We start from the raw sequence: 116,322 nt of genomic DNA, 5'->3' as shown, positions 1-116,322 counted from the left end.
CCATGCCACTCCCATGGGCACACCCCTACAGCCTGCACATAGGAAAGGTGTACCTCCCTTCTGCACAATAGAGCCCATTCAGCTACACTGCATGCATAATTCTTAGGCTTTTACATGAAGATTAACATCTTGTTGGGAAACTGCAGAACTTGTTTTAATTGTTCACTACCGACGTCTGTCTGTCCCCTCAGACATTCCAGAAGAAAACAAAAATGCCTTTCCCGTCAAAAAACAAAAGCCCAACAATGCCTCCTGCAACCCCCTCACTACTGGTTGGCTGGGATGACCTCACAGAGCAAGTAACATTTCCTTTTGTGATGTTTCTGATAACGTTGACTAGAACCAGAGAGCACATGGCCAGAACAGGAAGGAGAAAGGAAGAGTATTTCTAGTCTAAGACCACCAGCTTGTTGGCGGAAAGTTTAAATCACAAAGAAATTTCATCTTCAAAGTAGATTATAAACGTTAAGGGACAGACTCTGGTTCCTCTAACTCATATTTAGTACCCTACTCTTCAGGCAGCTCCATCGATTTTGGTCTGTTCTCAGAGTAAGGTGCTACTCACCATGCATAACAGTTTCAGAATCTGGACCTAAATTTCACGTGAGGTAGGACCTGTAAAAAGCCAGCATTATTCTCATCATTTTACACAGAGGAAAGATGAAGCAGAGGGGTTAGCACATGACTGCAAAAGGCCTTAGAAGAAGTCACTGTGGCAGGTAAGATGAGTACTGGCTCTCCAACCCCCGTGTTCAGAACACTAGGCCATATACTTTAGGACCTGCTTATGCTTGTCTAATGTAGGAATTTCCTACTCGCAGGTCCGTGGGGCTCCAAAGCCTGCTACCCAGCTTTGGGGCTCTTTACACCTCAAAGAGAATCTCATCTTTCATTTAAAAATAAAAAGCAAATTTCCAGCCCTTTCCACTGCCTTAAAATCTAAGCCTACTACTTGTGTGAAAAATATGTCGAGTAATTCGTCCTAATTCTATTTGTCCATGGCCCCGGCTACGTCTGCCTAGGATGACTTTGTGGCCTTTGAAGTCCGTGGCCATGGATCCCCTGATGTTCTGAGAAGAGGGAGGGCACGGGCAGGGTGATGGTGTTAGGACATCTACAAATAACCCACTGTCCGGCTCTTACTGAGACAGCTCCTCCACTAAACAGGGTGGGCAGCTTCCAGCCACAAGAGTGGGGCAACACAGAGGCCAGCTCAGCTAAAGGCAGAAGGAGCAAGCACTGGTGGCAACTATTTGGTGTAAATGCACCTCAGCAGTGTTGGTGGCAGCCTCCATTTTGTCTCTGTTCCTGCAGTGTCTTGTGTTTACTTGGCCGACAGCCTATTGCGGGTGGGATGGTTATTCTGGGCCCCCATACGCTGACTGCTCAGGATTTTGTAGTTAAATGAGTGGAGCAAAAAGACAAAAATACAAATTGAAAAAAATCCCTGGAAGACCTCTGGCTTATCTCCAGAAAGGCCTCTGCAAAACATTTCGTTAGAGCAGCCACTAATCACACCCCGCAGCAGGAGCAGCTGGGTTCCCTGCCTCTGGCAGCAGAAGAGGGTAGGATCAGCCCAGCGATTCCTGTCCTTCCTTCCCTTTTTCCAGTTACACACAATTAAAAAAATAAAAAGAGTTTTTAGCTAGTGGGAGCAGGAGCCACAGAGACTCCTCACACTGGACCACACACCTCGTTACGGGACCAGTTACAGAGTTGCCACAACCCCTGAGGAAGGATGCAGTTGCTGTGACCCAGGGGCAGACTCGGAGTCAGAGTTTGGTCTCTGGCGCTCCCTTTGCTCCAAGGGAGAAACGTTCCGTGCACAGATCCCTTCTGCTTCTCTGGTGCATCTGACCCTTTCATCCCATTGCAGCGCAGCTGCTCACTAGCCACACGCACTCTTGTTTGGCTGTTCCCATGCTCCTGGCAGAGGGCAGCCCCTCCCAGGGAGATAGAACAGGCTCATCTCCTCCAGAACACTCCCTCGCGGCCTCCGTGGCCCTGCAACACTCTTACTTCAGTGCTCCTTAAAAAGTCCACTCACTCCAAGGTATTCAAAACAAGAGGCTCCCTTCTGGGGTCTAATTACTTAAGTCCTTGACGTTTCCTTTGGCCCTCAAGTTACCCTCATCCCACCCAGACTGGCCCTTCCTCCACAGCGCCTTGGCTGGAGTGCAGTCTTCCCACCAACCTCCACAGCTTGGAGACCAGGTCACACCCGCAGGGAAACAGTCTTTTCCGACTAGAGTCTCCTCTGCTTCTTGCCCCTGCTAGCTCAGGGGCTTCTTCAGGAGCCTTTCTGCAACTCCTCTGGACGGAGCCTCTGCCTAATGCCTGCTAAACTCCCCCCGACCCTGCCTCAATCCCTGATTGGATCACATGACCTTCTTCATTTTCCCCAACTAGGGAGGAAAGTGTCATGGGTGGGGCTGAAACCCATCTCCCCTTCAAGGGCCAGCAACCTTGTGACTGGGGAGAGGATTTCTGAGTCCGGGTAACAGCATTAGCATCATGCACTGAGGTCACAGGTTTGGCAGTTGTATCCTGACTCAGTTGTTTCTCTGCTTTCCCTCTGGCTCTGCATTGCTTCTCCTCCATCCTCTTTCGCTACAGGATCAACTTCATAAGAACAGTCTCCAGCTACAACCTCTCCTTTTCTTAAACAATATTTGAGGAGGTATTACCATGTCATAAGGAAATAAAAGTATGTGACCCAAGAAGCTGCATTCCACTTGTAGTTAATAAACAGCAATAAACAGTTATTGGGCTGCAGTGACCTCTGGTGGCTTTTGCTGTAAGACATACAGCAGAGCCATCTATTTAAAAGGTTTCAGAGTAACAGCCGTGTTAGTCTGTATTCGCAAAAAGAAAAGGAGTACTTGTGGCACCTTAGAGACTAACCAATTTATTTGAGCATGAGCTTTCGTGATGCATCCGATGAAGTGAGCTGTAGCTCACGAAAGCTCATGCTCAAATAAATTGGTTAGTCTCTAAGGTGCCACAAGTACTCCTTATCTATTTAAAAGCCTCAGCTTCCTTCCTTCAAGTCCCCATCCAAAAAATTCACCTCAGCCAACAGCCCATTCAGGCTACATTCAAGTCCCAACTTTTTACAGAGTTTCATATGGAGCTGCTGTTTTTAGCTTTCCACTTGCATCAAAAAAATAACGCCACTAATCAGGAAGAATTTATAAAACCATCAGGCCAAGATTTTTAAACCTGGGGGGCAAATGGTAGGCTCCTAAACCCATATTTAGGAAGCTAAAGACGTGGCTTGATTTTCAAAAGTGCTGAGCACCCAGCAATTCCCACTTGAGTCAGTGGAAAATCAGACTAGACCTGGTCAAAAAAATTATGTGAAAATACTTTTGATGAGAAATGGCTTTTTGGATTAAATGGAAATTTTGGAAAAAAATATTCAAATTTTTACCAAAATTTTTCATTTTGATGCTGAACAATTTCAGATTTTGGTTGCCAAAATATAAAAAAGTGTGTTTTTTTTTAATGAAAATGCAATTTTTAAAAAGTTTTCATCAAAATTTTTCACAGGAAAAAAAAATCATTTCCGTCTAGCTCGACACAGGCCTTATGTCCTTCTGCTACTCTCCTTTCTGGGCCTTCTTCTGGGCTGCCCCTCATGACTGGCATGCCCTCCCTGGGCTGGGCTGGCTTTCCTCCACTCTTTCCTCAACCAAGTCCCTCCTGACAACACACTTCTTCGAGGAGAGTTTTAAACCCTGTCCCACCCGCCCTCACCTTGCTGGGGTATTAACAGACTCTGTGAAAAAGGTATGGTAGAGCTTCATTAAAAACAATCCATGCAAAAATCATGGTACTTAACCAAACGTGTGCTTAACGGTGTCGTTTCCATCACACTGCTCTTCGCTGCTCTTCTTCCTCACTCCTTTACTTTGTTTGGCAGTTTAAACTGTAAGCTCTCCCGGGCAGGCAACTTCTCTTCCTCCCTGTCTGTAAAATCCCCCAAATATTGTAAGTGCAATACATATAAACAAACAATATTAATCATTGATTTTTTAAATTTCCAATCTAATGAGTCCGTAGCACGGTATCAAAGGAGAAAGCTCTCTTATTTTGTTATTAATCATCCCCCCATGTCACCGAAGCAGGACAATCAGGATGCAGTTGAGCAGATGGGCCACATGGCGGGGCCAGCTCACAGTGCAGTGAATCTTTAGCTTTATATGGAGGAAGCAGGGTTGTCAAAAAACCTGCCACTGCTCATCTTTACAGAATCAGTGCAGCTGCAATGAGAGAACCCCCAGTCTCTTGTCAGGCCTGAATTTTCCTGCATCAGAGCGATCAAGGGGATGAGCAGAAGGCATGCTATTAGTTCTGTTCGGTTGCTTGGGGACAGCTTGCCTGCAATACAATAAATTATTTTTTATTTAAAGCAAAGAAAGAGAGAGAATATGGAAACTGTGGAGACCAAAGAGCACAAAAGTTTTAAGAAGGCCGCAAACCAGGAACAGCGGAGAAGACATGGATAGCTAGAATCAGCCATTAAAACTATCTGAGTTACTCCCAAACCCCCTCAGACATCAAAATTTAAATGCATCTCTAACGGTTAGGGATTGGGATGAGTATCCTTGTTAGTATCCTTGTAGGGTTAGTATCCTTGTACTTTCCTCTGAGGCATCTTGTGCTGACTGCTGTTTGAGACAGGACACCGGACCCTGGATCAGATCTGGTCTGGCACTTCCTATGTCCCCCAAGGGGCTGAGAAATGTTACTTTCCCATTAACGTTAAGCACACAGACTGCATATCAAAAACATATATAAGACGTCAAGCAAGATGCAAGCAGAACTGAAATGGAGGCATCCTATAGTAGAAAAAATATTTCTTTTCTCCTCTAGGTATGAATGGGTGAGCTTGAGAAGCTTTTAGTAACTTTTTGGTGTGTTTTTTCACTTGATTCTTCTTCTTTTTTTTTTAAAGTGACTTTAGTTCTTGGGACAAGTACCAGGAATTGAAGCTGTCTTTGTATCTGCAGGTAGAGCCCCGGGGCAGGTAGAACCCAGGCAGCAGCTGGGCAAAAATCCCCAACCATGTTTTCAGTTTGCTCCCCAAAAGGATTGGACATTTAGATGAGAGCAAAATTAGCCAGCATGATAATAGTAAGGATTGGGGGAAACCAAATCACACCCTCATGCTTCAGGGCAAAAACTAACCTCTGAGTTATGGAGGTCAAGAAGAGATTTTGCAAGAGAGTTATGAAATCACCTGCCCCTGAGGAGTTTCACCTGAGCCTTCCTTGGAAACAGCTGGTACTGGCCAATATCAGAGAAGGGATACTAGATGGAATATTGGTTCGATAAAGCAATTGCTGTGTTCCTAAGTTCCTGACCGACAAGGTCCACCTGTGAGGGTAAAAGGCAGGGCAGTCTTCCAGCACATTCCTACTTTGTCCCCTCTGTAAAAGCTGCTAATGTTGGATCATATTAAAGAAGTTCTGTATTAAAACCACAAATGAGTTTGATTCCCCATAGTTTAAATTCCAGGGTATTACTAATTAAGAGGTCTCTTGGTTTTTGGTACTGTTTCTCTCCCTCTGTGTGTGAAACTTGCAAGCTGCTAGTTGTGTTAGTACATTCTAAGACAGAGTCTGTTCTCAAAGCAATTCACAGAGACTCAAAGCAATACTCTAACAATAGAAACAGCACCCAGAGACTCCCCGCCCTTTTGTTGTATTAACAATTGTGATTAAAATAGAGATAGAGGATGTATGTGGATGGATGCTTGGTGTGGATAATAACTGAATGATCAGGGAGGTGCCAGCCTAAGAATCCAGTGTCCATCGGCTGAAGAAGGCGTCAAGTGGAAATAACCAGAGGACCCCCGGAGGGCAGACTGGAATCCACCCAACAGCCTCAAGAATGGGAGAACCAAAGAACAAGATAACATCTAGGAGCCGTCAGGAATGTGCTATCTGCTGATTGATTCAGCAACAGCATGATGCAGCAATTCCCATAGACTGGCATAGGAAGAAATTCCTATAAAAATAGACTCTAAAAAGTCAGAACTTTGGGGTCTGATTCTGCAAACCAACTTCCAGGAGCATCAGATGAGCATCTGACAAGGCCCTGCTCCCTCCTCATGTCCAGGCCACCTGGCCAGTGGCTTGGCATGAGCAACTCTAAGGCTGGTAACTATGATAACAACTTTGCAGAACCTGTGTGTGTGTGTGTGTGTGTGTGTATGAATGAATGTGTGAATAAATATGAGATTGAATGGAATGTTATAGCTATAACTAACTGCTTACTATGATAACAACCTTGCAGAACCTGTGTGTGTGTGTGTGTATGAATGAATGTGTGAATAAAGATGAGATTGAATGGAATGTTACAGCTGTAACTAACTGCTTACTATGATTCTTTCTGTATTCACAATAAATGTGGTATTTTGCCTTTTTCCCTTTAATAAGATCCTGCTGGTTTTTATTTTATTGGTACAACATTTTGGTGGAGAATTGCGAAAGGGGGAATATTGGTAAAAAACCTCAGTTATTGTAAATATTGGTGTGCACACCGCCAGCTCTAGTGAGCTAGGCATTTCTATTAGGTTAACCAGACCTGCTGGCCTCCGAGAAGGTAGCAGGGGACCTGCTGGCCTCCGAGAAGGTAGCAGGGGAGAACAGATTAAACTAGACCTGCTGGCCTCCGAGAAGGTAGCAGGGGACCTGCTGGCCTCCGAGAAGGTAGCAGGGGACCTGCTGGCCTCCGAGAAGGTAGCAGGGAAGAAATAGGTTAACCAGACCTGCTGGCCTCCGAGAAGGTAGCAGGGAGAAATAGGTTAACCGGACCTGCTGGCCTCCGGGAAGGTAGCAGGGAACCTGCTGGCCTCCGGGAAGGTAGCAGGAGAAAAACGCATAGATTAAGCTATGATTTCAGAATCTAGGCTGTGTCACTTGCTAAGTAATACCATCAGTGACAAAGAGATTGAAATATCCATGTTAAGATGTTTAAAAGAAAACAGGGTAAGCCAGTACCAGAGGGAGGAATGGAGTCAGAAGGAACTCCAACCTCACCTTTTGTTAAAGAAATTACACCTTTTAAACAAATCCTTCAAAAATTTGGCCACAGTCCTTGGACTAAACAAGCCCTAGCTGATGTCTGCACTATTTCGGACCTAGAGGATAGATTGGCTCAGTATATCCTCATATACAAACCTTCTAGTGCTGCCATAAGAGATGCAGCAGCAATTTGGTTGTTGTGGGAGGCAGGTAAGGATTCTTCCCTCCACTTGTCTTCATGTAAAGAGGAAAAGGCACAAATGGAAAAGGGAGTAGACAATTGGAAGGTGCTGGCTACAAATACCCAAAGCCAGCTGAAAATAATGAAAGAGGCACTCCAGGAATACAAAAAGAGTGAAAGTTAACTCTGCAGAGGCTGGAGGGAGGCAGGTAAAGGGGGAGAAGGTCCTATGTACGGCACCCCCAGGCATAATTACAAAGAGAAAAGAGAGTAAAAAAAAAAAAGTTAACTCTGCAGAGGCTGGAGGGAATTAAGCAGTTAAACTTTGTGAAAATGTTAAGAAGGAAAAAAGTGTTAGAGAAAGAGCATTCTTGGTTTCTTTGCAGCCATTCTGAAAGAAAAATGGGCCCTTTTCCAAAGGAATGTCTGTAAATTAGCCAGGCAAAAATAAACTGTCTGATTAAAATCATTTGACTGGACAATTTAATCAAATTTGCTAAAAGAATATAAGAGGCTTCTATTGGAACTTAATTGCCTCAAATGTATAAAGGGAATGTAAGCTGTAAAAAAAAACAGAGCAGTGTGGAAGGGATGTTAAGGAAAAGAAAATGTGTATGTATCTGTCTGTGTGTGTAAATATGTAAAGTTCTAAGGACCAGTTGGTTTTGTTTTTGTTTTAAATAATGCCACTAAAAATCCATTTGACTCTTTAATTCAAAGTTGCAAAACTGACAGACCTTTTTGCTAGACACAGGTAATTAGTGTTATTTGGCTTTGGGATTTGGCATTTAACCCTTAAAAGGTAACTCAATGCTTTACAAAATTTAAAATGTTTAAGTTGTGGCTGCAGCAGGGCAGTCAAAATCAGGAGAATATAAAAAAAAAAAATTCTGGATTCTTTTTGTTTGTTTGTTTTTTGTTTGTTTGTTTTTGTAACAAAATAGCAGATGAGAGTTGTAGTAAAAAAAAAAAAAATTAAAAAAAAAAGACAGTGCCTCTCTGAAGCAACAGCAGGGGTGAGGTGCACAAAACAAGAAGAAGCAATGTTAGAAACACTGAGTCTTAAAATGGCTCTGAGTAATCAGACTGTCACTTTGATAAAGGTACATGAAAACTCTGTAAGCAAAAAAAAAGAAATAGTGACACCTTATGTAAAAATGGATTTGGATAATGTTATAGAAGTTAAACTATGGAAGGAATGTGCATTTGCCCCAGAACATGTGCAGGGTATATTGTAGAAGGGGCAAAAGAAATGCAAAAATACCATGCTACTTAATTAAAATGCTATTAGGGCTCCAAAGGGAGCCACAATAGGTTGGGTTTTCTTTTTCAGATTGCTGTGTGTTTTGGAAGCAGAAGTTAAAAGTAATCAAAACTCTGGTGAAAGTTGATTGTGTCCCTTTTAAGATAGAGTCTCTGAGCTGCTGATGGCTTTAAATCCAAAAGCAGGAAGCTTCTGTGAAAATGCAAATTACCTAAATGATAAAGGAAGGAAAGAACTAGCACAAGCTGCAGATAAAGGACATACCTGGTCAGCAAACAAACTGTCTAAATAAAAGGCATGGGATAACAAGATAATTTTAATAAATTTAATGATAATAAGTATCCCTGTAACAACGTATAGTGTGTATGATTTTTGGAAAAACCCTTTAAGGTCGTATGGTAATGATGCTTCTCAGTTATTACCTGTAAATAAAACTTAAAGCTTAACACAGCAGGAAAAACATTATAAACTTGGTCTGCTGTATAAGAAGGAAAACTCAGGGATTTAATGACTAAACAGTGGGATAATTTCCCCATAACCCTTAAAAGATAAAAGCCATTGAAACCTGGCCTGCCTATAGAACAAAAACAGGAAAATGTGGGGGCAATTCCTCTGTCTTGCCTGCAATCAGCAAGGGTATTTGTAAAAGAAATATTTTAAGCAATAATCTGCCACCCCAAAAGGGGTAGAAACATGTTCTTTTTGTCTTTCAGAAAATCAGGAAAAGCTGATGCCAGCTGAAAAGAACCCAATACCATGAATCTACTGTCACAATAGAAATTGTGTTTTGTGTTCTATGTTTTGTCTTGTGTTTTGTCTTGTTGCTAGCACTGTTGTGTGTTTTAAAAAAAAAAAAAATACTGAAGACCTGCAGGAACTTAAAAATAAATTAAGCTTTCTGTCCCAACTACAGGACAGCCTGATACAAAAACAAGTACATGCCAATGTAGACTTGGTCCAAATTGGTCTGGGTAACCTAAAAGGCCGATGGAATCTTTAGTAATGGCTTAATACTATCACATGGCTTATCCATAAGAAAAAAAATATTAGAAATAGGAAACTACACAGCCATAGCTATGGGACGCACTGAAATGCAGATACTTGCACTAGCTACTTTGGAACACAAAATGTTCTGGGTCATATTGGGAAATATTATGGGTTTGATGCATTTGTTAAAAAAGAAAGAGATCATTGTTTGACACTTATCAATATGAATGGATGCAATATGTTTCCAGTATTGTAAAACCAGACTTGTTAATGGGAGAAATTGTTGTCAAAATTGCACACCAACAGTCCTTGGAGGCAAAGGTATTGAAGGTTAACCCACTCCCCATATTACACATGGGATCCTTCTGGCTACCCTGGACCTCGAGCCAGTGGGCTGGGGAGGGAGGGAAGCTATTGGACACTAGAGGTTGTACCGAATGGACTCCTCAAAAGTGGGTGTGCCTCACCTTGCCTGTTGCCCCAGAACCTTGTAGTAAAGATACATCACTAGGATCGTGTATGTGGCATGAATTGGAATCACAAACTCAAATTGCCTCACAGTACCTTCTCTTGAATAGGCTACATAGAAAGTGACACTGACGATTATAAATCTTAGTGTCAAAAGGGGGATTATGTTGGATCATATTAAAGAAGTTCTGTATTAAAACCACAAATGAGTTTGATTCCCCATAGTTTAAATTCCAGGGTATTACTAATTAAGAGGTCTCTTGGTTTTTGGTACTGTTTCTCTCCCTCTGTGTGTGAAACTTGCAAGCTGCTAGTTGTGTTAGTACATTCTAAGACAGAGTCTGTTCTCAAAGCAATTCACAGAGACTCAAAGCAATACTCTAACAATAGAAACAGCACCCAGAGACTCCCCGCCCTTTTGTTGTATTAACAATTGTGATTAAAATAGAGATAGAGGATGTATGTGGATGGATGCTTGGTGTGGATAATAACTGAATGATCAGGGAGGTGCCAGCCTAAGAATCCAGTGTCCATCGGCTGAAGAAGGCGTCAAGTGGAAATAACCAGAGGACCCCCGGAGGGCAGACTGGAATCCACCCAACAGCCTCAAGAATGGGAGAACCAAAGAACAAGATAACATCTAGGAGCCGTCAGGAATGTGCTATCTGCTGATTGATTCAGCAACAGCATGATGCAGCAATTCCCATAGACTGGCATAGGAAGAAATTCCTATAAAAATAGACTCTAAAAAGTCAGAACTTTGGGGTCTGATTCTGCAAACCAACTTCCAGGAGCATCAGATGAGCATCTGACAAGGCCCTGCTCCCTCCTCATGTCCAGGCCACCTGGCCAGTGGCTTGGCATGAGCAACTCTAAGGCTGGTAACTATGATAACAACTTTGCAGAACCTGTGTGTGTGTGTGTGTGTGTGTATGAATGAATGTGTGAATAAATATGAGATTGAATGGAATGTTATAGCTATAACTAACTGCTTACTATGATAACAACCTTGCAGAACCTGTGTGTGTGTGTGTGTATGAATGAATGTGTGAATAAAGATGAGATTGAATGGAATGTTACAGCTGTAACTAACTGCTTACTATGATTCTTTCTGTATTCACAATAAATGTGGTATTTTGCCTTTTTCCCTTTAATAAGATCCTGCTGGTTTTTATTTTATTGGTACAACACTAACAAGTGAGGCAGTGAGTGCTAATGGAGATTGTGGTTTTTATGATGTTGACATCTGTCAAATAGGAAGTGGCTTGAGACTGCGATATGTTGTTCTTCAATATCCTTTTGCATCATTTCCTTTTCTGCTCCTTGGAGCGTCCTTTCTTTGTCTACTCTGAATTCTTGGCAGGTTAGGGAAATAATCAAACTGACCAGCAGGGGGGTGGGGTCTCGTTCATAGGTGCATTACAACTAACCTTCTCCCCAAAGAAAGGACTAGTACACAAGGAATTATTTCAGTAACAAAGTATGATAACGGGGGTACCACTCATGTCTTAGTTGTCAGATCCTTATTTGGAAGATCTACCTATATCTATATTGTCCTATCAGGAAGTTTGTTCTTTAAGAATCTCTGTGTATATTTGGAAACATGATGGAAACTGATCAAGTCTGAAATATTCCATGTCTGCCATACAGTAACTCCTCACTGAACGTTGCAGTTATGTTCCTGAAAAATGCGACTTTATGCAAAACGATGTTAAGCAAATTCAATTTCCCCATAAGAATTAATGTTAATAGGGGGGGTTAGGTTCCAGGGAATTTTTTTCACCAGACAAAAGACATTCTATACATATACAGGATAAGTTTTAAACAATTTAATATTGTACACTGCAATGAATGATTGTGAAGCTTGGTTGAGGTGGTGGAGTAAGAGGGTGGGATATTTCCCAGGGAATGCCTTGCTGCTAAATGATAAACTAGCAAGCGACTGAGCCCTCAAGGGTTAATACGCTATTGTTAATGTAGCCTCACACTCTACAAGGCAGCATGGACTGACGCAGGAGGGAGGAAACACAATAGATGCAGGACAGTAGCTGCAAACACTTCCCTGCAAAAACTGAACATGATGATGAGCCCACGCTATCCAGCTGGAGTGCACCACTCCCTCCTCCTGACGGCACATGCACGGCTGCAGGCTTTCCAAAGTGCTGGGGGGTGAGGGCATGAGTGAGAGAGAGAGATGTGCCTTGCCCCTTTAAGTACGCTGACCGCACTTCAAGTACATTGCCCATTTAAGCAGATCAGCCAGTTCAGACAGGAAGCAAAAGCTTTTTGCAAGCTCCCTCCTTTCTGTCCTTGAGCCCTGTCCCCCTCCTCCGTTTTGTGGAGAGGGGGTACAGAGCTGTGGGGAGCAGGAGCAGGGGGACATCCTGATATCAGCAGGAAGCTCCCGGGAGCAGCTGCAAGGCAGAGGGCAGGGCAGGAGCAGCACGGCCACCTGAACTGCTGCTGAGCAGCTGCTGAGCCACATACCTTACAGGGAATTTAGGGGAGCTGATGGGGGGGGTGGGTGGGCTGCCGGCCCCCCCGGTTCTAATACCCACAAGGGGGGGGGGCTTCTCTTCCAGAGAATCCTGCAAGCAGTGGACAAAGCAGGCGGCTGCCAAACGACGTTATAAGGGAGCATTGTGCAACTTTAAACAAGTCTGTTCCCTAATTGATCAGCAAAGTAACGACAGTAACCAGGACGACTTTAAGTGAGGAGTTACTGTATAAGGTAATGGATTGGAGGTTGAAAGGGATTTCCTGGGTCAAGCAGTCTTTCAGCCTCTATACTAGTGCAGTAGATCACCTATCCTATTTCATTAGACGGCCAATCCACCCCCATCTCTGTGGCTACGATGGGATCGATAATGATCCTCTGAGTCAATACTGGACAAATGTCCCTGCGCGGAATTAAACAGCATTGTGCTATTAGAGAAGCCATCTCCCAGAAGACCCATAAAACCAAGGTCCTCTTTACCACTTGTGGTCATTAACAAGTCCATGGCCCTCTTCACAGAACTATGTGCTAGCCCAGCATCCTGGCTAAGTTCCAGTTTGGGTTATTACACGTTACTTTCCAAAGGTCCTGAGTCAGGACAGCACTTGAGCGTGTTAATGTGCTTTCCTGAAGGGGGATGCTTTCCTGGACCTAAATTTCCATTGTTGTTTCAATAAGTTATGCTACTCTTCATTTTCTGTACTACATAGTTGTACAGTGTTAGCATGAGTTGTTAAACATGTCTCACTCCATTTCAACAGTGGGCAAAGTGCCTGCTGTATAGTGTGGTTAGTAAAGGGACTTTCAGAATTTAAGATGTAAGATATTATAGTCCACAACAGTATTACTCAGCGCATTTTGTAACATTTGCTGTGTCATACTGAGGAATGACTGCATGTATAAGATCTACTGAAGCGAGCTGTAGCTCACGAAAGCTTATGCTCAAATAAATTTGTTAGTCTCTAAGGTGCCACAAGTCCTCCTTTTCTTTTTCCCTACAATCATTTTTCAGTTCTGTTTAAGAGGAGGATGAGGCATTATTACTATAAAATTTTACATCAATAGAAACTACTACTCATTTTTCTCAAGAAAGACTTTCTATATAATACCAATCCCTACTAGTCTTAGACTCACATACATTCCAACGTGCTCTGGTCACAGGATTACCTATGGTAGTCACATGCATGTTAAAAATCCAGAAATTCATCTTTATCATTTCATCAGAGAAGGAACTGAATGCCCTGAATTGATCAACCTATTTTGATACTGAAAAGGAGTACTTGTGGCACCTTAGAGACTAACCAATTTATTTGAGCATAAGCTTTCGTGAGCTACGTACTCCTTTTCTTTTTGCGAATACAGACTAACATGGCTGCTACTCTGAAACCTATTTTGATACTGGCTCCTTTGGCTTCTATTTAGATGGCCCTCTACTGGAAAATTGAATGTAGTTATTTAACACAATAAACAAGCTGATAGTGTTCATTTGCTCATGAAAGCTTATGCTCAAATAAATTGGTTAGTCTCTAAGGTGCCACAAGTACTCCTTTTCTTTTTGCGAATACAGACTAACACGGCTGCTACTCTGAAACCAAAGATTTCTATACTGAACATTCATCCACACTAGTCTATTATTTAATGAGGGAAGAGTAACAAAATCTAAGGTCACCATGACATTTTAGGATTTTAACAGTTGTTATGTTTCTAGGCCTCAATTCTGGAAAAACATCCCCTTTCCATATAAGACTTCAGCACATACTTACATTTAAGCACATGCGTCAGTCCCATTGAAGTCAACAGGACTTAAGCATGAAAATAAAGAAAAACAAATGCTTAAAGTACCTTCCTGCACCTAATGGAGAAGGAATGGCTTTGTGGATCAGGCACTAGACTGGGATTGAGGAGATCTGTCATTCAATTCCTGGCTCTTCTACAAACTCACTGTGTGACACTGGTCAAGTCACTTAGACTCCAGTACAGCAAAGCATTTAAGCACTTGCTTAACTGTAAGTATGTGAGTTGTCCCATTGATTTCAGTGGGCTTGCCCATGTACTTAAGGGTTTTCATGGAGTTGGTCTTAGATCTATCCGTGCTTCCATTCGTTATCTGTAAAATGGCACACTAATACTTCTTTTGTCTGTCTTCTCTATTTAGGGTGGCATTTTCAAAAGCACTCAACCTTGGCTTAACTCCACTTCTAGTGAAGTCAAGTCCTGACAGTCACGTAGCATCATTCAGTACGTTGTATTGCAAAATGCTCTGGCAGCGTTAGTGCTCTAGTTGTAGTTACAGAATTAAGTAATACATGATGATGGTAGTAAAATTGTTACAGATATAAAAGAAGAATCCTGGCTCACAACAGACTGAAATGTCATATGCGGAGTAAGATCTGCATTGCTCTCACCCCCTGAGTCTCAGAGGGGATTCAACTCCTCTTTCGGGGGCATCTCTATCTCTTGCTGCAGCCTGCTCCCCTTCCTGTTTGCCACACAACTCTGCAACAATGCTCCCCCGTAATCCACTTTCCAGCTCACCATGTGGCAGTGGCTTTCCAGGATTAATTCCGGAGTCAGGGTCTTTCAAAGAGTTTCCACACCATCCCCTTCTTGGCCATGGAAGGGGGGCGCACCTGTATGATGGATACATCATAGTCATTGTTCTAGAACTGACATCTGTTAAAGTAAGAGAAGGAAATACCTATTCAGTGCAGATAGGAAAAAACAAACAAAACCCCTCAAAAACACAACTCATCTGTAACCACCTAACCAAGCCCAAACCTCACCCTTTTCTAGTATTAATGTGCAGATAATGTAGTCAGTCCAATTTAAACAATATTTATTTTCTATAAGGGTTTCTAGCAATGTTTTATCATAGAATCCTAGACTATCTGGGTTGGAAGGGACCTCAGGAGGTCATCTAGTCCAACCCCCTGCTCAAAGCAGGACCAATCCCCAATTTTTTCCCCAGATCCCTAAATGGCCCCCTCAAAGATTGAACTCACAACCCTGGGTTTAGCAGGCCAATGTTCAAACCACTGAGCTATCCTAAATCCCAGTTATTGACAATTCTGCTTTTTACCCTCTCTTTTAGTGGTGCTGTGCTTAGACTCGTGTACTTTGCCTTAGTCATGTCCCATGTCCCTCCGGGGTAACACATCCTGTTTAACTAGTACAAATTGTGAAATTTAGCAGACGTGGACAATTAGGTTGAAGAATTGCATTGAAAAAGTTTTGAAACTGCTTCTTTGTCAAGGGTGATTAAAAACCGCTGGAACACGCCAAAGTGACCTGAAGAAAACTTTAAACTATGCGTGTGCTAAAGAAAAATGTTTAGTTACTGCCTTCATGAAGTTATACTCTCCGCTCATAAGCGGGCTATATGTCAATGTCCAAATACCTGCAGCTACTGTACCTGGGCCATCATGCTGGGTTAGTGTGAGCTGTAGAATATCCTGGATCTGACAAGTTAGGTACCTGTAAAGCAATTCTGAGAAAGGCTACCATTCTTACCCTGAAATTGTTCCTCAGGACAAGCACTGAGCTTACAGGTAATCTTAGAGGGCAGTTAAATAGGTGGCTCCTCCTCTTGATAATGGGGTCTCCCGATTGGCAGAAAATGTGAGGCTCGGGAGGCCACTGACCAATGAGGCTCCGAGTTTGAGGTTTTCTGGGGGATGCGGTGTTGGGTAGGAGGTGCCTGAGGTGCTGCTGCAGCTCCAGGGAAGAGAGTCGAAGAATGAAGCTCTGAAGAGATGCTTAAAGACGAAGTGGCAAAGACGTAAAATGTGGCTTGGGCACTCGGGCTTATGGATCTGGGAGGGAAGCATAGAGGGAGCATGAAAGGGCATGTCTGGCAGGGAGGTGAGGTGCCAACTTTGAATAGTGCAACCCGACTGCTAAACATGTTGACAGGGGACAGCCATTCTTTGCCCTGGGATATTTTGTTGGATGTTTCCTGCTCTTTTCAGATCACAGAGTTACTAGCAGTAATGTTGTCATGCAGATGCACATCGTGGGGACCCATGCCCACAGAACCAATTCCCTCTGCATTACAGACTGGAAGTTATTTAACTCTACTTCTGAACTGCTGAACACTTGGGTTTGGCAATGCCATTATTCACCAGCCAGGGAGCAGCACTGCTGCGTCTGTGCTCTGAACTCAACCCTGGTTGGCCTCCAACTGCCTGATTCTGTAGCTGCACCATCCATGGGATACTTACTGAAGTCAGAGAAAGTTCTTTGTGCCAAGCATCTATGAACCTGGGCCCTAAGAGAATGGATGGAGTCATGCATCACTGTCCAGCTGGCCAGTTCCGACCATTTCTCCTAAAAATTCACTTTACTTCTGCTCTCTCATATTAAAAAGACACCTACTTGCCCTCCCCCAGAAAAAAAACGTATTGAAACAAACCTACCATTTTTTTTACAGGGCACTGAAATTCCATTGCCAGACAGTAGACAGACCCTGGACTTCCTTGAGACCATTCCAGCCCTTCAGTACACATCAGGAAAGTAACAAAGGTCACAATGCAATTGAACTGGAAAATGTTTAAAGCAGCTGGAAGAGGCAAAGAACATTAAGGACCATTTATTAATATTCAGGTTTTAAAGCAGGTCCAACACAGCATCTCTAGGCACCTCTATAATATTGAACGTAACAGATTCCTTTAAAAACAACCACTCTTGGCTCGCTCTACCTGACTAAATTACACACCTGCCCTCCTAACACCCTCGTCCATGACTCATCCGAGAACAAAGTCTGGCATCCCGCTGGCTCAAGTTCAGCCTCTGCCAGATGAATGGGAGAAACAAAATTCAGAGAGAAGCCCTCCACTAATAACATCCTAACTTTTAGCTTGCGTGACCCAGGTAATCTTAGCTGCTGCTGTGGCCTATGAGCAGAGAGACAGTCTCTGACATGGCTAGGGACCAAGTCAGAGATCACATTTTTCAGACGTGGCCATTGATTTGGGGTGCCCCATTCAGGCATCTTAAAAGCACAAAGGTGACTTTATAGGGTGCTGCGTAACTGCAACCCGCATTGATGTCAGCTGGAATGGTGGGTGCTTGGCACGTCTGAAAATCAGGGCCTGGGCAAAACTCCTAAAAACCACTGAGCCACTTGAGAAAACTTTAGCCACAGGGTGTTAAGAGCTCAAGGCCAACAGCACTGCAAATTGCATCACAAAGCAAATTGGATAATGGCATTTGTTTCAGGAACTGTTGTAATGCGTTCTCAGAACTAACAGTTGCAAGCAAGCACGCAGCCATATTCTGCACCAGCTGTAGGTGTAGCAATTAGTCCTGGTCTTTTTAATCTTCTGTCATATGGACGCCCATTGTGTCTCTAGTAAATTTTCATTGCCTTCTGTAACCATTTTCTATGTTTTTTTAAATGGGGAGACCAAAACTGAAATAAGTGATCAAGGGGAGGATAGACCATTGAGTTTTATATTGTAGTAACATGTTAATTTCTAGCAATTTTCACATTTCAACATGAAATGATGCTGTTCAATCTCTTTTCTCAAAATTGAATCTGTTGCCTTTGTATGTGCAAACCTTACAGGATTGCCAGCAACATTGGTTAAACTGCACAAATAATTACTGCCCTGGGAGTGCCAGTGCCTGTTTAACACATGCAAATACCAGTGTGTATGAGCAGATGAAGGTTTCGTGCAAACAGCAGGTATCTGTGCAACTGCAAGCACAACTTCTAGTGGGCATGTGCCTTTGGTAATTAGATCACAATATCAGTTATAAACAGACTGCTGGGTAAAGGAGCTATTTAGTATTACTGTCTTGCAGTTCCAAAATGATATGTAAATACGCTTAAAATCTTGCTGCACTGTACTAACAGATTGGTCTTTCATTAATTTGATAAGACTAAGGTACATATAAAAGGGAGTTTAACAGTAAAAGGAAATTATCGTTAATTACTGTAAAGGGGTAATTACTTCGAAGATAATTAATTGTATACGTGCTTAAATAATGTTTCCGGGAGTTAGTTAATTATATGCATGTGTCTTTCCCTGAATAAATATTTGTCATCAGTATAACATCAAGTCTGGGAGTCTTTATCTTTGTCTGTGTTTGACAATGCAACGTGTGGAATCGGCAATCAGAGACTGAGTGCTTGGACAGCAGATGTTTGACATGTATGTATTCATTTACCTTATCAGCCTTTCACACATCCACCAGCTGACGGAAGTAGGGGACAAATTCCATCTGATAACTGGGCTGATTTATGGAGCACAAACACCACATTTTAATGGTGCAGTGTACCTTGCTGCGACTTGTGGGGAGAGAGGGAGGGCTTGAAATGCAAGTCCTTCGTTCCTTCTCTTTGGTAGAGTGTAAGGCATAGCAGTGAAGCCTAATTGGCAGAACATGACAGAGAGAGACATCGAGAACACGATGTATACTTGGATTCAGGGGCTGAGGGAGGAGAATGGAAAATGAGGGGATCCTCAGGGCTGTAAGAGAAGCTAAAAGGATCTCCTGGGAAAAGAAATTGTGGGAGCAGAGAAGGGGGAATAGGAGTCCAATTTGAGGCAAGTGCATAACCGCTTTGTGGTATAAGTTGAAATGACACCCAGTCCCTTAGTTCTCTGCAGTCCGCAGTGAAACAGTCTCAGAAAACCTCCCAACTGCAAAGGCAGAGTTTGTTGTGATTAATAACAACAATAAACAATATATAAGATAAATGACCTACAGCTTGTATATGTCACCAAACACTGCACATTTCACAGAGTCACCAATAAAATCATGCAGTTTTGCATCTTTACAACTTGTCAAAGCTGCAAGACCAGACAATACAAAATCAGACAATAGTACATGGGCTTAACATGGTAGGATGGGGGTAACAACCACCACCACCATAATAAAGACATACATAAATAGGCAAAAAAGGGAAGAGGGGACCAGAGCAGGAGGGTGGGAGTGATGGGAAGAAGCAGTAAGGTCAGATGTAGAATGGAAGTCTGGCATTTCTGTGTTGTATCAAGAAACAGGGGCCAAATTTCTTCAAATTAAGATAATTGCTCTCTACATTGATAAGCCAGGCTTTCTTTCACTGCTCACTTAGACAGGTCCAAATACCAGTGTTCTATACTGGGCATAACCCTATGCCTCCACTTTTGTAAAATCACGCGCTTGGTAATCATTGTGGTCCTCCAGAAGCAAAATCTGTGTGGTGGAGTTAAACCCAGTGTCGCAGGCACAGAACCGAGGATATAATTTTCAGCTGAGCTTTAATTGCTGAACCCAAGCTCTGTTTTTACTCTTGTGTCTACAGCTGTTCTGCCTGTTGGACCGTCACATGGCATATGCATCAGGATTCCGCTCTCTTGATTATAGCACCAACAAATATCAGAGCACGAGCCCCCACATCTTGCATAGCCTCTGTGGCATCCAAATTTTGAATGGAATCTTGGTATCTGGTCTGAGACCCACAGAAGCACACTGGGATTCTTTCAAGGGCTGTGATAACCCCCACTTCCCAGGCTTTCCCAAAGAACGCCAGGCCATATGTAAAGCACACAGCAGACATGAGCCTGGGGGAGTTTATGAAGCAATTCCAAGGTTCCCAGTGGCTCTGGGCCCTCTGGCAGTCCCAGGAAAACTGGACAATAGCTTGCGTTTCAGTTTGTACGTACTGCCACTCCACTGAGGGTGGCAAGTCATATTGTTGATATAGTGTTAAAGAAGGGACAAAGCCCTCATCCTTGACTACCTGGGGAATCCATATGATGCCCTTGCTTAGCCAATTCTTCCAGATTATAGTTTTTTCCCCCCAATTTGAAAGTCTGGGTTACCCCAGACAGGTGCTTTTGCAAGACAGCGAAGATAAAATTGGTACCTCTTAACTAAGTTTGCACAGTCATTACTATAGGTATCTTATTTGTTACATCAGTCAAAAAGAGGAATTGAATAGAACTACAGAGGGAATTGGATGCAGTGATATCTGTTCAGTTTCCACCCATGTGAGTATAAGGGTGTTAGCACTCTGTCATGCATGCTATCAGCAGCACCCTGATCGCTGACATTGCTGCAGCCTGGAGAAGGCTGCAGGCCCAGCCGAGGCAATTACACACTGTCTGGTGAGGGATTGTGGTAATCACTATGTTAACACAGCAATTGAGGAGAATATAAAGAGAGCAAACAGGAAGCAAAGGAAGCTGAAGAGGAGCTCAGAGGGTGAGCCTGGGCTAGGGAGAAAGGGCTACAGGAAAGCCTGTCCTTGTAATCCTTGCTTGCTGTATTGTTTGCTGTTGTGATGCAAGAGGGAAATAAATGCACACCTTGGTGGAGGATAAATGCCAGGGGTGCATTTGTCACTGAGAGACTTTCTGAACTGGCCAGGCAGCAAGGTTCACCAGGTAGTGACAGAGCTGCCCCAGTACAACCAGTTTGACATCTGTGATATGCTAAAAGCAGAACAGTAATTATGTAGGTCTTAGACCCTGTGAACTCTAGGGTACAGATGTGGGGACCTGCATGAAAGACCCCCTAAGCTTATTCTTATCAGTTTAGGTTAAAAACTTCCCCAAGGTACAAACCTTACCTTGTCCTTGAACCGTATGCTGCCACCACCAAGTGTGTTAAACAAAGAACAGGGAAAGAGCCCACTTGGAAAAGTCTTCCCCCAAAATATCCTCCTAAGCCCTACACCCCCTTTCCTGGGGAAGGCTTTATAAGAATCCTCACCAGTTAGTACAGGTGAACACAGACCCAAACCCTTAGATCTTAAGAACAATGAAAAATCAATCAGGTTCTTAAAAGAAGAATTTTAATTAAAGAAAAGGTAAAAGAATCACCTCTGTAAAATCAGGAAGGTAAATACCTTACAGGGTAATCAGATTCAAAACATAGCGAATCCCTCTAGGGAAAACCTTAAGTTACAAGAGACACAAAAACAGGAATATACAGTCCATCCAGCACATCTTATTTTACCAGCCCTTAAACAAAAGAAAATCTAATGCATTTTCTAACTAGATTACTTATAGATTACTTACTAACTTTACAGGAGTTGTAAGGCTGCATTCCTGATCTGTTTCTGGCAAAAGCATCACACAGACCGAGAACCCTTTGTTCCCCCCGTCCAGATTTGAAAGAATCTTGTCCCCTCATTGGCCATTTTGGGTCAGGTGCCAGCAAGTTTACCTTAGCTTCAAAACCCTTTACAGGTGAAAGGGTTTTGCCTCTGGCCAGGAGGGATTTTATAGCACTGTATACAGAAAGGTGGTTACCCTTCCCTTTATATTTATGACAGAGCCCAACCCCAACCCCTGGGCTATAGGGAGCCAGAGTTTTTAAGTGATAGTCCTGGGTGTTGACCACAACCCCACAGAAAGACTCTAATAACGTTATTCAATTTTCTAAAATAAGATGGAGGGATATATTACTTTTTTTGTTTCAGTTTTCACCAAAAAGATTAGTAGAGATTGGACATCTAACATAGTGAATGCCAGTGAAAGAATGAGGTAGGATCAGAGGCTAAAATAGGGAAAGAGCAAGTTAAAAATTACTTAAACAAGCTAGATGTCTTCATGGCATGAGGGCCTTATGAAATACATCCTAAAATACTCAAGGGGCTGACTGAGGCAATATCTGAGCCATTAGCAATTATCTTTGAAAAGTCGTGGAAGAAGGGAGAGATTCCAAAAGACTGGAAAAGGGAAAACAGAGTGCCAATCTATAACAAGGGAAATAAGGAAATTACAGACCAGTCAGATTAACTTCAGTACCCAGAAAGATAATTGAGCAAATAATTATGCAATCAATTTGCAAATACCTAGAAGTCAGCATGGATTTGTCAAGAACAAATTGTGTCAAACCAACCTAATAGCTTTTTTTGACAGGGTAACAAGCCTTGTGGATAAGGAGGGAAATGGTAGATGTGGTATATCTTGACGTAAGTAAGGCTTTTGATACTGTCTTGCATGACCTCATAAACAAACTAGGGAATACAACATAGATGGAGCTACTATAAGGTGGGTGCATAACTGCTTGGAAAATCGTTCCCAGAGAGTAGTTATCAGTGGTTCACAGTCATGCTGGAAGGGTATAACAAGTGGGGTTCTGCAGGGATCGGTTCTGGGTTTGGTTCTGTTCAATATCTTCATCAGTGATTTAGATAATTGCATAGAGGGTACACATACAAAGTTTGTGGATGATACCAAGCTAGGAGGGGTTGCAAGTGCTTTGGAAGATAGGATTAAAATTCAAAATGATCTGGACAAACTGGAGAAATGGTCTGAAATAAATAGGATGAAATTCAATAAGGACAAATACAAAGTACTCCATTTAGGCAGGAACAATCAGTTGCACACATACAAACTGGGAAATGACTGCCTAGGAAGGAGTACTGCAGAAAAGGATCTGGGGATCATAGTGGACCACAAGTTAAATATGAGTGAATAGTATAACATTGTTGCAAAAAAAGCAAACATCATTCTGGGCTGTATTAGCAGGAGTGTTGTAAGCAAGACATGAGATGTAATTCTTCCACTCTACTCTGCGCTGATTAGGCCTCAACTGGAGTATTGTGTCCAGTTCTTGGTGCCACATTTCAGGAAGGATGTGGACAAACTGGAGAAAGTCTAGAAAAGAGCAACAAAAATGATTAAAGGTCTAGAAAACATGACCTATGAGGGAAGATTGAAAAAATTGGGTTTGTTTAGTCTGGAGAAGAGAAGACAGAGGAGATTATAATAGTTTTCAAGGACATAAAATGTTGTTACAAGGATCAAGGAGAAAAATTGTTCTCCTTGACCTATGAGGATAGGACATGAAGCAATGGGTTTAAATTGCAGCAAGGGTGATTTAGGTTGGACATCAGGAAAAACTTCTTAACTGTCAGGGTGGTTAAGCACTGGAATAAATTGCCTAGGGAGGTTGTGGAATCTCCATCATTGAGATTTTTAACAGTAGGTTAGACAAACACCTATCAGGGATGGTCTAGCTAATACTTAGTCCTGTCATGAGTGCAGGGGACCAGACGAGATGACGTCTGGTCCCTTCCAGTCCTATGATTCAATAGGCAGAATATTCATTTTTATTGTATTAGCCCTTCTCCACTGGCTCAGGGAGAGAGGGTGCCACCTATTTGTATCACTAGCTATCTGAGAAAGTACATGATCTAAATTTATGTTCACTAGTTCATTAATGTTTTTTGGTGCTTTTATACCTAGGTACTTGATTGTATCAGTTTGCCTGTGGAAATTCCATTGAGAAAAGGCCCCACCACATGACCATGGGGAGATTTCCAATAGTTCCAATTTTTCCTAATTTATTTTGTAAGCAGATATTGCTCCAAATTTTTGAATTGGTGATTGGAGGGTTGGAATAGTGGTTTCTGGTTTTGGATATATACAGAAGGGCATTGTCTGCCTATAACATCAGTTGACAGCCCCTGGAACTAAGTTGTATGCATTGAATATCTGGATTGGCCCATCTGGGTGTTGCCAAGAGGCTCACAAGCCAAATTAAAAAGTAAGAAGAGACAGCAGGCACCCTCGCCTACTACCCGGGAAGAGGCTGAAAAACCAGACATTGTAGAAACAAATGATTCTTCCCCTGCTTTTCAACAAAGATGTTGAGAACTTAAATAATAATGAGACACAAATGTGTCACTCCCAGCCCATCTCAGTGTAACTACAATGGACTTCCATTTGCCATGTTTGTTCTGAAGTAGGGCTGTAGAGAATTTTTACTTTTCACTGGAAGAAATCTGAGCTCCAAAACCATTTCTCAAGAACATGATACACTAGAGGGGAATGCAGCAGTTGCTTCGCAAGTATTGCACAACAGCACAGAAATGCCTAAACTTATCTGGTGGGTTTATCTGCTTTCAAACAATAAGCAAGACATTCCAGTGCTGCGGGTCACATCACACATCAATAGGGGCCATCTGAGTCCATAGGGATAGATATTATTTTTCATCCAGGTCAAATGCATAATTGAAGCGTCTTTCCTCAGGAGTCATTTGGCTTTTAGGTGCCAGTATTGTCAAGGACTGTAGACAGCAGGTGAAAGTTAGTACTACACATAGAGCAACTACCAAGAATCCCAGCGCTAACCATGGATCGGGATGACTGCCACTGGGGTGCCATCCCTGCTCTCCACAAGACAGTCTTTACTACAAAGGGTACTACTCCACTTCCAGCAATAATTAATGTAATAAGGCTTTTAATTATTTATTATCTGGTTAAGTAATTAGTCAATTCCTTGTGGCATCTGAAATGGCTTCCAAGTACTGTAGCTCCCCCCACCCCCGCAAGTGCAAGTTTTGTAATACACTTTTATGACATTGCTAAGTCATCAGTCAAACAGCCAGTCAATGGTCTGACATTTCCTGGGTGATTCATCAGCATTTGAAGAGTTTTTTTTCCATCCTCCAATGCCAAATTAGTCTTTATCTTCCGGTGTTATCATAAAAGGTAACATCCTGTTACATCTTGTTAAAGAAAGGATGAACAGCACAATGACTCTGACGCAGGAAAGCTCGAAAACTTTCATTTAAGTCTATCCCTATTCAGGACAGCCCTTAAGCACATGCTTAAAATTAAGCCCATACTTGTGTACTTTGTGCCTTAAAGTTGAATAGAGAGCTTCAGAGCTCACAATTAGTAACAATCTTTTCCTGTCAGCCTTAGACTGTATCCATGTTTCTCAGATTTCCTTTCTTTGGCAATGCCCTCTAAATTACTGAAGAGCACCGATGAAGTGTTACTGCAACTTGCTGAACAAAATGTACCAGACCACAGGAAAGAATCTGTTGCACCAAAATCACTCGGAAGTTTCACAGTTTGGGCACCCAAACACTCAGGCACCCAAAACCACTCATCAGTTTGTGAAATCTTGGTGTGTGCGCCTTGCCTAACCTCACCCAGATGGTAGCGAATGTGATTCTCCGTTTTCAATGGGAGGACACTATGACAGAACATTCCACATGGCCATCGAGGACTGTCAGCAGACCTCAGCACTGATGTTCTGCAGCTTCCTTCTGCTGAAGCAGCTGGATTATTTTGCTCAAACCTAACCTGTAAAGAGCCACTAATACTTCCTGAAAAACATTCTTTGGAGTGGGTCAGGGGAGTTATTTCTCAAGCTGATAGGCTATCATAGAGACCCCCCGTCACCAGTTCTCTTCCTTTTAAACCAAAGGTACTCACACTCAGCCTCTCCGATGATCACACCTGTGCTTGTCTTGAAGGAGGAGAGAGGTGATTGCCTAGGTAACCAGGTATCAAATCAGATGGGACTTTATTGGTTAAAAACAGCACGTGAACCCCACCTAGGAACTGCTTGGCAGCCACTCAGCTCCCCAAGGACTGATTTTACATGCTCTCTGCAGGGTGCTCCATTCAACAAGTGAGCAGAGGCTTTCTGTACAAGCTTCAGATTATGAAACGTCTCACCGTGCAGCCACTGGTAGAGCACGGTACAGCAAACTAATGCAGAGGGGATGCAGGCCTAGATACTTGCAGCGAGGTCCATATCGGAGAGAAAAGTCACATTCTTCTCTCCAGGTGAAGAAAAGTGTCCTAGGCCACTGCCTGCAGGAGCAACCCACCGTCAGCTAGTACACCTAACCTAGGAACACATGACAAGTGCACTCCCTCAATCATGGGTATGCCACGTTACCAGTGCCCCAACTCTTCCAGGACACAGTTGGGCTGATACAGCAGAGAGACAGCTGAGGGAATTCATTTGGGAATTTGCTTTAGGCTTGATCACAAACCCTTTCATTCACTCATACGGATAAACGTTTTCCTTGTCTGTGGCTGAGGGTGGAGATTCGCTGACACATCTCTGGACCTTAGCAAGTGAAGGTGGAGCCACTCCAGTGTCTCTATGCCTTGTGCTCTGAGAGCTCCCAGAGATAGGCAATTACTCATTCACCTCGGCAGCCACAGGATTTCATTTGATTTCTCCACAGGAGGCTCTTAGGAGGGACAGGCCCTGATCCTGCACCACTGAAGTCAGTGGGAGCTTGTGCAATTAGCCTAGGATTAGGCCCGTAGTAAGCAGATCTAGGTTACAAAGCCATCAGTAGCCTGATAACGTGCAACACTCTCTCTCTATGGTGACTTTTCTGGCTGGGGCGAACACCGGTGTGTGTACAGAAAAAAGTGTGTGGGATTGTGACAGAGTGCAGGGAGTGAACGGGTGAGCCTGCACTCTGATCACTTAGATGCCAATTAGCTCCCCAGAGAAAGCTGACTGAGGTAATTAGATAGGCTGGTGGGCTGGGTGGGATAAAGAGACAATTAGCCCACCAGCCCAAGTCTGATAAAGATGCACAGGAAGGAATGGCCAAGAGGTGGGGGAAGAGAAAGAAAAGGAAGGAGGGAACGAATGAACAAACAAACAGGGCTCGTTGAGCCCAGTCAGACAGAGGTCTCAGGGAAGAGAGACCTCTGTTCCCCTCAAATCCTGATGAGAGGGCCTAAAGCACAGAAGACATTGTAAATAGATTGTTGCACAGGGACTATGCGGTATTGGTGGAAGACAATGTGAATACACAATTAGTGGAGTCTGCATGGTTTCTGCAGGGCAAGAAGACAGGAGCGAAGGTGTGCGCTGTTTCGGGGATCTTTAATGAGCAGGAACAGTAAGGACCTGGGTTAATGTCTAATAGGAAAGAAAATCAACTCATTTTGCTTGACGTAGCATTAGAGCTCACACAACGAGAGACACGCCTCACTGTATCAGAAGCTGTGCTGAAAAGCAGCATCTTTGGTGATACCAGCGATGTAGGAAAGTGAGAGGGTGAGGCCACAAAGCACTTGCCGCTGGCTACAATGCATTATCAGTAAGAGAATTACCATGACAATGAAACAGAAGTTTAATTTTTCCTCTGATCAATGGTCAAATGCTGATTTTCAGTTAATATTTCATCCCAATCCACATTGCTAAAGCACCGAACAGCTGCTCAGACGTCAAACTTCCTCCCTTGGTACAGTCAAATCCTGTTTATGCCCAGCAATGGTGAACAGCTGACAGCATGAGCTATTGTATTAGGCACACATACACCTTTACAGATCAAGGATGTGTTAGACAGACTTCAATGAACCAATACTTCTCATACAGATTAGACTGAATTTAAAGATCAAAGGCAAAGCCAATAAAAAAGGTCATGTTTGTGTCTCTTGTTTAATGGGCTATGAGATTGTATGATGACAAATTTGACTGAGGCCAAAGTCGGGGTGTGAACTTTTCAAGTATGCGGATGATATTGCTTTACTTGGAGAGATTGCTGAGTAACTACAACTAATGCTGGAAGGGCTGCAAAACACTGCGGAATCTATGTCAGGGACCAGGACATGGGCAGTTGTGCCAGGTGGTTAGAGCAGGAGTTGGTAACCAGGAGTCAGGAGCCAGGTGCCAGAGCCAAAGTCAGAAATCAGGAATCAGAGCCGAGGCTCTGAGTTGGGTTACCTGGAGTAATGCAACACAGGGACACAGCTGGGTCCAGGCAGAAGCAGGGCTGGGTCGATGGCAGGAATGGGACAGGAGCAAGGCTGGGAACAAGCAGACACAGGAGCTATCACAGCCATGAGCAAATGTTTTGAGAAGCCACCAAACTGCTGCTGGGCTTAAGAGCCCATCTGCTGACTCTTCCATTCAATCAGGCAATGTAGCCTGATTGCCTACTAGAGGCCAGCTGCACTTGCTAAGTTGACCAGACAAAGGCTGTGCTGTAGACCCGGATTCCTGACACTATGGGACTTAAGATCAGTGGTGATAAAACCAAAGCCTCCTATAACACAGCAGGGAATGACCTGCTGCTGCTGCATGGAGATGCTAGTGACAGTGAATGAGAGAAGACGTTTTATCTAGCTGGGTAGTCAATTGACAGCAGGAGGTTCTATAACTGAAGAAGTTACATGTCCGATTGGTCTTGAATCAGTGGCTTTTCAATGTGTTCAAAGGCCTCTGTTTGGGCAGCAGGAGGCCTTTGTGACAGCTAAGATCTGGGTATTCAGCCCAGTAGTGATGGCAACTCTGTTATATGGAGCAGAAATATGGCTATTAAAAACAGCTGGGGAGAGAAATATTTGTTGGGTCGATTTTGTCACAAATGAGGAGACACTTGGACGATCCCAGCACGTTGCAGTATTGCGCCAGTTGGGAACCAGACTACTGTAGTGTTGGGATCATGTCCAACATGGAGAAGATGGCATGCTTGCACAGAACGTTTATAGAGCTGAGGTCAAAGGAAGTAGAGCACAAGGCCAATGTTGAGGAATTAATGAGGCCTAGATCCTCTTCCACTGACTCCTGCCAAAGGAAGATGACTTGCAAGGGACTCTTTGAGATGAAAGTCCATTCTATGTGTCACCACAACGACATCATAACCCTGTGAATCTGCTGGTACCCTTTACTGCTTTGATGAAGAAAGACCACCTCATTTTTTATTTTTTGCTGTTGGAGTGTTATAATTAATCATATCAGATCCCATGTTCCTTTTTTTGTCGGAGGTCTTTGGCTAGATCTCTTGAGGATCTAGGTGAAGATATCGCAGGAGGCTGAAACCTCAGCTCTCCCAGTGTGCAGCAAAAGGAGGAAAAGACCTTGAGTTTTACGTCTGCCCCCTTGCAATACCGCCCTCTGAATCCTCTGGATCCTGGATCCTCTGAAAATCTTGCCAGAGTCTTCCAGCAAAAGGTCATGACCTGCTATTTGTGATAATGAATTGCAAGGTCTCTGCAACAGGAACTACTAATGTTATTTATTTGCATATTTCAAAATACAAGGAGGCCCTGGTCTCTGGTAGGAGTCCATGGGTGCTACTGCAATAGAAATAATAAGTCATATTGATACTAAGTAGAAGAAAATATTTTAAACACACGTTAGAAACTGGGGCTAATAAATAAAGGAGTGACCTTTTTGCCTTGCAGTTCACCTTTAAGCTGAGAGGTTCTATACAATAGCTCCCTGTGTTACAGAAAAATATTCCTAGTTGAGGTTTTCCTCTCCTCCACCCCCCCAAAAAAAGTATTTACATAAAGCTGTATCTGAGGTCCATTGAAGTACATGGAAAGACTCACACTGATTTCACAGGGCTTTGAATAAGACTCATATGGTACTGACCTAGTTTTCACCTTCTGAAATTAGACAATTGGACTCAATTCAGGAGACCTTGTGAAATATGCCTCGGTACAGTGGTGCTGGGTACACTAGAAATGCCGCTGATAGACCAATTACATTGGATAAAATCTCATTCATAGAGTTCGCTGTAGCACGGGTCAAAGCTTCGTATTTCCAGGGAGCAGTGCGCTCGAAAAAAAATCGAATAGTGTTGCCAATTTGAGCAGCATTGGTCGGGCACTTTCACAAGCACTCAGCATGCCAGGGAAGCCACCCCTCTGCATTCTCTGCAGTGACTAAGGCAGGGGTGGCCAACCTGGGGCTCCGGAGCCGCATGCAGCTCTTCAGAGGTTGTATAGGCACCGACTCCGGGGCTGGAGCTACAGGTGCCAACTTTCCAGTGTGCCGGGGGGGTGCTCACTGCTCAACCCCTGTCTCTGCCCCAGGCCCTGCCCCCACTCCACCCCTTCCCATGCCCTCCCCTCAGGGGTGAAAGTAACTTAAAGGACTTACCGGTACTCCGGAGTCCTGAGCAGAGGGCGTGGCCTCGACCAGAAGAGGCGTGGCCTCACCCGGAAGAGACAGGGCCTTTAAATACCCGGGCCCTTTAAATCATCCCTGGAGCTCCCAGATGCAGAGGCAGCTGGGAGCCCCGGGGCTCAGGGGTGATTTAAAGGGCCCCAGCTGCCGCTACCACAGCAGAGCTCCGAGCCCTTTACATCACTGCCGGAGCCCTGCCGCCACTACCCCGGGGCTCCGGCAGTGAGGCTTGGGGGGCGCGTTAAGGGCCTGGGGCTCCCTGCAGCGGCTGGAGCTCCAGGCCCTTTAAATCACCTCCGGAGCCCTGCCGCTGCTACCCTAGGGCTCCGGCAGCAGGGCTCGGGCGGCGTTTTAAAGGACCCAGCCGCTGCGGGGAGCTCCGGGCCCTTTAAAGCGCCAGCCTGGGGAAGCCAGTCTGGTCCTGTACCTGCTTACTTTCACCTCTGCCTCCCCTGAGCCTGCTGTGCCCTCACTACTTCCCCTCACCCACAGAGCCTCCTGCACGCCACAAAACAGCTGATTGGGAGGTGCGGGGAGTGAGGGGAAGGAGCTGATCGGCGGGGCTGCCGGTGGGTGGGAGGGGCTGGGAGCTGGGTGGGGGAGCGAATGGGGGGCTGCTGACGTATTACTGTGGCTCTTTGACAATGTACATTGGTAAATTCTGGCTCCTTCTTAGGCTCAGGTTGGCCACCCCTAGACTAAGTCCTTTGCCGCCACAGTCAGCAAGTTAGGTTGAGTTTCACAAGGAGAGGAGGGATTAAACACTGGATCATTAGAAACTTGACCCAGACCAGCTCAAGGCAGGAAGCTCAGGCTTTGAGCTGGCGTGCCATGAACCAGCATCACTGTGAAAATAAAAAAGGCTGCAGTAAGAAACCGCATGTCAGCCCTAACAATTTCCCAGCTCTTGGCAGTGCATCAAAACGGCAATCATAGGTTTCTGGGTTTCCTTATTTGTTTCTGGCAGGGCCAGAGATTTACTTTATCCAGTGGCACAATGAGTCTGTTCTGTTGTAGCTAGCAAATATAGATTTACTTTCTGTTTCTTGTAAAGGTGGAAGAGTTCTGAGTAATAGACCCACCTCCAAAGCGCTGAGCTTTATATTTGCAAGCAAAATAATGCACAGTAAAAGTAACACTCTCTTTAGAGCTGTGTTGGCTCCTTGTGTACATTTATCTTTATTCATTCCTAATACAAACGACCATGATGTTCCAGCCCTGGCGACAGAATTGCAGCTGCAGCCAAGCAGCAGTCAGCACAGATGAGTAGGCAGTGAGCAAAAGTGCTCCAGTCCTGGGGCTGGCTGGCCAGCACATTGCTCTGTGGCGTAAATTAGGGCTGCTCTAATTTGCACCAGCTGAGTTCAATGGTGCTACACTGATTGATGCCAGCTGAGGATCTGGCCCATTGTACCTAAAAGCTATCGCACTGCTTATTTGTATGTATTTTTTTTTCCAATGCAAATATTTTATTCACTGTCTCCTTCCCTTTAGGTGTGGCATTGACAGCAAGTGCTTCTCACGCAACAGACCTTGGAAAAGGCCGCTCAGTATTTGTATGGTGGTTCCAGGGCTAATCAGTGACTGAGGAAGCATAGCACGGTGCCTTCAGCTTGCCACTCACTCTTCTTTCTCCACAATAGCATCTTGTGCTCAGCAGAGTTGGATGGACCATTCCACATAAAGCCCAACGCAGCAGGATGCGGAGTGCCTTCTGAGTGGTGCTCAGTGTCCTACAGTCCCATTGACTGCAGTGGGAACAGAGAACATTCAGCAGCTCGCAGGAGGCTCTCCCTGCCTGGCGGGACGAGTCAGTTCATATCCAAACACAGACCCCTAAAGAGTCACGCAGAGGAGGCCTGCTCTTGTGGTGTTTCCTCCCATCCCCCTGCATTCATCCCGTTGAGCAAATGATGACCTTTTTTTGGAGAGAAAATTAGATTTTACTGTTTTTACACATCATATAAAAAATGCCCATCTCTGAAACCCCAGCTCCGAGTTCCCACTGACTGTAATGATACACATCTAAGGGTCTGTCTACACTGCCAAGTAAGCCCAGGGTTAATGGGACCCAAGTCAGCTGACCCATGTTAGGGAAGGCTGGACTTGAGCATCTACATTGTATTTTAACCCTAGGTTAAGACTTTTCTAACCTGTGCTCAAACCCTGGGGCTCTGCTGTCCACCCTGCAGTTCGCAGACCCAAGTCAAAGTAACCATATCCCAGACACGCTAAGCCTGCCCGCCCCCCACAAGCAATGTGGCTGCTCTAGCCTTAAGACCATGGTGAACTGTGGGAAAACTTGCCTGCCCATCCTGCACGCTACCAGGAAGCAGCTCGCTTTGCAAAAGGGCGCGACGGGTTTGCTCTCCATTGCAAACACAGGAGGCTCTCTGATAGGGTGCTTGCAGATTGGTGATCAGAAAAGAACGGGGTTAATGCTGACCTGAGCTGCTGCTGTTTGCAAAGGGAGTGGCTTCCATTTTCAATAGAGTAGATTGCAGATTGTTAGGATAGGGAGTATTAAGGAAGTTGTGGGATACTTCTGGCTGACTCTCAGGAGTCAGGACCCAAGACATGTGGAGCTGTATACACACTGCAAAGCAATAGGGGTCAAACCCTGACTCCTGGTTTAACCTGAGCTCAGACCCTCCTGGGTCAGTACAATTACAGTATAGAGGTAAGGGGGCTAGGCTTGAGAGCAGGTTCATGTTGCAGTGTGGACATACTATTACTTACATAGCGCCATTACTGTAACATATGAGCACCTCACAACACCCCTGTGAGGAGGGGAAGCTATTACAGCCTGCAATATGAATGGAGGCACAGGGAACATAAGTGACTTGCCCAATGTCACACAAGAAGGCTATAGCAGAGCAGGGATTTGAACTTGGGTCTTTTAAGTGCCAAGCTAGTGCCCTAACCAGCCTTCCTCCTGGTTTCTCCCTACCCCTTCATAAATGGTAAATCTAAGGTACTTTCATATTGCTTTTATGTAATCCTATTTTCAAATTTTTGCTTGGATGAGGCTTAGTCAGGTGGTTAACTTCAACCTGGAATCCCTAACTGGAATCTAAAGGCCAATATTTTCAAACTTGGCTTTCTATAGTTAGCTTGATTTTCAGGAGGTGCTGAGCACCCACACCTTCCATATGAGCTGTGGGTACTTGGCACTTCTGACAATGAGGCCATTCATTTTGTGCCTAAGTAGGGATTTAGGTGCCTAATTTTTAGGCACCCAACTTTGAAAACATTGGCTTATCTGAACAGTGTCTATTATAGATGTTCTTACCTGGATTATCATTTACTATTAAAGTCCCACAGTCCTCTTGCCAGCAGACTCAATGGTTGCGTGCGATAGGGATAGCTGCTTTCTCTGACTGTTGGATTTTCTTTGTTCATGGGCATACCTTTGCGCCCATGTATTCTAAGGATCTGGGCGAAGTCACACCCATGAATTAGGAAGTGTTATTTAATAGCCTGTGGCGTGTTTAAACACTACATTCCACTTGCTAGGTATACAATGGGTCTCGGTAATCATTTTATAAAGGTATTTTAAATTCCTCCTAGAAAGGGGCCCACATGAAATCCCTGGATCCAAACACCCCCAAAACTATGGGGAAATTCAGATCTGGATTCTGGGCTGAGTGTTGTGACCCAAGCATGGCTTTAGGCTGATGTGCTTCAGTAAGCAAGTCATGCATGGTTGTGCAAAGCTATAGTAGCATGTTGAAAGTTATTTCCACAATGCAGGTGTGATGCAATCACAGCTCAGTTGCTGCTATTTTTATTTATTGCTACTGTGGCAGCACTCAGAATCTCCAGTCAGGATCAGGGCCCCATTGTTCTAGGTATTGTACAAACAAATAGGATGATATGGTCCCAACCTAGAGGGCCTTGCAAACTAAGAACTCATTATCACAAACACAAAGATGCAAGCTGGCAAGATACCAAACACAATTTGAAACCCTCATGTGCTCTTTATGCAGCAGGGTCGGTGTGCAACTCTAGACCGCTGGAACGGTTGTCATGTTCTGGCTTTATAGGGGGAAGCATGATGAGAAAGAAGGGTCTAGACCAGGGGAGGGCAAACTTTTTCACCTGAGGGCAACATCTGGGTATGGAAATTGTATGGCTGGCCATGAATGCCTATGAAAATGGGGGTAGGGGTGCGGAAGGGGGTGAGGGCTCCGGCTTGCTGTGCGGGCTCTGGGGTGGGGCCAGAAATGAGGAGTTCAGCGTGTGGGAGTGGGCTCCAAGCTGGGGCAGAGGGTTGGGGTGCAGGAGGGAGTGAGGGCTCCGGCTGGGGCTGCGGAAGAGGGGTTGAGGTGCAGGAGAGTGTTTTGGGCTGGGGTTCAGAGGGTGGGAGGGGGATAATGGTTGGGGATGGGGCTTGGGGTGCAGGAGGGGGCTGTGGGGGCGGGACTTGGGGCAGGGGTAGCGTGTGGAGCCCGCTGGCTGCCCCTATGCGTAGGAGCTGGAGGGGGGACATACCAGCTGCTTCCTGTTAGCCTCATGGAGCGGGGCAAGCCCCTGACCCCGCTGCCTGGCAGGAGCTCCAGGGCCGGATTAAAAACGTCTGAGGGGCCGGATGCAGCCCGTGGGCCGTTGTTTGCCCACCTCTGGTCTAGGAGGCTGGGTCACTCACTAATTTGGTTATGGAGTTTACTACCTTTCTATGTCAAAGGAGAGAGCTGTTACTGACATTAATGGACCTAATCCAGAAATCCTAGTTCATGCCTAAATGGGGCTAGGTAGCCAGAAAGCTGTGTGTTTGCAGGCAATGCAAGAGGAACGTCCACCCTGCAGGAACTCTGGGATGTCTACTGCAGCTGCTGGTGAGTGTAATCACAGTGCACCCAGTCCTGCCAGCACCCCAAAGTGGCACAAAGCAACTGGAGCATACAGATGGGACTTGGCCGAACAATATTCAATGAGGAAACAACTTCTCATTCCCAATAAGAAACACTCCACCAGATGATGCCAATTTAGTGCATGCAGTGAAACAACACTACCCAGCTCCTCCACAGCACTTTCCATCAGTACATCTCAAAGCACTTGACAAAAGAGACCGTTATCGTTATTTTACAGATGAGGAAGGGACTTGCTTAAGGTCATCCAGCGGCAGAGCCAGGCTAGAACCCAGGGCTCCTGAATCCCAGTCCAGCCCTATTCACTGCTAGGCCATCCTGCCCAGATTATCATAACCGCCTGTTACCAATGGGGAGAGTTTGCCTTTCTGCATGAGAATTGGGCCACTGAAAACATCGGCTGTGCAGCGTCAGCCTTCTACCTCATGCAAACATACAGGCCTGGGACAATGGTCTCACAAACTAAGAGATAGGGGTCATGTTTACAGCTTATTTCTATTCAGCTCAGATAAACAGATCTTTTTGTCCACTGGCACAGCTTTATTCCCAGATTCTATTTCTTTTTGTTTTCTTTTTCTTTGCACTACAGCAGTCATGCAGAATATTGAGGAAATAATACTAGGTTTAACCCCAGGCACTCACTACCAGGAAATCAAACCACACTTTTTACAAGTATTAGGTGAGTCAGGTTACTTATCCCTAAACCTGCCAATGGCCTGTGTATTTCACCCATCCCTGGCAATATTCTCTATTCTTTTAGTGTCATGCATGCTTCTGGGTCCACAATCTCAATATTTTAGTCATTTTACTCCTTTGGGGCAGGAAGAGAAAAAAAATTAGTTTTACAAAATAAATAGAATATTAAAAATAAATTTTCTGCTGTGTTTTATTTGGAGTGTGTGAAATTTGGAGTCTGGGTGAGTCTAACAATGATAGAGTAGAGCAAGTTGGCTGAATTAAAAGCCATCCATCCGTTCACGCAGCCATCCACCATCTTACTATGATAGTATTTTTATCCAGTAATGGATTTTAAGGCCAGAGAAGATCATGATGGTCATCTAGACTTACCTCCTCCAGAACACAGGCCATAGACCTCATCCAGTAATTCCTGGTTCAAGCCCATAGCTTCTGTTTGAGCTAGTCGCAAATCTCTTAGAAGGCTATCCAGTCTTCATTGAGCCCTTATTATTATAGTACCCAAGTTCTGATCAATGTAAATATACATTGTGACCCGGTGTGCGTAGATCAACCCGCACTGGAAATGCCAAGGTCAGGGCAGGCTGCAAAAGGGAAAACAGATACTCCCAAGACCAGTGGGTAACACCGAAGTTAAACTCCCCAACCAGTCACAAACTGTGCTTCTGATCCCCGACCTTGGTTATCAGGTCCAGTACAGTGAGAAGTTATTTTAAAAAAACTGCTCACATATACCAAGTGTTCTTCTGACTCCAAAGGGTGAGCCACATTACCAGGTCAAAATAGGTTTGGATCTTACCCAAAATATCACACTGCCAGCCAATCCTGTAGTGTCTAAAACTAAAGGTTTATTATGGAGAACAAAAAAACAAGAAGAGAGCTGTTAAATGGTAAAAAAGTCATATACATACAAAAACTTCAAAGTCCATCAGGTTCCTAGCAGTATTAGTGAGTTTGCTGGCTTGAAAGTCCCTCTGGAGCACATCCACAGCTTGGATGGGTTGTTCAGTCCTTGTTCAGAACTTCATTGGTAGAAAGATTACTCCAGAGGTAAGAAGCAGGACTGAAGACAAAATGGAGAAGATGCAGCTGCCTTTTATAGTCTTTTGCCATGCAGCCTGCGCTTCCTTTGTTCCAAACACAAGCTGCCCAGCACATGACCTGGAAGAGTTCTGTCCATAGGCAGGCCTCTGCATGCCTTGCTGAGTCATAAGGTGTATCCCTGACCCTTTCAATGGGTTCATTGTGCAGTAGCTGACCCTTGATGGGCCATCAATCAGACTAGGCGGTGCTGATGCCAGTCTGTCTGGGGTGTCACCCCCAGATTTACAGCACAAGTTTGAAATACAGACATACCCTACATACCTATAACTCATAATGCAAAGGTGATACAAACATACAAACAAGATAATCCTACTTGGCAAATTATAACATTTTCACAGATGCCTCAGATGGCCTATCTGGCACAACTCATTGCCATTTTAGGATATTATGAATATCAATATTGTAAAGTGCCTCCAGATTCCATACAGTGTCACATACATGCAGTTGATTCTCTTCTCAGAAAATGTTTCCAGCAGTACGGCATCATGGACTTGGATAGAAACACTCATGGTTTACACCCCTACAAGTGAAAGCAGAATCAGGCCCATCACATCCATTCTGTTCCACACTTACCTCCAATTAGTGCCTTGAGCTACCCCTACGCATTCAGACAATTTAAACAGAGGAGTCAGTTGTCACCAATGGGATTATCATTGACAACCCACCCCTGATTTCAAATTCAGAGAGGTATAAAATTATTTGAGGCGGTTGATGTGCAATAAAGTAGCACAGTATAAAGCAACTTCAATTAGAACATTGTGACTGAGTTCACTGAACTGTTAGGATAAATCATTAATGAAATCCAGCCTTAATTTCCTTTAAAAACACCACTTTTGAAAAAAAAGATCAGCAAAACCACAATCAGCTGAGACAACGAGGACTTGTTCTGGGTAAGCTAACATGGTATAGCTTTGGGGGGAAAGCAGGGGCTGGCTGGTCAGACATTTCCCCTTTCAGCTCAGGTCTGGCATTGTACAACTGATCATGTGCATCAAAGAGTCTCTACGTCTTCTGCAGCAAAGGGGTTGAGAGGTGCCGGAGGCAGGGCACTGCATGAGATGGAGTAAGGGTCTGCTCCAGTATGGCTCATCATATGTTCATCCGCAGGTGGCCAGTTTTAAACCTTATGCTGGATGATAGGGTGTATTTCAATGGAGACAGGTAGCATAATGAGTTTTCATCACTACAGCTCCTTCAACTACCTGAAGGACTTCGGCAGGCTGTCTGTAACAGCGAGTTGGAGATCCAGATACTTTGCCAGAAAGGCTCCACAAAGAATACCTCTACAGAAGACAGGTTTAATTGCTCTTCTTCCCTCCTCCCCTTCTTTCCCTCACTGGTGTCAAGGCGTCTATCAAACAAATCTGTCATTCCTCCAGCATGCAGTGTATAAAAACCACAAGGAAATCAGCCACAGTTTCAGTTTTAGGTATAGATTAGTTGAACAAAGATAAAGTCATAGCCCTACCAAATAATGATCTACAGAAAGATCTTTAGCTTTATCAGCACTCATAAAAGGCTACACAAATGTCAGATTGCTTCTGTTTGAAACATATTAAGATCTAATTGATTCTCAGCAGGTCTGATTCAGCAAAGCCCTTAAGCTCGTGCTTGACTTCACTAGGACTACACACATGCTTTCTGCTAAGGAGGTGCCTAAGTATTTTGCTGAAGTGGGGACAGCGATTGCACTGGAGGTGAACAGATAATTCAAAGAATAATTTACTGGGTGAATTTCACTTCTCCTGTTTACAAATTGTCTGCAATTCATTATGTGCCAGACCATGTCCGTGCATCATTCTTGGGCTCTAGCTTGGCACCAGGCAGGTCACTGCAAGCAGTTGATAGCTGAAATTCAAAATTTAAGCTGCTTTGATTGGACAAAGCATGGGGGGAGGGATAGCTCGGTGGTTTGAGCATTGGCCTGCTAAACCCAGGGTTGTGAGTTCAATCCTTCAGGGGGCCATTTAGGGATCTGGGGCAAAAATTGGGGATTGGTCCTGCTTTGAGCAGGGGGTTGGACTAGATGACCTCCTGAGGTCCCTTCCAACCCTGATATTCTATGACAGATAGGTCAGGTGGTAGGGAGGAAATGAGATCATATTCCCAACTTCCCTCAGCGCTGGTTTATTGATTTTGTGGGTATGTTGTACCCCTTAAAACACATAATTACATAGGAACTCCTTTAACTTCTGTAAATCGGCATAAAACATACTCCATTGCATGCCTCAACACACATCCTTATCTGTCATAAGGATCACCACACTGAAGTGACAGATATTGAAACTTACAAAAACTGGTCTCTTTACAATATCTGCCCTGCTTTGGATATATACAACATAGTCAGGATAACACCTCACCCTGCCAAGGGAACATAAAACCATGGTTTCTGCAATATAGTAATAGGTTACTTTAACTCGTGCTCAGTGAGACAGTACCATGGCACACAAGGAAGACGTTGATTGTTAGAGCCGTGACTGTACTCGTATTGACCAATATCTGCAGTTACGGTAATAACATTGGGTCTGACCCGGACATGGTTTGAGTGCTTCCTGGGAGATACAGAGTTGATTTCCACAGAAGTTGAGGAATTTCAGCATATTACAGGAGACACTCAACACTTTGAACATTCATGTCCTTTGTTGGGAACAGGAAGAATAAACAGATCTGGGCTTCATACAAAGTGAGCCATTTATTAGTAACACATCATGAAGGGATTTTTCATACAATAAACATTTTTTCTTTTAAATCAAATTACCCTAAGGGATTGGTTCTTGACCAGGTGTGGAGCAACCATTGTTAATCCCTCAGCTATTTTCTGTAAAATGATTATCACAATAAACTTGTTTGATGCTCTAGATTATAGATTTTAGTATGTACTGCCTTAGGCTGCCCCATTGTAACTCAGAGTTACTTAGCACATCAGAAACCTCCAACCATCCTCATAGCTTAGAAAAAAACATTTTTTCATGGAAGATTTTCCAGTGGTGTGTAATATTCCCATCTAGATTACTATCCCATGGAGGTTGTATCAATCGTACAATAACTGTTGATTGTTTGAGGACTGCATTTGCTCCAGAGAGGAAAATTAGTGAGGGCCAGGGTATAAGCTTAAAAGATTACACCATGTAACAGTGCTTCTTTCCTTAACACTGTATCTAACACCAAAAGGTCATTTTGGAAGACCATTAGAAGTAATAAATTCACTAATTTCCTGGACTTGTGTCACCTGGTTCCAACTCTTTACCATCTGTCAAATTTCATAAAGACTTAAAAGGAAGCCAACAATTATTATTCCCTGAAAACATATTTGTTCATTTTCCCTTTTGTGACAATAATCTCTTCACAAACAGCCTCTGGAGTTCTGGTCTGTGAATGGATGCCAGTTGCTACTCAGTAACTAGGGAAACATTTCCTTCCAGTTTGTGCTCTTTCCAGAGTGAGTGGAGCCTGTGTAGGTCACGTTTCATTTTTTGCTTTCATTTCCCCACACTCTGCACTCATGTAAGCTGTGACACACTCAGGTACTAACAAATTACTCCCGAGGCTGACCGATTCTGTTCTAATAAACTACTGCAGAAATGACAGCAGCTAGAATGACACACAGCGCTGGACAGGACGTTCTCATTTACTCATAGCAGTGGTGTTCATGCCATGGAATGAAAGTGTCTGCCTGCATTTCCATTGTGAATATATATTTTCAGAAGTTGGTGCTGAATGTCAAATATCCCCTCTGCGCTGACCTGGGCATATAGAACTAACCTCTTTACACACAGACACCCCATTCATTTTAGTGTGGTTGCATAGGTGTAATTTAGGGTCAAATTTGGCCCCCTAAGTTTCTAACAGCATACCTTGTGGACCAATTCTGTTATTTATACTGTATTTTAGTAATATACATGAGGCCACATATGGTAGCTATTTGTTAGCAACTATGTCACATCTTACGCTGATGATGAGAGCTTTGAGAATTAAAGCAAAAGGTGAAAAGAATGACATGGGGCCTGAATGCACAAGGCATGTCCTACTCATTTTGTAACACAAACTGGAAGGAAATGTTTTCAGAGTTACTGACCCAGGTTTGTCAACCATTCACTAACCAAGAATCCAGAGAAAACGTTAACCCACCCTCACTGGGGGAATGAACAAATAACTTCTGGGGGAGTACTGACTGTGTCCAGCTGCAGGGATCATTACAAGTTTGTCTGGAACATGGTTGAAAATAAAGAGCTTGAACTCTGTAGTTGATCCAGAATGAGGCAATTCATTGTTTGTAAAGCTTTCCAAAGGGACCTTCATTCTTAAGAGAGAACATACCATTTGAAATCCCTGAAATACATCCTGCTCTTCCAAAGTCAGCTTCAATTTGCCGATGGAACTTTAGGAGGCACAACAGAAAAGTAGTCATACCCGGGGAGTACCACGGTACAACAGAAGTTGTAGCAGGGCCAGGATCTTTAGCGTACTATAAGGTTCTGATTCTGGATCAAGGCCTAAATACCTGACACTGCTAAAGCTAGTGTGATCCATTTATTGCTTCCCAGACACAATGGATCTTCAATTACAGGCAGAACTCAGACCCTTGAGTTCAGGTCCTGGCAGGAAAATAAAATAGAATATTATTTTCATTCATTTATGGATTTATTTTTGGTTTTAAACCCCATTTGTCATTTTCAAATCTGCAGTCCTGGATCCTTAAAATTCCTTCTGTTTATTATGGAAGCTTCCCCTCCCCCGTTACAAACACGTGTTTGTTCTGAGATGACACTTTCTTCAAATGACCCCGTCTTACAGCTCTGTTCTTTAAATCCAGCGGGACACTACTTCCTCCTGTTTATCAAGAGTTAACAATGTTCGGGAATATTCTCTCACAAAATGCAGTACTCTCAAGAAGGCTTTCAAACACTGAGCCCTGGTCTACACTAGAAGTTGAGGTCGAATTTAGCAGCGTTAAATCGATTTAACCCTGCACTCGTTCACATGACGAAGCCCTTTTTTTCGATTTAAAGGGCTCTTAAAATCGATTTCCTTAATCCACCCCCGACAAGGGGATTACCACTTAAATAGGCCTTGCTGGGTCGAATTTGAGGTACTGTGGACGCAATTAGACAGTATTGGCCTCCGGGAACTATCCCAGAGTGCTCTATTCTGACCGCTCTGGACAGCACTCTCAACTCAGATGCACTGGCCAGGTAGACAGGAAAAGGCCCGCAAACTTTTGAATTTCAATTTCCTGTTTGCATGGTCACCTGCAGCTTGCCACGCTGGCCAGAGCTCATCAGCAGAGGTGACCATGCAGAGCTCATCAGCAGAGGTGACCATGATGGAGTCCCAGAATTGCAAAAGAGCTCCAGCATGGACCGAATGGGAGGTACGGGATCTGATCGCTGTATGGGGAGAGGAATCCGTGCTATCAGAACTCCGTTCCAGTTTTCCAAATGCCAAAACATTTGTCAAAATCTCCCAGGGCATGAAGGACAGAGGCCATAACAGGGACCCGAAGCAATGCCGCGTGAAACTTAAGGAGCTGAGGCAAGCCTACCAGAAAGGCAAACGGCCACTCCGGGTCAGAGCCCCAAACATGCCGCTTCTGTGATGAGCTGCATGCCATTTTAGGAGGTTCAGCCACCACTACCCCAGCTGTGTTGTTTGACTCCTTCAATGGAGATGGAGACAACACAGAAGCAGCTTTTGGGGATAAGGAAGATGATGATGATGAGGTTGTAGATAGCTCACAGCAAGCAAGCGGAGAAACCGGTTTTCCCGACAGCCAGGAACTGTTTCTCACCCTGGACCTGGAGCCTGTCGCCCCCGAACCCACCCAAGGCTGCCTCCCGGACCCGCCAGGCGGAAAAGGGATCTCTGGTGAGTGTACCTTTTAAAATACTATACATGGTTTAAAAACAAGCATGTTTAATGATTAATTTGCCCTGGCATTTGCGGCTCTCCTGGATGTACTCCCAAAGCCTTTGCAAAAGGTTTCTGGGGAAGGCAGCCTTATTCCGTCCACCATGGTAGGACACTTTACCACTCCGGGACAGTAGCACGTACTCGGGAATCATTGTAGAACAAAGCATTGCAGTGTATGTTTGCTGGCATTCAAACAATACCCGTTCTTTATCTCTCTGTGTTATCCTCAGGAGAGTGATATCATTCATGGTCACCTGGTTGAAATAGGGTGCTTTTCTTAAGGGGACATTCAGAGGTGCCTGTTTCTGCTGGGCTGTTTGCCTATGGCTGAACAGAAATGTTCCCCGCTGTTAGCCATGGGGAGAGGTGAGGGGCTAGCCACGTGGTGGGGGGAGGCAAAATGCGACCTTGGAACGAAAGCACATGTGCTATGTATGTAATGTTAACAGCAAGGTTTACCCTGAAAGAGTGTAGCCCTTGTTCTAGAAAAAGTGTCTTTTTAAATACCACTGTCTCTTTTTTTTTTCTCCACCAGCTGCATGTGTTTCAAGGATCACAGGATCTTCTCCTTCCCAGAAGCTACTGAAGATTAGAAGGCAAAAAAAACACACTCGCGATGAAATGTTCTCTGAGCTCATGCTGTCCTCCCACACTGACAGAGCACAGACAAATGCGTGGAGGCAGACAATGTCAGAGTGCAGAAAAGCACAAAATGACCGGGAGGAGAGGTGGCGGGCTGAAGAGAGGGCTGAAGCTGAAAGGTGGCGGCAGCGTGATGAGAGGAGGCAGGATTCAATACTGAGGCTGCTGGAGGATCAAACCAATATGCTCCAGCGTATGGTTGAGCTGCAGGAAAGGCAGCAGGAGCACAGACCGCCGCTACAGCCCCTGTGTAACCAACCGCCCTCCTCCCCAAGTTCCATAGCCTCCTCACCCAGACTCCCAAGAACGTGGTGGGGGGGCTTCCGGCCACCTGGCCACTCCACCCCAGAAGATTGCCCAAGCAACAGAAGGCTGGCATTCAATAAGTTTTAAAGTGCTGTGTGGCCTTGTCCTTCCCTCCTCCACCACCCCTCCTGGGCTACCTTGGTAGTTATCCCCCTATTTGTGTGATGAATTAATAAAGAATGCATGAATGTGAAGCAACAATGACTTTATTGCATCTGCAAGCGGTGATCGAAGGGAGGAGGGGAGGGTGGTTAGCTTACAGGGAAGTAGAGTGAACCAAGGGGCGGGGGGTTTCATCAAGGAGAAACAAACAGAACTTTCACACCGTAGCCTGGCCAGTCATGAAACTGGTTTTCAAAGCTTCTCTGATGCGCACCGCGCCCTCCTGTGCTCTTCTAACCGCCCTGGTGTCTGGCTGTGTGAAACCAGCAGCCAGGCAATTTGCCTCAACCTCCCACCCCACCATAAACGTCTCCCCCTTACTCTCACAGATATTGTGGAGCGCACAGCAAGCAGTAATAACAATGGGAATATTGGTTTTGTTGAGGTCTAACCGAATTAGTAAGCTGCGCCAGCGCGCTTTTAAACGTCCAAATGCACATTCTACCACCATTCTGCACTTGCTCAGCCTGTAGTTGAACAGCTCCTGACTACTATCCAGGCTGCCTGTGTATGGCTTCATGAGCCATAGCATTAAGGGGTAGGCTGGGTCCCCAAGGATAACTATAGGCATTTCAACATCCCCAACGGTTATTTTCTGGTCTGGGAATAAAGTCCCTTCCTGCAGCTTTTGAAACAGACCAGAGTTCCTGAAGATGCGAGCGTCATGTACCTTTCCCGGCCATCCCACGTTGATGTTGGTGAAACGTCCCTTGTGATCCACCAGTGCTTCCAGCACTATTGAAAAGTACCCCTTGCGGTTTATGTACTCACCGGCTTGGTGCTCCGGTGCCAAGATAGGGATATGGGTTCCGTCTATGGCCCCACCACAGTTAGGGAATCCCATTGCAGCAAAGCCATCCACTATGTCCTGCACATTTCCCAGGGTCACTACCCTTGATATCAGCAGATCTTTGATTGCGTTGGCTACTTGCATCACAGCAGCCCCCACAGTAGATTTGCCCACTCCAAATTGATTCCCGACTGACCGGTAGCTGTCTGGCATTGCAAGCTTCCACAGGGCTATTGCCACTCGCTTCTCAACTGTGAGGGCTGCTCTCATCTTGGTATTCTTGCGCCTCAGGGCAGGGGAAAGCAAGTCACAAAGTTCCATGAAAGTGCCCTTACGCATACGAAATTTTCGCAGCCATTGGGAATTGTCCCAGACCTGCAACACTATGCGGTCCCACCAGTCTGTGCTTGTTTCCCGAGCCCAGAATCGGCGTTCCACCGCATGAACCTGCCCCATTAGCACCATGATGCCCACATTGCCAGGGCCCGTGCTTTGAGAGAAGTCTGTGTCCATGTCCTCATCACTCACGTCACTGCGCTAACGTCGCCTACTCGCCCGGTATCACTTTGCCAGGTTCTGGTGCTGCATATACTGCTGGATAATGCGCGTGGTGTTTAATGTGCTCCTAATTGCCAAAGTGATCTGAGCGGGCTCCATGCTTGCCGTGGTATGGCGTCTGCACAGAAAAAAGGCGCGGAATGATTGTCTGCTGTTGCCCTGACGGAGGGAGGGGTGACTGATGACATGGCTTACAGGGTTGGCTTACAGGGAATTAAAATCAACAAAGGGGTGGCTTTGCGAGAAACTGAATGGCCCCCTCAAGGATAGAACTCAAAACCTCAAGGATAGAACTCAAAACTGTGTTTAGCAGGTCGTTGATTTCAGAGAGGGAGGGAGGGAGGGAGGAGAAAATGAATACAAAACAAATCTGGTCTATTTCTTGTTTTGATCCGCTTCATCTATCTTTATACATCTTGCTGGCAGCAGACTGTACAGTACGACCGCTAGCCATCGTCATCTCCTGGGTGCTCGGCAGAAGACGGTGCAGTATGACGACTAGCCATCATCTTCTGCTAGCTGGAGGTTAAAAGACAGTGCACTGCTGGTAGGACTCAATCGCCATGAGATGAAACTTAAAAGGGAAATGACCTGGCTGAATCACTCCCATGTTTGCCCAGGCGCCCGGTTAAAAGAGCACCCAGGACTACGTTGACGACGGCTACCAGTCATACTGCCCTGTCTGTTGCCAAAAGGCAATAAACTGCTGCTGTGTAGCAATGCACTACCATGTCTGCCAGCACCCAGGAGACATACAGTGACGGTTAGCTGAGCGGGCTCCATGCTTCCCGTGGTATGGCGTCTGCACAGGTAACTCAAGAAAAAAGGCGCAAAACGATTGTCTGCCCTTGCTTTCACGGAGGGAGGGAGGGAACGGGGGCCTGACGATATGTACCCAGAACCATACGCGACAATGTTTTAGCCCCATCAGTCACTGGGATTTTTACCCAGAATTCAAATGGGCGGTGGAGACTGCAGGAACTGTGGGATAGCTACCCACAGTGCAACGCTCCGGAAGTCGACGGTTGCCTCGGTACTGTGGACACACTCTGCCGACTACATGCACTTAGAGCATTTGTGTGGGGACACACACAATCAACTGTATAAAAACGCTTTCTACAAAACTGACTTCTATAAATTCGACCTAATTTCGTAGTGTAGACATACCCTGAGGAAAGATCTTACTTCCTCTCCCATGCTTTTTCATAATATATCAGAGAAGTGGCTGATTCCCATAGTTCCACTAAGGATTCCTTAATTGGGTTGGATCCACATTTACATACAATTTAAGAATTGCTGTTCACCTTCATTGCAGGTCTCAGAGAAACACTGATGGAAGGAAAAAGAGATGTTTTTTAAAATCACCAATTTTGGTGGTGTAGTTTATGGCCAATTCTGCTGTCAGTTATACAAGTGTGAATTTGGAGGAAATCCACAGAAATCAAACACCTTACATCTTTTTTCCTCCCCGTGTCATCCTTTGTCTCAAGTCTTGGGAAGCAAGCAGAGAGAGAGAATCCAAAGAAACAGGGGAGGGAAAGAAATGAAAAAGTCAGTTTTCAAATGCAGACCAAATACTAGTAATAATAAACACCTAGATCTTATATAGCACCTTACATTTTGCAGATGGGGAAACTGAGGCATGGGGCTTTGAAGTGATGTGCCCAAGGTCACCCACAAATTTCTGATAAGCCTATACCTGGTCTGCTGAGAGCATCTTAATGAGATACAGGTGACCTGAACATGGAGAGAACTATTGGACTATATGCCTGAAGGCACTGGTGAAATGCAACACGCCTTGACCTCCGTGGGGGGAAAAGAATTGAGGCAATGATAGAAAAGGCCAGTGGAACTGAATGATCTACATGAACTATGAACAGCAGTGCACAGAACACAACATCTACGAAAGATCAACTGAAGCCAACAGTTTTGTGTGCTGCTCTTTTAATGAGCCTGCAAGCTGTTTTAAGCACCCCTTGATCAAAACAGGAGAATACTGGAGAATCAAGTCAGCACAGCTGGGATTCTGGAGAATCCAAGTCAGCTGGGAAGGTCTGGATCCTGCTGAATTTGAAGGGAAGATGATTATGTTAGATCTAGATGGTGATCCATTGGCATGTTGGTTTTAAATTCCCCAAAAAACCAAAAAAAACAACCAAAAACAAAAAATCCCCCAAAAACTGTAATATGCAAGACAGAACAGTCTCAGACAGTCATAAGGCTAGAGACCCTGACTCAAGACAGCACTAACACATGTGCTTTAATCATGTTCTTAAGTCCCATTCACTTCAATGTTGTCCCATGGGACTTAAGAATGTGCTTAAAGACTGCCCTGAAAAGGGATGGAGTCCTGAATCAGGGCCATAACCCTGAGGATTGCAGGAGCCAAGAACAATATTGAATGTGAAGGCTGGAAAATCTTCCCAGACTTGAGAACAGCAATAGCTGGCAACAGCCAACATTTAATACCCACGAAGCAAGAAAATTCAAAGGCTAGGTTAGGAGTTTGCTTTGCAGTTTAACTCACAGCAGCGCTGTACTGGGTGTATCTGTTTGAAAGGGAGCAAAGGATTCAGTTTTCATTCAGATTAATAGATATAAGAAGGACTTTGATTGTTCTTTGTTTTGGTTTATTGCAGACCTCTAACATTAGCCAACAGTTTCTGGTAAGCTGATAAGAAGTCAATTGATGCACACAGATTACAGTAACTCCACCTGTACGTAAGTGATCAAACTCCAGGGTGGAGGTGAAAGAAACAGAGTTTATGGCTGTGGTGTTGTTTCGGCCTTGGATTAAATCCAAAACAAATGATTTATTTAAAACAAACAACTGAAGGTGTCTTTCATTCAAAGGATGCCTACAACACCCAGGGTTGGAAACTGGCCTCCTGTGGGCTGGTCTCTCACGGATGGCAACGGAGCTGAAACCTTGCGTTGTGATAGACAGGACACAGGCCTATCTTGAAACTATTGCAGTCAATGTCACTGCATTTAACGCAAGGTTATCTATAGGTTTGAGCCAGCCCTTGAAAGCATGAAAACTTCAAAAACCATTATACTGAGATGGGCCAGGCAACATGTATATGTGTTCCTGGCTCTCTGGGTGGGGCCCCCTGTGGAATCTCAAATCACTAGGGAGTGACTAAAGCAAAATCCCAAAGCTGCCTATGCAGATACCCAGCCGCTTTGAGATTTGGGCCCCTTGGGGGAAAGGTTTTACCTGTTTTTAGGAGGCTTGGAGACAAAAGATTTCCGGGTATAAAAGATGGAGTTTAAATGGTCTCAAGAGCCTTCCTTCATGATTCAAAAAATAAATGTGACCTTTTGTCTGAGGATGGACCCAACCCTGTTGGAGGATTGGAAGGACTTTGACCTGCCAGATTCCCCAGTGTGAATGATGGGTGACTTCTCATATAATTAGCATGGATTTAGACATTTCTATTGTTTTATATGTTGTCCATCTATGCTTTGGTCCTTAAATAAATGTACTCTGCTTTGGAAGAGCTGTGTGGTCACTGGTAACCTCTGGCAATCCCTGGTCATAGCCTTTGGAGTGAAAGCAAAGTGCAGGAGTGAATGTTAGTCAGACTTGCTGGGGAGAATCACAATGCAATCAAGCGGACTGCAAGCCTAAATCCCTGGTCTTGAGAGAGAAGGGACATGGGTCCTTGCCCACAGAGAGAGGCGACAGCTGGAAGCCTGAGTTCTGAGAAGGCATTCCTTGAGCAGACCATGAACAAGGTCAACGACCCTAAAACTGTGACAGTTGTTTCCTTGAAAGCAGAGGCCAGATTCCTTTCTGCAGTTAGGGATGGAAAGCTGAGAGATACAAAGAATACCCATAAATTACGGCCAAAGTTGGAAGCAGGACTCAAATGAGCGGCAAGAGGAGCTGCAACCACGTCGCGTGGGGTTGTCTCCTCAAATGCTGATTCTACAATGAGGTAAAGAAAACAAAAAAGGTACAATCATTCAAGGAAGTGCTTGTGGTATAGGTGCTAGTTCAGAGTCTTATTGCGCTGGTGAACTCTGCGGTCTCTTTGTGAGGGAGGTGCACAGCACTTTAGAGCCATATTATCCTCCTGCAGCAGAGTAATATCTCCTTGAGAATCTGACACCATAAGAGTAGAAATGTGGGAGGTGAAACTGAGCAGCAGAAAGGGAGGGGATAGCAGCGTGGCAGAATCTCCAGAAAAACCCCTGCGGAACCAAGAAGATATTTGGTTTTGATTCCTTTAGATGCAAATTTATTTGTAGTCAAAACAGCTGATGCTCTGACTGAGGTAAGGCCTTGGCTGAGACTAGGCTGGTAAACATGAGATCCATGCAGTCGTATTATACACAAATCAGTGTGCATCTCTCAAGTTTGTGGAGCTAGATCTGCCATGTGGTGCCAAGATCAGTCTGGAAAATAACTAAAATCCCAATTTGGATGGCAAAGTCCCTCTTTTTCCATTTTTATTTTTAGGATCACTCAGCGATGAAGTGGGAAATGTAAAGGCAGTGGAGTAGCCCTGTGTTTCTAGATTGAGCATTGTGGCCTTTGAACAAGACCAGGTACATTTGGCATTCATATGCAAAGCATACCCCAGAATTAGGATTCTCCTGGTATGCCATCCATCGTGCACAGCAAGGGGAACTCCTCGAAGAGCTTGTTGAGCTCCTGAACCTTGTATTCCATTTGAGTTTGTTATTACTGGGGATAAGCAGACTGCAGAAGTCATTGCCACTGGAAATTGTCAAGGCCAAGAATTTAGCAAAATTCAAAAAGGACTGGAAATGTATATGGATAACAAAAATAATCAGAGGTTACAATAATTAACACAAATTTTGGAAGCGTTATTAAGTCTCATGCTTCAACACTCAAGCCAATCTCTAGCTACTGGAGATCAGAACAAGACCTCACATGTGGGATAATAAGTTCCCCATCTGTCCAATTGTGGGGTTCTTACACCATCTTCTGAAGCTTCTGGCAGCTGGCCATTGTCTGACAGAACACTGGACTAGATGGGCCCCACATCCGATCCAATATGGCAACTCCTGTATTCTGTTTTTGGGCTTTGTTCTAAAAGTTTTGAACATCTCTGATCCTTGCCGCAAACAATTCTCTTTGAAATGTTGGGAAGTGTTAACACCTGCTTGCTTAACCACAGCTGTCATCATTAATGGACCATGTTTTTATGGTTTAAAAGAAATGCTGATGATGCTTCTGTTCAAGAGAACATTGCTAGATCCAGCTATTTTATGTTTAGCATCCGGGCCCAATTTTTCTAAATGGGAATTCTGTTTGTGCACATGATCTGCATGTTGTGTTGGTTACAAAACACAAGTGATAGAGCTGATTGCTCACACAATCAGAGCAAATGGGTTTTCTGCATGGAAATTCTATCAGCGTGTTGTGTGTGTGATAGTACACGGAAAAACTGCACATGTAAATGATTGTGCACACAAAGTTGCACGTGCATAAATGGAGATCAGGTTTGGGCACTGAAGAAATTGTGACACTTATAGGCCAGTTTTAGCTTGGTTTAATTTGGGCAAGGTCCTAGAAAGAGCAATTCTTATGTGTTTTGTGAACATCTAGACAGTCTGTGATAAAATTCATCTGGATTCAGACATGGTTACTACGCAGAGAGACAGCGCTACTGTATGTCAGGTATAAATGATCTCCTGCCTTCCTCCACCGCCCTGCCCGTATTCCTAACCAGTAATTTGAGAATTGCTTCCACTTCAGTTGTCTTAAAGAACACCTTCCAGTGCATGTGTCTAAATTCAAGGACAAGAACCTCAGGCCATGACAACGCAGGACTATGAGTGCTTTACTTAGATCAGGGCGGTCATGCTTGTAAAAATGACAGCTATTTACCCTACTAACAAGTCTTGATGGGTTAATTGCAGGTTCTTGAAATCTGAGACAATTCCACACACAGAATTCCTTTCCAATAACTCCTTTTTCTTAATCCTTTAGAAAATACTAAGAGGTTTAAGCGTGTGAACTCCACGGTTACAAACACATTTGGGCTTGCAAAATCAGTTCACTGACTGCTTGGGCGCACCGTAAACGTTGGGTGCAAATCCACAAGACTGTTATCCACAGATCCCTTCAGACATCTGCCAAGTGCTCCTTACATTTCCATGTGAAGTCGTGGACTTCGATCAAGATGTTCTGACCCAGGTGTGCATGAGCGGTGGCCTTCGGTGAGAGCGAACAAACCTTAACTAAAAATGAGAGAAAGTTGCGGCAGGTTGCATTATCATTTACTGATCAATGTATTCTCTTTTTGTCATATGACACCCTTTGCCAGGCCATTAGGAACCAGTGAACTGTTTCCCTCCCAGTGTGGATCTGTGGGCAATAGCTTGTTTACAACGTGCAGGAAAGGGGGGTTGAATTATGAACAGTTATAAAAGCTGGCAGGGTTAAAGGGTTAGTTCTCAAGAAGTCAGAAGGGTGTGAACAGTTCCCGGGGATTTGAAATCTGCTAGAGCAGCAGAAACGGCCAAGGAATGAAGAAGAGAAAAAGAGAAGACAAGAGCAATGGCAAGAATACATTTCCTCCAAGATGTTTTTGGTGCCTGTCACGGGGTGACTTGCTTGTTTAAGGGAAGTCAGGGCCCCATCTACCCGTGACTGCCTTTTGAAGGCCCACTGTTGTAAAGATTGGGCCTACATGTTTAGCCTAAATTGGGAGCTGAGCTGTAGGAAAGCGTAGAAGACATTACAAAATGTTCTAGTCACACAATGATAAATGTTGAGAGGAAAAGGTGCGAAAGGGAGACAGAGAGACTGAATTAGTTCAAAGAGGCCTATAACTCCAGGACTGTATTAAGATAACATCTCAAATAACAGAAGCATGGGTCTGGGACATCAATGGACCAAAATTGGAGTGTCAGAAATTAGGCCTATTTGGTGAACAAAATAATGAGGGGATGGGCTATTCCACCCATCGCCCCCTTTTTGGGGTCCTCAAAGAGAGACAGTGGGTGGGAGGGGCACTGGATGGATGACGCATCGCTGGCTTACTGGGAAAAAGGAGAGGGAGCAAGCTTCACATCATGGTTGCCACCCCCACTGTCTCCTGGGACCATGGGATCCACCATCATACCACTGTGCCTTCATTGTCCTGATCCTGAGACATGTCCTGATGAGACCAGGCCAGATAGACTAACCAAAATATCACCGCTCCCGGTTGAATCCCAACCATTGGGGATTGGTCCTGCTTTGAACAGAGGGTTGGACTAGATGATCTCCTGAGGTCCCGTCCAACCCTGATATTCTATGATCTGGGATATGTGACTGTCTTTGATCTCTGTGTTACTGCCCTTTCTCCCCCATTGTGTCCTTTGCCTTCCTTACCCGATTTCTTCTCTTTCCTATCTCTATTCTTTTCCCTTCTATCTCAAGAGAGCCTGGCTTAGCCAGCCAAGACTGCATTGCTTGCAACGCTGCTGTAAGCCTGCACCAGAAAGGCAGCTAAAAGCAATGCTCTTGACAGCCCAATGCTAGGCTGAGTTTGCCAGTTCCCAGGGGGGCTGATAAGACCATGTGCTGTGCCGATGTTTTTCCCGTAGGAAGGCTGAAAGTGAGAGAGAGTCAGCACCAGAGACAGAAGCTGCATTTTCTATCTTGCTGGTCTTTTCTTTCCCCTGTTGTGTTTGTTTGTCTTGTTTTGTCTTCTGGGAAACAGGATTGGATTTAAACAACAGCAGCTCCAGCCCACTTCTCTTTTCCCCAAAAGGACAATTATTATTATCATCCTTGAAACCATCCCCAGAAGACTATCAGGCCATGGGGGTGGGGAAATGGATTTTTCTGAAAAACTCCCTCCAGCAAAAGGAATGGGAACGTGGGATGTTGTTAAAAATTAAAGTCTTATTCAGCTCTTTACATTTCAAATGCTCTAACTCTCCACCCCCCGCATCTTTAACAAAAAGTGTTAAAAGGATTTTTAATGGTGTGTTTTTCATGGTACTGAGCAGGCTGAGGTCCCTGTATCCCACCTCAGACCTTGTTCAAACCTGCTTACCAGGGTGATCTTAACACCAGAATTCCTCCCACGGCTGCCCCAGATTCCTCAAGTATCCCTGTTTAAGGATCCCTATGGCAAAACCATGCCCTCAATCATAACTTCTGATCAGATTAGAAAACTCTGAGTCTAGGACCTTATATGGGGTTTGTGTGGGAAGTGGATGAATATTTAGGCCTGATAGAAGCCTGCTGTGAATTTTAAGAATCTGTTCTGAAAACATTTAACAGCATGTGCATAAGCAGAACTGCACGCGTGTAAGAAACTGCAGAGTAAACATGTTTGTGAGGAAAATAAAGGGAAGTAACTAAAAAGCTAGAAAAGACTGGTTTGAACAAACACTAAACCTATACTGAACAGGGAAGAGAGTTAACATGGAAATAAGAGACTAAAACATATGTATAAGAAACAAAACCAAAAAGTTATAAATAAATCTGTGTAATAAAGGGAGGTGGAAACTGTATTTCTGGAAGCAACTATAATGAAATTGTCCTGATGAGCTTCCCCCTTGTAAGCAACTGATCACTACTTCTGAGTGTTTTGCCTTAATTTGTTAGCCGGGGGTTCTCAAACTCTGAGTCGGGACCCCAAAGTGGGTCACGACCCCATGTTAGTGTGGTCGCCAGAGCTGGTGCTAGACTTGCTGGGGCCTGGGGCCGAAGCCTGAGCCCCACTGCCCAGGGTCAAAGCTGAAGCCTGAGGGCTAAAGCCCTGAGCGGCATTGCTCAGGCTTTGGCTTTAGCCCTTGGTGGTGGGGCTCAGGATACAGGCCCCTTGCCTTGGGCTGAAGCCCTTAGGCTTTGGTCCCCTGGCTAGAGGGGCAGGGTTTGGGCGGGCTCAGGCTTCGCCCCATCCCCTGGGGTCATGTAGTAATTTTAGTTGTCAGAAGGGGGTCATGGCATAGGCACCGACTCAGTGGGTGCTCTGGGGCTGGAGCACCCACGGGGGAAAATATGGTGGGACCTCAGCACCCGCTGGCAGCCCCCCATCAGCACCTCCCCCCCCAACCCCCAGCACCTCCCGCCCGTGGGCCCCACGGATCAGCACCTCACTCTCCCTCCCCGCACCGCCAGCCAGCTGCCAACAGCTGTTTTGCGGCATGCAGGAGGCCGGGAGGGAGGGAGAGGAGTGACGATGTGGCACGCTCGGGGGAGGGGGCGGGAATGGGTGGGAAGAGGCGGGGCGGGGGTGGAGTCGGGGTTCGAGCACCCCCGCAGCACTTTGAAATGTCGGCACCTGTGGGTCATGGCGCAATGAAGTTTGAGAACCGCTGTGTTTCACTGACTCAGCAGATGAGTCTCTCTCAGTCCAACAGGTTGTACTCTCTGGTTTTGGTAGTTACTCAGAGGTTGGTTAGAACTGGCTAAACATTGCACTCCCATTCTGCATGCACTCAGGTGATGTTTCTTAATCCTCAGCCACTGTGAGCCAAATGGTTTTTTCCACTACACACATTTACTGCAGTGCTCCTGAGCATGAATGCAGTAGCTCTGCAACTCCTTCGACTAGATACATTTTGCTACATTTATACTCTACAGAAATATTCACAACTGTGTGGTATTCACTTTTTCCTGTTTTCACAACACTTCTCTTCAACGCGTAACTAATTATAGGGTAAAATGCATGAGCAAAATATTTTATATGAACAAACTTCTGGGTTAAGTCAGCCATCTTGATTTACCTGCTTCTTATATACTTTCACCACTAGGTGACAGTAGAACAAGACAGGTTGCAGAGTAATAGCCGTGTTAGACTTTATCCGCAAAAAGAAAAGGAGTTCTTGTGGCACCTTAGAGACTAATAAATTTATTTGAGTATAAGCTTTCGTCAGCTACAGCTCACTTCATCGGATGCATGCAGTGGAAAATTCAGTGGGGAGATTTTATATACACAGAGAACATGAAACAATGGGTGTTACCATACACACTGTAACAAGAGTGATCAGGTAAGGTGAGCTATTACCAGCAGGAGAGTGGGGGCGGGGGGAGAAAACTTTTGTAGTGATAATCAAGGTGGGCCATTTCCAGCAGTTGACAAGAACGTGCGTGGAACAGTAGCGGGGGGAAATAAACAAGGGGAAATAGTTTTACTTTGTGTAATGATACATCCACAAGACATACGTTTGAAACATTGCCCAATGCAATCCTAGTTGCAGTTAGTCAATTTATACCAGAGCAGAAGTCAGCCTATGAGTCTGGGAGCTTGTGTAATTTCATGGGCACATTAATGATAAAAGAGAGGTGTCGTTTGTTTCATAAAAAGTTGCAGAATTGTAACTTCAGTGGTATCAAGCTCTGTGGCACGGCAAGGGGGACTTGCTGCCCCCTTAGCTCCAGGTCCTCCAGTTGGTGGAAACTTTGATAATACAGTGTCACCGGCAATGGTTCTAGTTGGGTATACAGTAGAAACTCAGAGTTATGAGCTGACCAGTCAACGATACCCCGCATTTGGAACTGGAAGTACACAATCAGGCAGCAGAGACCTAGAAAACCCAAATACTGTACAGAACGATGTAAAAACAAATGATTACAAAAATAAGTGGAAAGTTTAAAAAAAGTTGACAAGGTAAGGAAATTGTTTCTGTGCTAGTTTCATTTAAATTAAGATGGTTAAAAGCAGCATTTTTCTGCTGCATAGTAAAGTTTCAAAGCTGTATTAAGTCAGTGTTCAGTTATAAACTTTTGAAAGAACAACCATAACATTTTGTTCAGAGTTACGAACAACCTCCATTCCCATGGTGTTTGTAATTCTGAGATTCTACCGTAATCTGAAAATCGTTTCTTCCACAAACGCAATGGTACCAAAACATGACAAACTTAGAACATATAGGAGAAAATATTTAAAAGTCAGTTTTATAAAATTATCTTTTAACAAAGGCATGTCAAACATGCAGCCCTCCAAGTTAAATTGTGTCCCTTGACTGACACTACTGTGTTATCAGTTAATGCTCAGAACATGATACCTGATTAATTTTTTTTAATGTTACAGATTACTCTGAATGGAAGAAGTTCTTCAATTTAGCTTCCCATCATCAACAAAAAAGAAGGGATTCAGTGGTATTAGTTAGCAGCTTTGTTTATTATGCTGAAGGAGTTGTAATGAGGCATTGGTTAAGTTCTCAGCATCCAGCCAGAAATTACTGGTATACAAATGGCACACACGTAGTTACATAACATACGTTACACATCGTAATTAATTACGATCCCAAAATAATTTATTGCAAAATCCTTGTGTCTATACTTTGGTCTTGATCATTTTTAGGCATCAAAGAGGGGGATAAAGAGTACCGCCTATTAGCTGAATTTTTAGAGAATACCACCTGGGAAGACCTGGTTAAACACAATGCTTGGTGGCACTTTACATATTATAAGAAGTGCACCCACAAACTGAATTTGGGAGGTTGGAGGGGGAGTACATTGAGCATCAGGAAGAAGTTTGAAGATGCCGGGACAAGTGCCAGATGGGGATGAGACTCACCCAAGACTAGGTTTCATGGCATGAGTTTCGAGAAGAACACCTGCTTCTTCTGTGGTAAGCCCAAGGGCATCCCTTAAGCACTGTTTTAACACCTAAGTAGGGTTGCTAATTCTGGCTGGACATATTCCTGGAGATTACATCACATGACAATCTTTAATTAAAGATTCATCTTTAATTTCTGGAGATTACAGGACAAGCCTGGAGGGATGGCAACCTTACCCATATGATAAGTGAAAAACTATAGATCAGTCACTCTTAGTGAGAGCCTTGGAATGTAAAGTTAAGGGGTGCATTGACCCAAAATGTGTCCATGCATATGACATTTTTCAGAGTAGCAGCAGTGTTAGTCTGTATCCGCAAGAAGAAAAGGAGTACTTGTGGCACCTTAGAGACTAACAAATTTATTTGAGCATAAGCTTTCGTGAGCTACAGCTCACTTCATTGGATGCATGCAGTGGAAAATACAGGGGGAAGATTTTATATACACAGAGAACATGAAACAATGGGTGTTACCATACACACTGTAACGAGAGTGATCAGGTAAGGTGAGCTATTACCAGCAGGAGAGGAAAAAAACCCTTTTGTAGCGATAATCAAGGTGGGCTATTTCCAGCAATTGACAAGAACATGTGAGGAACAGTGGGGGCGGGGGGGGGGGGGGGGAAATAGTTTTAGTTTTACTTTGTGTAATGACACATCCACTCCCAGTCTTTATTCAAGCCTAATGTAATGGTGTCCAGTTTGCAAATTAATTCCAATTCAGCAATCTCTTGTTGGAGTCTGTTTTTGAAGTTTTTTTTGTTGAAGAATTGCAACTTTTAGGTCTGTAATCGAGTGACCAGGGAGATTGAAGTGTTCTCCGACTGGTTTTTGAATGTTATAATTCCTGATGTCTGATTTGTGTCCATTTATTCTTTTAAGTAGAGACTGTCCGGTTTGGCCAATGTACATGGCAGAGGGGCATTGCTGGCACATGATGGCATATATCACATTGGTAGATGTGCAAGTCAACGAGCCTCTGATAGTGTGGCTGATGTCATTAGGTCCAAATAATTTCCCCATGTTTATTTTCCCCCCATACTGTTCCTCACATGTTCTTGTCAACTGCTGGAAATGTCCCACCTTGATTATCACTACAAAAAGTTTTTTTTCCCTCTCCTGCTGGTAATAGCTCACCTTACCTGATCACTCTCCTTACAGTGTGTATGGTAACACCCATTGTTTCATGTTCTCTGTGTACATAAAATCTCCCCACTGTATTTTCCACTGCATGCATCTGATGAAGTGAGCTGCAGCTCACGAAAGCTTATGCTCAAATAAATTTGTTAGTCTAAGGTGCCACAAGTACTCTTTTTCTTTTTGCATATGACATGTATCACACTGAATGTTACACCAAGAATGTATGTAACATGTTGCACCAAAAGCAACAGAAACAAATACTGATTTTACTACTTCAAACTGTGCACCTCTGCTGGAGTTCATAATCTAATGGATGGGAACGTGGAGGTGATGGCCAATGCAGAGGCTAAGTACAGAAAAGTGCTTTGAATGGGTTGAAGGGGAACAAATGCTGAGCAGAAACGCTCTTACAGCACTTACTGAAGATGAGCTGTGGGATATGGATGTAGTTTTTAGCAGTCCCATCATGAAATGATTCACAGCCCATACCCTTAAAAACTGCAAAAGACATGGCCCTCTCAAAGGCAGAAGAAAGAGTTGAGGTCAACCATGATATGAAGATTCTGTTTGCAGCTGCTAAATTTATTTAATTATATTCTACAGAAAACCATTTTGTCCTGCAGTATGTGGAAGTTTCAGGGATCCAAACCTGAAAACATAATAATGCGTGATCTGTATTACTTCTTCAAATGGTGCATGGGTGGTCACAATGACTTCAGCACCAGCAAGTCGAGTATAAGGCTCCTGTTTTGATCACAAAGCCTCATGTACAAGTGCTTGAGAGAAAAGGAAGATTTCCAACGCATACAGAATTGTGCCGCATATGTGTAAATCTACCACTACATGTGTCTGTTGGCTTAACAATTCATTTAAAAAACAGTAGCAAATTCCTCGTGCAGCTTATACACAGCATTGGCTCCTCCATTGACTACAACCAACTACGTAGCCTAGAGACTGCACTTGCAACTGAATGAAGGGTTGTACATTCCCCCAGGCCTCCTCAAGGGTAGGTTTATATTTTGCATAGCAGATGATAGGCTCCAGAGGGGGAAAATAATTGATTATGTCTTCAGCTGACAAGATAGAAGATGTACCCTGAAATGATCCAGACACACTGTACCACACCATTTCAGGAGATGGGTACATTCCAGGTGGTCAGCCTTTAACTCAGCATTACTGAAGGTGCCAGAGCAAATGATCCATGTATGCATCCTGCTAATCAGATCTGCTATCCCCAGGGATCACTCAGTTTGCTCAGAAAAATTACCACCAAACAAGGGCTGCATTGATACCTGCTATCAAGAAGGCAAATTATCAAGCAACGGAATGGCTCTGGGATGATCAAATGCATCCAAAACTGCCCTCCCGTCTCGGACATGGGTGGGTCTCCTGAATCAATCTTTCAGCTAGTCTTATGCTCATGGACAAAGACCAGATGCTCACCACCCTGTCTGGTCAGCAGCCTGCCTTGCATGGAGATGGGCGAGTGGACAATGCTCAGTATGAGATATCTAGCAGCGGTGCCCTAGACGGAGACGACACTGATGAGGACTTCGATAAATAAAGTTTTCGGTCCGACATGTCAAGGCTAACTTCCCTGGGACTGCCAAAGATCAACATCTTTCCATGTAATAAATGCATCCCTGTGTTAAAGTAGGATTTCAACAGTTGTTTTTTAAACTTTTTCTCCAATATGTATCTTTATAATTGTTCTAGCTTTGTCACATTTGGTACCATTGTATTTGTGGGAGAAAGGGCTTTTGAATGACATCCGACTCAATCCATTTCTGACAACTCTGTATTATCAAAATTTCCAAGTGACGGAGGACCTGGAGCTGAGGGGCAAGTGAGTCCCCCTGACACCACTGAAATTAGGATTCTGTAGATTTTTACGACCCAAATGACACCTCCCTTACCTTTCCACCATTGCCCACGAATTGCCATTTTGATACATTATACGCCCAGTCCAATATATAATAGGCCTGTGGCATTTCTTCTCTACACACCCAGCCTATTCCTTTGCAGTGACCCACCCCTACAAGGACAAAGAGTGGGAGCCCCAGTCTTGGCCTGAGCTTGTGATTTCTACTTAGGTGAGGAATGTTGCGTCTTCAGTGTCTGAGCCCATTTCAGTGGCAGTGGCAAAAATGTCCTGGCAGTAGCTCTGGGCAGAGCAGGTTACCTTCGACCTATGGCTGTTGGATCATATTAAAGAAGTTCTGTATTAAAATCACAAATGAGTTTGATTCCCCATAGTTTAAATTCCAGGGTATTACTAAATAAGAGGTCTCTTGGTTTTTGGTACTGTTTCTCTCCCTCTATGTGTGAAACTTGCAAGCTGCTAATTGCGTTAGTACATTCTAAGACAGAGTCTGTTCTCAAAGCAATTCACACAGAGAGACTCAAAGCAATACTCTGTAACAACAGAAACAACACCCAGAGACTCCCCGCCCTTTTGTTCTATTAACAATTGTGATTAAAATAGAGATAGAGGATGTATGTGGATGGATGCTTGGTGTGGATAATAACTGAATGATCAGGGAGGTGCCAGCCTAAGGATCCAGTGTCCATCGGCTGAAGAAGGTGTCAAGTGAAAATAACCAGAGGACCCCCGGGGGGCAGACTGGAATCCACCCAACAGCCTCAAGAATGGGAGAACCAAAGAACAAGATAACATCTGGCAGCACGGAGCCGTCAGGAATGTGCCATCTGCTGATTGATTCAGCAACAGCATGATGAAGCAATTCCCATAGACTGGCATAGGAAGAAATCCCTATAAAAATGGACTCTAGAAAGTGAGAACTTTGGGGTCTGATTCTGCAAACCAACTTCCAGGAGCATCAGATGAGCATCTGACAAGGCCCTGCTCCCTCCTCATGTCCAGGCCACCTGGCCAGTGGCTTGGCATGAGCAACTCTAAGGCTGGTAACTATGATAACAACCTTGCAGAACCTCTGTGTGTGTGTGTGTGTGTATGAATGTGTATATAAATATGAAATTGAATGGAATGTTATAGCTATAACTAACTGCTTACTATGATTCTTTCTGTATTCACAATAAATGTGGTATTTTGCCTTTTCCCTTTAATAAGATCCTGCTGGTTTTTATTTTATTGGTATAACATGGCATGTGCTACCATTTCATATCAGTCCTCTCTTCCTTCCATCCAGAATTCTGGGAGTGATAGATTAGCATCATATTTCCTAGCATTTTAGGGAGCACCCACATGCAATGGGAGGGCGATAGAAGCATGAAGGGGTAGCACATATTTCCATGCTGTCACCTCTCACATTAACAATGACCTCATTAAATACAAAATTGTTACCCTTGACCTACATGGACTTGTGCAATAAGACTATCAACCTCCTGTGCTAGCATAACTTCCTCTTTTGCAAAGAGACTACGGTGCCGGAAGTCCAGCTGCCAACTGATCTGCAGTGAAATCTGCGGAATACATTGGTTGAGCAGTGTTGTTATCACAGAGCTAGAGAGCTGCGGTTGGAAATACCACTTGAAAGGAGGTGGAGATGGGATGGGGAAAGAGTTTTGAAGGGAAGTGAACTTCCAGAGCCTTTGGGGAATTCCACAGTGCCTTATGAACATGCATGAGCCTGCTCAGCAGAAACTCAGTACACACCTGGAAAGGCGAGTAGCATTGGAATTGCCAGAAATTGTGTCACATTATAGGTACTTCGTGCCCTTTGGGACTAGGTTGGGGTGTGAATACAGGAGAAGTTAATAGGGTTTCACAGCATAAGAGCCACAAGAAAGTAAGGTGAGAAGATCACATATTTAGATATTTGGCCCATAACAGCACCAAAATAAACTGCTAAAATGAAAAAGGCACAATCTCTCCCATCCAGCCCAAAGGGCAGCAGAGCTCCGTACTGCCCCTTACAGAGGGCTCTGTGAAAATTACACAAACCAGCCTTCAGTTTGTTGGCATCTGAGCAAGCTTGTTAGATTTGTAGATTTTAACAGCTTGGATTTTTGAGAGTAGTTCTGTTCTAAGGGTTAATCTGGGTGTCCTCTCTCGTTTGATCATTACCACTGTAATTGATCACTACATAAAGAGTTATCAAAACGTGACAAAATGAGGTACCTGCACGTGAGCAAAAGTTTCTCCCTGCCAAGATGAATTATGTTCCTCAGGGCATTTTAAATTGATTGGGCCCATTTTGTTACCACACCAGTTGATATCATGGTCCTACGTGGCACTCCCACAAGCTGATACAAATCTTTAACAGCAGACACATCATGCTCAAAAAGATGTGTCATTCTTCCTGAACTGGTAAACTCATGCATGCCAAAATTATCTAGCTTTTGGCAGGGCCTGACCTAGACCTGAACACCAAATCCAATGACTCCTCTGAATCTGGGGCAAGTTCAGATTTGAATCTGGGTCTATGCTCAGTGGTTTGGTTGATCTCTGACAGTAAGAATTGATCCATTGGGTCACTACCGTCAGTGACATGAAAGGCCCACTGCCTAAACCCAGTTTGCACATAACAGTTCTTATACAAAACAAACACACAATGTATTCTTGTCAAAGACCCCAGTCCATCTCCTACACTGCACGCAGAGCCAGTCCATCCGCCTCAGTCCCATAGAACATGTTACAAAACACCAGTTCCTTCCAGTGCAAAAGCTTTTTAAATAGAGGAGATGATGGACTGTGTTGTTTACACAAAAAGAGTCCAGAGTCGTAACCATTCCCCCATGTGGAAGCCCCACTGAAGCCAAAGACAGTTCCTCAAAGGAAATAGCTCGCTCATCCCCATGCTACCTCCATTGAGAAGTGGATTACAGACAGGCATTCATCTGAATCACATGGATTCAAAACGGAGAGTTTATTTTAAAATAATTCTTTATTGGAAGATAGTCACAGAAAAGCAGTGAGAGAAGGTACAGTAACTGAGCAGCTGACTTACACACTAATCGCAGCCCTCTGGTCCGGAAAGATCAGCGATTTCTGTGATGTATTGAGAACGTTTTAAATTGTAGGCAATCACTTTACGTTTCAGGGGGTTTGTTTGTTTGTTTGTTTTTTCCCTCGGCTCCCTCTATAGTTATTTCTTACCCTGTTTTCTTTAAACTTGGATAAGTACAGGAAGGAGTGTAAGGGACAGATTTTCCAAAGCAACACAGTGTAGTCCTAATTGTGGTCCTATTGAAGGCAAGTGCAGTTTTAACCCTGACTTAATTGGGAACAGGGTAAGACCAATGCGATCAATTCTAAAAGTCCCACACAAATAAATAAAATAAAATAAAAATACAAAAACTTAACTCTTATTGCTCAACAAGTCACTGGCTGACTAAATTTGTATCAGGATTCTCTTATGACTATAGACCTCCTAACATGCTTCTGTCAGCTACCTTCTGTTTTGCCAAATCCTTCTATTTTTCCTGGATTTTCACTAGGAAAAAATAATTGATGTTAGTAAAGTCTGTGGTTAAAATTATGTAATTTGTTTGCAGACAAAATGCTCTTTTAAGAGCTGGATTCACTTTTTTCGAATGAAATTGTTAAAAAAATAAAATGGATCTTGTGGCAGTAGTTGATGTAAAAGAACAGAAATGTAAAATGAGAGGAGATTTTCAAGGGCTCAACATCTACAGCTAGGGTGGGATTTTCAGAAGAGCTCAGTTCCCACATAGACCCCTAAGTAAGGACCTATTTTTTTGAACGTGCTCAGCACCCAACAAGCTCCCAATGTGCTGAGCTCTTCTGAAAAATCTGACCCATATGGTACATAAGTTTATTATCCTACAAACAGTCCCCATATTTTGGTGTTACCTTCACCTGGTCCTCTGCACAATTTGACTTTATTTAAAAGTCATTTAGGTAGATAATTTCCCAAATAAATATATTAGAGAGTAGTACTTTTTTAAAAGTAAAAGAGAAAGGCCATGCATTTGAGTCACCTCTCACTTAGACCAGTTTTAACCCTAGTGCAGTGATTCCCACTAGGCAGCTGCCTATTTAATTTTAGAAACATCAAAAACTATCCACCTCCCTTTCTATTTCTTATAAGGAGTCTTGAACTTTAAATCTCCTCAGCGTGCTAGATATACTTGCTTTGATCTGCTTAGCTGTTGGAAGTCCAGGGGCTCCTGGCTGCTGGCCCCACGCTGCCCAGGGTCCCTAGGGACAGCTCTGTCCGCCATTAGGGAATTTTTCCCAAGAACACCCTATAACATTTCGCAAACCCCAGTTTGGGAACCACTGCTCTAAAGTATTGGGGCTATAGGTGGAAAAGAAGTGCTGTTGGAAACCAGGGGTGTGGAGCCCAGAGTGACTGAGGGAATATCTACACAACAGCGGCATAGCTGCAGGGTAGACATTTGCTACAGAAATGGAGGGAGTTTTTCCATCACTATAGTAAATCCAACTCCTCAAGAGTGGTAACTAGGTTGACAGAAGAATTCTTCCACTGACCTAGTGGTGTATATAGCGGGGCTTAGACTGCTTAACTACGTCCCAGGGGTGTGAATTTTTCACACAGCCTCAATTGCATAGCTAGATAAGTCGAAAGTTAGTCTGTTTCCACAAAAAGAAAAGGAGGACTTGTGGCACCTTAGAGACTAACACATTTATTTGAGCACATGCTTTCGTGAGCTACAGCTGCAGCTCACGAAAGCTTATGCTCAAATAAATTTGTTAGTCTCTAAGGTGCCACAAGTCTTCTTGTTCTTTTTAACTTGAAAGTGTAGACCAGGCCTCAATTATTTGATCATATCATCATTAATCGGTGCGGTTATAGAGCTCTGAGCACTCTGGTAAGCCTATTCTCTGTTTAATTATTAAAGTTGTATTTAACGTGCACTCTGGTTTGTTGATTCAAACTAAATTAGAGTAAGAATGACAAAATGACCACTCCCATTTATTTATCCCTAAAAATGTTAGGGAATTTTCTTCTCACTTATACTGATGTAAACCCCACTGACGTCAATAGATTTGCTTCAGTAAGGATGGCAGGATCTGCCCTCAATACAAATAAAGTTCCTGGCCTGCCTCACCCCAGCATCGCTGCAGTTTTATACTGGTGTAACTCCACTGACTTACATGGCAAACGAGATTCTGTTGGAATACTATTAAAGAAACACGACACCTGCACTATTCTCCTATATGGCTTTTCTTTTGACACCCAAGACTCCCTGGCAGGAGTCTCTACTAAAGGAACAATATGTGCGCAGGCACCAACTTCCTCTCTACTTGGGGGGGTGCTTGACTCCCCCCCTCTGCCCCAGGCCCTGCCCCAACTCCACCCCTTCCTCCAAGCCCCCACCCCTGTTCTGCCTCTTCCTGCCCCTGCCCCCACCCTGAGCATGTCCCAGCCCTGCTCCTCCCCCTCCCTCCTGCACACCATGGAACAGCTGACCCATGGTGGGCAGGAGGCGCAGGGAGTGGGGCCGGGAGAGGAGAATTGGCTGCCGGTGGGTGCTAAGCACTCATTATTTTTTCCACGTGGGTGCTCCAGCCCTGGTGCACCCACGGCATCGGCGCTTATGGAGGTGTGCTCCCAGCAGAGTACATCATATCTCCCCTGCCTATGCTCACAGTGTGTACTGATGGCGGGTGGGATTTTCAAAGAGCACCTAGGATTCTTAGGAGCACAGATTCCACTGACTGAGGCCCACATTCTCAAAGGCATTTAGGCCCCTCAGACCCATTGATTTCAGTTGCGAGTAAGGGAACTAAATGCCTTTGAGGATCGGCGCCTAAGTACCTTAGGCACTTTTGAAAAATCACCTTGCATGAGCCATCCCAGTATTTAGGTTACAGTTCATTCACCCAGAAGCTCCGATTACGGATATTCATTCCCTGAGATTTCTGCACAAGTTGGGTCTCTTCTCAGGTCTCCTATGCTAGTAAATGTCTAAGAGAAAAAGCCAGACAAAGACACATGTAACACAGCGTATGGCATCAATGCACCGATGAGTACCAGTATAAAACCCTAAGATAAAAAGATGATGACGTAAGTTATTACACTAGTTGGCCTGGAACTGACTTTCACTTCATCTAAATAGACCATCATCATTGCTTTTCCTGCTGTTATAGTCCATATCTCATAGCCACAGGCCACTGCGTTGGGGGAAAAGGCTTCCTCCCAGACAAATAAAAGAGGAAATTACAAATGAGGGGGAAAAAGCCACCACACATTTGTACAAGAATGCTTCTATTCTTAGCTAATCATTTACAAAAGCCAAGGCTTAGAGAGCTATTGTAACTGCTGCTGCTTTGAACCACTAGAAAAAACAACCACTGAAACAGGGAGCAAAAAGCCAATAGAAAATAATTGCTGATATTCCTGTTAGACAAGGGAGACTATTAATAAAGAACTTATGCTCAGTTATTCCTCCTCTGGTAAACCATTATCAGTTTAAGACTTCCATTAGACGCCATATTTTTTAAAGTTACTACTATTATTATTGTATCGCAGTACTGCCGAGAAGCCCTAATCAGGATTGTGTCCCTTTTTATGAATAATTATTTGTATGTCAGTAGTACACAGGAGCCCCAATCCTTGACCTGGGCCACACAGGGCTAGCTGCTGTACAAACACAGAACAAAAAGATGGTCCCTTCCCCAGAAAGTTTAACAATGAATTTTTGAAAACTTTACAATAAGACACTTTGCTCATGTGTTTATCGTGATCATGTCAAAGAAGCCAGTATCATACTGTCTGGAGTGGTTCATGACCGGGAATGCCAACCTCAGGCAGACTGCGAAAAAGCAGGGCAGACACCTCAAACGGGTGGAATGTTCTATAATTAGATTTCACCAGCCCGGTAGCAAATGTGAACTCCTGGATCACTGTGACAGTCTTACCATGGAGTCACAGACAGCCCCCTTGGGGTCTCCCATCTATCTTGCCACCCAGACAAGCTCGATATTGTCATCTTTGATGTATAGCAACCAACTATCACAAAAGATTCAGGTTGCTTCCAGGTCCAAGAGACCAGCCACTTACCCAAGTCAATTTGTACCTCAGCTCTCACACCAGAGACAATGCTTGCAGCCAATCTACAGTAAAACTAAATAAGAAATTATTTACTCTCATTTCTTTTTCCCAGTTATTTACAGGTTAAAGCAGACAAACATATACACAAATGAGTTACAGCGTATGGTTCCAAAAAGTGACAGAGTTGTAGCAATCTGTCAGCACTGAATGTCTTTCAGGGCTAACCCATGTTGACCCTGGAGAATCTCTGCTTGTGTTTTATAGCTCTGTGAGAGTCTAAACAGCGAGGAGAGAGAAAGTTTCTTGTCCACTACCTTTATTTCCTTCTTCCAGAATTAAAGCTGATGGGGCGAGCCCTTTTGCATGTAGCCTCTTTATGGATGTGCAGGGGCAATTAGCAAAGTTTTTGTATAGTGATGTCCTACAATGGCTCATTCAGTTTGATAGTCCTTCCTGATGAGTAAGAGGTTTTACCGCTTATAGGGATTTAGCAGTTTGTACTAGGTACAGTTTTTCCTTGTTTGGTGAACTACATAGTTCAGAACAAACATTTTACAGCTACTTAGCAAACACTTAGGTTTTACCTTATAGCACGGGATACAGACAGAAGTAGGATTAATACATGTAGCAACTTGCAAGCATTTCATAAAGCCTAAACACATTGTTATAAGTCCTACAGCCATCTTACCCACAGGTGACGTGGACTGGTTTCCAGCAAGGAGCTGGTCATTGTTTGACAGAGGCCTAAAGCCTTAGCAAGAGCGGTCACTTGGTTTGCCAGTATCCCAGCCCCTACTGTTGATATGGGTTTGGATAGTGCAGTATGTATACAGGAAGAGTGAGACTTCGATTACTGTTTCTGCAACACTTTTATTTCCAGGATTATGGCTCATTAAGCAGATATGGGATTTTGCTATGAAATCAATATTCAGGCATCCAGAGAAAAGTAGGGATGTAGCCCCCTTGATATCATTTGCCATGTTTAGTCTACAGGAAGCCAGGCATGTGCTGGGGAAATTTCTATGCAAAAGTACTACAATGAAGCAAAACTCCAGGTGACTTCAGTTGGGCTGGGATGTCTGAGGATTTTTAATATTCTTTTCCTTATTCTCATAAAGTTCCATCTTCAGAATTCTGTCTTCCTGACATCATCCTCTCACTGTCCTTGTATTGAACCACTCTGCCTCAGAGCTAAGTTCTGTTAGTGCTGTCAACAAGTGACCATTCCACATTAGTGCAGACATCTGCAGCAACATTTGGCTCATCTCACTAAGGGCTGGTCTATGCGGTGGGGTAAGGCGTTCAATGGGTTGTGATTTCTCAAGTGCAGTAATGTGTTGAGCATTACTTACTCTGTGTAGACCCTGCTGATGTGCTTTAATGTAGTGCTGTTGAAACAATACTATGTTAAAGCACACTAGGGAGCCTTTGGTGTGCACCAGCATGGTCTACAAGGATCAAGTTATGTACGTTAGTGTGCTTTAGAAATCACACCTCCATAGAGCACATTACTCCACCATGTAGACAAGCCATACCTCCCTACTGACAAGCCAGTCTAATCATGTGTCCTTTACGGTTCCCCTGCCCGTACCTCTTTCTCTTCACCATCTCACCATTCTGAAAAAAAGGAAGGACTGAGAGCAGCAAAATAAGGATAATGGACTTAAAAAAAAAGCAGTCTTTAAGAAACTCAGAGAACTGGTAGGTAAGGTCCCATGGGAAGAAAATCTAAGTGGAAAAGGAGTTCAGGAGAGCTGGCATCTTCTCACAGTCAGTATTAAAGGCATAACTGCAAACTATCCCAATGAGAAGGAAAGCTAGGAAGAAGAGTAGTAAGAGGCCAGTATGACTCCATCAGGACCTCTTTAATGACCTGAAAAGAAAAAAGGAATCCTTTACAAAAAGTGGAAACATTTCCTAAGGAAGAGTACAAAAGAATAGCACAAGCATGTAGGAAGAAAGTCAGAAAGGCTAAGGCACAATATAAGTTATACCTAGCAAGGGACATAAAAGGCAACAAGAAGAGATTAAATATATTAGAAGCAAGAGAAAGATAAGGAAAATGTAGGTCCCATACTTAATGGGGAAGGCGAGCTAATAACTGATGACATCAAGAAAACAGAGATGTTTAATGCCTATTTTGGCAGTCTTCATTAAAAGGCTAATGGTGACCAGATACTCAACACAATAATATAAACAACAAGGGGGAAGGAATGCGAGCCAATGTAGGGGAAGAACAGGTTAAAGCATATTTAGATAAGGTAGGTATATTCAAGTCTGCAGGGTCTGAGGAAATTCATTCAAGCGTACTTCAGGAACTAGCGAAAGCAATCTTAGAACTGTTAAATTATCTTTGAGAATTCCTGGAGGACAAGCGAAGTCCCAGAAGACTGGAGAAGAGCAAACATAGTACCCATCTTTAAAAAGGGGAACAAAGAGGACCCAAGAGTGGAAAGTCTGCTTATAAAATTTGCAGAGGACACCAAGTTGGGATGGCTTGCTTGGACTCTGGAGAACAGGATTCGAATTCAAAATGACTTTGGCAAACTGGAGAATTGGCCAGAATTAAACAGGATGAAACTCAGTATAGACAAGCGCAAAATACTTCACTAAGGAAAGAAAAAAAAAAAAAATCAAGTGCACTACAAAATGGGGAATAATTGGCTAGTACTGCTGAAAAGGATCTGGGGGTTACAGTGGATCACAAATTGAACAGGAACCAACAATGTGATGCAGCTGCTAAAAAGGCTACTATTGTGGGGTGCATTAACAGGAGTCATATGTAAGACATGGGACGGAGTTTTGTCGCACTCCACTCAGCAACGGAGTAGTGTGTTCAGTTCTGGGTCACACACTTTAGGAAAGATGTGGACAAACTGGACAGAGTCCAGGGGAGAGTAACAAAAATGATAAAAAGTTTAGAAAATTTAAGTGATGAGAAAAGGTTAAAAATCCTGCACTTTATTAGTCTGAAGAAAAGAAGGCTGAGGGGGACCTCGTAATAGTCTTCAAATATGTTAGGGGCTGTTATAAAGAGGATTGTTATCAATTATTCTCCATGTCCACTGAAGGTAGGACAAAAAGTAATGGACTTAATCTGCAGCAAGGAAGATGTAGGTTAGATATTAGGAAAAACTTTCTGACTTTAAGGGTTGTTATATACTGGAACAGGCTTCCAATGGAAGTTGTGGAATCCCTACCAATAAAGGTTTTTAAGACTAGGTTGGACAGACACCCATCAGGGATGGTCTAGTTTTACTCAGTCTTGCCGCTGTGCAGGGCTCTGGCCTTGATGACTTCTCAAGGTCCCTTCCAGCCCTGCATTTCTCGGATTGTACCTTCCTTCTGCACTTTCACGTACCCTCCCACCTCCTTTATTCCCTTCAACTCAGTTGAAGGGGAAATATGACCAAAACAAACCTAAACAACCACCTCGTCTTATTTAGGTTCCCTTCTCCTTAACCCCCACTGTACTGTTTGTTGTTATCCTTTGTCATGCTAGGTTTATACTGATATTGTAAGCTCTTTGGGGGCAGGGACTATGGTATTTGTTCTATCAAGTACCTAAATACCTAGGATGCTCAATAAATAAAATAATAAAAACATACCTATATGTATTGCAAGAGTCATGGGGGTTGAGAGAGGGAAAGTCACTGAAAAAGAACTATTGGAAAGACCAGGAAAAATTCAGTGATAAGTTTTTTTCTTAAAAATAATGCAAAACCCCCCATGTAATCAGGTCAAAGAACTATCTGCTCAATTCCCTTTTTTCTTGTTGCAGACGTGGTTGCATGCCAACCAACACATGCATCCTAGTCATGTATCAAGCAAGCCCAGCATTTTGCATAGTTTTTTTGTATGTGCTGCTTCCTCTTTTTGAGGTGACTTCATTGCCTATGGTGCGATCACACAACATAGGGAAAAGCCCAGGAATACACTGACAGATATGCAATATCCTGCAATATCTTAGTTAAATCTCATTGAATGAAGTTTAAGTGTTTTAGGAGTTCATTGAACCAAAAATGCCAGTGTTTACCCATCATGATGGGAGTTGATGTAATTTCTTTAAGGAGAAGCTTTGGCTAATGTCAATTCTAGGACGTGTTATGCATTTCAAAGGACTCCGAAACCATATACTAGACAAACAAAGAAGAGTGATTCCCGGGAAATACTTGCTCTGAATTGAGACATAAACCAAGTCAGACATTGTTCTGTTTTCACCTTTTTCTGTCAGAAGTGATCCGGAAACTAAGTCTAACTGTGTCTCTAATAGGACATTTGTCCTCAATGTGAGGAATGACTCACCAGGAAGTGGGCACTGTGTTTTTGAATACATCTGGAAAAATTCCCAACAAACTTCTTAGTCAGCAAATAAATGTTTTGACTCAGTCTCCACTTTTGGCAATTGGCTAAAATGTAAAGACTTTGTTCATAGTCAAGATAAGTTTGATGTTGTGGCTATTATTGAAAATTACTTTGAATATTGGCAAATTTAGTAGCACCTTAGTGTACAAATGGCCCGATGGATTGCAATAGGACCTTCTAGGGGAGTAAGGCACTATTCAAAGTGAGTAAGCAGCCTATGTAAATAAAAGTAAACAAGCATTGTAGAGGGGGTAGGCAGATATGTATGGGGCCAGATTCAAAGACTATTGAAGACCAATGGATAGCCAAGTTATATATCTTCTATAGCTGCATCTCTAGTTTCAGCAGCATACACTGTAACTTTGGCACCAAAATTTTTCAACCTGAAACTTGGCACACTTCCTCAGTCTGGAATTTTTCTGTTGTCAATTTGGGGGGGGGGGGGGGGGGAGGGGGGAAGGTTAAAGGCTTAGCAATTAAAACACCTAGACCCTTGCACTGAATTCTTCATTTAGTTACATCTGTGCAAATCCCACTCAACTCACTCAAGTTACCTTGGGGTGGCTAAGGGCAGAAATTGCTTTACTGCCGCAAGAAAATACGGACTTTGGTAGAGGCAGAATGACAGGCTAAGCAGCAAAAACAGACACAAATCCAATATTTTTCTCCTTGGCAGGTCATTATTATGCATAGGTTTCTACATTAAAAATTCCTGGAAGTACCAGAGAGAGAAATAATTTGCTTGAAATAAACCTGTTGATTAAGTGAGATTATCCTTTGTTTATGGACTCTACTGCTATTTTTGAAGATTGAAAAAAAAGGAATTAATCTCATTCACTGACTCAACTACTGTAACATTCCAGAATTTCCAAACCAAAATGAGTCAGATCTGAAAACTCAGAAAGGAGGAGCTTAGATCAGTGGCATTCTACAGTTTTATTGGAGCAACCGTCCCCACAGATGAATGCATGCTGACCTGTCATATGACTGAGATAGTAATAGAAGCAGCCCTAGCCATTTCGCCAGCCAGGGCGGAAAGTGTATTTTTTTTTTGCAGGGTGGGGGGGGAGGGGAAGGAAAACCCCCTAGAACGTGGCACGGAGGGCAACTATCCTGCTTGCCCATCCCTAGAACTGGCCTATAGTAGAAATTTTGTAACATTGAGCCAAGTCACTTGACTATGGCCAGGAAATAAAGTTCACTCTCTCTTTCTAAAATCCCTGTCTCTCACACAATTACAATTCCACTGTTGCTTAATTGCTCCTGTTGTTCTTAATGAGCAATCGGATTTGACAAGTATCAAGGTGCTATTGTTGCAGCTCTGATGAAAGTGTGGAGTATTTTGGCATGGAGACTTATTTTTCAGCAAGGAGTGGCAGTCACTTGACAAAAAAAAAAAAAATATTATGGAGCTGGAAAGGAATTTTCTCTGACTCTGGATTGCACATGACAAATTTTAAAGAGACAGCATCACTGCATACTACAGCTGAAACAAATCGTCACCTTTGAAAGTTGTACCAAAAGGCATTTGATTCAGACACCATATGCATTAAAATGTTCAGGAGCTTCTGGTCCATGGCATTACCAGTCTCAAGCATTCAAAAATCATGAGTCAGGCCCCCCAACTCATGAGATTTAAAAAATAATAATTTTGGGACTCTTTATTTACCTTCTGGCTCTTGAGCCTTTGGGGGTCACGTTCACAAGCTTTTCTCTGCAACCATGAGTGCTAGAAACTTACTTCATTTTTAAATGAAAGCTCCATAACTCCAGGAGATGGTTTCTTTCTTAAACAACAAAGATTGCAAAAGTATGCAACACCAGTCCCAACAAGACAATACTATCTGTACACTAATTACAGTGCTCAAATCAATCTCTCCACTTATTTGTGACTGGACTTGTTACTTTCAGTTGTCTTGCCTTCTTTCTACCCACCTTGTGGTCACAGGAGATCCTGCAGTCACAGTCTCTCAGCCCATGAGCCACAACAAGATAGCACGCATCCGATGAAGTGAGCTGTAGCTCACGAAAGCTTATGCTCAAATAAATTGGTTAGTCTCTAAGGTGCCACAAGTCCTCCTTTTCTTTTTGCGAATACAGACTAACACGGCTGTTACTCTGAAACATAACAAGATAAACACTCACCCCACGTGTCACCTGCCTTAACCAACAGGACATAAATGTTTCTTTCAAGAGCACCAGGCAGTACTTTCCCTTCAACAGTCTTTTTGACATCCTCTGTGTTTCATATAGAACAGTTGTTATATGTTAACTGCCAGACATGAAATACATCTACAGCAAATTAGTGAAAATCTTAGATTTGATAGGAGAGCAAATACAGGAATGAAAAGGTTATTTCTTAGAGCTGGTTGGAAAATAGGGGTTTTGCTGCCTGGAGGAAAATCTCAAGTTTTTGGTTAAATAAAATCAAAAGCCAAAATATTGTATCTGAAAACAAAAATACTTTGATTAAGAAATGTCTGTGTAGGCACTAGCTATTGGGAGTTGTGGTTTGGGTGCCTCAAGCTGCCATTTTCCTCAGTAGGGACCTGGCCAGACCACATCCCCAATGATGTACCATGGTCTCCTCTTTTGGCAAACTGGATGGTGCATCTGCGGGAATCGCCTGGACTTGGTGCATCATGAGAGGGAAAATCCAGCTGGTGGGGAGAGGGGGACGCTCTGCCCATAGAGGGGCATGAGTAAGGTGAACAGACAGCAAATTTGAAAAATTGGGACAAGGGGTGGGGGGAAAATAGGAGCCTATATAAGAAAAAGACCCAAAAATCATGACTGTCCCTATAAAATATTGGGACATCTGGTCACCCTAGGCACAAGGCACCTAAAACTACAGCTCCCATGAGGCATTGCAGTGGCATTTTCTAATCAAAACATTTTGGTTTTTAGCTCAAAACCGTTTTTTTCACAAAAAGCTGAAAATTTTCACATAAACCAGGCACTTTTCATGATTTTTTTAAAAATACCTAATTTTCCATTGAAAAATAGTTTCTGGGGAACCTTCTTGCCTATCCCACTATTTCTGCACCTTTTAATGGAAACATCTTTGCTTCTCTCTCTCTCTCTCTCTCTCTATCATCATAGCTGTCCCTCTCCTTAGAGGATGCTTGTTTGCCCAGATAACAGCTGCATTGCTCAAAAGTTGACAATTTACAAGTGACAGTTGCTTAGTGCTGTATCTATAGACCATATTGGCTAATCATTAAAAATACATCCTCCATGTTTATTTCCTGAGCTGTATGTGATATCTTTGTTTACACAAATACTGTGTTATATAATTATGACAATTTCAAATGAACTTTTATCCAGGGTTAGATAATTCCAGCACTAGTCAGAAAGATATTGAGTTCTATAACAGACTGGGCTTTCCAAGGTTAGAGTAACTCCCCTTGACCTTCCAGCCTTTAAATAAATGTAAAGAATGGTTAGGTAACTGGCAGCGGTTCATTGAAATTACTGCACGTTGATCTCACTTACAGTGTTCATGTGCCCCAGCACAGGAGTTTGGAACATTTTCACTAGCAGTGGCCAGTGGTGATCACACATGCACTCTGCATGCCCTCACCCTCACCCCCAGCATGAAGGCACAGCGACCCCAATCACTAGTCAGTTCCTTCACTACCCAGAATCCTCACGGATAAGACTCTGAGCTGCCTGGATGGAGGGTGAGATGTGACAGCCACATGTGCAGAGCATCTTCAAGAGCCACTTCTTTCTTTTTCTAGGTTTCAGAGTAACAGCCGTGTTAGTCTGTATTCGTAAAAAGAAAAGGAGTACTTGTGGCACCTTAGAGACTAACCAGTTTATTTGAGCATGAGCTTTCGTGAGCTACAGCTCACTTCATCGGATGCATAGCATATCGTGGAAACTGCAGAAGACATTATATACACACAGAGACCATGAAACACAACTTCCTCCCACCTCACTCCCCCGCTGGCAACAGCTTATCTAAAGTGATCCTCAAGTAGAGCCATTTCCAGCACAAATCCAGGTTCTCTCACCCTTCCCCCCCCCCCCCCCCCACACATACAAACTCACTCTCCTGCTGGCAACAGCCCATCCCCCTTTGAAACCCCTCTTTATAATGCGCATGATAATCAAGGTGGGTCACCTCCAGCACTAATCCAGGTTTTCTCACCCCCCCCCACACACCCCCCTTTTCCAAAAACCACACACACAAACTCATTCTCCTGCTCATCCAGGAGAATGAGTTTGTGTGTGTGGTTTTTGGAAAAGGGGGGGGTGAGAAAACCTGGATTAGTGCTGGAGGTGACCCACCTTGATTATCATGCGCATTATAAAGAGGGGTTTCAAAGGGGGATGGGCTGTTGCCAGCAGGAGAGTGAGTTTGTATGTGTGTGTGGGGGGCGGGGGGGAAGGGTGAGAAAACCTGGATTTGTGCTGGAAATGGCTCTACTTGAGGATCACTTTAGATAAGCTGTTGCCAGCGGGGGAGTGAGGTGGGAGGAAGTTTTGTTTCATGGTCTCTGTGTGTATATAATGTCTTCTGCAGTTTCCACGATATGCTATGCATCCGATGAAGTGAGCTGTGGCTCACGAAAGCTCATGCTCAAATAAACTGGTTAGTCTCTAAGGTGCCACAAGTACTCCTTTTCTTTTTCTAGTTACAGCACATGTGGAGCCCATGCAGCATGATTACTCAGGAGTCATCTTTAAGTTCCTGGGAGCTAGGAGTTATCTGAGAAGATACTGGAAAACAGTTCTTCTGAACAAAGGGTCAGATCATAACTGTAGGACTGGAAGGGACCTCCAGAGGTCATCTAGTTCAGTCCCCTGCACTCATGGCAGAACTAAATATTATCTAGATCTCCAAGAGGTGACCAATAATGTTTGGAAACCTTCGAGCTGAAGACCTGGCAGCTGCTTCACATACTTCCAGTACTGGAAGGCCAATGTAAGCATGCTATCCACACAGCTTGATTTCTGGTGGAGTGAGTTCAGATGTTTGACAGAGGATTATTCTTATTAATATCATAAGCAGTTCCAATCCAATCCCCCTACCCATTTTGAAAGGCTTAGTGATGAAAAAAAACATTACCATGAACAATGAAAAATCTGGATGTTTTAGGAAAAGATTAGTTCTACCTAATAAAAACAATGACCTCACTTTGAAAGTATGTAATTTAGAGTCAGAAGGTGAAGAATGAGGTTTTTTGGGGGAAAACTGGTAAATGAATGAATTGATTGATATGAAAATCTGACAGTACTTTTAAGATTAAATTATGGATGTGGTCTTGTAGTTACTCTATCCATGTGAAAAAAAAAAAATATGTGAAGAAAGCACTACATTTAAGTCCTATACTGGAGTGATCTTTCTCACGGGAAGAAAAACCTGGCAGGTCCTTTCGTAAACCTGTTCACTGATTGATAAGAGAAAAATCTACCTCCCTCTACTGGAGGCAGAAATGCAGATATTGCGGCCAAATGGACTTAGACCGAAGAGACAGGAAGTCTTGAGTGCTTTAAAGATAAGAGGCAATTAATGCTACTGCAATAGAACACTGACCTGGAGGTAACCTTTAGATCATAAGGAAAAATGTTTCCATTTGACAGTGCACCTAGTCCCAGTGGATAGTTTTCTACTCTGGAGAAGAACGCTCTGCACCTCTGAAGAACACTATCTATTGAGCTATTATCCAGGCCCAGAGATACAGAGCAGCTGGGTTTGGGTGGAGAGTCGGGCCACCAGGACTCTGTGATACCATCTTCCTAAACTGGGAGTGTGATAAATTGGTGATTTGACAGTAAAAGTAGATCTGAGAATCAAAACTGGTAAGGCCCAGGGGAACCCACCTGTATAACTCGAGCCTTTTCTTGCCTTATTTTCTGTAACATCCTTTGAATCAGTGTAAATGGTGTGTGTGTTACCAACTCAGGAATGTGTCTGCTAGAGATCCAGGTCACTTTCCTGCTTGAACGCAAAATATCAGACATTTCCTGTTTTTAACTGTCACAAATATGTCTGTCTGGGGAAGTCCACGTTCTTGGAAAACTTAGTATTGAATTTTTCAATTCCCATTGGTGGAATGAGTACAGTTTCCTGCTCATTGAGTCCGCTAGACTGTTTTTCTCTCCTGCAAGGAGAAGAGCTGTGACATTCATGTGATTCTGAATGCACCACGCCCAAAAGTTGCCTGGCTTCTTGGCAAAGAAGGCCTAATCTCCATGTCTGTTTATGTAATGTGTGTCTGTGCAATTGTCCCTGAGAACTTGGATTGAAGAATCTTTTATGATGGGAAGAAAAGCTTTGCAAGCTAATCTCACCCCAGGGCCCTTAACTAACAAGCTACTTGAAACAGTAACAACTACTAAATATAAACAAATTAACCACCAGCTATTAGACTAAGTACGCAGATTACTAGAGAGGGACATTATGTTGTTGGGACTCACAACCTAAGGAGGTTAGAAGGATTCTGGGTGACGGTTGCGGTTGCTGTGAAATGAAATGAAAAATGGGATCATTGTATCATCCTGACTCCAAGAGCTGGAGATTGAAGAAAAACACCAAAGGTTAAATTCTGGCCCCACCCAGACCAACACTTGGGAGGGAGTGGCAAGAGCTGGAAACACTGCATCTCCCGCCGCGGAACCAGAGTCTTGGCCAACATTTCCCTCAGTTCTTGCTTTTTCTTAGACAAGGCTGAGGCTGGGAGGAGGGGGAAGCCTGAGGCCTTTGACCAAGGAGCAGGGAGAACCCTTCCTCTCCCCCGCCCTCAAACGGGACAAAAGGGTGGGGAGGGGGAATAGGAGTGGGGGAGGGTGGGTCTCCATTTCCTGCAGTCTTCTCAGTAGCCCCTCCCTCCTCTTGCCCCAAAGAACAAAGACGGCTTTCAGCACTACTGCTCCTTTCCCCTGGGCAAATTGGCTTTCCTGGGAAAGTGGGAGCAGGTGGGTGCAGGCAGTGGGGGCGAGTGCTGACAGTTCCCCCCACTGGTAGTGCTGGCACAGCCGCCCTTCCTGACTTCAGCAACGGGGAATGGAGACTCTGCTGGTGCCAATCCCCTTTGCTGGGGTGAGGGAAGCAGGTGACGCCAGAGTTTGGAGACGCGCCCACTGCCAGCAGCACAGCTGTGTGAGGGTGCTGGGGAGAGAGGGCAGGGGATGGTACTCCCGGGGTTAGAGCAAAGGAGTGGCTGTGACTCCCAGATCTTAAAGGAAAATGAGGCGGGTGTGATAGAAATCCACTCTATTGGTTGCCCTGTATCACACAGAAGTAGCTGGCTGACAAAGAGGTTTATGTACACTAAAATATTGGCAAACAATATTATGCGGATATTCGCTAACTGAAGATCTAGCCCAATAAAGTCAGTAGGATATACATGTCACATCTCAGGAAATACAGCTCACACCAGAAAGCATGCTCAGGGCAGGTGGTCAAGCCAGTGTTAATTTAATCAAATCTATCTATCTATCTATATAAACCACCCTAGCATAACAACCTTCAGCCTCTTGGAATACCTGCCTCTCTCCTGCATTCACAGAATGACCTGCGTTTCCCAGGATTTAATTGATTTCCACACAGAAATCTGAAGCAGCAGCAAACAGGAAGTACTACCCGGAGAGGGATTTTAGCACCATGTGTTGAATGATGCTGCTGAAACAGTGGCATGTGTTTAAGAACATAATAAACCCTACACTTGACATGCTTTGCAGACTGGGCTTCGCTACACACTGGAGAATCTGGAAGCGACGTGTCTGGGAAGAAGAAAATCATTGTGGGGCCAGTCTGGGGAAGGCAGAAGCATCAAGGCTTCAGTTATCCTGATGGTACCCCTACCAGCCTGATGGTACCCCTACCTTCATTGAAATCGATCCATTTCTGCTAATGGCACGTAGCCCAGAATGCTCTGCCAACCCTCTATGGTGGATCACGCGACAGATCAGTGTTCAGTCCAGTGTGTTTTCCTTTTTGAACACACCCCACAAAAGCCATACTAATTTCTTTAAATCACAAACAATAAGCGTCCCTGCAACTGAATTCCTTAAAGGAGATAAACATAATGCAGGCAGCCCTATGATATCTATGTTGCTTATCATCTGTTCACACCTAAGATGATTGCAACTGAAAGAAATGAGAGAGAGAGAGAGAGAGAGAGAGAGAAAATTATTCCTCTGGGGGTTGTGTGTGTGTTTACTCTGCCAACACTTTGTTACAGTCAGTTCCATTCTTTTCTCTGTATAGTCTGTTGGGGTCACATTTCCAGAAGTACTTCAGGGTATTGAGGTGCTGCATCTTGGAGCGAGGCTCCCAACCCGACCACAGCCTTGTGCTCACTCTCACACTAAAAATGGCTGTAACAAAGAGGAGTCTTTGTGGCATATTAGAGACTAACAAATTTATTTAGGCATAAGCTTTCGTGGGCTAAAACCCACTTCATCGGATGCATGGAGTGGAAAATACAGTAGGGAGGTATAAATACACAGCATATGAAAAGATGGGAGTTGCCTTAGTGGGGGGTCAGTGCTAACGAGCCAATTCAATTAATGTGGAATTGGGCTATTCTCAACAGTTGACAAGAAGGGAGGAAAAAAGGGTCACTTTTGTAGTGCTAATGTTGCTTTGACTTTTGTGACAGGCTGCAGCCTGGCTCCAAGCATGGGAGCGGGGTGGGCTTGCGAACCCCAGCTTCAAGCCCCAGTGGCAACATGAAAAATAATAACCATACTGACACAGTGCTAAGGTTGAGATTTTCAAAGTGGCCTGGAATTGAGGGTCTAAATCCTGGCAGGCAGCTTGGGAAATTACAGTGCAACTCCTTTCACAGAACACTTTGGATGTTTCATCCTCATAAGAGACTATTGTGTTCGAGGAAAACTCCTGGTTAGGGTGGGGCAGAGAATGGTTGTAGGAGAATAAGACGATATCCTACAAACAGAGGGTCAAAACTCCTGGCCCCATTGATGTCAGTGTGGAGTTTTGACTTTGATTTCAGTGGGGCCAGGATGTCAGATGTTTAAAAATCAATGCAAGTAGAAAAGTAGGGACTAACTCCACTTTCAGAAAGGGAAATATATATATATATATATATATATATATATATATATATATATATATATATATATATATATAGCTGCGTGTGAGGCAGGCCACTGGGTTTAAAGCATAGCTCATTTCTGCTAGCCCTGCCCAACATAGCTGATCAAAGAAATGCTCAGGGAAAGCCGCAAGTTGAATGTCTCCTTAACCAGCCACATGATAAGACAAAAGAATAATAAGAAGTTATAGAAACCCACCAGTTACAGCGATGCTGTGCAGCGTTTATATTTAAATCAGTAATAAGGAGCTTGATTTGAAGGATAAGTAATTACAGGGTCATCTAGGAAGGGGGTTTACCCCACGGCCACGTGACTCATTTTGCGATAGCGGCTTGCACACTTCGGGAATTTCCTCTGACACAATCCAAACACAGCGCTATCTTGCACACCCCAAGACAGTATATAAGAGGGTTGGGTTACACACCTCAGACATCAGAAACCTTCCGAGATAACAAGAGAAGCTCACTGCTCCTTCCTGGCAAGCAGAGACTGAAGAATCAAGGAGGAAAGCTCGCCTCGCCTCTCATCATGAGCTGTAAATTGGTTGTTGCTGTCCTGGCTGTTTTCCTAATCTACGCAGCGGTGTCAGAAGGTAAGCAAAATCCCTCCTCGGGCTCAAAGGACTTTGCTCAGTTATGCGCATATTATGCCTGGAGAGACACTTTTAGGCTGATTTTTAAAAAGTTGATGTCTTGTTAAAACTTTTTTTCAAACGATCATCCTTGGAGAGAGCTATAAGTCAGTCACTGCTCTGAAGAGCTGCTGACACCTGGTGGGAAATGTTGAGAAATATTCTACTTGCTCTAAAAAGTTAGTGAAAATGATGCAGAAGCCTATCTGCTTTTCCCCTGGTTCTAAAGACATTTGACTGAAGGCGGGCTCGTCTGATTACAATGTTCATCTGCGCCTCTTGCTCCTTCCCTGCATGAGTCCATCATCCTGTTTGTGACACCATGTTGTCTCAAACACAGGAGGATGCAACCTGGAGTGGGGAATAAGCAATAGGAGCACAGAACATGATAAGAGATAGTCCTCAAAACTGATGAAAGCAAGGGGCCAGATCTTATCCTCAGTGACATGATTTTAAATCTAGACTCATCATCATTGTAACTAGATAAGAATGTGGCCAAGTTTAAAACAAAACACCAACAAAAAACCGGGTAACTTAGAATTTTCTTTAAAAAAAAAAAAAATCCAGACATTATTTTGCAGCAGCATCAACCGCTCTCCATACTTTTTCATAATTAGAGGTTTTAGAGGTGAGGACAAAAGTAACCTTTTAGCCAAGACCCTTGTGAAGAAACAGAGACCAAGCATGTCTGATCAAGCAACAAGCAAAACCAGATGCTCTGCTTCACATATATAGATGGCAAGATACCCAGCTAACCCCACATAACTCTTGTTCTTTTCCAGGGATGAGTCTGGCAAGGATGGGGAATGAGCTCCGATGTCAGTGCATCAGCACGCATTCCAAGTTCATCCCTCCCAGGAACATTCGGGACGTGAAGCTGACCCCGAGCGGACCTCACTGCCAGAACGTTGAAATCATGTAAGTAGTTTTGCAAAATTCTACCTGCTGCTAAACTAGGAGGAGACTGCTTTGCATTGTGCTGGGCCAGGAGTTTTCAAGGGGGTGAGGAGCACTAGCAGGCCCACACCACTCAGGGAGACTCCCTAAGAGTGATTTTTATTCTTTCTAAAAGACAAAATATTAGGTAATGCACTTTGCTTTTCATAGTGTCCAGCATCTCTGGGGTGGAAATACAAATCCCCATGGGGAATAATCTATCGAGTTCTAGAACCCACATTAGAAGGGCAGGAAAAATTATTAATACCCAATACAACCTTTCAACCCAATTCCTCCAGTACTTCTACAGACAAAACTCCCACTGTAAATTCCCCACTGAGTACATAGGTGGTTTCCCTGCCAGAGGAATGCAGGATTCAGCCCTTTACATAAAAAGCAATACCAATGGAGATAAAGACCTTTTATATCTACACATGTACAGATAGAGATACCAGGCAATATTAAAAAAACAGGAAGGCATATATATATATAGGGAGATTTTTTTTCCCCCTCCACACCTGGAACATTTTTAACCAAACAAATGATGTCAGGCCAGATCCTTAGCTAGTGTAAATTGGTGTGGCTCTCTAGTGAAGTCAATGGAACTGTCAGCTGACCCCAGCCTTGCCTGTATTTTAAAAGGTTGAAAGATATCCTGATGAGAGTCCACCAAGTAGATAGATGCCTGACCTTTGTTTTTCCTTCTTTGCAGCGCTACTCTTAAGGACGGCAGAGAAGTGTGTTTGGAACCCACTGCTCCGTGGGTGAAGATCATCATTAAAGCAATTTTGGACAAGTGAGTCATTCATTCTCAGAATGATTTCCTGAAAAGTTACTTTAAAGGCAGAACTAGGTGGTTCTTTAGCACAAACTGCTTAAAAGTTACCTCTCCTCAGGGCACAGTAATCTCTCCCAAAACTCATCTCTCTCAATCCAATATATAACCATATCCTACCTTAAAGGTGGCCTAGTGGTTAGATTATGGAACTAGGTTCTTCCTGTTCCCTACTCTGCTCCAGACTTCCTGTGTGAGCTTGGGCAAGTCATTGATAATGGCCACATATGCTGGGCAGCTGCAAGTCCTTCTGGAGACTATTGGACTCACAGGTGCTCAGTGCTTCTGAACTGCCCCTCCCCCGTCCCCGCCCCCTCCAGCTGACTTTCCTTTGGTGTGAACAAAGAGGAACTATGTCAAAGTTAATGAAGTTTCAGTTGATAGGGTTGAGAGCAGGCTCAGAGCCCCAGGAATTCTCATGTTCTAACTAGTGATAATTGTTCCATGAACAGGTTTTTAAACAGTTCCTTTTCTCCCCTTCTTTCCAGAGCTGAAGCCAATGGTGAGGCAAAACGCTAAGAGAAGCCAAAGAAGAAAAATCTCTGATGTTCTCCAGTTTCCCCTTGAAGGAAACCTCTCTGTGAAAGTGCCAGTCTGCAAGCAGCCCACCTCCTTCTGTTAATATGTTTTCAGGCAGATTCCAGCTAGCAGTCTATTTATGTATTTATTTATTGAGGAGCATCATGTTAAGAGACTTTTTTTTAAAAAAAAAGAAGGCTCAGTTGTCTATGGGATATGCCACTTTCTGAAGTTGAAAACCCTGGGTAGAGAAAAGGGATTTGCTGAGGGAAATGAAGACCCTTTGGAAACCCCTTAAGCTGAACAGGGTTGTATGAGTGCAATGCACTCGCAGCACAGCTGTATTTAGTCTAAGCCTTGCTCTTTTACTAGTAGAGCAGTAAACTGGTAACAGTTACCCCTCCCCTGCACGAGTATGTTGCATCAACAGCACAGTGAGTCCTAGCCAGCCTGAGGCTAGCTACTGACTGGGATTTTGTGGCTTTCAGAAATTAAGCAGCCACAGTGCTGTTATTTGGGGGGCATTATTTATTGTGCTATAGCACATCAATGTTTATATATATATGTATAATTTAACAAGTTAATCTTTGAGTAGAAAAAAAACTCAAACTTTATTTATTTAAGTTATTTTGATTCATCTGGATTTTTTTCTAATATGCTAATTCCTTATGAAAATAGAATATTTCATGTTCCTGCTGTTGTGTGGGTTGTTAATTGTTTTGTTCAATGAATGGGAAAATGTTGAGGCTCATGTTCCAGTTTTCTTATTCCTGCGCATTTTGGAATTCCATCATTTTTACATTAAACTATATGCTTAAAAAAAAAAGAAAGATGTGTTATCTCTCTTGGCGCGATCTTTGTCATCACTGGGCCTGGTCTGAGGCACATGGGGGACTCTGTTGGCTCAGTGCCATGCACACCCCTAACCTTCTTCTCTGGGTGCTCCATGGGGTTTGGTCTCCACAGTTCTGAAAGGGATGAATTTGTGTTGGGGCTGTGGGGACGGCTGCTCTTTATAGCAGTGGCTCTCAACCTTTCCAGACTACTGCTCCCCTTTCAGGAGTCCGATTTGTCTTGTGTACCCCAAGTTTCCCCTCACTTAAAAACATCTTGCTATCAAAACCAGACATAAAAATCCCAAAGTGTCACAGCACACGATTACGGACACATTGCTTATTTTCTCATTTTACCGTATAATTATAAAATAAATCAACTGGAATATAAATATTGTACTTACATTTCACTATAGCATACAGAGCAGAACAAACAAGCCATTGTCCATATGACCTTTTAGTTTGTACTGACTTCTTTAGCGCTTTTTATGTAGCCTGTTGTAAAACTAGGCAAATATCCAGATGAGATGTACCCCCTGGAAGACCTCTGCATACCCCAGGTTGAAAACTTCTCCAACTTCTGCCACTCCCACTTGAGAAGCCACTCCTGATCTGTAGAACCCTGCATGATCAGGGCTGGATTAACCATTAGTCTAATAAAGCCACAGCTTAGGCCCTCCTACTTTTTAGGCTCTACTGGTCAGGCAGGGGGCACGGCCGGCTCTGGGTGAGGGGAAGTGAGCTTGCTCACGCGGCCCTGCTGGAGCGCTCCTGCCAGCAGGAAAGGTAAAGTAGCCCCCTGTGGCTTGGAAGGAGCTCAGCCGGCACCCTGCTGCATCTCCCCGCGCTGCAGGACCGCACTGCCAGGGATCATTTTATATCCGTGGATGTCTGCATCTGCATATTCATGGACCATGCTTGTGCATTGCGGATCAGATGCAGATACAAACTTTGTATCCACGCAGGGCTCTACTGATCTGTTGCCCTTGGGAGCAGGAATTGTTCTATAGTGTAGTATGCAGTATTTTTAAACTGCATTTATACTAAATACGTTTGAAGAGAAAAAAAGATTAGCTTTGTAATTTTTACCTTTTTTCTCTATACGACAGAGCCTGAGCTGGTGTAAATTGGTGTAGCACCAATCAAATCAATGGAATAATGGATTCCCACCAGCTGAGAGCCTGGCTTCAACAGAGTTGACCTTAACTGACATGACTTGATCAAATCTAACTAGAAAGTGTGTCCTTTATGATTCTTTTTTGGTAATTATTTGGATTTAAGTCTGTTGGTGGCCAACTAACAAAAATTAAAAGTGCCCTATATGAGCGACCGATGGGGAAATCTATTGTTGTTCCACCACTTGACTATTTCAGGCACTGTAACTGTGGTTGGTAAACCACAGGTTTCGCCCATCTGGGAACACAAGAGCTATTACCACAAGCAGTCTCTCTCTTTTCGAGCACCATCACAGTACGTTGCAGAAAAAGTCACATAGGATCAACCTTTCCGATGTATTAAAAGGGAATTTGAAGCTAGTGAAAAAGTGCTCTGTTACCCAACGGATACACCTCATCTGAAGTTTACTCCCCTGGAGTAGTATCACACTCTGCAAATAATCCCACTGAAATCAATGCAACCACCTGTGGAGTAAGATACTATTCAATGTGAGTAATGGTGACAGTAGCTGGCCCTAAAGGAACACGCCTCCTGATTCACATGAGTTAGATGAAAGGAAACGTGTGTCTTCACCTGCATAATGCTTGGGAGGCGGCGACAGGGTTTTGTTCTTAATTCATTAAATCTTTAACCAAATGCTCACCTGCATTACATTTCTTTCGGCAAATATTAATTTTATGACTTTGACAAATGTATACATGTAATACATTTGTCCTACTGCTTGATAGCAAGGGATTTATATTTATGATGCACTGTGTTCAATACTGTATTGAACTGTACTAAAAAAAACAAAACAAAGAAATCCAATTTTGTGATTTGGTGTATTTTTTTGTACTGGCATGTACAGGCCACCAGGTTCTTTCCTTATGCTCAGCCTAGTTCCACAGGCCAATGCATCTTTGTACTTTTAAGGGGTTGCACTGGAGGAAGCTCTACACACAATATTGTAGGTTTCTCCCTCAAGGATTTTAAATCCCCTTCTTAGCAGGCTAGGATAGAAAGACTGGCTGAATAGGCTAAAGGCCGGTGCTGCTGGTTCTCTAGCCATTCAATCCATCATAAAAGTACCTCACATTTGATTTCTTTTGAGTTTCGTTCCAAAAACATAAAGCTAAATAAACCTGAAGTTAGTCCTCATTTTTTTGCCCCCAACTCAAACTAACTTCTTCCCCAAGTGGAAAATGTTGAGCAAGCATGGAATGTGTGTGATTCGAGAAGGGAATGAGATCACAGGCCAATTCCTGCTGACGGCTACACCTGTGTAGTCTTATTGACTTCAGGGAGAACAGATTTTTGCACAAGAATAGATTTTGGTCCCTTCTGCTTTTTCACACCTGGTCTAAGAAGAATCTCATTCACTTTCCTCCCCTAATCTCTGAGCACTTTGGGTGGGGGGGGGGAAAAGCCAGGTCTGCTTGATTTACACATGCAAACGAAACAGGAAGCTCTCCCTTCATTCTACACCAGCCTTTTAAAGAAATCCCAGACCTGATGTAACAAGGGTGTCACTACATCAGCCTTGGTTAGACTGTTCTTTTGAAAGATCCTTAATGGTTCTTTTAAGATGCTGATTTTCAATGAAGTCTTTTTGTTCAGGGGGGCAGAGAACACAACAGGGAATAGCTCTGTTTTGTCAGCTCCTAGTCATTCAAAGCTGACAGGCTTTAGATTAAGTTTGTTAAATGTTTGTACCCTCATTTTGAAGAGCTAATATAGTACAGAAGTGCTAAATAGTATGACTGGGAAACCATCTAAAGATCTGCGTCCCTTCTAGCTGTTATCTTTTTCTTACAGAAAGCTTAAAACAAACAAATGCAAACCGTAAGGGGCTGGTGCACACAGAACTCATGCTTGAAAATCCGCATGTCAGAGCTGCTGATCACACATTGTAGAATAGATAATACTTAGTCCTGCCATGAGTGCAGGGGACTGGGCTAGATGACCTCTCGAGGTCCCTTCCATTCCTATGATTCTATTCTCTGATTTTAATTGTGGAAGAGCTTGGTGACAGAATGGCCTGATGTGGTGAATCTCTGGAGATTAACTACACAAACTGGGTATCATCCCACAAATAATATTTGTGTTCAATGTGAAAACAGATTTCAGAGTAACAGCCATGTTAGTCAGTATTCGCAAAAAGAAAAAGAGTACTTGTGGCACCTTAGAGACTAACCAATGCATCCGATGAAGTGAGCTGTAGCTCACGAAAGCTTATGCTCAAATAAATTGGTTAGTCTCTAAGGTGCCATAAGTACTCCTTTTCTTATTGTGAAAACAGTAATTCATTGTCCTCAGCCAGTGCAACACTGGGAGGCAGCTTTCAGAACAAGACAGCCTATAATACAATGCCACCCCATGTAATTTCCCCACTACTACTTCCTCTACTCCAGTGGATTTTACACCTGAGTGGTTTTCTTTTCCATAATAAGAGCTGGCTGCCTCCCAGACTGCAGTCAGAGTGAGATAGGGTGTGTGGTGTAGAGTCCGTAGCTTGGGGGAAACATCTGCAGGGCTTGGCTTTGCACTGTGCCATGTGGAGAGCTGAGGGTAGAAGCACAGGGTGGAAAGAGGTGAACAGGATGGGGAATGTTGCAGTGTCCATCCTCACACAGACGAGCACTCCACTATCTAGGAGGAAGGAGGCCTAAGAGAAGGACAGCATACCATTCCTCGGGCTACCTCTTACTCAGAAGTATCTGTCTGAAGAACTGAGTGTCGTGAGAGTAGAATAAACTTGTTAATTTTACATAAATAATTCATATGTAAATATGTACGTAGAGAAATGTTTGATGACTTCATAATTTTTTTTTGCAATATGTCATTGATACTTAGGCCCTACCCTCCCATCAGCCTTAGGCCCCTCAACCTTAATCCGGCCCTGACTCTGATATTTGAAATTGGATTAGTTCAGCTCTTCAGCCCCAATCTGGAAACAGCTCTGAACTCAGCTGCTGTCGTCCCCTAAAAGCAGCCTAAAATTCACAGGCAGGAGCAGAAACCCTCCCTAGAGCTGCTAGGAGGTTTACGTTGGCCACTTAACAACTCCCCAGTGATGGAATGATCGAGCTGGGAAGCCAGTCTTTTAGGGCAGCTGCACACCACTGGAGTGGCACACAGCTGCCCCGGCACAGGAGAAGATGAAGGCCACAAACTGGTGTAGGAATCAGATTCACTGGGATGCGCTTGCCCTTAGTCCTGCTATTCTTTCCATCATGCACCTTCTTCATTTAATTAAGCACCGTGGGTTCAGATCATGAATATGGTTCACCAGCCACATTCCGAGAGGGGAAAATAGCTGTATTTTAAGTTATGCTTTGTAGACTTCAGCCCCCAATAGACTACATGCAAAAAATAGTTCACATTTCTGGGCCCTTGTTAGGGATGGAATATACAATTGAGATAAAATAAGAACTGATCTACCATTCTTCTCTAAATGAACCCCAGTAAAGGGACAGCTACGACTCCTAGTTGTTCACTGGCAGCAATAAGAAAGACACACAGAACTATGGTAATTCCTTAAGTAAACACTTACAAAGGGATATAACAAACGGAGAACTGGTATGTATTGCAATCTAAATGCATCCTGACTAACAGCTGACAAATACGGGCATAAAATAAACCAGTAAAAGGTATAATCCAAAAGGCAGCTGTTCAATGTACAGATCCCTATCAGTTAGAAGTGTTTATTGTACCTACTTACCTCAGTTATCCTAGGGGTGGGATTACTTGTGCTCCTGGGAATATGCCACAAGAGCTGAGCTTGTGAGCTCGTGTGGCTTTGGGAATGAATGTAAGATTAAGGCCAGGTCTACATTAGAAACTAAAGTCACTTAGGGGAATGAATTCTGTACAACATTTCTAAACTGGCAAAAGCCCTAGTGTAGATTCAGTTATCCTGGCAAAAGAGTCCTCATGTCAGCATAGCTGATTTTGTTCAGGGAACCGGTATAAGCTACACTGACAGCAGCCCTCTTTTGTTGGTATAAGGTGCTTCTACACTAGGACCGTTTGGCAGAGGAGCTCTGCCAGTTCAGCTCTGTTGGCAAATCTTTTCTAGGGCAGCCTAGGCCTAAGCTTGGAGGCCTGAGCGTACTCCCGTCAGAGCATTAGCAGTGAGACGATAGAAATGGAGGGAAGCCGGGGTGGTGTGTCCCTATAGAACACCTTGCCGCAGGCCATGCAGAGTCATCCAGGGACAGATGCTTTCCACTTGCCCACTACTGTCTCATTCTCTCTATTGCTCCTTACACTCCTCAGAACTTGGCCCCAGGGTGGCCGGGAACAAGTCTGTCCACCTGATAACCATCCACCATACCAGTAACTTCTAGACAAAGTTTACAAAAAAGAGTAACAGGATTTTGCTTTTGACCAAGCACTGGACATACCTTAGTATGCATGAGGAGATCCAACAGACATTGAGGACACTACATAGCAACCATTGTGTTAGAGGAAAACTGCTGGTTAGGGTGGAGAGGAAAAAATGCCGGTTGTAGGAGAATAAGACTATATCCTACAAACAGAGGGTCAAAACTCCCAACCCCATTGAAGTCGGTGTGGAGTTTTGACCTTGATTTTAGTGGGGCCACAACTTCAGGTATTTAAAATTAACGTAAATAGAAAAGCAGGAGCTAACTCCACTTTCAGAAAGCGAAAATATATATATAGAGAGAGAGCTGCTTGTGAGATAGGCCACTGGATTTAAAGAAAAGGAGTACTTGTGGCACCTTAGAGATTAAACAATTTATTTGAGCATAAGCTTTCGTGAGCTACAGAGCTGTAGCTCACGAAAGCTTATGCTCAAATAAATTGGTTAGTCTCTAAGGTGCCACAAGTACTCCTTTTCTTTTTGCAAATACAGACTAACACGGCTGTTACTCTGAAACCTGGATTTAAAGAATAATTCATTTCTACGAACCCCACCCAGCATACCCAATCAAAGAAATGCTCAGGGAAAGTCACGAGTTGAATGTCTCCTTAACCAGCCACATAATAAGACAAAAGAATATAAAGTGGTAGTCAAATTAATAATAAAAAGAATAATAATAAGTAATAGAAACCCACCAGTTACACCGAGCTAACGACATAGCGATGTTGTACAGCTTTTATATTTAATTCATTAATAAGGAGCTATATTTGAAAGATAACTAATTTCACGGTCATCTAGGAAGGGGTTTTACCCACAGCCATGTGACTCATTTTGCAATAGGGGCTTGCACACTTTGGGAATTTCCTCTGACACAATCCAAACACAGAGCTATCGTGCACACCCCAAGACAGTATATAAGAGGGCTGGGTTACACACCTCAGATATCAGAAACCTTCCGAGATAACAAGAGAAGCTCACTGCTCCTTCCTGGCAAGCAGAGCCCGACCAATCAAGGAGGAAAGCTCGCCTTGCCTCTCATCATGAGCTGTAAATTGGTTGTTGCTGTCCTGGCTCTTTTCCTAGTCTATGCAACAGTGTCAGAAGGTAAGCAAAACCCCTCCTCGGGCTCAAAGGACTTTGCTTAGTTATGCACATATTATGCGTGGAGAGACATTTTTAGGCTGATTTTTAAAAAGTTGATGTCTTGTTAAAACTTTTTTCAAATGATCATCCTTGGAGAGAGCTATAAGTCAGTCACTGCTCTGAAGAGCTGCTGACACCTGGTGGGAAATGTTGAGAAATATTCTACTTGCTCTAGAAAGTTAGTGCAAATGATGCAGAAGCCTATCTGCTTTTCCCCTGGTTCTAAAGGCATTGGACCGAAGGCGGGCTCGTCTGATTACAATGTTCATCTGCGCCTCTTGCTCCTTTCCTGCATGAGTCCATCATCCTGTTTGTGACACCACGTTGTCTCAAACACAGGAGGATGCAACCTGGAGTGGGGAATAAGCAATAGGAGCACAGAACATGATCAGAGGTAGTCCTCAAAACTGATGAAAGCAAGGGGCCAGATCTTATCCTCAGTGACATGATTTTAAATCTAGACTCATCGTCATTGTAACTAGATAAGAATGTGGCCAAGTTTAAAACAAAAAACCAACAAAAAACCTGGTAACTTAGAATTTTCTTTAAAAAAAAATCCAAACATTATTTTGCAGCAGCATCAACCGCTCTCCATACTTTTTCATAATTAGAGGTTTTAGAGGTAAGGACAAAGGTAACCTTTTAGCCAAGACCCTTGTGAAGAAACAGAGACCAAGTATGCCTGATCAAGCAACAAGCAAAACCAAATGCTCTGCTTCGGATATATAGATGGCAAGATACCCAGCTAACCCCACACAACTCTTGTTCTTTTCCAGGGATGAGTCTGGCAAGGATGGGGAATGAGCTCCGATGCCAGTGCATCAGCACGCATTCCAAGTTCATCCCTCCCAGGAACATTCGGGACGTGAAGCTGACCCCGAGCGGACCTCACTGCCAGAACGTTGAAATCATGTAAGTAGTTTTGCAAAATTCTACCTGCTGCTAAACTAGGAGGAGACTGCTTTGCATTGTGCTGGGCCAGGAGTTTTCAAGGGGGTGAGGAGCACTAGCAGGCCCACACCACTCAGGGAGACTCCCTAAGAGTGATTTTTATTCTTTCTAAAGACAAAATATTAGGTAATGCACTTTGCTTTTCATAGTGTCCAGCATCTCTGGGGTGGAAATACAAATCCCCATGGGGAATAATCTATCGAGTTCTAGAACCCGCATTAGAAGGGCAGGAAAAATTATTAATACCCAATACAACCTTTCAACCCAATTCCTCCAGTACTTCTACAGACAAAACTCCCACTGTAAATTCCCTACTGAGTACATAGGTGGTTTCCCTACCAGAGGAATGCAGGATTCAGCCCTTTACATAAAAAGCAATACCAATGGAGATAAAGACCTTTTATATCTACACATGTACAGATAAAGATACCGGGCAATATTAAAAAAACAGGAAGGCATATATATAGGGAGATTTTTTTTCCCCCTCCACACCTGGAACATTTTTAACCAAACAAATGATGTCGGGCCAGATCCTTAGCTACTGTAAATTGGTGTGGCTCTCTAGTGAAGTCAATGGAACTGTCAGCTGACCCCAGCCTTGCCTGTATTTTAAAAGGTTGAAAGATATCCTGATGAGAGTCCACCAAGTAGATAAATGCCTGACCTTTGTTTTTCCTTCTTTGCAGCGCTACTCTTAAGGACGGCAGAGAAGTGTGTTTGGAACCCACTGCTTCGTGGGTGAAGATCATCATTAAAGCAATTTTGGACAAGTGAGTCATTCATTCTCAGAACGATTTCCTGAAAAGTTACTTTAAAGGCAGAACTAGGTGGTTCTTTAGCACAAACTGCTTAAAAGTTACCTCTCCTCAGGGCACAGTAATCTCTCCCAAAACTTGTCTGTCTCAATCCAATATATAACCATATCCTACCTTAAAGGTGGCCTAGTGGTTAGATTATGGAACTAGGTTCTTCCTGTTCCCTACTCTGCTCCAGACTTCCTGTGTGAGCTTGGGCAAGTCATTGATAATGGCCACATATGCTGGGCAGCTGCAAGTCCTTCTGGAGACTATTGGACTCACAGGTGCTCAGTGCTTCTGAACTGCCCCTCCCCCGTCCCCACCCCCTCCAGCTGACTTTCCTTTGGTGTGAACAAAGAGGAACTATGTCAAAGTTAATGAAGTTTCAGTTGATAGGGTTGAGAGCAGGCTCAGAGCCCCAGGAATTCTCATGTTCTAATTAGTGATAATTGTTCCATGAACAGATTTTTAAACAGTTCCTTTTCTCCCCTTCTTTCCAGAGCTGAAGCCAATGGTGAGGCAAAACGCTAAGAGAAGCCAAAGAAGAAAAATCTCTGATGTTCTCCAGTTTCCCCTTGAAGGAAACCTCTCTGTGAAAGTGCCAGTCTGCAAGCAGCCCACCTCCTTCTGTTAATATGTTTTCAGGCAGATTCCAGCTAGCAGTCTATTTATGTATTTATTTATTGAGGAGCATCATGTTAAGAGACTTTTTTTTTTTTTAAAAAAAAAGAAGGCTCAGTTGTCTATGGGATATGCCACTTTCTGAAGTTGAAAACCCTGGGTAGAGAAAAGGGATTTGCTGAGGGAAATGAAGACCCTTTGGAAACCCCTTAAGCTGAACAGGGTTGTATGAGTGCAATGCACTCGCAGCACAGCTGTATTTAGTCTAAGCCTTGCTCTTTTACTAGTAGAGCAGTAAACTGGTAACAGTTACCCCTCCCCTGCACGAGTATGTTGCATCAACAGCACAGTGAGTCCTAGCCAGCCTGAGGCTAGCTATTGGCTGGGATTTTGTGGCTTTCAGAAATTAAGCAGCCAAAGTGCTGTAATTTGGGGGGCATTATTTATTGTGCTATAGCACATCAATGTTTATATATAAATAATCTCTATTTAACAAGTTAATCTTTGAGTAATCTATTTATTTAAGTTATTTTGATTCATCTGGATTTTTTTCTAATATGCTAATTCCTTATGAAAATAGAATATTTCATGTTCCTGCTGTTGTGTAGGTTGTTAATTGTTTTGTTCAATGAATGGGAAAATGTTGAGGCGCATGTTCCAGTTTTCTTATTCCTGTACACTTTGGAATTCCATCATTTTTACATTAAACTATATGCTTAAAAAAAAAAGAAAGATGTGTTATCTCTCTTGGCGCGATCTTTGTCATCACTGGGCCTGGTCTGAGGCACATGGGGGACTCTGTTGGCTCAGTGCCATGCACACCCCTAACCTTCTTCTCTGGGTGCTCCATGGGGTTTGGTCTTCACAGTTCTGAAAGGGATGAATTTGTGTGGGGACGGCTGCTCTTTATAGCAGTGGCTCTCAACCTTTCCAGACTACTGCTCCCCTTTCAGGAGTCCGATTTGTCTTGTGTACCCCAAGTTTCCCCTCACTTAAAAACATCTTGCTATCAAAACCAGACATAAAAATCCCAAAGTGTCACAGCACACTATTATGGACACATTGCTTATTTTCTCATTTTACCGTATAATTATAAAATAAATCAACTGGAATATAAATATTGTACTTACATTTCACTATAGCATACAGAGCAGAATAAACAAGCCATTGTCCGTATGACCTTTTAGTTTGTACTGACTTCATTAGCGCTTTTTATGTAGCCTGTTGTAAAACTAGGCAAACATACAGATGAGTTGATGTACCCCCTGGAAGACCTCTGCATCCCCCCGGTTGAAAACCACTGCTTTATAGCATCATTTCTCCTACTGAACTGATGGGCAAAGATGTGGAGTGCAGATGAGCTCCATGACTTCAGTGAGTAGAGGATGTATTCCTGGCATCATGGTTCTGATGTGGTTCAGTGGAGCATTTGTTTTTCAGACAGGCATATTGTTAGTAGTCAGAAATATTTTAGCTTTGGACTTTAGAAAACTGCAGTCTGCATATACAAGAAACTTGCCCAGTATTGTTGGAGTCATAGGAACAAAAGGACTATTGTGAATTAGTAACAGATGCTTTCTAATACTGGATTTTGAGGGAACATGACTAGAATTATTTCTGATCAGTGGTGTAGTGGTAAAAAAGGGGCTAAACACCTAAAATAACTCAATATTCTCCAAAACAGAAGGGGTAAACTCCATTTACAGTCAACTGCACTACTGTTTCTGACTCTGTGCCTCCTCAACTGACCGAACTCAATGTATTCAGAGGTTCTATAATCATTTTTGTACTTCTCCCCCGCCCCAAAGAAGTATTAAGTAGCAAAAAATTCAGAGATACAAAGGAGTGAACAAATAATATTTAGTCACAGCAATTCCAAGGCAGTTGCAACAGATGCTCTAAAAGAGTTTTGGTTAAACATCATACTGGTGAGATGACCAAGCTTTGCAACAACAACTCTGCAGAAATGACCTGGCCCACACCAATAACTTGTAACCAAGCTTAGATATAGATCCAAATTTAATGGTTGGCCCTACTTCCACAGTGAGACAAACCAAAACCCCAGACTCAAACACCTCTGAACTTCGGAGAATTCAAAAAGCCAGATGTGATAGCTACAACCACAGCTGGGATAGCCTCCCTGGCTTTAGTATGCTGCTGCTGCTGTGGAGGGAAAACTGGAAGATCCATGTAATGCCAGATCCTCTGCTACTTCCTCCTTCCCTCCCACAGATGCTGTTCCATCAAACTCTAGCCTCTGCCCCCCCACCCTACCCCTACATACCCACACACAAGGGGAATTGTACTGCATTAATGGTGCACAAACCCAACATGTCCCTGCTCCAACTTCTGCCACTCCCGCTTGAGAAGCCACTCCTGATCTGTAGAACCCTGCATGATCAGGGCTGGATTAACCATTAGCCTAATAAAGCCACAGCTTAGGCCCTCCTACTTTTTAGGCTCTACTGGTCAGGCAGGGGGCACGGCCGGGGCTGGGTGAGGGGAAGTGAGCTTGCTCACGCGGCCCTGCTGGAGTGCTCCTGCCAGCAGGAAAGGTAAAGCAGCCCCCTGTGGCTTGGAAGGAGCTCAGCCGGCACCCTGCTGCTCCTCCCCGCGCTGCAGGACTGCACTGCCAGGGATCATTTTATATCCGTGGATGTCTGCATCTGCATACCCATGGACCATGCTTGTGCATTGCGGATCAGATGCAGATACAAACTTTGTATCCACGCAGGGCTCTACTGATCTGTTGCCCTTGGGAGCAGGAATTGTTCTATAGTGTAGTATGCAGTATTTTTAAACTGCATTTATACTAAATACGTTTGAAGAGAAAAAAAGATTAGCTTTGTAATTTTTACCTTTTTTCTCTATACGACAGAGCCTGAGCTGGTGTAAATTGGTGTAGCACCAATCAAATCAATGGAATAACGGATTCCCACCAGCTGAGAGCCTGGCTTCAACAGAGTTGACCTTAACTGACATGACTTGATCAAATCTAACTAGAAAGTGTGTCCTTTATGATTCTTTTTTGGTAATTATTTGGATTTAAGTCTGTGGGTGGCCAACTAACAAAAATTAAAAGTGCCCTATATGAGTGACTGATGGGGAAATCTATTGTTGTTCCACCACTTGACTATTTCAGGCACTGTAACTGTGGTTGGTAAACCACAGGTTTCACCCATCTGGGAACACAAGAGCTATTACCACAAGCGGTCTCTCTCTTTTCGAGCACCATCACAGTACGTTGCAGAAAAAGTCACATAGGATCAACCTTTCCGATGTATTAAAAGGGAATTTGAAGCTAGTGAAAAAATGCTCTGTTACCCAACGGATACACCTCATCTGAAGTTTACTCCCCTGGAGTAGTATCACACTCTGCAAATAATCCCACTGAAATCAATGCAACCACCTGTGGAGTAAGATACTATTCAATGTGAATAATGGTGACAGTAGCTGGCCCTAAAGGAACACGCCTCCTGATTCACATGAGTTAGATGAAAGGAAACGTGTGTCTTCACCTGCATAATGCTTGGGAGGCGGTGACAGGGTTTTGTTCTTAATTCATTAAATCTTTAACCAAATGCTCACCTGCATTACATTTCTTTCGGCAAATATTAATTTTATGACTGACAAATGTATACATGTAATACATTTGTCCTACTGCTTGAGAGTAAGGGATTTACATAGTGTCAATGTTAGAGTGACTCAGATATTTGCAACTTGGCTTATTTCTTGGTCAAAGTAAATTGTCACAGCTTTTAATGAAGCATCTCAGGTATTAATCAGTTCTGAGGTACAGCCATATAAATAAACTGGAGGCATGGTAGGCTGCTGTTCTTTTATCTGCTAAAAGGGTCTGGACTAGTTGAAGCGATTATACATTGTTGCAACAAACTTTCTACATGGCACTTATGTTTTAAAGTCCGGTGACTGAGCTGAGGAGGGGGCTGCTGAATAGATCCCTCTGGAATCAGATTAGACTGCTGTTTTAGTAAACCTAACAGAGTGCTTTGAATGTCCTGATTTGTAATACTTGTTGATTTAAAACCATTTTTAAAATTAAATAAGAGATTATATTATTATTTTATGGTTTTACTTCCTCTTCCTGTTTTATCTCCCATTTCTTGCCCCCCACCTCCCGCCTACAAGCTCTGCTTGCTTTCCCTATATAAGGAAGCCCGGGACAGCGTAGCATGCAAGTTATTAAATATGGAATCGCGTAACATTTTCATCCATTAGCAATAACAATGAGGCTTTTACTAGAGAGGTACGAATTGAAAAATTAGGATCTGAACGTCTGTGCATTTGGGGATATTGAGATCTAGGATTTTTGGTTCAGCCCCCAACTCTGCTCAGGGCCGGATTAACCAATAGGCTAATAAGGCCATAGCTTACGCCCTCCTATTTTTTAGGCCCTACTGGTCAGGCAGGGGGCACGGCCGGGGCTGGGTGAGGGGAAGTGAGCTTGCTCACACAGCCCTGCTGGAGCGCTCCTGTCAGCAGGAAAGGCAAAGCAGTCCCCTGTGGCTTGGAAGGAGCTCAGCCGGCAGCCTGCTGCATCTCCCCGTGCCGCAGGACTGTACTGCCAGGGATCCGGTTAACACAGGTGACCGGACACTAAAAATCCGGTTACCACAGAAACCTATGCCAGCCATGGGTGTAGTTTGAGCAGGCACTGTCCCCTTTCTACTCCTCCCACCTCCAATTTCTCCGGAGCTCTGCTTAGCTGTCAGGGAGGGAAGAAGCTCCCTCTGTCCCTCTCCTGGGCTGATGCTGGCAGGGCGCTGCCTCCTGGGTCCTAGAGCCCATCACTGTGATCTTCTATGTGTGCTGGGTCCCGTTTCTGGACAACTGGTGAGTGCCTGTGGAGGGGCAGGGCAAGGGGGTCGTGGGGGAAGAGGCAGTACCACAGCGGTAGGGTGGGAAACTTGCACAGAACTTGCACACACTCTGTTCAGCTCCAGCCAGAACAATTGCCCCTTCCATGTATAAGGAACGAATTCCCACACATTTGTAGGAAAAACAAAAAACAAAACAGCCCATTCTGGATACCAGTCCTTTAACTTTTAGAGAACCTTCCATCAAGGTGCTTCAGATTTATGATGCACTGTGTTCAATACTGTATTGAACTGTACTAAAAAAAACAAAACAAAGAAATCCAATTTTGTGATTTGGTGTATTTTTTTGTACTGGGATGTACAGGCCACCAGGTTCTTTCCTTATGCTCAGCCTAGTTCCACAGACCAACGCATCTTTGTACTTTTAAGGGGTTGCACTGGAGGAAGCTCTACACACAATGTTGTAGGTTTCTCCCTCAAGGATTTTAAATCCCCTTCTTAGCAGGCTAGGATAGAAAGACTGGCTGAATAGGCTAAAGGCCGGTGCTGCTGGTTCTCTAGCCATTCAATCCATCATAAAAGTACCTCACATTTGATTTCTTTTGAGTTTCGTTCCAAAAACGTAAAGCTAAATAAACCTGAAGTTAGTCCTCATTTTTTTGCCCCCAACTCAAACTAACTTCTTCCCCAAGTGGAAAATGTTGAGCAAGCATGGAATGTGTGTGATTCGAGAAGGGAATGAGATCACAGGCCAATTCCTGCTGACGGCTACACCTGTGTAGTCTTATTGACTTCAGGGAGAACAGATTTTTGCACAAGAATAGATTTTGGTCCCTTCTGCTTTTTCACACCTGGTCTAAGAAGAATCTCATTCACTTTCCTCCCCTAATCTCTGAGCACTTTGGGTGGGGGGGGGGGGGGGAAGCCAGGTCTGCTTGATTTACACATGCAAACGAAACAGGAAGCTCTCCCTTCATTCTACACCAGCCTTTTAAAGAAATCCCAGACCTGATGTAACAAGGGTGTCACTACATCAGCCTTGGTTAGACTGTTCTTTTGAAAGATCCTTAATGGTTCTTTTAAGATGCTGATTTTCAATGAAGTCTTTTTGTTCAGGGGGGCAGAGAACACAACAGGGAATAGCTCTGTTTTGTCAGCTCCTAGTCATTCAAAGCTGACAGGCTTTAGATTAAGTTTGTTAAATGTTTGTACCCTCATTTTGAAGAGCTAATATAGTACAGAAGTGCTAAATAGTATGACTGGGAAACCATCTAAAGATCTGCGTCCCTTCTAGCTGTTATCTTTTTCTTACAGAAAGCTTAAAACAAACAAATGCAAACCGTAAGGGGCTGGTGCACACAGAACTCATGCTTGAAAATCCGCATGTCAGAGCTGCTGATCACACATTGTAGAATAGATAATACTTAGTCCTGCCATGAGTGCAGGGGACTGGGCTAGATGACCTCTCGAGGTCCCTTCCAGTCCTATGATTCTATTCTCTGATTTTAATTGTGGAAGAGCTTGGTGACAGAATGGCCTGATGTGGTGAATCTCTGGAGATTAACTACACAAACTGGGTATCATCCCACAAATAATATTTGTGTTCAATGTGAAAACAGATTTCAGAGTAACAGCCGTGTTAGTCTGTATTCGCAAAAAGAAAAAGAGTACTTGTGGCACCTTAGAGACTAACCAATGCATCCGATGAAGTGAGCTGTAGCTCACGAAAGCTCATGCTCAAATAAATTGGTTAGTCTCTAAGGTGCCATAAGTACTCCTTTTCTTATTGTGAAAACAGTAATTCATTGTCCTCTGCCAGTGCAACACTGGGAGGCAGCTTTCAGAACAAGACAGCCTACAATACAATGCCACCCCATGTAATTTCCCCACTACTACTTCCTCTACTCCAGTGGATTTTACACCTGAGTGGTTTTCTTTTCCATAATAAGAGCTGGCTGCCTCCCAGACTGCAGTCAGAGTGAGATAGGGTGTGTGGTGTAGAGTCCGTAGCTTGGGGGAAACATCTGCAGGGCTTGGCTTTGCACTGTGCCATGTGGAGAGCTGAGGGTAGAAGCACAGGGTGGAAAGAGGTGAACAGGATGGGGAATGTTGCAGTGTCCATCCTCACACAGACGAGCACTCCACTATCTAGGAGGAAGGAGGCCTAAGAGAAGGACAGCATACCATTCCTCGGGCTACCTCTTACTCAGAAGTATCTGTCTGAAGAACTGAGTGTCGTGAGAGTAGAATAAACTTGTTAATTTTACATAAATAAGTCATATGTAAATATGTACGTAGAGAAATGTTTGATGACTTCATAATTGTTTTGCAATATGTCATTGATACTTAGGCCCTACCCTCCCATTAGCCTTAGGCCCCTCATAACTTTAATCTGGCCCTGACTCTGATATTTGAAATTGGATTAGTTCAGCTCTTCAGCCCCAATCTGGAAACAGCTCTGAACTGAGCTAGTGTCGCCCCTAAAAGCAGCCTAAAATTCACAGGCAGTAGCAGAAACCCTCCCTAGAGCTGCTAGGAGGCTTACGTTGGCCACTTAACAACTCCCCAGTGATGGAATGATCGTGCTGGGAAGCCAGTCTTTTAGGGCAGGTGCACACCACTGGAGTGGCACACAGCTGCCCTGGCACAGGAGAAGATGAAGGCCACAAACTGGTGTAGGAATCAGATTCACTGGGATGCGCTTGCCCTTAGTCCCGCTATTCTTTCCATCATGAACCTTCTTCATTTAATTAAGCACTGTGGGTTCAGATCATTAATATGGTTCACCAGCCACATTCGAAGAGTGCTTTCCACTTGCCCACTACCGTCTCATTCTCTCTATTACTCCTTACACTCCTCAGAACTTGGTCCCACGGTGGCCGTGAACAAGTCTGTCCATCTGATAACCATCCACCGTATCAGTAACTTTTAGACAATGTTTAGAAAAAAGAGTAATAGGATTTTGCTTTTGACCAAGCACTGGACATACCTTAGTATGCATGAGGAGATCCAACAGACATTGAGGACACTACATAGCAACCATTGTGTTAGAGGAAGACTCCTGGTTAGGGCGGAGAGGAAAAAATGCCGGTTGTAGGAGAATAAGACTATATCCTACAAACAGAGGGTCAAAACTCCCGACCCCGTTGAAGTCGGTGTGGAGTTTTGACCTTGATTTTAGTGGGGCCACAACTTCAGGTATTTAAAATCAACGTAAATAGAAAAGTAGGAGCTAACTCCACTTTCAGAAAGAGAAAATATAGAGAGAGAGAGCTGCTTGTGAGGTAGGCCACTGGATTTAAAGAATAATTCATTTCTACGAACCCCTCCCAGCATACCCAATCAAAGAAATGCTCAGGGAAAGTCACGAGTTGAATGTCTCCTTAACCAGCCACATAATAAGACAAAAGAATATAAAGGGGTAGTCAAATTAATAATAAAAGAATAATAATAAGTAATAGAAACCCACCAGTTACACTGAGCTAACGACATAATGATGATGTAAAGCTTTTATATTTAATTCATTAATAAGTAGCTATATTTGAAGGATAACTAATTTCACGGTCATCTAGGAAGGGGGTTTACCCACAGCCATGTGACTCATTTTGCAATAGCGGCTTGCACGCTTTGGGAATTTCCTCTGACACAATCCAAACACAGCGCTATCTTGCGCACCCCAAGACAGTATATAAGAGGGTTGGGTTACACACCTCAGACATCAGAAACCTTCCGAGATAACAAGAGAAGCTCACTGCTCCTTCCTTGCAAGCAGAGACTGAAGAATCAAGGAGGAAAGCTCGCCTCGCCTCTCATCATGAGCTGTAAATTGGTTGTTGCTGTCCTGGCTGTTTTCCTAATCTACGCAGCGGTGTCAGAAGGTAAGGAAAATCCTTCCTCGGGCTTAAAGGACTTTGCTTAGTTATGTGCATATTATTCCTGGAGAGATGCTTTTAGGCTGATTTTTAAAAAGTTGATGTCTTGTTAAAACTTTTTCAAACGATCATCCTTGGAGAGAGCTATAAATCAGTCACTGCTCTGAAGAGCTGCTGACACCTGGTGGGAAGTTTTGAGAAATAGTCTCCTTGCTCTAGAAAGTTAGGCTTCTGCATCATTTTCACTATCTGCTTTTCCCCTGGTTCTAAAGACATTTGACTGAAGGCGGGCTCGTCTGATTACAATGTTCATCTGCGCCTCTTGCTCCTTCCCTGCATGAGTCCATCATCCTGTTTGTGACACCACGTTGTCTCAAACACAGGAGGATGCAATCTGGAGTGGGGAATAAGCAATAGGAGCACAGAACATGATCAGAGGTAGTCCTCAAAACTGATGAAAGCAAGGGGCCAGATCTTAATCTCAGTGACATGATTTTAAATCTGGACTCATCATCATTGTAACTAGATAAGAATGTGGCCAAGTTTAAAACAAAAAACAAACAAAAAACCTGGACCCTTGTGAAGAAACAGAGACCAAGCATGTCTGATCAAGCAACAAGCAAAACCAGATGCTCTGCTTCACATATATAGATGGCGAGATACCCAGCTAACCCAACACAACTCTTGTTCTTTTCCAGGGATAAGTCTGGCAAGAATGGGGAATGAGCTCCGATGCCAGTGCATCAGCACGCATTCCAAGTTCATCCCTCCCAGGTACCTTCGGGATGTGAAGCTGACCCCGAGCGGACCTCACTGCCAGAACGTTGAAATCATGTAAGTAGTTTTGCAAAATTCTACCTGCTGTTAAACTAGGAGGAGACTGCTTTGCATTGTGCTGGGCCAGGAGTTTTCAAAGGGGTGAGGAGCACTAGCAGGCCCACACCACTCAGGGAGACTCCTTAAGAGTGATTTTTATTCTTTCTGAAGACATTATTCTAGGTAATGCACTTAGTGTCCAGCATCTCTGGGGTGGAAATACAAATCCCCATGGGGAATAATCTATCGAGTTCTAGAACCCGCATTAGAAGGGCAGGAAAAATTATTAATACCCAATACAACCTTTCAACCCAATTCCTCCAGTACTTCTACAGACAAAACTCCCACTGTAAATTCCCCACTGAGTACATAGGTGGTTTCCCTGCCAGAGGAATGCAGGATTCAGCCCTTTACATAAAAAGCAATACCAATGGAGATAAAGACCTTTTATATCTACACATGTACAGATAAAGATACCAGGCAATATTAAAAAAACAGGAAGGCATATATATAGGGAGATTTTTTTTTTCCCCCTCCACACCTGGAACATTTTTAACCAAACAAATGATGTCGGGCCAGATCCTTAGCTAGTATAAATTGGTGTGGCTCTCTAGTGAAGTCAATGGAACTGTCAGCTGACCCCAGCCTTGCCTGTATTTTAAAAGGTTGAAAGATATCCTGATGAGAGTCCACCAAGTAGATAGATGCCTGACCTTTGTTTTTCCTTCTTTGCAGCGCTACTCTTAAGGACGGCAGAGAAGTGTGTTTGGAACCCACTGCTTCGTGGGTGAAGATCATCATTAAAGCAATTTTGGACAAGTGAGTCATTCATTCTCAGAATGATTTCCTGAAAAGTTACTTTAAAGGCAGAACTAGGTGGTTCCTTAGCACAAACTGCTTAAAAGTTACCTCTCCTCAGGGCACAGTAATCTCTCCCAAAACTTGTCTCTCTCAATCCAGTAAATAACCAAATCCTACCTTAAAGGTGGCCTAGTGGTTAGATTATGGAACTAGGTTCTTCCTGTTCCCTACTCTGCTCCAGACTTCCTGTGTGAGCTTGGGCAAGTCATTGATAATGACCACATATGCTGGGCAGCTGCAAGTCCTTCTGGAGACTATTGGACTCACAGGTGCTCAGTGCTTCTGAAACCCCCCGTCACCCCCCTCAGCTGACTTTCCTTTGGTGTGAACCAAGAGGAACTATGTCAAAGTTAACGAAGTTTCAGTTGATATGGTTGAGAGCAGGCTCAGAGCCCCAGGAGTTCTCATGTTCTAACTAATGATAATTGTTCCATAAAGAGGTTTTTAAACGATTCCTTTTCTCCCCTTCTTTCCAGAGCTGAAGCCAATGGTGAGGCAAAACGCTAAGAGAAGCCAAAGAAGAAAAATCTCTGATGTTCTCTAGTTTCCCCTTGAAGGAAACCTCTCTGTGAAAGTGCCAGTCAGTCTGCAAGCAGCCCACCTCCTTCTGTTAACATGTTTTCAGGCAGATTCCAGCTAGCAGTATCTATTTTCTATTTATGTATTTATTTATTTATTTATTTATTTATTGAGGAGCATCATGTTAAGAGACTTTTTTTTTTTTTTTAAAAAAGGCTCAGTTGTCTATGGGATATGCCACTTTCTGAAGTTGAAAACCCTGGGTAGAGAAAAGGGATTTGCTGAGGGAAATGAAGACCCTTTGGAAACCCCTTAAGCTGAACAGGGTTGTATGAGTGCAATGCACTCGCAGCACAGCTGTATTTAGTCTAAGCCTTGCTCTTTTACTAGTAGAGCAGTAAACTGGTAACAGTTACCCCTCCCCTGCACGAGTATGTTGCATCAACAGCACAGTGAGTCCTAGCCAGCCTGAGGCTAGCTACTGACTGGGATTTTGTGGCTTTCAGAAATTAAGCAGCCACAGTGCTGTTATTTGGGGGGCATTATTTATTGTGCTATAGCACATCAATGTTTATATATATATGTATAATTTAACAAGTTAATCTTTGAGTAGAAAAAAAACTCAAACTTTATTTATTTAAGTTATTTTGATTCATCTGGATTTTTTTCTAATATGCTAATTCCTTATGAAAATAGAATATTTCATGTTCCTGCTGTTGTGTGGGTTGTTAATTGTTTTGTTCAATGAATGGGAAAATGTTGAGGCTCATGTTCCAGTTTTCTTATTCCTGCGCATTTTGGAATTCCATCATTTTTACATTAAACTATATGCTTAAAAAAATAGGTGTGTTCTCTCTCTTACTGGTTGGCACTTGGCACAATCTTTGTCATCAAAAAAAGTCAGGGTTTAAAAAAAATCAAGGTTTAAAAAAAGAACTAGATCAATTCATGGAGGATAGGTCCATCAATGGCTATTAACCAGGATGGGCAGGGATGGTGTCCCTCGCCTCTGTTTGCCAGAAGCTGGGAATGGGCGACAGGGGATGGATCACTTGACGATTACCTGTTGTGTTCATTCCCTCTGGGGCATCTGGCATTGGCCACTGTCGGAAGACAGGACACTGGGCTAGATGGACCTTTGTTCTGATGCAGTATGGCCGCTCTTATGTATCTCTACCCAGAGTCAAGTAGAGCTCAGCTGCAGATCTGCAGCAGGTGGAAGTAACCCAGTTAGGGTGAAGTTGGCATTTCTCAAAATGATGGCCAAATGCAAGCTCAATGAGCAGAGGGCAGCAGAACCCACTGGGTCTGGTCTTAGGCACATGGGGGACTCTGTTGGCTCAATGCCATGCACACCCCTAACCTTCTTCCCTGGGTGCTCCAGACCATGGGGTTTGGTCTCCACAGTTCTGAAAGGGATGAATTCGTTTTGGGGCTGTGGGGACGGCTACTCTTTATAGCAGTGGCTCTCAACCTTTCCAGACTAGTGCTCCCCTTTCAGGAGTCCGATTTGTCTTGTGTACCCCAAGTTTCCCCTCACTTAAAAACGACTTGCTTACAAAATCAGACATAAAAATCCCAAAGTGTCACAGCACACTATTACGGACACATTGCTTATTTTCTCATTTTACCATATAATTATAAAATAAATCAACTGGAATATAAATATTGTACTTACATTTCAGTATAGCACACAGAGCAGAATAAACAAGCCATTGTCTGTATGACATTTTAGTTTGTACTGACTTCATTAGTGCTTTTTATGAAGCCTGTTGTAAAACTAGGCAAACATCCAGATGAAGCCTGTTGTAAAACTAGGCAAACATCAACATCCCTGGTTGAAAACCACTGCTTTATAGCATCATTTCTCCTTACTGAACTCATGGGCAAACCTGTTGAGAACAGATGAGCTCCATGAGTCAGTAAGTAGAGGATGCATTCCTGGCATCATGGTTCTGATGTGGTTCAATAGAGCATTTGTTTTCAGACAGGCATATTGTTAGCAGTTGGAAATATTTTAGCTTTGGACGTCAGAAAACCGTAGTCCGCACATCCAAGAAACTTGCTCAGCATTGCTGGAGTCATAGGAACAAAAGGACTATCGTGAATTAGTAACAGATGCTTTCTAATACTGGTTTTTGAGGGAACATGACTAGAATTATTTCTGATCAGTGGTGTAGTGGCAAGAAAGGGGTTAAATACCTAAAATAACCCAATATTTTCCAAAAGAGAAGTGGGTAAACTCCATTTACGGTCAGCCTCGCTACTGTTTCTGACTCTGTGCCTCCTCAACTGACTGAATTCAATGTATTCAGAGGGTCTATGATCATTTTTGTAGTTCCCTCCCATAGAAGTATTAAGTAGGAAAAGATACAAAGGAGTGAACAAATAATATTTAGTCACAGTAATTACAAGGCAGTTTCAACCAATGCTCAGAAAGAGTTTCAGTTAAACATCATGCTGGTGATATGACCAAGCTTTGCAACAATAACTGTGCAGAAATGAGCCAGCTCACACTAATGCCTTGCATCCAAACTTAGGTGTAGATCCAAATTTAGTGGCTGGCCCTACTTCCAAAGTGAGACAAACCAAAACCTCAGACTCAAACACCTCTGAACTTCAGAAAATTCAAAAAGCCAGATGTGATTGCTACAACCACAGCTGGGATAGCCTCCCTGGCTTTAGTATGCTGCTGCTGCTGTGGAGGGAAAACTGGAAGATCCATGTAACGCCTGATCCTCTGCTTCTGTCTCCTTCCCTCCCACAGACGCTGTTCCATCAAACTCTACCCCCTTCCCATATCCCCCCCCAGCCCCCACGGAGAATTTTACAGCTGTGCTGCCTTAATGGTGCACAAACCCAATATGTCCCTGCTCCAGCTTCTGCCACCTCCGCTTGAGAAGCTACTCCTCATCTGTAGAACCCTGAAAAATGTGGTTATTCATTTTATATCTGTGGATATCTGCAGCCGCATATCCGTGGACCATGCTTGTAAAGTGTTATGTTCTTTCCAGTTATTTTTTTGTTTGCTTTTTAAAGAGTTCAGTAGCTCAAGAAGAGGAAACTGATTCAGATCTCAACTATACTGAGATCAATCAGGAGCATACCTCCACTGACATCAGGAACACTCAAGGCAAGATGTACAGGGGTACTGAGGCTTCTAATGGGATTTTCACATGCACCTAAGCAGATTAGGTGCCTAATTCTGTTGGTTTCAATGAGAGTTAGGCATTTAGAAAATCCAACTAGGCACCTATCTTCATCTTTAGGCCCCTAAAGACCTTTGTGTTGTGCCTCTCCCTGGGGATGTAGGCATCTGGGTGCTTTTGAAAATTCTATTAGGCACCTAACTGCCACGTTAGGTGCTTAGATGCCTTTAAAAAGCTGGCCCTGAGTGCTGCTGTGTAGGGAGAGTTGAAAAGTTGGCTTCACTCACTTTTATGTCATCACACACACACACACACCTCTCCCAATCTGGAAGCAGCTCTGAACTGAGCTGGTGTCCCACCGCAAGTAAAAGCAGCCTAAAATTCAAAGGCAGTGCAGAAACCCCCCCTAGAGCTGCTAGGAGGTTTTACATGGGCCACTTAACAATTCCCCAGTGATGGAATGACATCGGGCTTGTCTACACTTCCAAGTTTTGTTGACAAAACTTATGTCGACACCCTAAACTCGACAAAACAAAAATCGCCAAAGGGCGTTCGCACTTGCTCCCTCTGCCGACAGAACATGTCCACATTGGGGGCACCATCATCGACAGGGCGAGCAATGCACCGTGGGTAGGTGTCCCCCAGTGCAGCGTTGTGGGAAGGAAGAGCTGATCACTGCGCATCTTGGGATTCTCTCCCGAGTTCTCCCACAGCCCCCTCAGCTGCCGAGAGCAGCATCCGGAGTAGCTCTGGGAGCTCTCCCCGCTGAGGAATGGCAAAGCAGCCCAGCACTCTGTCCCCCTCCCCCACAGCAGCACACAGATACTTCCCGGAGCTTTGAAAGGGGAGGGGCGCATGCCTGTAGGGCGGCAGAGATCACAACAGGGAGAAGAGCAATCAGGGCAGGCATTGTGGGATACTGGCGGAAGCCAGTTCTGTTGACAAAACAATCAACAGTGTCTACACTGGCTCTTTGCTGACAATAAAGGGAGGGGAAAAGACAAAAGTCTCTCCTATGGGTGGAAGTTTTTGGTCGCCAAAACTGGGTGTTTTTCATGACAAAAGTCCCATGGTAGTGTGTACGCTCTTGCTGTTTTGTCACCAAAAGGCAGTTTTTGGCAACAAAACTTGGTAGTGTAGACAAGGCCTAGGACTGTTTGGCAGAGGAGCTCTGCCAGTTCGGCTCTGTTGGCAAATCTTTTCTCGGGCAGCCTAGGCCTAAGCTTGGAGGCCTGAGCATACTCCTGTCAGAGCACTAGCAGTGAGATGATAGAAATGGAAGGAAGCCGGGGTGGTGTGTCCCTGTAGAACACCTTGCCGCAGGCCATGCAGAGTCATCCACGGGCAGATGCTTTCCACTTGACCACTGCTGTCTCATTCTCTCCATTACTCCTCACACTCCTCAGAACTTGGCCCCAGGGTGGCAGGGAACAAGTCTGTGCATCTGATAACCGTCCGCCATACCAGTAACTTTTAGACAAAGTTTACACAAAAACGTAATAGGGTTTTGCTTTTGACCAAACCCTGAATGTACCTTAATATGCATGAGGAGATCCAACAGACATTGAGGACACTACATAGCAACAGCTCGTGGGAGCATCCCCATCCAAAAAGTCACTTGAACGCCCAGAAAAGGAATTACTTTGGGAATTACAGTCTGCAGGCCAGATTCCACCTGGTGTTTACGTGGGTCCATAAGGAGCTTTACAGGGACTGCTCCTTCCCCACCTCCCTGGGGATGAATGGCACCTCAAAGGGGGTGAGAAGGGGCAGGCAGGAGGCTATGGCTCCAGCCCATCACAATGCAGCAGCCTGCAGAACTGGTAGGCCACAGCAGCACCTTATGAAGGGGTTTTATAAAGCATACATAACCTTTGGGTGATGGAAGCTCTGGGAAGTTTTTTGCCACTTGTGATGAGCTATACCTCATGGACAAGGAATCCTCTTTGAGAGAAGAATGTGTTCCCTCGTTATGCCAGGTCTGAGGTTCCAAAACAATGGATTCTTTTTGTTTTTCTCCAAAAAACAATAACATCCACCTCCATAAAGGAAGAGACACAGTTAAATCCTCAGCATGGGAAAATCCAACACCAGATACCCAAAGCAGGGAGTACGGAAAGTATTGCAGTGTTGACTCTGGCATGTCTCCAAGGCTAGTTCATAGTACACATTAAGAGATTGGTTGCATAAATAAATATTGAAGCAGGAAACAAATGTTCTATTGTTCAATTTGTGCTCTAATTTACAATCATACAAACCAAAATAGCGATAAGTTATAAAGCCTAAAACTTAGGTCTCAAAGCCCTTTATGAAAGAGGGCGAGCATAACTATCTCCATTTTACAAATGAAGAAACAGAATCATACGAAAGTGAAATAACTTGCCCTAGGTTACACAATTAGTCTGTGGAAAAATAGCTCATATTTCTTGACTCTCCGTTCTTTGCCCTCTTGATTTTGCATGCACCCTTGCTCAAAAACCTCTTGGAAATAATGTCCCCTGTTCGAGCAGTCTTCTTGTTCTCTAGACTGTCCCCCTTCTCCCCTGATGGCAATCAGTTTCCCTGTAGCACCCTTTGCTGGCAGTAATACAGTTCATAGGCCTTTGATTTATTGTCTGGACTGTAGCCTGTACACGACAAAGTTTTGCTAGAATAACTATGTTGGTCAGATATGTGTGTGTGGGGGAACCAACAGCCCCCCTAAACTGATATAACTATGCCAGCAAAACCCTCAGTGTAGACACCTATGCAGCTAGAAGAGTGCTTTTGTCAGCATCGCTAATGTCATTAGGAAGGTGGTGTTATTATACCACCAGAAAAACTCCTTCTATTAGCTTAAGCTATGTCTGTAGTAAGGAATTCCACTAGTACTAGTATAGGTCTGTGATTTTTCTTCTGTTTCTGCCTTCCTTCAGGTCAGGAAACAGGAGGCCATCTCCTCTGCTCCAGCTGAGCTGTGCTTGGCACAGAACCAGAAGGAGGGAAATCGTTTTAAGCCACTTAAGTGTCCCCCAGCTTGGCCAGACGGAGATGGCATAAAGCCACCAGTTAATATCTTTAAATTGCAATATATTAAATTAAGTTTCTGATCCAAAACCTGTTGTCATTTTGCCCCTAATTTCATGAGAAATGAAATGTTACCAACTCTCATGATTTTATTACAAGTCTCCCAGTATTTTGGTGTTTTCCTCAAAGCCCCAGCTCCTGGAGTCATGTGATGACATGAAACTTTCAACTTTCATTTAAAAAAAAGTTTCTTGCCCTCATGATTGCAGAGGAAAAACTTGAAAATGTGACCCCTAAAGGCTGAAACACTTGAAGGCAAATAACAACCCCCTGAATTTATTACTTTTAAATCTCATGCTTTTTAAAGCCAATCTCATGATTCTGGGGGCCCGACTCCACTTAGAATGCATGAGGTTGTAATGTGGATTAAGGCCCATTGAATACACCAAAAGACATTTGCCCATTTTAAAGAATTCTTTTGCTCACAAACACTTTGTTTGCATCATAACCCACAGTGAAATCCATCCTGCTTACCATTAACACCTTCTGGATGCTCTCTCTTCAAAGGCCTCTTTTTAGGAGAGTCTTTGAGGAGGATAAATGAGATCTTCCCTGGAGGAGGTTACTGCTTCCCTGGCAGAATAGGCAGAAAGCACAGGGAAGGAGCTACAAGGAATGGGGGTGGAGGGAAGAATCCTCCTCCTGGCCTCAGAGTAGCAAGAGAACTGCTTTGCTGTCACATCAGCCTGAAGACTGGCATAGCTGCCACAGCTCCTCCACCATCCCCAGTCCCAGGATTGCACTTACGCTAGTGTATCTGAAGCTATGTGGATCTCCCAAGCCTCATCCCTGATCCTCCACTTGGTCAGCCCCAACCCTCTTGCAAGCTGGAGTTCAGGAAGCTCCTGACTAGTTCCATAGCAAGATGGGGGCATTCCAGACCTTTGACCAGGATCACTGCCTTCTTCCTTTCCTCAGACACCAGAAACACACCAGTTCTACTGCAGCCAGGGACCTCCATGACCACAAAGGAGTGGAGACAGGATTTGACCCTAAACTTTAAATTGCTTCAGTTTGGGAAGTGGTGCTGAGCTTATGAGGGCTTCAACCGTTGTTAGTCAGGGTGACAGGTGACATGGAGTCCTTGGAAATAGCTTCATTTCTTTTTTAAAAAAAAATCTTCCAGGGCATGATTTGGATCTAAAGAAGAACGAGCCTTGCCTTGGGCAGGGTTGTTTACATAGTATATTATGTGCTTCCTCCGGAGCAAAGAATTTCCTTCACTTACAAGCTTATTGTAATTGGCTTTGGAAACAAGTGAAATTTGATCATGATGCCCTCCACAAGAAACTAATTTGCATGTAAAGGAAATGGCCTCCTGCTCTATTATAATTTACAGTTGGACTCTACCCAAGTTTCAGGTTAAATAACCTAAGCCTGATAATTTTTTTTTGCTGAATGAAAGCCAGGGACCAACAGAGTTCAGAGAAACACCCAATTGTAACCAGCCAAACAAATCACCATTTCCAGTTAGCTACCTATCTTTTATGTCAGAAATAGTGACAAGAGCACAATAACCGCATGCAAGCCAATGGTCTCGTTTGAGCTTTGAACTTAAACTTATTGGCACAGAGAAGGAAATCACAGTAGAGGCATGCAGGCCATAAAAGTTAGTGCCAAGCAGCCAGTTTTGTGCTTAAAGCGCTGGCTGACATTTGCAGAAGCTTGCATTGTCCAAACTGGTGGTTTGGGTGGCCTACAGCATCCCCACTGTCACCTCCTTTAGATGCTCAAGGCATTTTCAACAGTGTGTAAGTCCTTGTCAAGCCCCTGAGTATTGTGCACTCTGTCTGAGGGCAGGGCTAGGGTGTGGTTAAGTGCCCATTGGCCCGCATACCCACTCCAAGGACCCTTTGAGATAATTATACCTAATGCACAACTACCTGAGGAGTCACAAGATGATTCCTTGTGATAGGTAACCACCATGCCCTCTCCTCTGTCAGGACTGCTGCACAAGTACAGGAAGCAGGACATATGGTGTCTTGGCTCAACCTTTCCTTTAGCACCAAGCAGCCATGCCGGGCAAATGGCTAATAGAAAGCAGCAGTTTTATTACAAATATCAGTGTAAAACATGTATGCATTCTGGCTGGGTCAAGACTGACTTTACACTTACTGAGACTGACCATCTTTTGACCTTCTTGTGGTTGTCAGCTCCATTGCCATGAGCAGAGTCATCTTTAACATCCTGCGCCTGATGCATCATCCATGCAGTGTATGTATTTTGGGACACTAAGTGCCTTCCTAAAAGTGTCTCACCTTTTCCAAGAACTTCCCTGAGTGCACAGATCTCATTAGAATAGAGTGATGAGTGATTTGCATATGATAATGAGATTCAGGTAGGTGAGGATGTACAGGGATGTGCTTCTCAGTCATTTTCTTCTTCTCTTTGGACAGTTTTCCCCTATCACTGTGTAATGCTGAGTGTTTCCAACGGTGCTGAAATCCTAGCACCCCCATCATCCTAGCAACCTCCTCCATGGGCTTCAGCGCCTTACAGTTCCCATTGCATCCAGGGCAAAGCCTGTCTGGACAATCAGTGCTGCAGCTATCGCTGAGAGGAGCTGCATACCCATGCCAGCCACATTCTCGAACCCTTTATCCTATCTGTTGGTAGCTTACATACATAAGGTTACAGCCAGGACTGCCCAGGAACAGTTGGAGAGCTCCTCTGCAATGCATGTCTTAGATATTGGCTTATTACTCTGTCATAGGGCATGACTATCCCATAGCTCCCCCTTCTGCTTAAGCGTGGCACTGCCAGCATTCCCTGCCTCACTTTCCTTCCCCAGGATGGGTCTCGTCAGCGTTCCACACACAGGTCAGTGCTGGCGATGTGGCTTAACCCTCTGGCTACGGCTGTGTCTACACTACCACATATGTTGGCAAAACTTCTGTCACTCAAGGGTGTGAATATTCCACCCTCCCCGGGCAACATAAGTTTCGCCAGCATAAGTGCTAGCATGCACAGCACTATGCCGGCAGGAGAGCTTCTCCTGCTGACATAGCTGCTGCCGCTTGCGGGGTTTGTTTTTTTTAAATGCTGACGGGGGAGCTCTCGCCCGTCAGAATAGAGCGTCTTCACCACACGCACTGCAGCGGCACGGCTGTACTGGTAGCCACTGCAGCACTGCAAGTGTAGGGCGTGCCCTAAGGCACAAACAAACTTACAGCAAAAGTAAGGCCCAACACACAAAAGCTTCTCCCACTCTTCATGGGCTTCTCAGCCCCTTTCTGGGCGTCCTTTGGCTCTTTCCTCTGTTGCTCTGTAGAGTACTTGGCCCCCGGTTGGCCCCCAGGCTGGTGTACCATTCTCAGTGTCTTTCGGCCCCCAGTCCCCTTGCTTGGCACTGTCACTTGTATCCTTCCTTGCTCTGGCTTCTAGGTTGGTTCCCCTGGAATACCTCATCTCTTGCAAAATTTGGCTCAGGGCCTTCCACAGGAGCCTGCCTGCTTCTTGTGGTTCTGTAGCCCCTCTCAAACCTTTTATGAGGCCCAGGTATCCATTACCACCTGTCTCTCCTTACTGCCAACGCCTCAGGCTGTGAAGCAGCTAATTAATTATGACACAGGTGGGGCTGCCCCCATCTTCCCTTAAAGGGGGCTAGTCACCCAGTGACAACCTCCCATTGCCCAGACCATGAAAGAAACATGAGCAAACTGAGAAAACACAGCCCCAGCCAGGGTGGGTAACTTACAGAGCTGGTATTTTCAGAGCCTGCTCCACCCCCAGAGCATGAAACCTTTGATAAATCCAGTGTGTCCAAAAATAAGCACTCTGTTCCCCTGCTATGTACCCAGTCTCATCACCGTGAACAATCTCTCTCTGAATTCATCTTCAAGGATTGTATATCAAAGATCATTTAATGTTTGTCCTTCCTGAGATCTGTGTGGGTTTTCGATGGCCCAGGTGATTTTGCCAAAGCCTCCTTAATAATTGACCTGGGTGGATCTTTCTCCAGAGAGTAAGCTCGTTGGCCTGGTCCCATATGGGAAGGGAGAGAACTGAAAGCAGATGCAACGCAGTGGTGCCTCTTAATCGTGTGGCTTTTCCTCAGGGATACACTTATTACCGGTCTCTTCTGGGTCTTCTAGAGCTTCCCCCCCTGCAATAGAGATGTTGCAAATTAGTCATCTGACCACCTTACGTCTGGAAAGCCTTCCCCATCCAGCTTCATTAGCCATCATCCTATCCTTCGTCAAGTCCCTCTGAAAGATTCAGTTCTTACATGATGCCCGTAAAAAGGGAGTTAATTAAAAATTAACCAACCAACCAGGTGACGTCATCTGCCTGGTCTTTTTTGGCTCTATCTGTCGCTGAAGGCCAGCGTCTCCCTTGCCCTAGAGTTTGAGAGAAGGTACAAAGAACTTCCCTCCCCTGCCTCTCCTATGCAAAGCCCCTGGCAGGGAAGAAGTGGGACCATAGCTGTCCCTTCCCTATAACAGCCTGCAGAGCTGGCTGGGAGCAGAGAGGGGAGCAGGTTGTACAGCCTGGGACACTGAGATTGTGGACAATCGCCATCACCCAGGAACTGTCCCCTAGGAGCTGCTCCAGCCTGTGGCTAAATGGCACAACTAGCTTTAATTGATTTATCCAAGGTCATGGGTAGTCAGAATACAGCCATTGTTTGTTTTTTTAAACTCTGAATGTCATTCTGAGAATTGCATTGGCCAAGTTTCATGTTCTGATGACAAGGATGAGTAACCCACACAATATTTACTTTCTGTGGTTTTATTCTGAAGATGGAAATAAGGTTGAAGTAGAATGGTAGTCCCTTGTCAACACCAATTCGTGTGGGCTGACTTGGACAGTGTGTGTGATTTTCCTCTGGCAGCGTGAAGGGATTCAAACAAAGTAAAGTTCAAAAGCAGGAAGGCTAATGCGGGGGTTTCCAAATGCGGGGAAGAATATTTATTTTAAAATAAACTAAAACGGTCTTTTTTTCTTTAACTGTCTGTTTCTCTTTCTAGCTCTCTTTCCTATCCTCACGCCTTTCCTTGTACCAATTTTTTCTTTCCTTTTATGTTCACGGAGAGACGATGGCAACAAGTCTCACTTTCTAGCCAGCCCAAGCCTCAAGAGCTACGGGTGAGCCAGAACATCTCCCCCTGCAGGATAGTCATACTGGCCTCATTACAGCCCTGACAAAACTCCACCCAAAATGCACGGAGACATCATGCGTAAGGCCTAAGCTGACTCCAAGGTCGCTCTCCAAAGAACCAAAAGGATATCCTCAATAATATTAGAAATATTCTGGCAAAGGCTTCAGTAATACAGCACCAACCTGCACAGGAAAGCTGCATCTCATTCGATAAAGTGATTCTTAGAAAAGAGAGGGATTATTGAAAAGCTCCATATGGTAACTATGTCTTTTATACTCTATCATTTTGTATTTTTAAATGCTTATTTTTTCCTGTAATTATCAGTTTCTCTTTCCTTATTTTTTCTTCTTCTTGTTAATATCTCCTGGTTATTCTTTGTCTCTCTTCCTTCCACCCACTGAGAAACAATGGCCGATCATGCCACTTTCTTACCCCATTCACTTCCTGCACCGGTGCTGACATCCACAAAGCGGAGGGAATCACAAACCTTTTACAGCATTCTCCCACACAGCCGCTCAGCTGCACAAGGAGAGAGAGTGAAACTTCACAAGCTTTCACATCCTTAAGTGTAGATTGAAGCTGGTGCCACTAGCTCCTATAATTGGCCTGCATCTGTTTAACATTCCTCTTTCCCTCTTGCTGGCGCGTTCTGCAGCCTCAGAAACAAGTAGCCCCACCTAAGAGCTTCCTCCACTTCCAGACTTGGTATTTGACTGAAACCTGTGGAAGCCATTTGGAAAGTGTCAAAGGCGATCTCCCTCCTCCCCTTGTAGCAGCCCCAAGCCTCTCCCGGTGATTGAAGGTGCCACGCACACCTCAGACCAAGATGCTAACAACTGCACGAGGACCCGGGGAGCTTAACTTCTCCCTGTGAGTTGCTTAGGCCTGGTCTTTGCTACACAGTCAGGCCTAGGCAAGGCAGCTTACTCTGACTTACTTGTGCTTGTGTCTACACTCAAATTTGGCTCCTGCTGACATAAGTGTCCCGTTATGCCAAGTTAATAACACCACCATGCCGAGCAGCATATAGCCACAGTCAATGTACTTAGGTTGATGCAGTGTGAATGTAGACACTGCATAACTTATGTCAGTCTT

The 116,322-nt window shown here is 43.9% G+C and overlaps 2 protein-coding genes and 1 long non-coding RNA gene across 5 annotated transcripts; 2 read left to right on the top strand and 1 right to left on the bottom strand.

The window, feature by feature from the left end:
* Positions 1–3,842: 3,842 nt before the first annotated feature.
* Positions 3,843–82,784, bottom strand: LOC122465493. Its single transcript, XR_006290394.1, has 5 exons — positions 82,719–82,784; positions 16,847–16,989; positions 15,942–16,243; positions 14,967–15,061; positions 3,843–3,972 (listed from the first exon to the last, which is right to left on the bottom strand). It is a non-coding gene; the product is annotated as an uncharacterized LOC122465493 (long non-coding RNA).
* Positions 80,424–93,736, top strand: LOC102933740 (interleukin-8). 3 transcript variants are annotated; one of them, XM_037896669.2, is made up of 4 exons: positions 80,424–80,788; positions 91,412–91,547; positions 92,273–92,356; positions 92,884–93,736. In XM_037896669.2, exons 1-4 carry the CDS (start codon positions 80,725–80,727, stop codon positions 92,912–92,914), a joined length of 315 nt encoding a protein of 104 aa, XP_037752597.1. In that variant the 5' UTR covers positions 80,424–80,724; the 3' UTR covers positions 92,915–93,736. The 3 variants fall into 3 exon arrangements, with proteins under 3 accessions (XP_037752597.1, XP_037752596.1, XP_037752598.1); XM_037896668.2 differs by lacking the exons at positions 91,412–91,547; positions 92,273–92,356; positions 92,884–93,736 and adding exons at positions 81,610–81,745; positions 82,476–82,559; positions 83,087–83,935 and having other exon boundaries at positions 80,447–80,788; XM_037896670.2 differs by lacking the exon at positions 80,424–80,788 and adding an exon at positions 90,410–90,596.
* Positions 93,737–101,449: 7,713 nt separating this feature from the next.
* Positions 101,450–104,112, top strand: LOC119563574 (interleukin-8-like). The gene is made up of 4 exons (XM_037896667.2): positions 101,450–101,720; positions 102,413–102,548; positions 103,266–103,349; positions 103,868–104,112. The coding sequence occupies exons 1-4, from the start codon at positions 101,657–101,659 to the stop codon at positions 103,896–103,898; spliced, it is 315 nt and encodes a 104-aa protein (XP_037752595.1). The 5' UTR covers positions 101,450–101,656; the 3' UTR covers positions 103,899–104,112.
* Positions 104,113–116,322: the final 12,210 nt, after the last annotated feature.

Source organism: Chelonia mydas, chromosome 4, assembly GCF_015237465.2.
Source record: "Chelonia mydas isolate rCheMyd1 chromosome 4, rCheMyd1.pri.v2, whole genome shotgun sequence".
Taxonomy (NCBI): domain Eukaryota; kingdom Metazoa; phylum Chordata; order Testudines; family Cheloniidae; genus Chelonia; species Chelonia mydas.
The sequence above is the reverse complement of the archived record's forward strand: the minus strand, read 5'-3'. Positions and strand labels throughout refer to the sequence as shown.

Coding starts and splice junctions, on each gene's coding strand:
- LOC102933740 (XM_037896669.2), top strand. CDS start 80,725: ATGAGCTGTAAATTGGTTGTTGCTGTCCTGGCTGTTTTCCTAATCTAC. Junction 80,789..91,411: donor CTACGCAGCGGTGTCAGAAG/GTAAGCAAAATC, acceptor GTTCTTTTCCAG/GGATGAGTCTGGCAAGGATG. Junction 91,548..92,272: donor TGCCAGAACGTTGAAATCAT/GTAAGTAGTTTT, acceptor CCTTCTTTGCAG/CGCTACTCTTAAGGACGGCA.
- LOC119563574 (XM_037896667.2), top strand. CDS start 101,657: ATGAGCTGTAAATTGGTTGTTGCTGTCCTGGCTGTTTTCCTAATCTAC. Junction 101,721..102,412: donor CTACGCAGCGGTGTCAGAAG/GTAAGGAAAATC, acceptor GTTCTTTTCCAG/GGATAAGTCTGGCAAGAATG. Junction 103,350..103,867: donor ATTAAAGCAATTTTGGACAA/GTGAGTCATTCA, acceptor CCTTCTTTCCAG/AGCTGAAGCCAATGGTGAGG.